The following is a 144,179-nucleotide window of genomic DNA, read 5'->3' on the forward strand; positions in this document are numbered from 1 at the left end:
AGGTATCTATCTACTGCCAGAAAGGATAATGAGAAATGGCTAATTTCCTTCAAACAGCCCTTTAGCATCCATGCACGACACAGGCAACTCCCATTAGCAGTAAGGACCAGCCCGGGACTCAGACCAAATGGCACCTCTTTTACTGATTAATGTCCCTTGATCCCTACTGTCTCAATTACATATCCAGCAGCTACAGCCATGTCTTAAGCAGATTCCCCTGAACTTGCAGGAGTAAAACTATAATTCAGAATTTTCCAATTATAGTTTTACCCCTGCAAGGAAGGACTAAACCAAAAGTACCTATCTGGGCTCTTAATGACTTATCAAGGATTATATCCTTTCCTATTTTCTGATAACTGCCAACCTGAGGGCTGACAAAGTCAACCTTCTAATACCTCTAAACTATAATTGGGAATTTTCCAATTATAGTCTTACTCTTGCAAGGTCAAGTGTAATGGCATCCTATCTACTGTTTCATTTTAAGTATTGGTAGGGCATGAGGCTCAGAAGTCTGGGTAGAACCCAGAGGCTCAGACAGGAGCAGGAGGCTAGGACACAAGAGGGAAAGTCCACAATGACTGGATTCCTTGGCCATTCTAGACAATGAGATTAAGGAGCTTCAGGGACCCATTCTTTCTCATGCCTCGGCCAGAGCTGAGTCAGTTTTAGACACAATCTATGACTGGTCTCTACCAGTGGAAATATAAGCACATTATTTCAGGGAAGTTGAGCTTGCCTGTGACCTCTGCTCCTGGTGTCCCAGACAGTACAACTTGCCTCTGGCCATAATGAGAAGGTCGGTGAGCTCATTTCTGGGCAACGTTTCTCTGGAATGGAGACAGGGTCCACTGGGGCTAGTATGTGAGGGAAATTTCAGGGCCTTGCTTCCTAAGAGAGCTGGGAAAGACATTATTAGGTGTTGAGAAGAGTAGCCTGCGGGCTTTTTAAATAAAATAATAAAGGGAGAGCAAAATGAGAATTTTCCCAGGAAAACTTGACTTGGACATACTTTCTGCGGGTGGAGCAGCAGACACCAGCACTGACCCTGCTGTCTAGCTTTGGATAAAATCAGGAAACAAGCAAAGCTCATCATCTGGGCTCTTGCTAAGCACCGTGCTACCCCAGGTCTCCCCTGTCTACCAATTCTAAGTTCGTCCTCCCTGGGAGTGTCCCATCCCATCCGCATTCCCACTACCCTAAATTAACAACTGGTTTTCTAAGCTGTTCAATACAGTAGCCACTAGCCACATGTGTCTGTTGAGCACTTAAAATGTTGCTAGCCTGAATTGGAATGTACTGTAAATGTAAAATATATAACAGATTTCAAAGATTTAGTACAAGAATGTAAAATACCCCACTAAAATGTTTTTATATTGATTACAGGTTGAAATGAAAATATTTTGGATATATTAGGTTAAATAAAATGTATTATTAAAATTAATTTCAACTGTTTCTCTTTACTTTTTTAAAAATGTGGTTACTATAAATTTTAAAATTACATCTGTGGCTTGCATCTGTGGCTCACATTATATTTCTATTGGACTACACTGTTCTCTATCCTCAGGACTCTTATTTCTAATATACCAACTTATCCTTGACACTGACAAGGGTGAATGTTCTCAAATAACATATTTGATTTTAACAAGAGTCAGTAGAGAGAGGTATGTGGGAAAACAGGTAATTCCCTCAACCTGGAATATGCTTTCTTCTTCTTTGTTCTGGCAAACTCTTATTCATCCATCATGACCCAGATCAAATGTCCCCTCTACCAGGAATCTTTCTCTAACGCTCCCAGGCAGAGATAGTTACTCCCTTTTGTACTGTCTCAGTACTCCATTTAAATCTCTACCAGAGCACTCTAACTCATACCCTAATGTACCTTCATTTACATGTCTCCCCACCTAAGCTGTGAACTCCTTCAAAGAACTGAATCTTATTAATTTTAATAACAGTAATGCTGTAATTGTTATACTAAAATGTTTTCTCGTGCCTTAATTAATTATTTCTTCATAAAGTAATTCATTCATCCCAATATACAGCTTTCTGTGCCACTCAATCACAAGCAGGATTCTGCCCACCCCCCTACTCAAATAGCCCATAATTATGGACCTTGGAGTGAGATTTCCCCTCATGAATTGCCAGCTCAGCTACTTCTGATGAATTAACCTGGAAATATCTATCACAATGATAAGTGAAGACAGAGTTTTAACAGTGTTCTTGACTCTCCTGCCTACGTAAGTGCCGTAGGTTTATCTCTCCTTGTACCTGTTACATGTAATACAATCTAGGCCAGCTTTGTCTCCCATTCTTGCACTGTTCCCTGCTCTTTCTTTCTAGTGCTGCTCTCAAGGTTCTGTTGTAAATTATCTCCTTACCTCACCCCTGTGAACACGTTCCTGCTTCCAAATGCAATGTTTATTACATTGTTTGGGTGTTGACTCTTCTCAAAGCCAGTAGGATATGGGATTCATCAGGAAGATGATGAAACTATGCTCCAAATGCTTAAGAAGGATTATATCCTTTCCTGTTTTCTGATAACTGCCAACCTGAGGACTGACAAAGTCAACCTTCTAACACATCTAAACCAGGCTGTCTTTTGGTCTCTGTTATGTCAAGAGATACTCTGCGTGTAGTGACAGAAGTCAGGATTTTGCTTAGCTGGTTGGAGGTATTTCCCTTCTGCATAAACATCCAATGGACTAGCAGACACAGTCCTTTCCATAGCACTCAGCATCCCTCTTTCTAAGGGATGCTGGATGAGCAGCCCATACCACTTGGCTTTTGAAAAAGTAAGTTCTAGCCTTGGTAAAGGGTGGCCTCAAAAGAGGAGGCAACCTCAGGGTTTTGTAAAAGGGACATAGTTAAAACTCCTTCAATTGTTAGTTGAGATAGTAAAAACAAACCAGATCGCCAAACAATTATCATTAAGTGAGTAAAAACAAACTAAGGCCATTTTGAAAAGTATCAAACTTTCTTTGGTCTCGAGAAGGTAGTAACAAGACATTTAATATGACTCTTAAAAAGTAAATCCAATTGAAGCATATCTTCATCTTTTAAATATGAGATTGCACAATTATGGAACTTTAATTCTTAGCTCCCTTGCCTAATTTCTATTTTTTAGATCCACTGGAATAGTTTAAAGACAAAAAATTCGTTCTACATGGAATGCTCCCAGACCTCCCACTTTGCGTGAATAACATCTATCACTTCTTCCCTTCTCAGCTTGGACACCACTCCTATTGGGAAGACTTCTAGATGGAAAGAGAAATTTCATATGCATGCTTGGTTTACAGCATAATGCCTAATCCACATAGGTAGTTGTGGAAATATTTGTTGAGTGAATGAATGAAGGAATGAATGGTAGCAAAATATAGTTGACTTGGAGATCAAATTCTAGCTCTGCCATTTATCAAAGTCATTAACTTTTCTGAGTCTTGTGTGCTCAATTGTAAAATGTAGATAATCAAACCTATTCTATAGAGATTTTGAAGGCAAGTAAGGTTATGTGTGTGAAAGCATTTTGCAAACTGAAACATTATAAAACGTGAAGCTATAACGTGAATCCTTTTCATTTTACCTACGTAGTTGCTATGAGGGTTTAAATATTAATATAATGCAACATCTAGGCACATGAGCCAAAATTATATGGGAAGCAGATTGGAGAGAGCCTGCCAACCATATACTGTGCTAAATACAATTCCAAGTGGACTGCATATAATCCATGACTGATATACAGAGAATTTCTACTGAGCAATCCAGGTAGGCAAGCCCAGAGGTCCCTGGGTATCAGAGCAACAGAGGAGCAGGCACTGGCTGAAGGAGATGGTTCCATGCTTCTCATCACCTGTGAAGAATGACTGAATTTTCAGACCAGAGGTCAGTGGGAGAGCTCTGATGAAATGACTGGGTTGAGTATGATGTTAAGTTGATTATCTCACTTATTTCAGGAGCAATTTCTAGCAAAGTTAAGAAAGCTATTCAAGGGATGTGAAATCAGAAGTGTGAAAGAGATGCATATAGAGTCTTTATTCAATGCCCTTTTAATTCAACATAGCTTTTAGAATGCGTTAGGAAAGACTGAAAAAGAAAGGAGGAGAAAAATTAGTTGACCAGGAAAAATTGAATTTGCACCTTGTGCCATAGGACTTGCGGATATTTTTGATAAGATGTTGTTGATCCTAGTTATAACGTTATCAGTATTTATGAGTTTGGTACTGAATTGTAGAAAAGAACTTAGTATGAAGATAACCAAAGGAAGAAAACCAAGCCAAGATCCCTCACTCAAATCTGCCATATGCTGTCTGAGAGACCATGGCAAGATGTATAACCTCTCAAGCCCCAGCATCTTTACATGAGAGAGGAAAGGTCAACATGATCCAAATCCAGTAGAGTCGATCATTGAATCTTAAGGATAAAAGATTTAGTTCTCCCAAGTGTATGTTGACCTAAGTGTCTTTGTGATTATTCATTACAAGGAACAGAAACCTCACTAGCTTATACAGAAGATTTGTTCTATAAGAAAGCATGGGAAATGTCACACACAGCTGAGAGAAGAAAAAGAGCAGGGCCACACAAAGACCAGAACTGGAACTGGAAAGTCCAGGAGGGGGGCAACTCTTGTTTCTCTTGAGCAACATGGCCATCTGCATCTTGGCCTCTCTCTGTATCCTTTGTATCTTGATTGGCCTCTTTTGGTCATCTTTGGTCTCACATGGCACCTTAGGCAACACACCATGGCTACTTTCTAGTGCCTGGAAACATTGGCTCAAGTGTCTCCCCTTTGATCCAATCTGTGATGGCCACTAAACATAGGGCCACGTGATAAAAGAGGGAAACAGGGCTCCATGCAGAGGCAGAGGAAGAAAAGTCACTTAAATGGTTAAATCTACCCTTTGAGAGCTGTCCGGGCTGATGAGTGGTGCTGAGGATGTGGAAGAAGGCATGGATTGAGGAGGAGCATGAAGACAATGGTCTTCTTTATTTAGGAACCATGCCAATAAAGCAGAAAACCAGGGTAGACCAAAGTGTGATACATCTCCTCCCTTTTGTGTTTCTCATCAATAAGCTGCCAAAGGAAATGGTGATTTCAGTCTGCTGTGAGTCACAAAGGGATAGGAAGTTTCCTTAAGTGAGCCTCTAATTGTGGTTTGGGAGAAAGCCTTGTTAAAAATCTGTGCCTAATTTTTCCCTTACCAGTCAGTATGCTCAGTATATTAGCACCAGTAACCAAAATATTAAAATACGCCTAGATTTTAAGTCCCCTTAGTTGCCCTGCTTATTGCCTCTGCTTGCCCTCTGTGGGATTGAACAGCCACTATGGATGGTATGATTCATGGCAAGGGTATAATAAAGGTCCCATACTGCGGCCCACCCATCTTTTTTTTCCCCCATACCTGCCTCCATCTTTTACCACAAAGAGCCTTGGGCCCAAGGAGTAGACACCAAAAACCACCTCGACCCAAATTTCTCTTCCAAAACAATCACCTCTTGACCACCCTGTGAGCCAAGAGAAACATAGCAACAGCATAGCTCACTTTTGGGAGGACACATTGAAAAAGAGGGCTGAGCAAGCCCTGAGAATGGGCTTCAGCGTCTCAGGTTCCCAGAGCAGTATAGAAGTGGGGGGAATTCTGGGGGAAGGGAGCACCCCCTGTGCTCTGCAGACTCCTCACACGCTATGGGAGATGCTAACCCTCTAAAGTGCCAAGCCCAGCACTGGGACCTTAGTTGTCAGGGTCTAAGAGTTGTCGGCTGGGAATGTCAGAAATTACGTAGGGACTCTTTGACCTAGGCGGGTTCTTTGGTACTAGAGTCAGGACTATGCTTCCAATCTTTTGGCAGGGAAGGAAACAGGCACTGTGTGGGTCATTGGCCTTAGGGACTGAGGAATCTCTGTGTTTTCTGTTCATGTACCATCAAGAAAGAGAAGGATGATTCAATGAGACCATTACAGGTCCAAAAGAGGACTTTCTAGGTAGAGTATAGTTAAAGCATAAGGTACAGATTTGCAGCGATTGTCCATAAAAACTCCAAATATATGATATCTCTTCAGCACCGGAAACTTATATTTAAAATTAATGTCATTGTCCTTTTTCCTAAACCTTTTCCTCTTCCTTCCACCCTTCATTATTCTATCCCTGGTAAGAGTACCAATTTATCCCAATAATTCTGACCCACTTTCCTTGGGCTTCTCCTTCCTGCACTCTCTGACATTGAACACTGCCACCATGTCCCTTTGCCTGTTCCTTTCTCTTACATCAGATGTCTCTCCTCTTTCCTATCCTTTCTGCTGAGATGGAGCTCTGGCCCTTATTACTTCCTGTCTAGACCATTACAATAAATTCCAGTCAATTTTCCACTTGAATCCAACCTAAACAATAACAATACTTCCGTCCTAATCTTAAAAGCTTCAGTGGCTCTCCATTGACTAAAGAATGCCTCCAAACCCCTTAACCTGATATCCAAGCCCGTTACAACTGCAACCCCAGCCAAGCTCGCTTCACGGCATTTGTTTGTTGTTTGGTTTTTGTTGTTGTTGTTATTTTTTAAATAATCTCAGGCAATGGAAGGAAATTTGTGCAGAAAAACATAAAAGAAAAATGATATAAATCTTAATACTGTTTTCACCATAAAAAGATATTTAAGTGTATCTACATATGTCCTTATTTACAAAAGTAGAAACATCCTCTTTTTTTTCTTTTGATAGCATATCAGTAGCATTTTTCTGTACTAAAAAATAATTTTTACTTGTTTTATATCATTTGCTGTACTGACTCAAGAATGTAAATTATCTGTTCTTATGTAATTAATCTGTTTATTATAAAATATGGCATAAATAAGTAAATATATAAATATTCCATACTTAGGTAACATAGAACTAACCATTATTGACATTTTAGTATATAGTTATTAATTTTACTTAATTATTACATCATGACAATTATCTGAGGTTATCTTCTCTCTCTTTCTTTTTCTCTAGTGATTTGAGTGGTTTATATCATGTTTTCTTTCTAGCAATGAGGAACTAATTAACTTCTCTCTTAAAAATATATTGGAACCTAGTTTCTCTAGTTAGAATCAAGAATCAATATCCATTTATTCACCCACTGTATGATATGACATAATTTTATCACTCTTCCATTTCCTCATCAATTTCTCAGTTTTTGTTGATATAATCTGAGTTTTTAGATCAAACTATTATTAATTTCTTTCTATGTATCTTTTATTTTATATGCAAAATGTTTTATTACTCCCAAATTATTGATATTCAAATAGTTTTATTTCTCAACACCAAATCTTTTTTTAATATAACTATGACTTTCTTATTCTTGAGTTCATGATTTTGTGATAACTCTCCATTCCCTTCCCAGAATGTAAGTTCAAATAACTTCTTTTCTTCAGGAAGTGTGCATTCGTGACATACTCTCCCAGCCCCTGCAAATATGACATATCTTTCCCTTGCTCAAACATATTTATGATGATTTTGTTGCATATAGAAGTCTTATGTAACAATCTTTTAAAATTCAAAACTTTTGCTCATTCTCTGTTCTTACTATCTTTAGTAATTAGAGAAGTATCATGCTAGTGTCATCTTAGATATTTTTACCCAACCTGTTTCAATTAGCTTCTATGCTTTTAAATCTTCATCTTTGACTTTAAAAATTTCAACTAACTATAACTAGGTGTTGGTATATTTCTATTAAATTTATCTGTATAATTGGTGAGACTTCTCAATCAAAGACTTGGGTCTTTCTTTAAGTCAGAACAATTTCTTCTTTTATTTCTTTGCTTATCCTTTCTGTTCTGCTACTCTGTTTCTTACAGAATTTCATTCTTCAAGTGTATTTTTTTCCTAAATATGTCTTCAATTTTCTCTTTTTTTCCTCTCTCAAGAATTTTATTTTATTTTTTTCATTCCCTTGGTTCTTGGAGAAATTTTCACAGTTTCAAACATCATTATTCAGTTTTCAGAGTATCCAATAAACTTTTCACTGCCTCCTTTTAACTAAACATTTTTTAAAATTCCTATGAAATCTTTCTTGATTTCAGAATATTTTCTTTCACAACTGCTACCTCAATTTTTATACCTGTGGTAACTTCTTGAATCATGTCAACAATAGGAATGAGAATACTTCTAAATGTTTCTTCTTCCACCCAAGGAAAGATAGTCTTATCCTTTTGAATTATAGCATTTTTTTATGTTTGGTGACATGTCCTTATTTATATGCCCTCATAGACAAAGAAAGAGAGTCAGTCATAGTTGGTCTTTGCTAGAACAGTAGAAATTAAAGAAGGCAGGACTTCTTCCATTCTCCAGGATAAAAACTTTGGATCTTCTGGTTTTTACGTCTCATGTCTTCTCACCGAGCCCTGCCATTCCTCTGAATTAGAGTCCCATCAGTGTGCCCTGAGAAGATCTCTAATCTTTACTTTCCCAAGCACAGAGTACCTGTCCTTCATAGGAAGGCAAGTTTTAGGTTACTCTTTATGCTTTATTTAATCTTCCCTATTTTGAACTTTAGCTGAAATTTCTTGATGTTTTTAGAAGGTAGATTTCATAATTTCTAGTTTTACCGCAATTTTGCATGACCTTAACCATTGAAATCTGGTGATGGGGAAGTTGTACACCTCTGCTAATGCCACCATCTTTCCAAAACCTTTCTTTCCAATCTTTTCCATCAATGTCTTCACTACATATCCTGTGCTTTCTGGAAAATATGCATTTCTCATGCTGCTTTTTCCTCTTGGAAGATCTTTCCTAACATCTCTTCTCAACCTACCTCTTCCTACTGCCATAACCAAGACTCAAGCAATTTTCAACTAGAGGTATAAAAAAAATGTTCACGAAGGAAGTAATATAGAACTTTCTCTTGTATGTGTTCTCATGCTGTTTGTTAATATACCTTAGCATCTACCATGACTGATAGCCATTTATGGTTATGCTGTATTTTCCCAAATAGTGTATTCAATTCTTGAGGACAGGAATAATGCTTTGTTCATGTTTATTTCCTCTATAGGGAACAAACAGAAACTTTTATATAGCAGAGGCTCTAAAAATAAATATGTTAAATTTAGTTTAAGTTTGGCTATCATTTATTATATTAATACATGCTATATCAGTACACATGTTATTTCTATTCCAGCAACAAACCTCAAAGTTGAGTGTTACTATCTCTCTTTGTAAAAGAGGTATCTGAGACACAGACAAGATTAATAACTTTAAGGTCATCCAGTTAGTGACTGAAATTTAACTCACACCCAAGTCTGACTCCAATGTCCATGTGATTGTCTGCCACACCATTCTGATTCAATTAAATTTTAATTAAGTTGAGATGACCTCACCAGGCACAAAATTTGTAGAAGGAATATAATTGAGTTAGACATGAAATAGCATTCCTCCCTCACTGAGACCATTTCATATTCTCTCTGTTTGATTAAAAATGGGAAATAGACCTCAAGATTTCTACCAAATTGCTGGGTGTAGTACTTCTGAGGCCCTTTACAGGTATCTCTTTTCTTCCTTATAATGTGACAATTCTCTGACCAGGAGATATATAAAATAACTTAGCTATGTTATACCTTAAAAATATGAAGTCAAATTAGACCAATAATACATTTTTTTCATGTCATAACTGCCGTGTCATCTTAGAACACTAAACCTACACAGATTGTGACCCGACTCTGCTGGGCTTGATCTATCCTTTGTGGAAGTAGCAGAAAAACAATGTGCAGGAACTATTGTTCACTAAGAGAAGAGTAGGAATTAAAGATGCTAAGGGCCGAAAAACCCTTTAAAGTATAAACCGACAGCCCATGGGCCAAGCCCAACTCGCTGCTGTGTTTTGTTTGGATTGAACAGTGTTTTAAAGCTATTTGACTTTATAGCCAATATTTAAAAGTTTGAAATTCACACAAAAATCCAGATTTCTGGCTTCTTTTTTAAGAATATGAAGCTCTGATCACACTGGGCTTGCATTCCTGCCTGAAAACTATCTACCCAGGCTGAGTGGCAGGAGGGGTGGCTAGTGGACCAGTGAGTTTGGAACATGCAACATATGTGAAGTAAATATCAAATATATAAAATTAGGGCTGGTAGGGACTTTTAAAAAATTAACTCAGTCCTTTCATTTTAAAATAAGGAAATTAGCCCAGGAAGGTGATATGACACCACCCAAGGTCACAGAGGTGGTCAGCAGCAGAGCTACAATAAGAAGCTAGACATTCTGACCACTCAGGTCATCATTTTGCTTGACAAACTTCATAATGCAATAAGGACCTCTCTATATTATAAAACACCTGTCTGCTGTTTCCCTATTTCCTTGATCCTGCCCTACTTCTCTATTTGCATTAGCACATTACCTTACTGGATGACAGATAAATCCTTTGAGAGAGGGATGCCAATTTACTTGCATGACCATATCTCAATATGATTCTGAGAATAATATACTGTACAAAGTCCAGCTTGTAGAAGCATAAGTGTTGGTCCTATATTAACCTTGTTATAAATATACATTACTTTGTTCACTTATTCATCAAATATTTATTGAGCACCTACCATATTCAAGGAATTGCATTGGACACTCACTAAAGATAAAAAGAATGAATACCACAAAGATGATCCATAGTCACAGATTAGCAGTACCATCTATAACAGAATCTCCAACAGTGAGTAATCTAAACATATGTTCCTCTAGATCTAAAGCAGAATTTTTTCATAGTTCATAGAGTATAGCAAATATAACATGCGTGATCCATGATTCTTTTAAAAAATTCAATCTTGTAATGGCAAATTAGAGACTCAAACAAAGTCAATAAACTAGTGAATCAAATGATAGAACAAATTCTCTGGAACCAAGTGAAAATGCTAACTTTCAATGATCCATGTTTCTAGCCAAGAATTAGTTTCTTTGTTTGAAGGTTAATTTTAAAATATAGCTCTGATGCAAGAATATTTATATTTGAAAAAAACATTCCTGGCCACCCATAAAGTCTTGGAGAAATTGTCTTCTAAATATGCATGCTGAATCAGACTTTACTGAAGTTGGTGGAAGCTGTAGGAGGAATGAACAACTTTTTCTTTTCTCATTTCCCAGGAAACAGTCTTCTGTATACAAAATCCACTCTACTGAGCATGTATTAAGAACTAACTATGAATCAGACACTATGTTTATTACTGGAAAAATAGAAAGATGACTACAAGATATTTACCTCCTATATTAAAAGTTCATTAAAACAGGAATTAAAAGAGGGAGAAAGTAGTTAATGCTTAGCTACACGTTATTTTATTATCTCGTTCTGAAAAAACAGAAAATAAATGTAATAGAGATTTAAAAAAATCTCTGGAAAAACCTTCTACCACAAACTCTAAGAAATTCCAGATAAAATAAAGCAAACTTGAAAATGCATAGATGAGCAACAAAGAAAGTAAAAGAAATTCACAGGTAAAAATAAAAATACTGAAGGAGCCTAAAATTTAGTAAGCAAGTGCTGAATTCACCTACTGCCCAGGGGCATCTTCTGACAGCAGAAATCTAGATGCTTAGGTTTTAATGGTTTTGACCAGTGTAGGTGAAATAGCCCCTGTCTGGCTCAAAGTAAGTCAAATCTGAGATTCCTGCAGAAAGCTGAGTTACTTGAAGGGATATTCCCTCAATAAGAATGTAAGTTGGAAAAAATTTCATCCACTTGGAAAGAGAACAACACAGGAACCAGTTTGCCTCAAGCCTTGATAGAAAGAAAAAAAGGAGCTCCCCCTGGAAATTCATGATGACAAGCCTGCCCTCACATGGGCTGGGGACTTAAATAGTTGTCTTTGCAATCTAGTAGATTGCAAGCAAAATTAATTTTTAAGGATTTCCAAGCTGTTAGTGGCCCAGGACAGCTGGTTGAAGAAAACACAGATCTTGTCTAGAGAAACATTTCCTTAACCTACATTCCTCAGGATCTCCATAAATCAATATTAGCCAAAGGGAAGAATATAATAGAAAATTATCAAAAACACAATTAAGCAATGTACTGAAAATGACTCAACAGAAAAACAACACAAGGTCTTCAGATATTGGAAGAATCAGATACAAGTTTTCTAAAAGCATGTTTTAAATGTTTTGGGGGACATGAAATAATAAATTACAAATAAAAACATAAAACAAAGTATTTTCAAGAATTAACCAGGAACACTGGAAAATGAACTCAAAAGGACGTTCATAAATGAATAATACAAATTTTAAACTTCAAAACTCAGTGGATTGGTTAATTAATAGATTAGATGCAGCTGAAGAGAGAATTGGAGCACTTATAAGAAAGATCTGAAGAAGCTAAAAACAATGCAACATCGTTAAAATGAAAATAAAAAGTATAAGAGACTTGGAGGATAGAATGATATTAATACACCGATACATATATTACATATTACTACATATATAATACATATATGTATTAATACATACATTAATACATCGATTTGGAGTTAACAACAACAAAAAAATAGAAGTGGAGAGAAGTTGACATACAAAAAATAATAGCCTTGAATTTTTTAGACTCCCTGAAAGACCTATATCTTCAATCCAGGAAGCACAATAAATACCAATAAGAGTAACTAAAAGGAAATCCACACTTCAGTGCATGATAGGTAGTGAAATGTCAAAACACCAGTGCCAAAGTGGAAATCTAAAATGAAGCCAGAGTGAGAAAAATATATTTGTACAAATAGGCCACAGACTGTCACCAGATTGTTAACAGCAATCTTGGAAACACCAGTAGAGTAATACCTAAAAAGGGCTCAGGAAAAATAGTAGTCAGTCTACAATTATATCCCTGCCTAAACTTTCATTCAAGAACAGGAGTAAATTACAGATATTTGTAGATAAAAAAATAAAATAAAAGAGAGGAAAAAGTTTACTACCAACCCATTCTCACCAAAGGAGAACTTAAAGAATGTACTTCAGGAATAAATAAGCTCATCTCATGAGGCAGGCATACATTCAAGAAGAAATGGTAAGCAAATAAATTGGTAAATATGTTGGTCAATATAAATAAGTAACAATGGTATAAGAAATAATTATAGTAATTTGAAAAAGACAGGACTAAAATATTGCTCCAAAATAACATGTCAGTAGATGTGGGAGATATTTATTGAGAAAATCACAAAACTTCTTTTAAAAACAATACAGAATACCTAAATCAATGAAAATATATACCGTGCTCACAGATAGGAAGATGCAATGCCAAATAGATGTCCACTGTCCCACAAAATAATCTACAAAATCAACAAAATTCAAGTTAAAATGCTAAAAGTGTTCTTTTCTTGGAACTTGGAAAGCTGCTTCTAAAATTTGTGTAAAAGAGCAAAGTACCAATAATAACCAAGGTGCTCCTTAGGAAGAAAAGTATGAATCAGGAAAGTGGAGGAAGGAATTGGCTATAACAAAGCTTATTATGAAAGTACAGTATTAGTTTTAAATCACATAAATCAAAAATCAAATATTGGCAATTTCTCATGGTTTGACCTAATAACAAAGATGATACATGCCATTGGTATAAGAAAAGGCAATAGACATGGAAAATGTAGGCTAGAGAGCGTAGGAATGGACCCAGGCATATTTGGACACTTGTCAGAAATACCATTATAAGTCACTGGAAGAAAATTAATAAAGGGTGCTCCAATAATTAATTACCTGACAAGAAAGTAAAGTCAAATTAGATTTATTACCTAATGCCATTAACAAAATTAGCTCCAGGTGGGTAAAATGCATACTTATGACAAGCAAATATTAAAACTGCTAAAAGAAAAGATAGGAGAATGTCTTCACGAACATCTGTTCTCCTTTTCCACAGTAATAACATTTTCATTTACAAGAAATTTACATTTCCTGGTCTTCCTTGGAGATAGGTAGGGTTACCAAGTGACAAAGTTCTGGCCAACAGGATGTAAGTGGAAATGTTCATAAGGAAGCTTCCAAGAACCTCCTTTAAAGACAGCCAGAACACACATACTTTGCCTGCCCCCGCCCCCTTTTTTTTTTTTTTTGCTTCTTTTCCTTTTTCTACACTTCTGCCTAGGATACAGGTGTATAAGGACAATAAGACAACACAAGGGTAGAGCAGAAAGCTTGAAGGAGCCTAGATCTCTGAGGACTTTATGGAATAGAACTCATGAACCTGCTCCAGATTGCCTATAAGACTTTCACATGAGAGAAAAAAAATGAGTTTTTGTCTTTTTTAAGACTAATATTTAGGTTTCTGTTCCTCACTATCAAACCTAAAGCTAACTAGTGCAATCTACAATGACATTTCTTCTCTCCTTATTTCAAAAGAACTGAAAGAGAATAAAACAGAATACATAGAAATAACCCTATAGGAACATCCACTCTTAACAGACTAAATGGGAAGAGGGAACAATAAAAGAGAGAAAAGACGCTGTAACAGGTAGAAATGCCAAGTGTTGTTAAAATATAGAGAGTGAGGACTGAAAAAAAATTACTCCTAGATTGGTTTGGAATAGAAAGAGGTCACTGGTGAGTTTAGAGAGCTGTTTCCAAAGAGTGACTAAGAAGCCAATGAAACAACACAATGCTCATGGGATTATATTGCCATGTGCACATTACTTGGCAGCCTTCCAGCTCTACACAAAACTAGCATACAAACACATTTGGTATTTCTGGGCTACAGGTGTAACGTGGTGTACCTGAATCATCAAGAAACAGAAATAGCTGTTGCTATGGATAATTTCTTGATTTATTTTCCATAATCATGGCACACTCAATAGAAGCATGCCTGACCTACTCTATCTGGTCACTAGGATGGTGACTGCCAATTCAATGGACGTACACCTTAAGTCTCTCTTTAGCTAGATGAAGGAATCTTTTTTTCTCTAAGCTTTAAAAGGTAACCATTGCATGTCATGGAGTAAACAACAAAGACTACTAATAGCAATATATTTATGCATGTGTATATAAGTGTTTATGTGTAACAGAAACTGACAAATCTTCTAAAGGTGTAACTATTAATAGAATGTATCATTCACCAGTCTCTCTGTACAGAAGCCCTGGTCGCATTGGCAGTTCAGTGGTAGAATTCTCACCTGCCAGAAGCCCTGGGCACCAGGCAGAACAAGGGAAATAAAAGTAGATGCAGACCAAAACTTTAAACTCTGCAGACTACAAGTAGGCATTCTTTGACATACCCAAGGGAGATGCTTTTGGAAAAGTCTGCACAAACTAAGAACACTTACACCAGAAGAAATATTTCCATGAGAAATAAAGCATGGTAAAGAATAAATTTAGGGGATTTCAGTTATTACAACAGCCTATATTTATATATGCTTTAAGTATAAGTGGAAGCACATTTAATTTGGTAGATTCAGTAGTAGAGTTGACAAAAATAAATAATTAGTGTTGGGTTTGGTGAAGGAGAGTGTAACTATTACAAAAGCAGGGGAGGTTTGTCTCCATAGGATGATGACTCTGTTGGAAATGAGGGATTAGCTTTTCCTATTATCTAGGAATTTCCTAGAGTGGGAATTCCTAAAATTTCCCTTAGAATTTTCTTCCTTTTAAAGAAACTTTACTATTCCAAACATTTACAATGCACTCCTTCTCCCATTAGATTGGTAGAGCACTTAAACTTCAAACAGTTATTGTAACTAAGGTAGCCTATGAGATACAGACAAACAGAAACACAAAAGGCAATGAACACCTACCAGGTGGCTGAAGCAGGAACACCTGGTGAGTCACCATCCTGCGGCACTGAGGATGCTGCCTTCTATGGGAGTGGTCTATGAAGATGCCTAAGCCTGAGGAATTCACACATGTTAATAAATTGCCTAAATTGCCTCACGCATGCTATCTAAAGTATACAAATCAAGATTTTTGCCTGTATTACATAGATTATAGTAACTATATAGTTCACTCCATGCCATTCCACCTCCATGCTCACTACATTTAGTCTAAAATTATTTCCTTTGGAGGGAGAGGGAATATATGTAGGGGAGGGAAAAAGCCCAGAGAGAAAACAGAAATTGAACTTCCTTTTCTGCAGCAGGAATGTGATAGAGTGGGATCACAGATCTATAGAATTCTTTCAGCTAAATCTCCCTGGTTTGCACCAGTTAAAATGGCCACAATTTATCAAGAGGTGCCTGGAATTTCTACTCTGGAAGGCCTACGCAACTACAGGACCCAGAATTGTTTCCCCTGAATATTTAAGTTACAAGGTACAAATGTCAGCATGTTCTCCAGGTGGAGCCAAACCAAGGAGTCTCGCCACCCTTGTCTCCTGCAGGTAGGTCCCTTGAACTTCCAATGGCTAGATGTGCTGGCTAGCCAGGACATCTCATTAACCTCACAATAACAGACTGCATTTTCCTGACTGAAAGTTTTTAACTTTTTAGACTAGTCTATGGTGGTGATTTATTCTATACTTCTTCCCCGAGCTTATTTTTCTTTTGGTTATTTCACAAATCAAGGCCATAACGGTTAACAAAGATGACTAAGCCACAGTGAATCCTCACCCATGTGAAACTGGAAATGGATTGTGAATATCTTTACAGAATGCCCCAATAGGATGCATTATGCTAAAGAATTTTACTGCATAATTTCCTGGAATACCTTAAGGGCTCTATGCTCACCAGAAGTCTCCTTATTTTCTGAAGGCCCTTTTCTATAGGTTTTTTCCTCAGTGTTTTCTGAAGGTCATGCTAGATGGAACTAAATGGCAAAACTTCAAGGTTTTAAGGCATGTACTGCATTTGGAGGTTATATCTGGTACATTAGATATCTTCATGTTTAGATTTGTAATTCACTAACTAGACTGCAAACTCTTATATTGTGGGAAACTCTATTTTATACCGTTTGTATACACATCCACTGAATGTAGTGCCTTATAATAACTAGTGGCCTGTCAGCTAATAGGTACTCAAAACATTCATTGGTGGTTGTATTTTAGTTATTTAAATATCTTCTCACCCAGAAGAGGGAGGAATACAAATAAAAAAGTAAAATGTAGCTTATATCCTTAGTTCTATTAACTTTCACTGAACTGAATTCTCCCTTCTAAGGTTAATTGATGTATTTTAGTCTTTGCTTTTTGACTGATTTGGCCTCTTTAGTAACAATTAATGGATACTTGGTAAATATATACTGACTTTCTAAATGGAAAACAGCCCTTCTTCCCTGTATAAATCTTGCCCATCCTTCTAGGTTAATTCATGTTGCTTTAACCCTCTACAAAGTCACCTCTGAGAAGTCTATCCACATGGCCCTTCCTTCTTCTGAGCTTGTTCTTAACTGTATATAATTAACAACAAATCAAGGTATTTCTGTATTCTCATTTAACATTTATTATTAGGAAAGTTAAAAACAATGGCCACTGAGACTTTTGGTTTCCAATTCTGCATATAAGGGGGTGGGAAGTCACCATTCCATCCTAACAACAAATAAAAAGGAGAACCAACTGAAAAATCAACAACTCTTCTTACCTCCATAAGAAAGATTAGGACAGAAAACGAAACACTGTTTCCAAGACTGGGGAGACAGACAGGCAAATACAGGGAGCCACAGCTCACCACAAACAAGATTCATAAGTGGAAAACACTGCAGGAACAATTGCCCGAGTAGGAAAAACTCAGCTGTAATTGCTAAGTTGCCAAAGGCTCAGTATGAGCAAGTCTGAGAATTAAAAAGTCCGGGAAGACCCAGTTTTGGGGACTCCCACACTTTTGTGGGTTTTATCTCCAGGAGCTTGGCCAAGTTCTCATACTAACTATTAGAGAAAAATCCCCTCCAGCTCCCTGCAGGGGGAAGGGAAAAGGAACCATTTTGAAACTCACCAGAGCGTTCTGTTCTCTAAGGAGGCCTGCTTTCAGGAGAAACTAATTAACCAGAACCTAACCTGCTGGGATATTATGAGAACCAAAATGACCTCAGAAAAAGATTGGAAACACTTGTGAGGTTCACAATCCGGAGGCAGAAGCTCACTAAAATGTTGAGAGTTAATCACAGGACTATAAACAGAGCAATTCCCCTCCCTCGACACCTTAATATCACATTTACTAAAGGCCTATTGACAGCAGTTCCATTTATGTGGTACATTATGTCCAGTTATTAAGAAAAAAATTACAAGGCATACTAAAAGTCAAAAAACACAATTTGAAAAGACAGAACAAGCATCAGAAGCAAACACACAGGGATCTTGGAATTATCAGACCAGGACTTAAAAACAACTGTAATAACTATAGCAAGGCCCTTAATGGATAAACAACACACAAGAACAGATGGGCGGCCGGGCGCGGTGGCTCACGCCTGTAATCCTAGCACTCTGGGAGGCCGAGGCGGGTGGATCGCTCAAGGTCAGGAGTTCGAGACCAGCCTGAGCGAGACCCCGTCTCTACTAAAAATAGAAAGACATTATATGGACAACTAAAAATCTATATAGAAAAAATTAGCCGGGCATAGTGGCGCATGCCTGTAGTCCCAGCTACTCGGGAGGCTGAGGCAGTAGGATCGCTTAAGCCGAGGAGTTTGAGGTTGCTGTGAGCTAGGCTGACGCCACGGCACTCACTCTAGCCTGGGCAACAAAGTGAGACTCTGTCTCAACAAAAAAAAAAAAAAAAAAAAAAAGAACAGATGGGCCATGTAAACAAATGGAAATCCTAACAAAGAATCAAAAAGAAATGCTGGAGATAAAAAAAACACTACAACAAAAATAAAGAATGCCTTTAATAGGCTTATAATAGTAGACTGGACATAGCTGAGAAAATCTCTGAGCTTGATGTATCAATAGAAAACTCCAAAACTGAAAAGAAAAGAGGATAAAAACTAAAAAATAAACCCAGAATATCCAAGGACTCAGGGATAACTATAAAAGGTGTAACATATGTGTAATAGAAATACCAAAAGGAAAAGAAAGAGATAAAGGGAAAAATATTATTGAAATAATAGTGGCAGAATTTCCCCAAATTAGTGTCAGACACCAAACCTCAGATCCAGAAATCTCAGAAAACACCAAGCAGAATAAAGGCCAAAAAATAAACAAAACAAACAAACAAAAAACAACTGCACCTAGGCATACTATTTTCAAATTATAGAAAATCGAAGATAAAGAAAAAATCCTGAAAGAAGCAAGAAGGGGGAAAAACACCTTACCTATAAAGGAGCAAAGATAAGAATTATATCTGACTTCTCAGAAACCATGCAAGCAAGAAAACAGTAGAGTGAAATATTTAAAGTATTGAGAGGAAAAACCACTAATTTCTAACTCTGTAGCCTGTGAAATTATCCTTGAAGAGTAAAGGAGAAATAATGACTTTCTCAGACAAACAAAAATTGAGGAGATTTGTTTCCAGTAGATTTGCCTTGTAAGAAATGTTTAAAAAGTTCTCTAGAAAGAAGGAAAATAATATAGATCAGAAACTCAGACCTACATAAAGAAAGGAAGAGCATTAAAGAAGGAATAAGTGAATGTAAAATAAAAACTTTTAATTTTTCTTATTCTAAGTAATCTAACAGATAATAATTTGTTCAAAATAATAGCAACAAGGTATCAATTATATATGCATATGTACATATCTTTACATGCATGTTTATGTACACTTATGTATAAATGAAATAAATGACAGCAACAATACAAAGAATGGGAGAGAGAAATTAGAATTATTTTGTTATTTTACAGTATTCACGCTACTGTGAAGCAGTGTAGTGTCAACACTGGACTTGAATTAGTTGTAATTACATATTGCAAACTCTACAGCAACCACTTTAAAAAGCAAGAAAAAGAAGTATAACGGATATGCTAAGATAGGATAAAAAATTGAATCATATAAAATGTTCAGTTAAAACCACAAAAGGCAGAGACTGAAAGACCAAAAAAGAAACAAAGAACAAGAGCAACAAATAGTAGATATCAATAGTCACTTTGAAAGTCAATGGTCTAAATATACCAATTGAAAGAGATTATTAGAGTGGATCAACAAACAAGACCCAACTAGATGTTTTATACAAGAGAGTTAATTTAAATAATAGCACACAGTTAAAGTAAATGAACGAAGAAAAATATACGATGCTAACACTAATTAAAAGAAACCTAGCTAAAAATTAATTTCAGACAACACAGACTTCAAAGCAAGGAAAGTTAGAGAAAAAGAAAGGTATTATATAATGCTAAAAAGGCCAATTCTCAAGGAAGATATAAAAATCTTTAATACGTAGACACCTACCAGTGTCAAAATACATGAAGCAAAACTGATAGAATGGCAAGGAGAAATACATGGAGCCACTGTCGTAGTTGACTACTTCAGCACTCCTTTATCATAAATGGACAGATTCAGCAGACAAATAATCAATAGGGCATAGGTGAACTCCATACCACCATCATTCAACTGGATATAATTGACATCTACAGACTACTTCATGCAACAACAGCAGAATACGCATTCTTCTCAAGATCATATAAAATATTCACCAAGATGGACCATATTCTGGGCCATAAGACACATCTTAACAAATTTAAAAGCATACAAATTGTGCAATGTCAGCTTTCACACCACAGTGAAATTAAAGTGGAAATAAGTAACACAAAAATAACTGGAAAAACCCAAAAGACACGGAGGTTAAATGATACATTTCCATGTCACACATGGGTCAAACAATAAATCTAAATAGAAATTTTAAAAAATGTCTTTAACTAGATGAAAATTAAAAAATATCTTATTAAAATTTGTGGGATGTAGTGAAAGCAGTGTTTAGAGGGAAATTTGTAGCATTGAATGCACACATTAGAAAAGAGCAAAGATCTTAAATCAATAAGCTGAATTTCCACCTTAGAAAACTAGAAAAAGAAGAGCAAATTAAATTCAAAATAGGCAGAAGAAAATAAATAAAAATAAATCAATAAAATTGAAAACAGGAAATCAAGAGAAAATAAAATGAAAAGCTTCTTCTTGGAAAAGATCAATAAAATTGATAAGCTTCTAGACAGGCTAACCAATTAAAAACAACACAGAGGACACAAAATACTAACATCAGAAATGAGAAAAGGGGCATCACTACAGATCCCATGAACATTAAAAGGGTAATAAGTAAATACTACAAACAACTCTGTGCCCACAATGTGAAAACTTAGATGAAATGAACCAATTCCTTGATAGACATGACCTGCCAAAACTCAAACAGGAATAGACAATATGAATAGGCCTATATCTAGTAAAGAAATTGGATTAAAAATTAATAATCTTCCAAAAGAGAAAGGATCAGGGTCAGATGAGTTCACTAGTGAATTCTATTAAACACTGAAAGAAGAAATTATATCAATTCTTTGTCATCTCTTTTAGAGGATAGAAGCAGAGGGAATACTATTTAATTCAGTCTATGAGGCCAGCATTATTCTAATACCAAAATCAAAGACATTGGAAGAAAAAAAAATTATAGACCCATATCTCTCATAAACATAGATGCAAAACTCCTCAACAAAATACTGGCAAATTGAATTCAACAGTATATAAAAAGAATATACACTATTCTCACTGGAGTCTATCTCACATATGCAAGGCTGGAGGCTGGTTCAACATTCAAAAATCAAATAATGTAAGTCATCACATAAACAAGCTAAAAAAAAAAAACACGATCACATCAATAGTTACAAAAAGGACATTTGACAAAATCCAACACCCATTTATGCTAATAACACTCAGTAAACTAGGAATGTAGGGGTAACTTCCTCACATTGTTAAAGAAGATCTACAAAAAATCTTACAGCTAACATCATACCTGAGGAGAAACTTGAAGCTTTCCTAATATAATTAAGAACAAAACAAGGATGTCCCTTCTTGCAACTTCTTTTTATTTTTTTTATTTTTTTTTTTTTTTTGTTGAGACAGAGTCTCACTTTGTTGCCCAGGCTAGAGTGAGTGCCGTGGCGTCAGCTTAGCTCACAGCAACCTCAGACTCCTCGGCTTAAGCGATCCTACTGCCTCAGCCTCCCGAGTAGCTGGGACTACAGTCATGCGCCACTATGCCCGGCTAATTTTTTCTATATAGATTTTTAGTTGTCCATATAATGTCTTTCTATTTTTAGTAGAGACGGGGTCTCGCTCAGGCTGGTCTCGAACTCCTGACCTTGAGCAATCCACCCGCCTCGGCCTCCCAGAGTGCTAGGATTACAGGCGTGAGCCACCGCGCCCGGCCGGCAACTCCTTTTTATTAATAACATTGTACAGGATGTTCTAGCTAATATGATGAGAACCAAAAAAAGGAATAAAATACAAAGTATACAGATTTAGAAGGAAAAATAAATCTGTTTTGTGTGTGGATAATGTCAAGATGTCAGATCTTCCCAATATGATCTATAGGTTCAATGCAATCCCAATCAAAATCCCAGCAAAGTATTTTGTAGATATGGAAAAACTGATTCTAAAGTTTATATGAGTAGGTTAAAGACACATAATAGCCAACACAGTATCAAAGTAGCCAACACAGTATCAAAGTAGCCAACACAGTATCAAAGTAGATGTACAGAGAACTAACATTAGCCAACCTCAAGAACTACCATAAAGGTACAATAATCAAGACAATGTGGTATTGGTAAAGAATAAACAGATAAATGGAACAGAATAGACATACTAGAAATAGACCCACAGAAATATAGTCTACTAATCTTTGATAAAGGCACAAAGGTGATACGATGGAACAAAGATAGTCTTTTCAACAAATCATGCTGAAACAACTGGATATCCATGTGCTAAAAAAAAAAAATCTAGACATAGACCTTACACCCTTTGTAAAAATTAACTCAAAATAGATCACAGATCTAAATGCAAAGCTATAAAATTCCTAGAAGATAGCAAAAAAGAAAACCTAGATGACCTTGGATATGGTGGTGACTTTTTAGATACAATAGCAATAGCCTGATTTATGAAATAAATAATTGATAAGCTGGACTTTATTAAAATTAAAAACTTCTACTCTGTGAAAGACAACATCAAGAGAATGAGGAGAGAAGCCACAGATGGGGAGAAGATATTTGCAAAAGAAGTATCTGATAAAGGACTGTTATCCAAAATATACAATGGATTCTTAAAACTTAATAAGATGGCAAACAACTTTATTTAAAAATGGGCCAAAGATCTTAAAGACATCTCACCAAAAAAGATATACAGATGAAAAATAAGTATATGAAAAGATACTTCACATCATGTTATCAAGGAAATACAACTTAAAACAACAAGATAACACTGCACACCTTTTAAAGTGTCCAAAATCCAGAACACTGACAACACCAAATGTTGGTGAGGATGTGGAACATCAAGAATGTTCATTCATTACTGTTGGGATTGCAAACGGTACAGGCATTTTGAAAGAGATTTTGGCAATTTCTTACAAAACTAAGTATACTAATTGTATAATTTCACCATATAATTTAGCAATTGCTCTCTTCAGTATTTACCCAAAAGAGTTGGAAACTTATGTTCACACAAAAACCTGCACACAGATGTTTATAGCTGTTTTATTTATAGTTGCCAAAACTTGGAAGCAACCAAGATGTCCTTCAGTAGGTGAATGGATAAATAAATTGTGGTACCTCCAGATAGTGTAATATTACCTAGTGCTAAAAAGAAATGAGCTATGAAGCTGTGAAAAGACATGGAGGACCCTTAAATGTGTATTACTAAGTGAAAGAAGTCAATCTAAAAGGCTATGTACATATGATTCCAACTATATGAACTCTGGAAAGGTAAAACTATGAAGACAGTAGAAAGATCAGTGCTTGTCAGGGGTTGGGGTGACTATGCATGGCATATGGGATTTTTAGGGCAGTGAAAATACTCTGGATGATTCTGTAATGTTGGATACATGTCATTACACATTTGTCCAAACCCATAGAAAGTACAAAACTGAGAGTGAACCCTAATGTAAACTGTGGACTTTGGGCAATTATGATATGTCAGTGTAGGTTCATCAGTTGTAATAAATGTACTACTCTGGTGGGGGATGTTGATAATGGGAGAGGCTATACATGTGTGGGGCAGGGGGTATATGTTAAATGTCTGTACCCTCCTCTCAATGTTGCTGTGAACCTAAAACTGCTCTAAAGAAATAAAATTTATATTTATATTTTTTTAAAGGCCACTGAGTTAACTTCTGATACCTTTGTATATTCCCAGCCTTTCTTTCTGTATTATTCTGGTAACAGACCGTATGGCCATAGTAACACAGGGGGCATGTCACACAAGTTGGTCCAATCCAAGTCCTTCCCTGTGAATAGGGTGAACCTCCATGTGAATCATCTGACAGTTAGAATGTAATTCAGGAACTTCCCCCAGCCACGTCACCCAACATAAAGAGAAGCTGGTCTGGGCCAAAAAGGTGAAACCCAGAAAAGAGCAGAGACAAAAGACCTAGCAAGCACTGAAAGTTTCTAAGCCCCTAGATCCAGTTGTTCCTGAAGCAAGCCTTATTCCAATCATTTATTTGAGTTTGTCCCTTGCAGGTTCTTGATGAATTCATGACAGGCTCCTTAAGGGAGTGTCTTAGTCCATTTCCTGTTGCTATAACAGAATACCACAGATTTGGTAATTTTTAAACAATAGAAGATTTTTTTTGGCTCACAGTTCTGGAAGCCAGGAAGTGCAAGATCAAAGGGCTACATCTGGTGAGATGAGGGCCTTCTTGCTGCATCGTAACGTAGGGCTGAAGGCATCACATGGCAAGACAGGGCAAGATTACCCAAGAAAAGAAAGAAAGGAGGGCCGAAGTTCATCCTTTTATCTGGAGCCCACTCTCGCACTAATAGCATTAACAAACCCACTCGCACTAACTAACCCACTCCCACAATAATGGCATTAATCCATTCATGAGAGGAGAGCCCTCATGACCTAATCACTTCATAAAGATTAGGTCCCACTTTCCAATACTGTTACATTTGCAATGTAATTTCAACATGAGTTTTAGAATTGACAGTCAAACCATAGCATGAAGTCATATTGTTATGAGTTGAATTATACTGTTTTTGCAAATTGCATTGTACCTTGCACAGGGCTCTGCAAAGAACAGAAACTCAACAAATAGTTGTCAAAGTAATGATTTTTAAAGTTTTCATTAAAATTCTAGAATATTATGCAAGACACTATGCATATTAATAAAATTATTATGTGTAGAAAATTGTGAGCAAGTTCAGAGATACTAATACTTTGGTTAAGTTGCCTGTTTTCAGGAACAAAGTGCACATATTTAACCATATTGCAAACATATCCCTTGTCATTAATAGGCCACTGCCTCCACATAACATTCTTTTCCTTCATTCCTTCTCTTAGGGGAAAGTATTTGATATAAATGTGTTCAAGGGTTGATTTTTTTCATTAGACATTAATACATTGCCAGTAATATAACAATTAATATATGTGTGTATATTGCGTGTGTGTGTGTGTATGTGAGTGTATTGTTTTAACCAACTTCCTGGAAAGTTTATTAATCGCACTTAGAAAACCTGAGATGTAAATCTAACAAAGTATAAAGTTTGCTCCACAGTCTCTTAAACAGGCCCCTTTCCATGAATTCTGTGTGTAACTTGTTCATAAATATGGAAAGTATCTGAATATTTTCTTTTAACTTGTCTTGATTTCCTTGAAGACTCTGGCACACAGCATGAGATTAAAATAATCTGGCATTACTGGCTACTTTGCCCACAAATACCAAGGAATAAATATTAGAATGATGGATTCTCTTTCCCTTGTCAACCATGAATGTGTTCCAGCCTGGGGCAAGGTCTAGAGAGAAATTTAAAAATAAACAAATAGAACCAAAGAGTAGCTTTATTCTTTTATTCAAAGTTTATTAAAATACAAGAACAAATTGTAAAAGCACACATACCACTCAGCACCAATATAATAACACTCTTTCTACTGATAAATCTCCAAAGCTTTTCTTTTTCTGCAACTGAGAAGCAGAGAGATACACACATGCATTCTCACCACATTTATCCAGTACTCTTAGCATCATGTCCCGAATATTCTCCTTGCTAGGGAGACAAGGATGGGAGAGGCAAACCAATGTGACTACATCCAACCACTAACTGAGTCGATGACTCTTTCGTCAGTGGTTATCATTCGCACACTGGTAAACTCTGCCCTCCCCAGTCTCCCTCTTCGGGTGCCCGATTACTGGGGCTAGTGAGTCCGGCAATAATGTGATGCAAAACTAAACAAAACTGGCCAACGTTCCCTACCCAATATCTTTTAATTGCTTTGGTTATAAAGTACTGGATACTTGTTTCTTCACATCCCCCAATCCTAACACACATAAAAAACCACACTGACCAGTGACATGACCTGGAGAAGTCTTGAGAGAATTTTATTTATTTCCCATTCCCTTCTGTGGGCTCCTTTCACTTATGTGTTTACCTGTTTGCTTTTTGGGGGGCGAGAGAAATGAGGTGTTTGAGCCAAAATAGTGACTTCATTAAACATCTGCTGGGTCTTCGAAGTCTCAGTAAATATTGAATAAACTCCCTGGAGCTCTGGGGCTGCTGCCTAAGACAGGCAACAAGCTCCGACTTGCATGAGCGGTCTTGTTTGGATACCTGCACATGTTTGCTTTCTATTGGTTCAGACTCACCTTGGAACAGAGCTGCGTCTGTTAAGTAGGAGACCTTGCTTCTGGTGCTATACGGAACATAGGGCATTAGGAAGTGGCCCAATGTTTTGCTCATCCTAAAGTTACTCAATGACACTCAGAGATGCTTTTTTTTTCAAGTCTTTCCAAATCAGTAGACCAAGCCCTCAGGGCCTGGCTCTTCCCAGTTTGCAACTTCCTAGTACTTCCAGCCTCAGTACCCTCCTTTCATAGAGAGTCTCGTGACACTACCAAGATAGTGCCAATCACCAAGCAGAGATCAGGACTTTCGCCCCATTCTGGACCTATTTATAAAAAGCCAGTTTGGCTTCTATATTTAAGGTAAAGGAGGAAGCTGGAATCTAAATATATTTTAACTGTGATTTTTGGCAATATCTTTTTTTTAAAAAAAGAAACTCCTGAAATTAAAAGCCTCACTGTCAATCTCCACTGCTGAGAGACATGACATTGGGCATGTTCTGAAAAGTTCTAAATGCTGGTAAAGGTTTTCATTAATCCTTCAGTGGGACAGAAGTCATTGTCTACATTTTTCCTTTTGCAATGGTCATGTGATTTTAATTAAGCTTATTTTCCAAGCCATCAGTCAGAGGTCAGGTGGAAACAATGTCCAGGTTCATCCTTTTATGATTTACATAATAGGAAGTCCTATAAATCAATAAATTCCTTTTGCTATGGACATAGCCCATAGGGCATGCCGAAGGCACCTTGTAATCTACCTGGGAATTTTCCCAAAGGCATAGATATTGTCTTTAACCTGCTCTCTGGTATTTTATGCAACAAGGCAGCACCCACATATGACCTCACCATATTTCAAAATTTTTATTCAAGAACTCAAATAGTAAAATACACTCGTGCAAAATGAAAAACAATAGGCTTTTCTCCCCTCCTTGATGAGAGAATAAGCATTTCCTGATTAATGGGGGAAGAATTTAACTAAATAGACCATTTCAAAGTTGATATTACCAAAAATCAGGGGCATATCTATAAATGAGGTGAAGACACAGGATCAGAAATCCAAAATGTGCACACAGAAAGTCATGTAAGTTAAAAGGCTGTCACATAGCTATACAAAGCAGTAACAGTTACTAGTCTGCCTCTAAAGAGGTCAGTTACATTTTAATAGCTGTATGAAACACTTCTACATTACTGTGCAGGCATTTCATTCATGCCCATTCAAGAAAGTCATTATCGATACCACTAATATTTTCTCTAAGCAATAAAGTAAGTTTTGAATAGTTCCAAGTCTTTCAAACAATAAATGTTTGAATAGATTCAGATGCTATGATAATATCTAAAATTTCTTAGCAACTATTTTAATAATAGACAAGCTAATTCAGTTTAAAAGGCTAAACTGATAGCTCCAGGTAAACACAGCCTATGGAAGGAGCAGGTTTAGGGACTAAGAAAAAGAACTCAGAGTTTTATATATGATTGAGATTGAGATTATATATGTATAAAATATATAATCTCAATTATATATATATATAACATTTCCCTTGTGGGAATAAGAACTATAATCCTTCAAAGAAACGTATGTTATAAAAGACATGATAGGTGGGTAGGTATTGACAATCTAATAATTTCTTTGAGCATACCAGCTAAGTGGTGATTTTCCTCTGTCTCAAATGATGAGTTCCTGTTAATCTGATAAATCACAAGAAATCATAAAAGTTTATGTTGAGATAAATAGGTTACACAATTATAGGCTTTATCATAACCCTGATAACACCAAGACATTCTACATATTGTAGAATTCCTGGGTTTTGTCCATTCTTTTTCTTCATTGGCCCTTCCATAGCCTTTCTTCCAGAAACTCTTGCATGTTCTATTTAACGTATCTTTCTCCCTGGTAGTCAGCCTACCTCTCCTTCATTTCTCCACTGGACTATCCTCAGGGAGAAGAATTGTCTGCACACACACATACACAACCTTCCCTTTCTTTAAAAATGTAGCACAACTGGATGATTTTTCCATCATCCTTTTTCTCAGACGACCAGCACTGCCTTGGCCAAATCTCATCCCCCCACCAGCTTCTCTGACATCCTGTTCCATTATCGTACATGTAGAACAAAGGGGAGGTTTAAGGACAACAGTGTGAGTGTGCTGCAATCGATTTTTTTATTTTACTGTTCTAGGGTTCCATGTAAATCTCAACACTGTTTTGAAGATAAAAATCAATGGCAGCCACTGATAAGCCTTGACTGTAGCACTTAACAATCGAGGAGTCTGACATAATTTATTCTCAATATGATTTTCCAATAATTCATTAGATAACATTACATTTTCAAAATTTACTTTGTTTCTTTGCGGGTATTTTTTAATAGAATTTAAAATACTGGAAAGCTTAGATGTTGCCATTAAAAAAAAATCAGTCGCAATGGAGCTTTAATATCTATACAAAATACCAACTCAACTACTTTGGTTCTTGCATACCCAATTTCCAATTTTTCTCATTTCAGGCAACTAGTTTAAGAAGATATTTTCAACTTTAGATTAACTTTTTCTATTAGTTTTATTTTATGTTTCAGTTATTAATGGAATGGACGTAACCTTTGTACTTTTAAATATAACCATAAAATATAACTTTTAAATATACTGTGATTTGATAGTATCCTCAAATTTACAAAAAAAATTATGATACAAAATCAATTGGTCTACTCTTTGGGGGGCTATGAACTTTATATATTACTTATGGATAAAACTATAGTATCTATTTTAAAAAGAATCATAGTATATATATTAAAATGGTATTATAATAATGTACTATCAGGACCTTAGATTATTAAACCTCAACTAATTGGACAAAAAGATGACCCAAAACCAAATTCAAATGTCAATAAAAATTCCATGACACTGGGGTTCTTTATGTCAAAGCCTCCAAAATCATTGATGGGAATTATCTCAAATTAATTTTCTCTTCTTCTATTTTTCAACTAAAGAAAACTTATTTGTTTGCACCTATCACGCATGATAGTTTACCTACTTTGGGAGGAAAATAAGGCTGTAGCTGAATGGCCACCTGAATGGCTAGGGCACCTGCCTCCCATAGCAACTGAGAATGAAAAGATATATATATATCTCTTTACTCTTTAGCTCAGCATTCAGAGAGAACACTGCTGTAAAGACTGAGATTAGGAATGAGTGGGGTCACATAATAATTGTAGGAATGGGGAGGAACAGACCAGCACCACCAGACTCACTGGTTTTTCCTTTAGTAGGATCATGGGGTATGATTAACCCACTGAAAATATACATACATGTTTCAAAAAGCAATTATTTTCACTAAAAAACCCTCATACATATTAATATTCAAGTGTATTTTTCTTTCAACCCCCTTTCTCCTTCAATCTAGGAGTGTATGATGAATACATTATTTTTATATGTGTATTCTCTATGCTACTTTTAGCTGGGCTTCTCCTTCTTCTGGCCTGTATATGTTTCTATGTTTCTGTGGCTACCAAATTAGTCCCATTGTCTATAGCTTCAAGGTAAAACTCTATGACATTTCCTAATCTTTCAGCCTCCTCTTTCCTGCCTTGTCAATTTGATTTTTTTTCTAGTGCTTTCTCCGCCTGCCTAGAAAATAACCCTCAGATTTCAGACGATTACTTTAACTCTCCAGGTTAAGGGATCATTCGTGGTAGCTACAAATACACCTATGAATTTTGGGCTATGTAGACTGACATTGCTAGAGCACTGCATTGCTAGAAACTAGAATATATTAAACATCAAGGTCTTAACCACGTGGCCTGGGTTCAAGGACTCATTATAAGTAAAGATTTGCGAATTTTCCAGTGGGGCTCTATCCATGATGAATAAAGCCAAGGCAATACCCTTTATCTTAACGTAGACAGTAACTTCCCTAACATAGTAATTATTCAGGTAAGTCTTTTCTTCTGGTCCCAAAGCATGCATCGGCTGTGTAACTTCTTTCTCAAAGCAGGATGAACACATGCTGAGTCAGGGTTTCTTCCTCTCCATCTTAGGATCTTTTCGCTAGGGCTTTGCACTAAGAAGAGAAGTGACAGGGCTACTATTTAGTCCCACGCCATTTGAGTGGTGAAAGAAGTACTGAGATGTTAGAGGTTTATGTTCTTCTGACAGGTAAATTTCTGTCTTTCAGTAAGGCAATGGGACTTAGTTGAAATATGGATTCAGTTCTTAATTTCCTTTGCTTTACATAATTTCTTTTTAAAAAATAATAAGCTCTAGTACAATCATACCTTTAACCAGCTAATCTAGATTTCATCTCTTGCTGAAATTCTTCTCCAGCCAACGCCGGACTTCTTGAAGGTTGTAGAAGAAGGGGCCCTTTCCTCCCAGATAAGCAATTTTCTGTCTCTGCACAATGCACACCCGTTCAAAGGCTACCCCGTAAGCTACGTTGGCATTGTTGTCCATGCGGTCAGCCACAACTCGGCACTGGGGCGGCAAGGAGAAACGCTCCAGAAGCTGGTGGGCTGCCGCACACCGATCTTCCTGGTTTCGGTGCCTCTTCACCTCAAACGACAAGGAGGAGTCCCCAGGCACCGCCCAGCCATCTGAAGGATGAGCCTCGTCGATGTAGACCAACAGGAAGTCAGCCACTGCTGAGAACTCTTCCACCAGTTTGCGGAAGGCTGGCAGCTGGCTAGTGAAAGGAGGTCAGGTGGCCGAGCCGAAGTTGACCACCAGTGGGCGCTCGGCGCTGGCAAAGTCAAGCAGGTGGCACTCAGCTCCGTCAGCTGTCTTCTCCGGGGCGCCATTTCCACTACTGTCACCTCCTTCGGGATTGGAGACATGCACCACACTGGAATTGGGGGCATCTTCACCCAATTTCACCTGATGGTTAAAAAAAAAAAAAGAAAAGAAGGAGAGAATATACCAAATTAAACACATTGCCGCTTCAATTCACTTTAAAGAGATAAAATTGGCTCTAATAGAATGTGGTATTTCCTTCAGAGCATGTGGTAAACATTTATTGATTTGACTAAAGAGGCATCATGGCAGGTAAAGAATGGCCCCAAAGAGAATGAAAGTCTCTTTTCATTCTGGATAGTCACTGAAGGTAATTATTTTCATCATTGAAGGCACTGCAGTTAACTCTTCATAATTAAGCTGAGGCTGCTATTCTTTACTATCCTTATTTTGCTGTCGATGCTTAGCGTGCATTATATAACAAATGATTAATTGACTTCATTTTAAAAGTTAGAAGTGAATGGTCTACTTCAAGACAAATTACCAGGGTCTTGGGACATAGTGCCTCTTTCTGAATTCTAAAATACTCAGGCAGGACCTTTATTTTCTTGCATGATGTTCAATCATCCCATCTCAACCAATGGCCAATGAAACCAGTGGGCTCCATTCTCGGCCGGAGCTGGAAAACCTGGTGTCCACCATTTATAAAAAGGGTTATTTCTGCTTAACATCTTTAGTGCTTCAGCTTTCACAAGTGTAAAATGCAGATAATGATGCCTGTCTTCCTCATTGGGGACTATAAATCACTGTATGACTATAAATCACATGCCATTATAAGATGGCACCCCACCCTGTGACACAAAATGCCATCTTTCCTGGGCAATTCTGTATTTTTATATACATATTACACATTACATACATACACACACACATACAGTCCTGAGCAAAGATTTGAACTCTCCTTAGCATGATATCCTCCCTAGAGGCTTCTCCTGCTACTGCTTACACTGCAGTTCTTAGGAACAGAATCTCATGATTTCCATTAAAAAACAGACAAAAAAATACAGTTATTCTGGAATTCTGTCTTTAGTTAATTTCTCATTTTCTATGTGCTTTTGTTCATGGGTTTTCCTCTATTTATCTAGGAAGTCACACACACACACACACACACACACACACAAAGTACTTTTCTACCATACAAGTTATTAACTAAGCTCCTCAGAATTATAAAATATTCAGGCAGAAGATATATAGACAAAAATTGTTCCATGTACCCCCCTTTGCACATGGTTTAAACAACTGAACACAGAATGAAGGAAAGTTTGCAGCCTTTGGGTCTGTAAAATGACAATAAAAAGCAGGCAACAATAGAAGAGCCAATTACTTCAGTTTGAATTAATACAATTGGATCTTCCCCTAGAATGGTTTAATCAAAGCCAATAACATTAGGGACAACTTACGACAGTACAATTGATTTTTATGCACTATCTTAATACTACAAAACCCTTCCAACTGGATCGACTTATTTCTCTCATATAAATATAGCTACATATAACACTGATGTTAATTGAAGTCACTTAGAAGTGAATTGTTAAAGATGTAACAACCCAAACTGATATAAAACACTCAAGGGCTTTTATTCAGAAGCTTCTATCTAATGTTAATGCATAACTCATTTTAACTGCAGAACAAGAATTAAAGTTCTTTCTCTCCCTTCTCAAAAACCCTAGCAGGGTAGGTTTGAAACACATCCTATTCGTTTTCTAAAGGAAATCTTTCGGTAATAATCTTCCTTCTTAGAAAAGGAAGCTGTTGGTGGGATTTAAGTAAGCACATTTGTTTTCAGTCACCACCAGGGAGAAAGTTATTTTACTTATATTAATTTTCTTGGTTAATAAGCAAGTGGCACCTAGATGGAGAAATTTAATAAGCCACTTTTAACTGGATTCTTTCAGTGTGAACTACACTAGTCTTCGAGGTACTAAAATATACTTCAGATTTAAAGATGTATATTTTAAAGGTATCATAAGCCTTTTAATCTATGGGTTCTTTTTACACTTCTTTGTAGATCTAGGTGGTGAGTAGTATTCTCATCACCTTCTCAACACATCTTTCTCACTTAAAATATAATAGTAATGATTCTAGGAGGGCTGCTTTTAACAATATTTTGTGTACTGTTTTGTCAACATACTGTGATAAGGAGACCTAAATATTTGCAGATGAACTTGTTGCAGTGACTTCTTGTTACGTAAACAACCTATACACAGGAGAAAAAAAAAATCTCTGAACTATAAAAAAAATCTCTGACTTGTAGTTTCTTGGTAGGTTAAAACATATGTCTGCATTTTGGAATCATTTCTGAGACCTATGAACAATTGTGTGGCCACAATAAATGGGCCTCTCACCCCCTGACTCTCATCCCAGCAGACTTGTTGATCCTTGCATTATTCCTGATTATTCAACTGAATAATCTCATCTGATGCTTAAGTCACAGGTGACTCTTTTATTACCTGCAGTCAATTTTGGGGGAAAGTTAAAGCACCTTCTTCTTGGAGATGATGTATAGTTCAGCCACAGAATTGTTTTTAAAACACCGACTAGTTTTCCTTAAGAAATTTAGGATAAGTACAACCCTGTAATTCTAAAATTAAATATTAGGAAAGTTACCAAACACATAATGCTCTTTGTGTGCTAGGGGAGGCGGGGTTAGCATTTTGGTAGGCTGGGAAGTATTTTCTTTATTTTGTTGAACGAATGCTAGTTCTTATAACCATAGGTCAGTGAAGAATTTTACACTGAATCATAACCTTAACCCTGCATGAACATAACCATATCTGGGTGATAGATAAACTCACTGAGGCAGACATGTCTAGAAATATGAACCCTGGAGCCCTCCTGTAGAGTACTACCATAACCAACATTCACTGCTGTTGGTCTTCCTTGACTGTCTCAGCTGGTCATTGCAAAAAACAAATGTGGCCAATTCTTTTTATTTTATTGAGCAGCCATGGGACCCTACTGCAGACTAGAATGTCATAAATGGATATCCTTATTCATGAGGGTGACCAGGTAAGAGAAAATGTATAGATAAGATCAATACTATTAATACAACTTAGAAGGAAAAGCACACACCCACCATCCATAAGTCCAAATGTAAGTAGACCAGCAGTCTGCTTTTATAAGCTTCACGCACTAATCATAAAATTTGTCCATCTTTGCTAAAACCTGATGGAGGACAATTTAGCTAAAATAAAGGGAAAAAAAAACTTTTTTAGAAATGTAAGTTTCTTTAAACTAAAAATTAAAATCTTTTTAAAAAAAGATATTACTGGTCATTCTCATCTCCCCATTTGGTCACCATAAAAATTAAATTTTTAATAGACCAGAGTTTCAAATGGAGACTTTCTTGGTTTGCTGGGTTATGTACCCCACTGAGATAGAATGGCAGAATCACTATTGTCCTCAGTGATGGAAGATTCTTTACTCTCCCCAGGAGCAAAGCATTCCTTGACACGGAGCCAAGATGATGAAGAAAATAAAGTTGGTCCCATAATAACATTTAGGCTGCAGGAAAGAAGCTCAACAAAAACAAGTTATCCCCTGGTACTTCCAAACCTTGTTTTAATTTCCCACAGTGGCACAGAAAGTCTCCTGGCCACAAGTTACCTATCATCTTAATTTCTCCTTCTTAGAGGGTTTGTGTTTGGTTTTTGTCCTTAATGAGACATATTTGCCAAAGAGGCATTCAAAAGGCATTTTTTACTCTTGCGGAAGAGTAATTAGGTCGGTACCTCTTTCCCTGCCAGCATTAGCCGCTCTAAAGAGAACCCTGCCCAGTATTTAATGCCCAAACACAAGAAGCATCATTTCCACTAATTGGTCTTGAAGTTCCGATGTTCCCAAAGGGTCCCTTTATTCTGCAAGGATCAGAAAGGACATTGGTAAAATGTAATATTGTCATCATTGACTTTTATCTCTCTCATCTGCACTATTACAGTTGTCCTTTCTTATGTTTTTGCAATCAGCATCAACACAACACCAACAAAGGAAGTAAATAAAGGATTTGCATTATTACAACAGGGCACATCTCTGGGCCAAGTTCAAATGTTGCCATAGACCATATATAAATATGAGCATGAATATAACTATATAGCATATATAAGAATTTGATTCCCTTGATGATGTTCAGTACATGGGGAAAAGGATAATGCTGCTTTAGCATGTGGACTGTGAAATGCAGGGCAAGCGGAAAAAAAGGACCATTCATCAAGTAGAAGCTGGAAATAGAGCATATACTACTAACCTTGTTTTTTGTTTGTTTTTTGTTTTTTCTTTTCTACAGCCTAAGAAAGGCTTCTGGGCAAAATATCATATAATTTCATGATAGAAAGTAAAGTAAATGATAAAAATGAAGAGTGAGTGTTTGGTAGAAGAATTTTTGCACATACTTCTTGCTATCCAAAGCCCTGAAAATGGCTTTATTAACTATCAGGAAGTTTCAAATTCTTTGACATAACGACCAAGCTACATCAATGTCCTTAGAAACGTGGCCAAACAATCATTAAGCAGAGATTTAACCATTTACATTCAAACTGGCCAAATAAATCAGAGTTGAAGAATAGGCTACCTACTCCTTCCTCTCGGCTCAATTCTCTTTTGGCTATTCTCTTTTTAATTTGTACCTTGAAAATGTAGCTCTAAGCCCTATCATTTCCCAATGTTTTATCCAAGTGATAGACAAGCTCTGGCTATGGCCTGCTTTGTTTTCTTTTGGGACTGTTTCTCTCTTAAAAGAGCCATTTTTCCATTGTAGAAACTAGTGTCAAAGGCTTGAGGTGAATGAAGAGGAGGAGGAGAATGTTAAAGAGACCCTTTCAAAACCAAAATTATATGTTCAAATGAATATGTTTTCTGTGCCACTGCAATATTAACCATGCAGAAGCTAAACTGCCTGTCAGCATCTATACTGTGTGTTTACTTTTACACTTCATTTAGGTAAGAGCCAGCCTCCCAGACAGGCCAGTTTGCTTATTGGTTGAATTTTTAGTCTTTGAGCACCAGCACAAGGATATACTGTTCAGATGCAATGACATTGACTAAAGAAACTTAAATAGCAAATATCTGTTCTTCATCTCAGAATCTCTCACCAGTTCCTATAGGCTTTCTTTTCAATCAAAATTGCTCACAGAACTCTCCTCCTACCAAACCCGCCTTATCTTTAAAAGCTTCTCCATAAAGTTAATTTTGAATTCTTTTCAACATTTTAATGAAGAAGGGTTTTTTTTTTTAATTTTATTTTGTTCTTTTTTGTTTTTTATTTCTGTGTTGCATCTTGTGGGGGCAAAATCTAGAGATAATGCTTCTTACTCCCCATTCTCTAAATATTTTCCCAAGTATCTGACATTCAACAATAAAGAGAATTAAAAATAACAAATAACATGTCTAGTTGTATCACATGTGCACACACCAATCATCCTGGAAAACTTTGCTTCTGGAGGTGACAGCCTCAAAATAATGCAAGTCAGGATTATGAAATACTGTGATGCCATCTCAAAGAGAACCTCCTTTAGTGGCTCTAGAAACAGCTACACCCAAACACTGTGGTGCAGATGACAACAGCACTGAGAGAAGTGATTCAACCTGATTGAGAGGTTCTGAGTGACCCTCAGATGCCACCACAGAAACCACCACCCTTGCCATAGTTGAAGACAGAAAGAGATCATGATTCTGTTCGAGCTGTTTTTTCAATTTTCCATTCATTACACACCCAGTCCAGTCTTGTCTCTGGTTATATGGGTCCTGGCATTGCTTCTGCACATGGTAGCTGTTATATAAATCATTAAAAGCAAACATAATATCAGTCATGAACTTGGTCACTAATCAAATCAGTAGGCAGAGACAAAGACATACAGAAGAGGAAAACATAAACCATAAGCAAAAAGAAAAAACAAATCACTCATCCTTCCCAATTTCCGGGAATATGAATAACAAAATATTGCAACACAATGGAACACTATACATTAGTGAAAAAAATAAATAATGAAGTTTATTAAAGAGGCATTTGTTTGTTTTTTCATTTTATTTTCAATAAGCTGCTTAAGGGCAGAAACAACTTCACTTATTATTTGTGGGTAACATTACAGCCTCCATTGTTTTTGTGACAGATGACATTTTTTTCATCTTTTTTAAATGAGAAATGGCATTTATATAAGGTAGCTATGCATAAAAGTAAAATTCTCCCAAGAAGTGATTTTTTTCTTTTATAGGCAAAAGTCATTTGTCTTTCAAAAAAGTAAGAGTTCAATATATTGATATCGAACCACTGAAATTTGCATGTTGTCTGCTCACACACACAAAATACAGATATAGATGAGGGAACTTCCTAATTACTAATATGCCTGACATTCTTGTGTACTCCCCTGCCCTCCTCTAAATTCCCTTCCCCCCAAAACAAAACATAAAAATTTCACATTCAATGTGTACACTTGTGGAAATAAAATGATCATGTTAAAATATCTCCTTGCCTACATCTCCCACTCACCCCTACATACATAATATAAATGGGTTCTTACTGTTAGAACTTTGAGCATTGATTCATAATCTCATAAAGGAATTTCCATTTACTAATAAGAGCTCTTGCCATTCACATGTGTCTTTAGGACAATAAATGCAAACTTTCTGCAGGTTGCTCTCAATAACAAAGACATGTATTGGTAGTAAAACTTTCCTGGTTCACAATAGATGTTTTCCTCTAGCACATTTTATTTTCAGTGGAACAACCCTGCCCTGGATTCTTTGTGACTGACTACAAGTCATCTCTTTTCTTTTCCTGGTGCATAGCTTTCTTTTCCCAGTGTTTATGTATGGAGGATTAATTCCCTTCCCCCTCCATTATGCTGAGTTTCTCATCTCTGGCTCTGAGGTGCTGCCTGTTTAAAGTACACCACTCACTCAACACCTGGCTTCCATATCCCTCCTCAAACTTCTTTCCTTGGCATCGTGGGCAAGGTGGTCCAATATTATCATGGGAAACCAAGATTGTCCGCTCTGATAGCAACTTTTGCCAAATGAGTTCATTCTCCTAAAGCCTGGGGGCCTTCAGGAGTCATATGGCCATAGGGGGTAGGGGCAAAGTGACAAGGGACTGGGTCCAAAACATTCCTCTTTGCCCCTTAAGATCTTAGTTGAAAATGTGCTACATCTCCAAGCAGCAAAAAGGCTGGGACAACAGCATTTTTCACTTAGAAACTAAGATCATCAACTCTGGTTTTGAACGAGCAGCCTTGGTCCACAGCATCTGCAGGTAAGGGAGGCCACTGCTCTAATGCTCAGGGCACCTGTCTGAGATTTAATGAACCATAGACTCATCATCTCTGTCTAAGACCACTTATTTTATCTTATTTTATTTTAACTTATTTTATTTTTGAGAAACAAAGTAAATGCGGTTTCCGTTACAAAGTCTGGATTTCTGATAGCCAGCTCTCAGATCCTTTTTTTAAAAAATTGATAACTAAGGCCTCAGTGCCTGAAAACTACCTTGAAAGGGTTCAATTCTGAACCAGTGTAACAGAGGCAGCACACAGTTGCTCGCTTTTATTAACTCCTACCTCTACCCAAAACCAAGTGGCTAGGATGCCCAGTCACACTTGCTCTATTTTGTTAAGTCTTGTCAACTCTCTGAGAATTTTGAGTAGCATTTTCTCTTTTCTCGCCTTTCAGTGCCTACCCCTTGAACTGTCTTGCCTAGCACACCTCACGTAGCCTCCCATCAAGCAAAACAACAAAATTCCTGCTTAAGACAAGAGCAGAATACACGCAGCTGTCTCCCCTCCCCCAGCATCTACGGACTTTTTCCCAAAGTTATTCCACCGGCACAAACGCACTCCACTCCAAAACCCGCAGCAAGATATGAATCACCCTTATTAGAGAGATTTCTTCATTAGGGCACACAGAGTCATGACGGCTTATTATCTGTCACCTCCCATTCTCACCTGTGCAACAGGTGTGGAAAGTAAATGCACAGGGTCATTTGAGCACAGCCACTAGGCAGCCCTCACCCCAGTGCTCCCGATGGCCGCCGGTCCCCAGCACGCGAGCCCCTGCCCCTGCAGACCTAAGCAGAGGCCCTGGTCAGCGCCGCTCACCTGTTTGTAGGCATCGAGGAGGAAGCTCTTCCAGACGCAGCGCAGTCCCTCTGAGGTCAGCATGCGCCGCCACTCTCCACGAGTGGACTTGGAGCGGCTCAACAGCAGCACCACGTGCTTGAGCAGAATGACCGAGTCATAGAGCGCCAGGAAGAGGCAGTTGGAGAAAAAAACTGGCAGAATTTGCAGTGTGATCAGCAAGTCTACGCTGAGGATGCCCATCTTCTCTGCCTCCTGAGTCAGTTCCCTTGTGCGCTCTGGTTCCCCTTCACCCTCTTATTTAAAAGGGGGTGGGGGAGGTAAGGGGGAAGGTTGGGGGGTGGGGGGAGAAGGAGAAAAACTAAATTAAAAGGAAGCCCAAGTTGTCTCCTTTTTCAAAGAAGCAGAAATGGCAAGACCAAGTCCAGTCTCTCCAGCCCAGCAGTTGGAGTGTGCCCATCAATTCATTCAATTCGGAGCTGCTGCTTTTTTTTTTTTTTTTTTTCAGGATTTTAAGATGTTTAAAAAAAAAAAAAAAGCTGGCGTACCCGTCCCTAATCCAGTTACCCCTGTCAGAGTCCGTTAAAGACAGGCAGTTCTACTTTCATTTCCAAGCACCTATGAGACTGTGGCAGAGATTGCAAGATTTTTCTTTAGCTTTTCATTGTCTCTATGTTCTTTAAACGTAGCCTGTTTCTTTCTTGAATTGCCAGAGGTTTTAAAATGTGCTTTAAGGGTAGTTTTTTTACTCCGTTTTACACACACTTTCTGTGCTGTTTCTCCCAGTCTCACTCTCTCCCTCCTCCAGGAGCGACTGACTCCTCTTTTTCCTGACTACCTCTGGCTTTTCCTTCTTGCTATCTGTCTGTGGTGCAAAGTGCCTCTCTCTGCAGCCAGTGAGTCTCCCTGAAGCCTTTTATACGTTCCCTGGCTAATTGCTGCAATAGAGAAATGAAAGCCTAATCTTGGTAAAGATCTTGACGTCATTGAGAAAGAGGGCTTTACTTTGGCCAGGACTGCAGTGAATAGAAAAGCAAAACTCAACAACTTTTTTTTTTTTTAGAAGGGGTTGGGGAGAGACAGTGGAATTTTGCTTTGTGATTTAAAGAGAGAGAGGGAGGGAGAGAGAGAGAGAGAAATTAATACCTTTGACAGCTTTCAGGAAATGCTTCCAAACTTTGGGAAAAGTAATTTAATATAATATGTAGATTGATGTGGTAACACTCTCACTTCTGATCATCATTATCATTAATTTATGAGGGTTTTGAGAAAGAAAGGATCCTGGAAGCCAGGTAGAAAAGAGGAAGAGTAATTACAGGTGGTTGTTGCTCTACTTGTTGGAAGATGTGAATGTTTCTATGTGATCTTTATACCATGACTCTATCTCTTCATCAGATTTGTAACCTATGTCATTTAAATATTTTTGAGTCATGCTCTTATATAAGAAAATGCAAAGTGAGCTGTGAGATGGAAAACTTTTAAACTGAGTGCCATCACAATATTTCTCTAAAGCTTCTTGCAGAAATTTAATACAAGTTTTCTTTTCAGTTTTATTCAAGCTTCCAATGCAAAAAAAAAAAAAAAAAAAAAAATTCCTCCAGACATAGTGACTAAATCTTCTTTTAGCTTCATTTTGCTTCTATATAGATAAAATTAAAACTTTCCATTTAATGGCATTAAGATGCCATAAAACTGAGAAATTAATTATTTATAAGAGAGCTCTTTAAATTCAATACTTCCCATGCTTCTGTTAGCATAACCCCTAAGAGACCTGACACTTTAGGGAATCTTCCTTTTTGTTTGGGAAAAAAAAAAAAAAACTCTAAATTTATAGGTGATCAGGAGCAAACTTTGAAACGATTCAAGTTGCCACAGTCACCATTGCTCAATGGCTGGCCTCTTCCCTTAGTTTTTAGGATAGGTATCTAGACAATGCTTCGGCAGAATGCCATGACCCTCACCTCACTCTAGCCTTCCTTCCTCTCTGACCTAACAGATCACCTCCAGGAATTGTGTTTTCTTGGAAGAAGGAGCGGCAAGTGCAGACACTGGGATGGGGTGTAAACTTTTAATTGAAAATTAATTAGCTGAGTTTTCTAGGTACACAGAACTCTGATTAAGCATAAGCTAAGCAGTGGGTGCAAGCCTCAGTATATTGCTGTATTTTGTCCATGTGGCTAAAACCTGCATGATCACAGAAATAATTTGAAAGCCTAGAGCAGGAGTCATTAATTGGTGGGCCCAGGGGCTAAATTCTGCATATGAATGCTTTTGTTTTGTTGGCAGGGGAGCTTTTTTGCCATGGGTGGGGGGGGGAGGAAACAGTAATCAAAGAAGAATGCCTTTAGGTTCTGTAAAACCAGGGATTCTTATCCACTTTGTTTATTACTCTGTCCCCAGCACTTAGAGCCAGGCTTGGCACACAGTAAGCTCAATGAGGATGTTCTGAATGAATGAATGGACAGAGCATGTAGAGGGCCGCTGCGCTGCTCCACGCTAGGGGGCACCATTCACATACAATACAATGCGAACAGACTGGGGGGTGCCGTGGAATTGTAAAGTGTGGTGGCCGTGTGCATTGCCCTCCCCAATGACACGGCCCTCTGCACTCTCTACAACCTAATTCCTTCATTTTTATCATCAGTTTGGCCCATGATGAGTTTTGAATTTGTATTCCACGGATTAAATATTTGGAGAAGACTTCAGAGTTTAGAAAAATGAACATAAACCACATAGAAAAAAAAATCATATTTTCCCTATGACTAGCATTCATTGCTAGCAAAATAGTATTATTCATATATATATATATATATTTTATAATGTAAATGTACTCCATTCACCTTCTCATACTTGTCCATGTCCTTATGGGAGGAAAGAACCGCCAAAGAGAGGCAGATGACAACATGGTATTTTAACTAGCATAGATGGGAAAGCTACAGTACCAGACAAAGTCTCCGCCAACAATGACAGAAGAAGGTGTGGACTCAGGAAATGACGCTTCCACTCACTGCCCAAGCCTTAAAATCTCACCCCTTCTCAGACATTCATTTCGCCCTGTTTCAATTAAACCAGCACTCCTCCGAGGTGGAGACTTTGGCAGCTATAAACCAATTCTCTCTTGCTTGCCATTTGCTCTCAAGCAGGGAGGTATGTTTGGAAATGACAAACTAAGGAGAGGGATTGGTAGAACATCAGAAAATGCTTTCTTTTTAAATGCAAAGTTCAAAGCACATCCAGACTATAAATGGTTATAAATCAGAATTAAGACTCTGTTGGGGGCTTTTTGTTTGTTTTTACATTTTTTTTTTTTTAGGTCAGAAGCCTTTGAAGAGAATTTAAAAAAAAATAAGATTACAAATAGGCACATAGCCAATCTAGGCATGTCATTTCTTGGATTTCTTCTATCATTTTTCTAAATGAATGAATAAATGAATCACAAAACTGAAAACCATTCCTCCAGCAGATAGACTATCTACGTGTCCATCCTTGAAATTATATTTCTCCAAAACTATTTTCTCTTTTTAGGTATGGTTCACAGTTGCTTGTTCTAATTATTAATAATATAAATATTATTATATATTAAAACACATTGATCTTCAATTAATTTATACTCATTAAGTAACAAAATAACCATAAGGTGACAGAGTATGATTTTCCCCAACATATAGACAAGAGAAAGCAGATCACCAAGGTTGTAGAGTCAGAGCTAGTATTGGGATATTTTCCCTAACTCTAAATTTCACTTTTTTCCTTAATAACTATTTTATGAGTCTTGGTCATTACTCTAAGAATCAAACCCTTGCCAAAAGTGGTTTATTTGTAATTTTGTCTTCTAAATTGCAAAGGATATCTGGGATTTCACATCTGTTTAATATTGCCCCAACTCAAGCTCCTGGTTTAGATTTCATATGATCTTTTAAAAGGTTTGGACAACTTCTAGGTCATGTAAAGTGTTCTCAGCAGTCACCAATGTAATGAGTTAAATGCAAACCAACATGTGGCATGTTGGTTGAAATTCCCCAAACAATGTTGCAAACAGGTTTTAAATTCCAAAGAGAGGCAGCCTAGGCAAAATGCTTTAGGTTTTTTAATAAGTACAGAACCACTGTAAAATTGTTGAACTTTTTTTTCCTCTTTCCATAGTAAGAGAGCATCATGTCCTATCGTTGCCTCTTTCTGGTTTGAAAAATGACAAGTATATGAGTGACAAGACTTCCTTTAGTTCACTTCTTGATTCTTAACTTGAGATTGAGAAAATGAAGTTGGATAAACTGATAGCAGACTTGAAAATCTGAAGCATGGCTGCTCCCACTACTATTTCCTTATTCGTATCCAAAAGAGCATCCAGATCATTCTGTGAAGTTAACAGTTCATACCGTGGACTTTCAGGCTATCCTTGTTTTCACAGCATTTTACCTTTTCTAATTTAAGTGATTTGTCAGATGCATAATAGAAAAAGGGTTTCATTTTTATTGCATTAAAAATGTGTCAAATAAATACCATTATAAATCCAAAAATGTCTGGAAAAGAAAGGTGTGCTGATTTGGGATTTGGGAATATAGGTACCATACATAATCCCCCCAAAAGAGTGCAGCTTTTATCAGCGAAGCGAATCACAAACTATGCAACCTTCTGCTGCCACTCCTGGTTGTGCTGGAGAGGGAGTTATGATGAAGGGTTTATACCACAACTACTGAATCACTCAAAATTCCCTGTGGGCCCATTCATTCGACAAACTGCAGCCGTGCTCTCTGCCTTATGATGAAAGGAGAAGCTCACTGGATAAAATGTGCAATCCCAGGGTAAACCCTGACACACCTTAAGCAAAACAACTCCAGGCCGGGCAGGGAAGGCGGGCGCTGTGGGAGGTGTGCGCTTTCTATCCCAACGGGCCCTCCCTGGGTCCCCTGCAGGCACTGGCACGATCTGAGGTGTGAATGCAATCTTCCCTCAGGAACTGTTGCTGCTCTTTTTTTCCCCCCCAGGCCACCTACTGGTAAAACAGAGGGGAAAAAAAGGGAAAAAGAAGGAAAGGAAAAGCCAACGTGAAGAGGAAAAGGGAGATAAGAGAGGGTGGAAAAGAGAAAAAGGAAGGGGAGAAAAAAAAGAAGATTCCATGAATTGCCTGTGGAGGCTGCCATCCAGGGAGCCAATGAATGCCAGTTGTGACAGTGCTTTTTGTGAGGAAGACAGCTGTCCACAAACTGGATGAACGCCACCCCCTCATTTCACAGACGCCACAGAACAGCTGTTCGGGTTGCAGCCTGCATTTGCTATTGGCCTGGCCTCGATCTACTTTGATAGCCAATCCCCACCCGCAGCTGCCCAAGCCTCTCCGGGTGCTGTGAGGTTCTCTGAGTGTGACTTAGTTTTGAGGGTAGTTTATTAACCTCTAGAGACACCCAACATTGAGGACAGTGGGGAGAGAGGGTCAGTAGGGGAACAGAGGAAAAGAAGACTCTGTAAAATTATGCATGGTAGATTCCTTCAGGACAAAAAAAAAAAAAAAAAAAAACAACCCTCAGAAGGAGGAAACTGAACTCACTTTCTTTTCTAAAAATATGAATCAATCTCATCCTTCTCCCTAAATCCTTGACCCAATGCAATAGACCAAAAGAAACAAAGGAAGATGGTCAAAAATAGTCATCATCTTTGGAAGAACTTTGCCTTTACTTTCATTCCACAGCTCATAGGAAACCACTGGATGACATTAAGTTTTAAAATAAAATAGGTCATTCTTTTTAAATGGCTCTACAGCAGCTTTTGAAAAAAAAAAATCACTTATACATCACCTCACTCAGAAGCTAAGTACACGAACACAGCGTATGACAAAATATATTGAGATGCACGCTGGCTCATGCCATTCCAGAGGTAATGGTGTAGTTTGTTCCCACTGAGAGCAAAGGATGCCACTCCTCTCAAGAATCCGTAGACACGAATGCCCAGAGGAAATAAAGGAGATATTCTATTCCAACCTCAGTGGAAATGGTGAGGCTAATAGAATTAACTGTAGCATGAAAAATTCATGTCTGATATGAGGATAAAATACCTGCAATGAGGATGATTGTACAATGAGGTATGTTACCAAGGGAGATTATGAAAATGTTATCAGAGACTGGTTCTCAGGGTAGGGAGGAAGGCTAATAAGATAATCTCTCAAAACCTTTTTAAACCTGTTGTGCAATTAAGATAATGGTTGAGAATAAGTTACTATATAAAACACACACATAAAACCAGGTAACTGGGCAACAGGCAGAATACCGTGTTCATAAATTATTGTTTTTGTTTCCATTTCAATTTTGAAGACTAATTTTTTTGTCAGATTAAGTGAGTCCTTATGCTTTTCTAAGAGGTGGTAGACAGCAAAGCATTAGTGTGTCTTCCAAGGACAAAATATATAAGGCATGAAATTTGAGTCTATTTTTACATCCAGTCTCATTTATTAGATGGACACTGGGAGTCTTTTATCAAGATGCAACCACTTAGCCGAATGATTATTTTCAAAATAGATGTATAAACAAATTCCTGAATAGTCATGCTCTGCTTTCTCAGGGGAATTTTCTATCATGTTTTAAAGACTCTAAATCTGTCTTCCCAAAATAAAACCAATACAATTTATGACTTTTTGCATCAGTAATGAGCTAAATGATACACAAATCTAAGACCTCAAACTACTCAGAGTAAATATCTCTATTGCTTCCAGATAAATGTTAAATAATACCAACCCACTCAGCAATTTGATATTCACCTTTTATCAAGGGACGTCACGTTCTGGCAGACTTCAATCGTAAGTCACAAAATCTATTTCTACAGCCACATAGACCCATATGACCAGAAACAAATCTCTGACTTTATTTTTCTTCCTGTAAAATGGAGCTAAAAATGTTTTCTCATATTTTTCCCATGTTGATGAGTAATACATTCAGGTTTATAAGTAACTTAGCCTTGTTCTAAAAATACTCAATATAAAAAGCTATCTTGACTGAAAAGTTTATTCAGACCTACCTAAGTCAACAAATTCTTTCTAATAAAACTTTCTTTGTCAAAAAAAAAAAAAAAAAAAAAAAACAGAAAAGAAAAACCAAAAAACAAAACAAAGCAAATTCCTGGCAGGCAGGCCAGAAATGACTTTTATTATGACTTACCAACCTGTTCTACTTAACTTAATGGAAACTTTGGATGTAGTAGAAAACAGGAAAGATTACCTGGAATTGGGAATATTAGGGATGGGTTCTTTGCCTAAAGAATAATAATAATCAACCTGAATGTTTGTTCAAACTCAACCCTGAACTGAACCTGATTGGGAGCCCGCTGGAAAGGCATGTTTCTTGCCTTGAAATTACTCATCACCTAACACTCCCTCCATCTTCCACAATTCTAGGGAGAATAAAAAGAAAAGCTGCCCAAATATCCCCAGCCCTAAAAAACAATTGTTCTTCTAAGAAAGGAGTAGAAAAACTTTAAAAAACAAAGGAGGAAAACCACTGACGTTTTAATGGATAATGACAAATTAAAGCCTCAAAAAAATTCAATGCCTGCCAGTACTTTTGGTATTAATTTGCATCCTCTTTAAGAGATAGTTTAAATCATCCTACACAGAAATGTTTCCCTACTATCCTGGGACCTCAAAAGAGTTACAAAGATTGTCTTCTTATGTGAAAGAACGATTCTTCTAGAAGTAGTTAGCAGGAACTGGGGGTGGGTGCGTGGGAAAGGAAGTGGCAAAGCAAAAATATGGAAGGTAGAGCTGGATTTAGAAGACTGGGTGTAATAAGGATTTTTGAGGGCAGTGCAATAATAAATAGTATTTGATTGCCTCAATCACAATAGATTCTAAATATTAGAAAAGTAGAGAAATCACTCAAAGCAACAGAGATACTTGCTCTGAGGAGTTGACAGTCTTAGATTTGTGTATCATTTAGCTCATTACTGATGCAAAAAATCATAAAGTGTATTGGTTTCACTTTGGGAAGGCAGATTTAGAGTCTTTAAGAATGTGGAGGTTAGTTCAATGAAAGGATATGAAATTGGAAGTCAGTAGGCAAAATATTTTTCTTTTCTATATGTAGCCCCAGTGAAAGGGTATATGTGACAAAAGGAATACAAAAAAGCCAGAAGAAATCTGCTTACGTTATAAAATCAGCTCAAAAGCACGCAAAGCATCAGCCACTGTAGGTCATTTATTCAGTTAGCCATCCACTTCCAACAAACATTTGTTGAAACCTACAAAGAGCTAGTCATTGTGTTGGGTGTTGAAATAATCCTTGGTCTCAAAAAAATGTAGAGTCCAGGAGGGGGAGACAGACATAAAAACTCAGAAAGGCAACACGCTGTTACAGGTGCTATAATAGAATTGCAGCGCACAATATGGCTTAAAGAAAGAATTTGCAAATTTTGTACGGGGTAAGAGTCAAGAAAGGGTTAATGAAGAAAATACATAGGCCCAACCAAATATAGTACTGCATAGTCAAATTCATTAACGTGGCATTTGATAATGGAACATAGTTAAAGCAAAGGTTTTGTATACATCTGTGTTTATAACATTTTATCAGAAATCTCCATAGAGAAACTTACATCGTATTTTTTGACCTTAAAACATGTTTTTTATGAATGGATAACCTTCTCTCGATAAAGTTGTTACAGATAAACAAAATGACAGATGTTTGTTTAAAGTTTTGTTTTTGACAGACTCTACGAGTAACAGCAAGGAACAGAGACCTGGGTACCATTCTTTCCTGTTCAATTGACAGAAAATTAGTAGACACGAGTTCAATCAGTAACAGCATCTGAATGTTATGGATAGTGCATGGAAACTAGGAAGCAGTTCTTGGCAATGCTGCTTGCTTCTAGTTAAAGACTACATCAGCACTAAGGATAACAGCAGATCAAGTTCTAGTTCTCCACAACCATACTTGTATAATTTTGAGCCATTCCTTTCATTTGGGGGTTGTCTAGGTACCTCACCAAGGCATGCTTATAAACCACATTGAGAATCAAAATTAGTGACTAGATAATGGTGTAGACTTTGGAACATTTACACAGCCCTGGGGAAAAAAGATGGGCCTACTAACTCAGAATGACTTTAATCCAAATTTCCATTCTTCCAGTTCTCCTCAGTCTATACCTTAGGGTGTCTATCCCTCTTGCTTCTTTATTTGTGATGCTTATTACCAGTGTCCTCTCATGACAAATGACCTTGACAAATGCCTAGGAAGCTGGGGTAGAGATGCTGAGGATGTTTACTTGTTGGGGAACTGTATGGACCATCTTAAGAAAGATGTAGAAATCAAGATTTTATGAAAATAGAAAACATTTATAAAATACAGAGCCTGTAGTATGTGCACACAATGAACATTCTTATTTCCATATTTAGTATATAAATTCCTGCTGGGAAACAGTTAAATCCTGAAAATTAAGAAAACTTTTTATTATGGAAAAATTCAAACATGTGCAAAAGCAGTGGGAAGTATATAGAGAACCACTCAGCTTCAACAAATATTAGCTCATAACCAATCTTGTGTCATCACTACTAAGCCCACATGCTTTCCCACTTCCCATGTAATTTTACAGGAAGTTCCAGTGAAGTTTTTGATTTTCCCAAACATCTATAATTTTTTTGGTCTACAGAAAGCATCATATAAATTAGCTCGCTAATTGATTTATCCCCTTATAGCTACCTTTTTGCTCACTCTCTGGCAATCATTTATCAAGCTGCTAAGAAATAAATAGAAAATAGAAATTCCTCTCCATCATTTCTGAGCTAGAGACCAGTCTTTCATCTGAGTACTTTCATGCTACAGTGATAGGTGTTTTTAAAAAAGGCACAGACAGATAATAAAACTGTAACATTTTTCATAAATTATTGAACCACAGTCATTTTCCTTTTCCCCCATTCATTTTTAATGGTATGCAATACACATGCTGACTCACAGTAAGATTGCTTTTTAAATTATGAGGTGGTCTCAGTTTACTCATTTACATCCACCCTGAAGGTCTGACATGAAACTGCCAACTAGGTCCGAAGAATTCGACAGTTCTGGTAAAACAGAAGCAGATCAGAAGAATCCACAGTGGTTACCAATATCAAGCTACTGTGTTTCTTAATGTGAAATTTCTCAAAGCGAAACTTCATTGATATAAGAAAACCATGCAATTTACCATAAAAGAAATATCCTATCAATATAAAACTTAACTTCTTAATGAAACCCATAATAATAGGCTGCTGTGCCTTATTCTCCAAAGTCAATCACTTCCTTGAGTCATTGAACTTTTCCCACAGATAATAATCTCTTCTATTAGAGATCTGCATATTCTTAGCTACTTACTATTCCAGAACAACCTAGCCCAAAGAGTGATGAATGAATGTTTTGGAGGTTTTTATGGAAAATATTATGCCCTGCCCCATCTCACCAATCATTAAGGGAGAGGTGGAGGGTGGGAGGGGAGAAATGTGTGCATGTGATTCTCTGCCTTTTCTCCAACAGAAGGTATAAAATTTTACCTGATGCTATAGTAGGATAGCACGCTTGCATATGCATGTACATTAAATTTTTTAGGTGTGCTTTGCTATATTGAAAAAATTCAAATAATAAATCTCAATACATGAAAATGACTTTCTTTCCATACAATATATAAAAATGCCAGGGCAATCTGCTTTCTATGATCAGACACCAAAGAACTAAACATTGAGTGATATCCAACTTTATGAGACACATAAAAATGAAATAAAAATGGGTAAGAAAATAAGCATTTAAAGGGATAAACACTGTCAAACAGAAATGATTACAAAGTTTGTAACAATCTGCATTTTTCATTGTTTTCTGTTTACCTAGCTTTCCCCACTATGAATTTCTGTTGCTCATTTTCTTTCTTTTAATAATGTATGTTCCCATAATCATTGACATTAAAGGATGTAAAACAAGACTCAGTTTATATTTATTGGAAGAAACATAAGTAAGTGGAAAATGCAAAAAAAAATATACTATATTCTTGAATGTTTCATCTAGCTACTTGCATTTAATAGCTCTGAAAAACAGCTCCTTCACAGGGGTACGGTTTACCTTGTACCATATGAAACCGCCACATTCAACCTTTTCTACCTACAAAAACAGCAGTTTCATAAGGTTAAACAATTTGTTATCTCAAAGTGCAAAAGGTCTACAGATTGCCACTGCACTTGAACTATGTATGGTTATTTCTTGATAAAACTCACAGAGAGAAATGAAAGTATACCCTTGACATTGTTATTTAAAATTTTATTTCCAAAAATTGTATCATATCAATGATGAAAAATCAGTTAACATGATTTTTAGTCTGGCCCATCAATGACTGTGTAATAACAATAGGCCTGACATAGCCCCTGGAAGAAATTACATACCCCGCCAACTAGTGCCTACGACAGGCACAATGGTGCCTTCAAAAGGACTGTCTCGTTTTGTTAGACTATGGAATGTCAGTATCCATAAAACCTCATAAAAACCTGGGCTGGACAAGCTTTTGTAGGCAATATTTTGTTTTGTTATTAACAAGTAAGATGTGCTTATAGTAGAGCAATGAGGGGGAAAAAGGACAATTTAAAGTTTTAGAGATAAAAAGGTGACTTGAAATTGAGACTGACTCAACTAGAGTTATATTAGGTGTGGCACTCAATTCAGCAGGAAAGGAATTCTGCTACAATCTAAAAATTTGATAGTTTACTTATATCTATAAAAAGTTAAAAAGGTGAATCAAAATTTTTAGAGTTCTCATTTCTTCTCTCAGTGAATAGCATATCTTTGCTACTCCAAGGCTATTGTCCTTAAGGGAATCTTTTGCGAGATTTGGTTTCTGAGTTGCCTGTTTAATTTGAGGGTTAGCTTAGTCTGTCCCTGTTATAGACAAAATTAAATAAACCTCACAAAGCATATTAAACGAATTCTTTAGACACCAAGGCACTACTTTAACTACTTCTGTGACCCACTTTAATTACATTTATCAAAACAAAATAAAGTAATAATAAAGAAATATGGATTATATCACAGGCAACCAAGCAAGCACTCCATTACCTTTTCACATAATCCTCCTTTTATAATAATGATCATAGTAACATGGACAGCACCAACAAGTAATGATTGCTGACACTTATTGAGCACTTATTATATACCAATCACTTTCCTAAATGTTTTAATAGTATTGAGTTACTTAATCTTCGTAACAATCTTATGGTCTAAATACCATTATTAGGCTCATTTTGTAAAAGATCAAACCGAGACTCAGGGAAGGGTGAATCATATTGCCTAAAGTGAATCGCAGGATTCTAATGCTGAAAATACCCATGAAGTAATCAAATGGTTTAATCCCTCAATTTGTATAGTAGGCTCAAAAATTCTACCCCCTCCCTGCAAAAGATACTGAGTCCTAATTCCTGGAACCCATAAATGTTACCTTATTTGGAAATAGGGTCTTTGCAGATGTCATTATGTTAAAGACCTTGAGATGGGGAAATTACCCTGGATCATCTAGAGGTCCCTAAACGCCATCTCATGAGTCCTTATAAAATGGAGGCAGAGGTATATTTCCCTCTTGCTCTGTCTCTCTGTCTCTCTCTCACACACACACATACACACACACACACACACACACACACACACACGAGACAGCAATGAGAAGATGGAGCAAAATGAGATTTGAAATGCTGGTTTTGAAGACTGAGGTGATAAGGTGATGTGGTCACAAGCCAAGGAATACCAACAGCCACCAGAAGCTGAAAAAGGCCAGGGACACATTCTACCCTAGAGCCTCTGGAGGGAGCATGACCATACAGACACCTTGATTTTGACCCAGTGATACTGAATTCAGACTCTGGCCCCCAAGAACTGGGAAAGAATAAATTTTTATTGTTTCAAACCAACAAGGTGGTGGGAATCTGTTACAGCAACCACAGGAAACTGATATAGGCTGCAATTAGAAGAATCTTTAAACTGTTGGACATGAGATAAATGTTCTAATTTTGCAAAAACTCTAATAAAGAGAGTTTAGATTTTTCCCTTAGTAATGCACTACAGCATGTGACCATTACGCTCTCGGGAAATATCCCTTCTAATTAATAAATCTTCCATTTATTTTTGCCCTGCCTTCTTCAGGAACAGATAACAGCTTTATTTTTTTGTCCCTGTTCATAGGTCTCCATATTCTAAGTGATTGTATATCACAGTTTCATTTCATAGGCAGAATGATGCTCATTCATTTAATCTATTGGAGGACCAATTTCTGGTGTTACTATCATCTTTCTAGTTTCCCTTTAATATCCTATGATAGTTGGGAAATTCAGAAATGGTCCCAGGATTCAAATAAGCTAGATTTTTTTTTTTTAAAGATCTAAGTATAATATAAGGGAGAGACTAAGATACATACTGAATGAGGTGGGTGTGGTTATGTAATTTTTGAAATTAATATTGGATCTTTAAATTAAAAACACTTAGATTAATTCAGATAAAATCTTGCTAACATTAGCAGTCATTACATACTCCAGCTGCATTCCTAGTAAGCCCATGAAGTTGCTTTCAGTCATCCAAACAGACTATCAAGAAATTGTTATATAATATCATCTATGACTTATATATTTAGAATTTAACCTCTACGGTTATATAACATATTGGAATAACAAATATTTCCTAACTGAGCATAAGCAAGACTTTTGCATAACAACAAATAAGGGGACACCATGACTTCTAGTCTATTTATGAGAATTATAAAACGACAGATACACTCACTCACTCTGACCTCTGGCAGATTTTACACCAACCTGACTTATTACTCTGAAACAGCAACTAGATTACTCCATCACAGGAGGCCAACAGAGGTGAGGATGTCCTCCCCAACCCATTTCTCTAAGTGAACATAAAAACAGAGTTCAGCAATCAGAACGTGTTTTACTCAAGTCAGTTGATGTAGCCACAATTAACAGTGACACAAGAGATCTGGGAGCCCATCGTAGAAAGCCTGTATTTTCAATTGCCTGTAAAACTTTTCAACACAGCATCATCAAAAATAGTTCACTCTTTCTACTTTGTATGCACTATTTTAGGCCAGGGTTTCTCAAACTAAGCACATTGATATTTTGGGCTGGATAATTCTTTGCTGGGGGAGGCTGTCCTGTACACTACAGAATGTCCAGGACTGTCCTTGGTCTACATTCACTAGATGCCAGGAGCACCACCCCACCCCACACCCAGACACAACAATCAAAAATATCTCCAATAGTGTCAAATGTCCCCTGGGGAACAAAATTACCCCCAGTGGAAAACCACTGTTTTAGAGCACTCACTAATACTAAGTAGTACAACAAATTAGCTGAAATGGGATAAGCTAAGACTAAAAAAAAAAAAAAAAAAAAAAGCATGGAACCAAGGTCTCTTTTACATTGGTCTTGCTTTAAAGAAAATAATCAAGCCATCAGGTATGCTAACAAGGACCCCGGTTAACAGATAGACTTTGTTTTTGAGAGTAATTGAGAGTTTATTTTTGATCAACGCATTTTGAAACTGATCTCTAGGCCAGAGGACAGCTTGTTCATGTTCCTTATCTCCTCAACAGCTCTCACCTCAGGTTTCTGGAAATAAGAATTTTAAAGCCAATCCTTGATTTACATGGATTACCCTGATACTCAGGGCAGCTGTGCACACACGGCAGTTCTATTCATATATGTATCTAGAGCGATGTTCCTGCATTAGACATGAGCAGTTTCACTAATTTAAGTGGCCAATAAGCACATTTTTAATTCCCTACATGATTTAGCAGTGGAGGTAAAGAGAAAAGGACTTAGGAAAAAGCCAGCTGAGATACTACTGCCCTGCTTTTACCCCAAAAAGAGATCTCTACTCTTTCTACAGCAGATAAAACTAAGTGATATTGGTCATTGGGTTCCCCGTTGTGATAAGATATCATGACCTTTCATAGAAATAGAAACTTGTGAAACAGATTTTCACCCTTTTGTTTTCAAAATAATGTAAAAACTATGTAAGCACGCATTTAAAAAAAAAATCTATCAATAGAATGGCATTTTGCTGGAACTCAACAAAATTTCTACTTACACTGTGATTTCTCTTCAAATCATGTAAATACTTGATATTTTTAATAATACCAGGGGCTACAAGATATTCTCTAGATGTCTATTCTATTTATTTTAGGGTCAAAAAATTACAACCCTGATTTCAGATCTAAATGATCCTCACAACCCTAATGATAGCCTGTTATAGCCTTCCTCCTGTTACCAAGTGAGGGCAAAGCTTAATGGCTGGCTTGCCTTTCTGATACACTCAGCCAGCAATTCATTTCTGCCCATCCACAAAGATAATGCATGTGCAAACACATATAGGCATGTGTTTACTATTATTTTTAATCAGACATCATCACACAGGCAAAGATGTAACCCTCCTATTCCTGGCATGGCAACCACTCCCATCTAAAGCAAAGGACGCAAGCCCTGCCCCAGCAAGTCAAGGGTTTCTGCAGAGGATCTTTTCCATAGTCATGCAAAAATGAGTTCCTGAGCAGTTGTGTGAACAGAATGAAGATGGGGCCAGTTCTTTCTGTTAGAGATATGCATTCCTGCCTCTCCTTCTGATGAAGTGTTTTGTTCTTTTGACTGAGGGAGTTTCGGTGGATGAGGAAAGCTACTCTTGAACTGTCATCTCTTAAGTGGAAGCTGACAATGCTAATAGTTCAAGCACAGGTTGATTGATGAGACTGTCCCAGCCTGAGAGGCTGGAAATCTTTGTCATTGCAAGGACCAGGCAAGCAGTTTCACCTGCCCAAACTCTGGTATCCCTCCCCCTCCTCCCACCCCAGCCAGAAAGTGAGCGAGGAGCACTGCTGCTACTGCAAATAGAAATTTCATGGGCTTTGAGTTTTGTTGACTTTGCAGATCCTAGGACTTTGACTTGCAAATTGGGAGATTCCTCCACCAGTTCCTCTGAGTGAATAATGTAGTATACAGAAGAACACAGGGGTGAATCCAGGTTTTATGAGGCCTAAATCTTCTGTAATTTGGGGAGCCCTCTTTAAGAAAAAGAATATGTAGCTGTAAATACAAACATTAGGTATAAAAGTGTATAGTTATTCAGGATGTGAAAAGAAATCATAACAAATTACAAATTTTAAGAAGTACCACAGACATCACAAATCCAGAAAAATAACCCTGTATATTCTTCTTCATAATACAATAATATTGCCATATAATTTTCTAGAGAAAGAATTAAAAGATAATAGTTTCTGCAAATCTACAGATGGTAATAAAATTTCTTTTTATTTTATTTTATTTTATTTTTGAGACAGAGTCTCACTCTGTTGCCCAGGCTAGAGTGAGTGCCGTGGCGTCAGCCTAGCTCACAGCAACCTCAAACTCCTGAGCTCAAGCAATCCTCCTGTCTCAGCCTCCCGAGTAGCTGGGACTACAGGCATGCACCACCATGCCCGGCTAATTTTTTTTCTATATATATTTGTAGCTGTCCATATAATTTCTTTCTATTTTTAGTAGAGATGGGGTCTCGCTCTTGCTCAGGCTGGTCTTTTTATTATTGGTCGTTTAGAAGATTTTCTTTCAGCTTCACAACCCATTAAAGGCAATGCAAAATTTTAGAATGGACATCAAGTTTTCTTTCATAAGAGAGTCATAAGTCTAGATTTTCCAGTGATGAGATTCTGATTTTATACATTTCTACCATATTTCCCCTCCACACCCACATTTCTTAGTCTTCTGATTCTGTACCTTCCTGTCACATACCAGGCAATTTGTCATGAAAGGCAGTATTCCTAGAAGCATCCCTACGCCAGGATGGTTAGCATGGTGTCAGCTATGCACAGTGACTCTAAATCACATATATACCGTTAAATCTAACTAAATGCCTTTCTACCAAAATATCTGTGGGTCTCCTACAACACTAAACACAAAAAGTATGAAGCAGCAAAATTCAGGATGGAAAGAGACAATTGTTTCAATTAATTACATTTAAAATAGCTCACTTTTGTGAATTTTGCAAAAATGTATGACATACGTGAACATATCACAAGTAAAAGGCCTGAAGATTAGCTTTGTTCGCATCATGGTAACTCTGCCTTAGGGAAGATGGTAAAGGCGGTACACCCTGTCCCAACACTCCCATCCCTCCGTTATTTGTTGCCATAGTTACCAAGTCCTTTTTACCACAAAGTGACTGGCAAGAAAGGTAGTTATATAGATTCTACCAGGAAAATTTTTAATTAAAAAATTTAAATTTAGATAAAGAACAGTTGGAGAAATAAGTACACAAAGACAATTCTGTACATATTGATTTAACTACAGGTAGTGATAGATCATTAAATATGAAATGTCCAATCTCTACTCAGTCAAAAGTGTAGTTTATTAACCTCAAACTAGAAGCAGTACAATTAACCAAAGTATGCACCTAAACTATCGACACAGTTTTGCCATCTTAACAGTAGCTTGTTTAGGCCAGCAGCAAAGAGGCCTGAAGAGCCAGTGGCGATGAAGTTGGAGAAAGGTGTTTTCCACAGCTTGTTGAGAATTGAATATTTTTCCTTGTAAGAAGTGATACAAAGCCTGGAAGAAGTGGTAGTCAGTTGGTGCAAGGTCTGGTGAATACGGTGGATGACACAGTTTCCAAGTCTAGCTTTTGCAGTTGTTCATGTGATATGTGGTCAAGCATTGTCTTGCAAGAGGATTGGCCTGTCTCTATTGACCAATCTCGGCTGCTTCATCACAAGCATCCTCATCATTTCATCCAACTGGTTGCAGTACACATACACTGTAATTGATTGACCAGGTTTCATGAAGCTATAATGGAAAATTCCAGCGCTGGACCACCAAACAGACACCATTAGCTTTTTGATGAATATTCTGTTTTGGACTATGTTTCAGCACTTCCTCTTTATCCAACTATTGTGCCAAATACTTGTAATTTTCAAAAACAATCCATTCTTCATCACATGAAACAATACAGTGTAGAAATGGTTTGCCTTTATGTTGTGACAGCAAAAAAATGTCAAGATGATTTCTCTGCCGACACTCATTTAATTGATGCAGAACCCATCTACCCAGCTTCTATACCTTGCCAATTTGTTTCAAATGGTCCAATATTGTTGGAACAGTAATGTCAAACCTCATTGCTAATTCACGTATAGGATGAGATGGAGTTGCTTCCACTATAGCTTTCAGCTCATCATTATTCACCTTGGTCTCAGGTTGCCCATGTGGCTCATTTTCAAGATTAAAATCACCAGATGGAACTTCTCACACCATTGGTGTACTGTGCATTCTTTAGCCACATCCTTCCTAAACACTTCGTTAATATTTCAAGCTGTCTGTGCAGCATTGGTTCCACAATGGAACTCATATTCAAAAATAACACGAATTTTTTACTTATCTGTAGTTTCACAAAAATTGCTCTAAAAAATTGTGAAAGATAATCACAACCCAAAACATGCATTTGCAAGACTGAGGCTGTACCTTCACAATAAAAATAAAACAAGAAGTGTCAAAGTGAAATGTCAGAGATATCAATTGTCAAATTTATTACTTAAGGAAATCAGACATTTCATACTTAATAACCTAATATATATATATATATATATATACACATACACACACACACACACACACACACACACTGCACTATGTACAGATTTAGAGATATGAAATCTGAACTTTGCCCTTTGAGGAATCTTCATGTTGAGGATAATGTGTGAATTCAAATTCACACATGAGAAAATAAATATGTTCTTACTTAAAAATGCATGAAATCATGAAAAAAGCTATAAGAAAAGATAGGTAAATATTTAACTGCTCTTCTTTTGGAGGAAGGATAATTATAGCACATAATAGAGGAAAAACAAAGGAACATCTATAGATTTAAGTATACTACAATTAAGTACGTCACATAGAAATTATCAACCAAATCAAAAGGCAAAAAATAAGCTGGGAAAAATGTCCAATATATTTCTTGCAAATAGAAGGTAAATATAATTTCTAGATAAAGAATTATTTAAATTAATCAAGAAATGATCTATCAATCCAATAGAAAAATAGGCAAGAGACATGAATAGATAATTCACCAAAGAAAGATGACCAAAATAAACATATGAACACATATTTAAAACAAATAGTAACTGAAAATATAAATTAAACCAATGAGATATTATTTTTCACTTATAAAATTATAACAATCTTTTGTTTTAAAGACAAATTAGTCCTGGTGAGGGCATGTTAAAAGAGCAATTTTAACATATCATTAATGGGAATTTCAATTGATAAAAATATCATGGCCCCCAAAGATAACCAGGTCAAAAGTATTAATATCTATGAACAAATATCTCTACTTTTAAAATTATCCTAAGAAATAATTAGAGGTGTAAAAAAATGTAGGGGAAATCCTACTCATAGTAGCATTATTTCTAGTGGGAAAATAACACATAAAAACTACATGTCCAACAATTGGTAATAATAAAGTAAATTATAGTCTATACATGTATAGAAATAATTTTCAGTCATGGATTTACTGAAGAATACTTAATGTCACAAAACTATACGTAAGGTATAATAAACATATAAATAAGATAGTTTAAAGTAGGACATAAGAATATATACATATTATTACACCACCAGGTTCATCACAGTATGCTTACAATCATGGAAAACATGAGGAAAAAACATGAATGTGCCAAAAAAAAAATAAATTCTAATTTATCACATGATCAGATATTGTGAAGCTATACCAGGGATTACAAATTACTTGTCCAATATCCATTCTACCCTATCCTTCTTCCTTAACAACATAACCCTAATTCTATTGGAAGCTACTTCCTAGATAAAATACTACATTTTCCAATTTTCTATTACAGTTAGGTGATCAGGAAACTATATTCTGGTCAATGAGATAAAAGCACTATCTATTGAGTGGAACAGAACTTCTGAGAATATTCCATTAAAGGACAGATAACTGACAGATTTTCTTTTTCTCATTCTTCTATTTATGCTTCTGATTTGCCTAGAGTTCTGACAGTCATCTCAGAACCTGTGACAACCTTGAGGATGGAAACCATGTGCTAAGCATAGTAGACCAGAAATATAAAAATGTCCTGAGTCCCTAATAACCATAGAAATGCCAAACATGCATTGGAAGGGTTTTTCTGGACTTTTTTAATGTGAGAGAGATAAAAATCCCTCTCCCTCTCTCTCTCTCTCTCTCATTTAAATCACTGATTTGTGTTTTCTGTTATAAGCATCCAAACTTCAACTCAACACAATAGTTATTTTAAAAATCTGTTTAGCGATATTGGCAAAATAGGTAATTCAAGCAAATCCTCCCATTGAAAAAAAATAGAAAAGTTAGCCAAAATAATTTTTAAAAGATTACTTGAAGCCATCAGAAATAAGGAGGCAGGAGAAAATTATAAAGTAAATACTGAGGAAAAAAGGATCCAGAGAGACAAGCCTGGTATTTGGAGCCCCTTAAATTGTGTTTGTAGATTCTGGAAGCACAGCCAAGAGACTAAGAACCTAAGTGGAGCTTTTGAACAACTTTTAGGACAGAGGGACAAAATTTAAAATCTAAGATCTCAATGCTTTATATTAGGACCCCAAAAAGCTATACTGCAAGAGCAAGGACAAATCAGTAATATACCAACCCCCAAAGGGAATGAAGATAACATTTCTAATAATCTCAAACCCTGAAATTAGATTAAGTGTATCCCAGATTGTTTGCACCCCAGCCATTTAGCCACTTAAGTAGCATTATCTTAGCTTATAAATTTTTTCCATAATTGTTTATATACAATACCTTGTGTTCAACCAAAAATAAGTAGACACCACAAAACAGAGACAAAACCTGTGACGAGACAGAGAGAGAGGAGGAGGGAAAGAGAGAAAGAGAAAATAGTTAATAGAAACAAAGCAATCAAATAGCTAGATAATAAAGTTATCAAAAATAACTGTTGAATCAAATAACTAGACAAGAGACTTATTGAAAATTATGCTGAATATGTGCAATGAAATAAACTCCAAGATCGGAAATATTCCCCCCCAAAAAAACCCACTAGAAATTGTGAAAGAAATGAATCACATCAAAATTCCAAAACCTAAAAATATTATTATCAAAATTAAGAATTCAATGGATAAATTTAAGAACAGGTAAGTTGCAGCAGTGAAGTAATAAGAAATATACATATTAGTTTCTGCCCCAAATCCCTGGCATAGAGCTGCTAAAACCCTTGGAATTTCCTGAACAATAGGAGTGCTAGGAGAATCTTTTCTTCTAATGTTTGGTCTCTGCCTCATTCCTGAGCAAGAAGAGCTCCTCATACCCTTATAGACAGGGGTGCTGAGAGAATCTTTTGTTCCAACATTTGGTCTTTGACCCCAGGCTCTTGACACAGAGCTCCTAAATGGCTTGGAATTTCCTGGGTGATAGGAGCATCTTTTGTTCTAATGAGGCAACTGTTGGTGGGCTTTTGGATAGCCTCAGAGATAGGGGCTGGTTGCCACAGGAGCCAACCACTTTGAGAGTTGAAAGTTTCAGCCCCAGCCCCAAACCTCCAGGGAGAAAAGAGGGTCTGAAGGTTAAGCTGATCACCAATGGCCAATGATGTAAGCAATCATGCCTATATAATGAACTCTTCATAAAAACTTAAAAGGACTGGGTTTAGATAAGCTTCCAGATAGGTGAACATATGGAAGTTCCTGGAGGGTGGGGCACCAGAAAGGGTATGGAAGCTCCACAGCCCTTCCCACATGCCTTGCCCTATGCATCTCTTCCATCAGGTTCTTCATCTGTATCCTTTGTAATATCTTTACAATAAACCAGTAAATGTAAATAAAGTGATTCCATGAGGAAGGGATCATGGGAACTCCCAATTTATAGGTGGTTTTGAGATGCCTAGGTCACAACCTACTATTACAACTGGCATCTGCAGTGGAGGAGGTCTTGAGGGACTGAGTCCTCAACCTGCGGGATATGGCACTATCTCCAGGTAGATAGTGTCAGAATTGAATTGAGGATACCCAGCTAGTGTCTGCTGGAGAATCTGATGTAGATCGGTTGCTGGTGGTGAGAAATCCTCATACATTTCTGGTGACCAGAGGCCACAGAAGTATTCTGTGTTAAGTGGTATGTGAAAGTTAAAAAAAAAAATGTTTTTGTTTTGAGAAATGCATCATTAGGTGTTTTCATTGTTGTATGAACATCATGGAGTATACTTACAAAACCACAGACAGTATATTCTACTGCACACGTAGGCCATATATGGGATAGCCTAATGCTCCTAAGCTACAGTACTGAGCACTGTAGGCCATTGTAACACAATTTATTTGTGTATTTAAACATAGCTAAACATAGAAAAGGTATAGTAAGAATATGATACTATACTCTTATGGGACCATCTTTGTATACATGGTCTACCACTGCTGAAATGTCATTATGCAGTGCATGACCGTATATGTGTTAAACTCTTCAAGTCTATATTGAACTCTTTTTATTCATTCATTTTTTTTCCTTTCTGTGTTTGGATATGAATCATTTCTATTGACTTGCCTTTGAATTCACTATTCTTATTTAGTGTGTACAATATAATGTTAAACCATTCCAATGAATTCTTAATTTCAGATATTGCTTTTCTTTTCAGATGCATTATATCCTTGTGGATTTTTTTTTTTAATAAATTGTGTCTATCTGTTGAAATTCTCCATCTTTGTCTTTTTTTATTGTTGTTGTTTTCTCTAACAAATTTTAATAGTCATTTAAAAGTTCCTGTCTACTAATTCCAACATCTGGATCATCTGGGGATGTGGGCTATGTATTTCTCTCTGATTATGGATCACGTTTTTTCTCCATCATATGTCTCATAATTGTCTTATGTATGCCAGAAAGAACAGTAAAGACTGGAGTCAACATTAATTTCCTTCAGAGAGAGCATGTCTTTTCCTTTGTTAGGCAAGCAGGGTGATTGGCTCACAATTTTTGAACTGATCAGGAATTGAACTGGGTGAGAGTTGGGTTGTTACTTTAGTTTGTCTTAGTCACAAAGCTGTGAGCTGTTCCGTACTCATTGTAAATCTTCCCAATCTATCAGAACTTTGGTTTCTAAATATTGAATAGAGCAATAGATTTTCCTTACGATGTCAGCCTAGTCTCCCTTTTGCACAATACTGACAAATTCCTATGGGAATATATGGTAGAGGAAAGCCAGCTATGCGTCCAGATTCCAAGTGGTTATCTTGGAATCCGTCTGTTAAAAGCTCGCCTGATTTTTCTTCCCCTCAGCAATGTCTGCTTGTCTGTAGCAACCTCAAACCTCAGTTTAAGATTAGACCTGGTACCCTCAGAGAGTAAGATGGCTGCCAACTTTCATGCATCTAGAAGGTCTCTTCAGTCTCTGGAAATGAATACCTCTTAGACCTCTATGCATTCAAATATATGTGATGACTTTTAAAAATATGAAAGTGTGTGTATGTGTATATATAAATATATACACATGTATATATAATTTTTAAAAGTTCATCTAGGTTTTTCTAGTTTTACAGAAGAAGCAATGGTCTGTCACTACCTTATGTATTTTAAAGGCAAGTAGAAGTTCCTACAACTATAAAAAAAAATTTGAGTCTTCAATTACAACTTTTCCATTCAGAAAACTTCCTACCTAGATGACTTCATACATAAATAAAACCAAATATTTAAGGAGGCAATAATGCCAATCTTACATGAACTCTTCCAGAGAATAGAAAAAGAAGAAACACTTTCCAACCATTTTGGAGGCTCATAGCCTGGATAACTAACTTTATAAGAAAGGAAGATTATAGCCCAATATCTCTCATAATCATAAATTAAAAAATTAACTATTTGTAAACAAACACAAGTGATATATTAAAAGAATAATACATCACAACCAATTGGACTTATTTCAGTAATGTGAGATTTATCCTTTGAAAACTTATCAATGTAACATCCCACATTAATTTAATAAGGAAAGCAAAATCATATGGCTATTTCAATATATGCAGAGGAAATATCTGATGAAATTCAACATCCATTCATAATAAAAGCCCATTGCAAACTAACATAGAAGAAAGCTTATTTTATCTGATAAATAGAAGAAAACTTCTTTTATCTGATAAAAGTTTTCCAAAAAAAAAAAAATTGCAGCAAATATCCTACATAGTGACATGTTAGAAATGCTCCCTTTGCTGTCAGTAACAAAACAAGGATTCCCATTATCACCAATTTAATAAGATGTATAAGAAGTAGCAAGGAAGAAATATAAACTGATAAGATTTTGCACATAGAAAATCTAAAAGAACCTATAGATTTGATATACAAGGTCAATATGCAAAAATCAATTATATTTTTCTAAATATCAACAAACAAAAACTGAAATTTTAAATGATATAATCTACGCTAGCACCCAAATACATTATATTTCTAGGAATTACTTTAAGAAAATATGTAAAGCATCTCTATAGAAAAGAATATATAACATTACGGAAAGAAATTAGAAGCATTCAAATCAGGGGCCAGCAAACTTCTTCTGTTAAGGGTCAGATAATAAATATATTAGCCTTTGCAGGCTAGAAGGTCTCTGTCATAGCTACTCAACTCTGCATTAAAATATCAATGCGAAAATGGACAATGTGTAAACCAATGGGTGTGGCTGTGTTCCCATAAAACTTTATTCTCAAAAGCAAGCAGAGGATCATATTTAGACCATGGACTACAGTTTACTGACCTCTGATCTAAATAATCAGAGCAATGAAATATATATGTCATAAAGGTATAATGAAGGTATCCATTATTCCCAGATTGATCTTTCCATTCAAATCCCTCACAGTCAAAATCCAGTAAGCATTTGCGGGGTTTTTAATGTGGTTTTTTTTTGCAGACATTGATAAGCTCATTTTAAAATGCAATAAAAATTAAAAGTGCAAAAATTTGCCAAGATAATTTGAAGAAGAACAGGATTAAAGGACTTAACAGATGTCAAGAGTTATTTCAAAACTCCAGTAGTTAAGAGAACACGGTATTTCCAACAGAATAGTTGCCTAAACAAATAGAACATAGAGGCAGTCCCGTAACACGCTTGCGTGTGTAATATACACATTTGATTCATGACAAAGGAGGCACCACAAAGCAATGGAGAAAGGATGGTCATTCCAATAAATTATTGGAATTTAGACAGGCATGTTTTATAATAACACTTTCCTCATATTATATACAAAATTAATTATAGGTATATTACAGATCTAAAAGTGAAAGATAAAACAAGGAAGCTTCCAAAAGAAACTATGGAAGAATATCTTTAGAACTTTGAGGCAGGCAAAAATTTCTTAACCAGGATACATAAAGGACTAAGGCTCAAGGAAAAGAAATTAAAGTTAAACACTTCTAATTATCAACAGATACTTTGAGTGAAAAGGTAAGCCACTGACTCAGAGAAAATGTTTGCATAGACATAGACATTACACAAAAGATGACCTCTAGGTGAAAAGATGTGAAAGATCATGATGCATCAGGAAAACGTAAATTAAAACCACAAGAAGTTATCCACACCAGTTGGAGTGGCTAAAATAACAAGACTGGTGACAGTAAGTGTTGGTGAGAATGTGAGATGCCTAAAATTCTCACACACTGCTGGTGGGTTTTAAATTGGAAGAACTACACTGGGAAATAGACATTATATACTAAAGTTGAATATACATATGTCTTATTAATTAATTTTAGTTTTAAGAATATTTCAAAGAGAAACACATACACACATACACAAGAATATTCAGAGCAGCACTATTTATAATAACCCCAAACTGGGAAACAATCCAAATTCTAGTCAGCCACAGAATAAATAATTTGTGAAATATTCATTCAATATACTATTACACAATAATGAAAATGAATACACTGTTGTCCCACATATGATGTGAAGATATCTCAGAAACATGTAGAGCAAAAGAATTTGCCAGATACAAAAGTATACATATTATTTCATTAAATAAAACTTTCAAAATAAGCAAAGACAAAACTATAATATTGTAAGTCCTGATAGAAGTTTGGAGAGCGGAGAGAAGATAGTCACAAAGAGGGCATACCAGTGTCAGCTGGGTGTTTGCAATAATCTGTTTCTTGACATGGGTGGTGCTTACACAGATGTTTGCTTTTGTGATTATTCTTTAAGCTATATGCATTCACATTGTGTTAAAACTTTCGCTTATTCAGATTACTGGATAGTAATTGTGTTTCTCTAGTGCACAGAATGGTGACTAGAAGGATAAACACCACTAAAAAATGATAATTTCTAGATGCTGAGGTTATGGGTTATTTATTTTTATTTTAATTTTATACTTTTAATTTTCCTCTTTTAAAAAATAGCAGTAGCCTGCATTCTTCTATATTAAGAAGCTTTATGATAGCAGCACAATTCACAATTGCAAAGATGTGGAAACAACCCAAATGCCCATCAATTCATGAATGGATTAGTAAATTGTGGTATATGTATACCATGGAGTATTATTCAGCTATAAGAAATAATGGCGATATGGCATCTCTTTGGTTCTCCTGGAGAGAGTTGGAACCCATTCTATTAAGTGAAGTATTCCAAGAATGGAAAAATAAGCACCACATGTACTCACCAGCAGATTGGTTTCCCTGATCATCACCTATGTGCACATTTGGGAATAACACCAATTGGGTACCGGACTGAGGTGGGAGGTGGGAGGAGGGGATGGGGGGATAACTACATGATGAGTGCATTGCGCACCATCTGGGGAATGGACACGCTTGAAGCTCTGACTCGGGGGTATGGGCGGTACATGGGCAATATATATAACCTGAACTTTTGTACCCCCGTTATAAGCTGAAATAAAAAAGAAAAGAACCTATTAATACTTCAGATTTGTAAGGACTGAATGTGTGAGAAGATTTTAAAGCCATGAATCAATATGGATAACAATAAAGGGAAAACAAAATCCCACACAGAACTTAGCTTTGTGGTGATTGAGGTAGTAAAATAGATGAGTTAATCAGAAATGAAAATTCGCTCAAGGCTGAAGGTATAGATTTAGGTCTTGCCAACTTGTCAAAGACGTGACAGTTCACTGTAAGTGGGAAAAAATCTAAATGAAAATAATGAGGAAACATGGATTGTAAATGTATGTGTCAATTTACATCAAACATCAAAATTCATCGATTATGAGTAGACTGATTGTCTATATGGAAAGACATCTTGGATCTCTCCATTTTAATATTTTTATTAACTATTAAGATGAATACATATCACCTAACACATTACCTTATAAATGGTGGTTTTGAAATAAATGTTTGATTGATGAAATAAGTACAAATTTACTGATGATATAAATCTAGTTAGAAAAGTCAACACATCAGATGTCAGAATCAGGACTGAAAAGATCTCAACAGGCTGGAACATTATAACCGAATTCCAAGATAAAACATTAGGAATAAATGTAATGTCCCAAATATGGTTTAGAAAAATTAGCCTCACAAGTCTAGGATGAGATAGACCTTTATGTGAAAAAGGCTTACAGGTTTGAAAGGACGAGGGGCCCCGTATAAATTAATGTGGTGTTCAAGGCTACAATAACGTAGGTCAATTTTAGGCTATATCAATAAATGCAGTGTTTTGACCAAGAAAGTGAATAGTCCCATCAGACGTCTCACTGGCCAGAACAAACTGGAATGTTGTACTCAGTTCTGGCTGCGGGTCCAGGGGAAGGCAGCCAAAAGGTGAGGTGTCTGGAAACCATGAATTAAGGATGGTTGATTCTTGGAAAAGAAACCTAAAAGGGACAAGACAACTGTCTTTGAGTACTTAGAAGGCTTCTATGTGTAAGAAGAATTTGATTTTCTATGAAACTTTACAGTCTACATAAAGAAGTTTAATGTAAAGAAAGAGATGATAAGGTAGATATTCCACAATTAGAATGGATTATCCATGAGATATTGTTTTATTGTTATTGTTATACTGATATTTTAATAAGTTGGTAGATCAAACATATCTCAACAGTTTAAACAATAATGACAATAATAGAATCTCATGTATTTAGCACTAAAGGTAAGAAATAAAACCTTAGCAGTATTTTAGAAGCTCCTATGCGATAGAAATATCATGAATTCATGTTAATCATGCCTTTGTTTTTCTTATGGTTTTACCACCTATGTAGGTTTCCCTGAAAGATATATTGTTTAGTCTTAACCTTTACATGAGTTAATCATGTTGTATATATTATTCCGGCTTACGCTTACTTCCTCAATGTAAAGTTTTATGATTTATCCGTGCTGATGCATGTAGGGGTGGTTTATTTTCACTATTGTCATTTGTATCAAACATCTTGTGTGTCACTTCATAACCTCTTGGCTCCACCCCTTATTCCAGCTCTGCTGCTGCGATCCTTTCTAACAAATTTGCCCGGGGTTCACTGCATGCAATGGTGCCTTTGTTCATTTATTATATTGTCTAGCACCTGCCCCTTGGCCTCTCTGATGTGACAGTGAGGGACACACATGGAAAATCATCCACGCCCATCTGTACGCAACCTAGAAGTGCAAAGGAGTCGGCGCTTGGTGGCCCGTCCCCGAGCACCGAGAGACAAGAGCATATGGATCAATGCTCTCCCCTTTTCTTCCACAGGAGGACATTTCTGAGAGGCAAATCTTAAACTCCTTAGAATGTGTTGTGGCCAGATTAATAACACAGATTTATCCTGGCTTTCTTTTCATTCCTATTTATTCCCCCACTCCTCACAACTGCCACCTGGAGTCACATTCTCAAATTACCTGACTGCACAAAAGCCTTTGTTTCAGGCTCTGCTTCTGATGGAATCCAAGCTAAGAGGGTACCTTTAAATTATATTTTCTGGTTGTGTTTCCTTGTTGTTGCTGACATATAGAAATGCAATCAGCTTTTTTTTTTATATCACCATCAATTCTACTATTTGAGTTCCAAGGGGTAAGTGCTTTATATATATTATTCACTTTAATCCTCACAGACTCTATTATGTAGTTGTATTTTTATACCTAATAACAAAGTTTAGTATATTGATTTTTGTATCTGGCAATGTTGCTAAATTCATATTAATTATAAGAAAATTTCTATAGAATCTTTAGAATTTTCTGTGTAAACAATCCTGACTTCATCCTGATATAAAAAGAAATGCATTCAGCATTTCACATTTGAATATGATGCTTAGTGTAGGATTTTAGATTCCTCCATTACCTTAAGGAAAGTCCTGTTTATTCTCAGTTTGTTAAGAGTTTTTATTTTAAATGGATATTCAGCTCCACCAAATGCTTTTTAATATATTTATTAATTTGATACTTTTTCTCCTTTTATCTTTTAATATAATAATTTATTCAATTGATATTAAACTATTACTGAAATAAATCCACTGTGGTCATGATTATCTCTTTTATATATTACTCAATCTCATTTGCTATAATACTATTTTGTATCCATGTTTAATATTGAAATTGACCTATTTTCATTACCAAGGTAATATTAGTCTCATTAGATGAGCTACAGAATGATCTTTTTTGTCCTCTTGACAAGTTTGTGTAAGTTTAAAATTAACTTTTCCTTGAAAATTTAATACAACTTGCCTATAACACCCTCTGAGCTTAGTGCTTCCTTTGTGAAAAGATTTTTAAACTCTAATTCAACTTTCTTAATGATTATTTAATTAGCCATATGTTGTATTTCATCTTGGGTCAGTTTCTGAAGTTGTATTTTTGTAAGAATTTATTTACTTCACCTAGGTTTTAAAATATTTTGGTGGTTATTTATAATATCCTCTTAATTTGCATATTTTCTATCCTTTTCATTTCTAATATTGTTTATTTGCAATTTCCACCATAGTTTTTTGATTAATCTTATCAGAGGTTCATCTAATGTATTATTATTTTCAAAGAACCAATCTCTGGTTTTATTGATTTTTGTTATCTTTCTTCATTTTCTATGTTATTAATTTCCCTTCTTATTTTCTTCTTTCTACTTTTTTAGGGTTATTTTGCTATTCTAACTTTTCAAGTTGAATGTTGAAGATGGTTGTCTCATTAACTTTGAATTTTTCTTCTTTAAGCTTAATAATTTTCTCCAACACCACTTTAGCTACATAACAGTTTTGACAGTCGGATTTTCATTATCATTACATTTTAAGTATTTTCTAAATTCTATCATGATTTATTCTTTGACCCATGAGTATATTTAAGAACACATTTTAATTTTCAATCTTTTTTCTATTTTTAGGAGGTTAATGACTAGAATTTAATGGCATTGTGATTAGATAATGTGATATTTATGCTATCAGTCCTCTGAAATTTGTAGCTAGCTTTTTCATACAGTACCTGGGCATTTTTCCTAAATATTTTATATGTGCTTGAAAAGAATGTTTGTTGTCCAGTTGTTGAATATAATGTCCCATATAGGTAAATTAAAACAAGTTTATTGATTTTGTTGTTCACATCTTATATACATTTAGATAAAAAGTGTCTTAATTGGCTTGTACTGTCAATGACTGAGAGATACATTGCCAACCTTGATGATGTTTTACCTACATTTCTCCTTAAAATTCTGTCAAATTTTGAGGCAATGTTTGTGTACATAGCAATTGAGAATGTTTTAGTTTCCTGATGAATCTAGCCTTTCATTGTTTTCAGTGATTCTCAAAATCACAAGTAATTCCTCATTTAGCCTTTGAGTTCACTTTGGATGATATGAACATTGCTATAGAAACTTTCTTTTGGTTAGTATTTGACTTGAAGTCCAGGGAGGTTAAATGACACAGGCCCAAGTTCACACAGACAATTTCAGAAGTAGAACCAGGACCCAGACTTTCTGACTTCCAGTCCAGTGCTCTTGCTAGGCATCCTCACTGAATTGAACATGATGTGGTACAAAAGAGAGCCAGAAAGAAATGAGTGCTGTGTGTTAAGGAGCAACGAGAACAGCAGGTCTGGCTATGGAGGAACAATGGAAGGCAATTTAAACCTAGGCACAGAGTCTGAATTTTATGACCAGGATGTCATGACAAACTAGGATTTTTAGGAAGCCCATAATCTCAGCAATATTCAGGAGAGAGAGAGAGAGAGAAAGAATGAGATTGTTTAAAAGGGATCCTTGCCCTCCAAATCCAGTATAATATAACAAGAGTTTGAATCAAAGCCATGAGAATAAAGAAGAAAAGGAAGATCCAAGAGCCATTTTATGTAGGAAATGATACACCTAAATGACTTAATGGATTTTGGAGATGAAGGAAATGGTAGAGTCAAACATACTACTACCTCATTTATGTTTGTAGTAACCTGAAAGCTTTATTATTTTTTAGGTTAAAAACCACAGAGTTGGGAAATCATAGATGGACCAGAGAAGGAGAGAAAATAATGCTTTTTCTTTCCACACAATGAGTCTGGTATTTTTAGTAGTCAGATAGAAATACAGGACTAAGAACAGATTCAGATATGTTGGGGGGGTTATTTGTTTGTTTTGTTTTATCCGAAAGGGGACCATAAGCATAGAAGTGATAGCTGAATCTTTTTCTCAGGCTCTGTGTTTCGTAAACATCAAGCATCTTTTTTTGCCAAAATTTTTTAAATTTAAAATGTCCACAATTTATTACCATCATATTTTTGAAATTGATATCACGGATAATGGCTTCATGAATAAACTTTTGGGTAACCCAGATGGTCTTCTTGGACAGCCATTGTGCCCCAGGTCTCTCCTGAACATCCTTTATATAAAATAAGTAAGATTTATTGCTGCAGACCTTTGAAATTCCTTGTAGACCTCCTCTTAAAGTATTGACAAGGCTCAACCCTATTTAATTCACAACCATTAAGATCAAAGCATTATGTGGTACATCTGCTTGTACAATTATTGGTAATGCCAGAAAACAGCTTTGTGAATTTGGTCATGATGAACTCAGAGGGAATAAGCAGCTGGAAGGGCTCTAGGAACTCTCTCCCCAGAAGTTTAAAAACTGTGCTCATCCCAGTGAATATTTCTTTCAGTGAGTTTGGTTTTGTTTTTTGTTTTTCCAACTGGATATAATAAAAATGTCTGAGATTTTGCTACATAATATGATCTTCTTGGAAGGGTCAATACTAATGTTTTAGGCCAGTTCGGCGGGCGTGAGTTCAACTCTGGAAGTGTATAAGTTCCAGCAGGATTCTAAAAAACCACCTAAAAGAGCCAGTATTTTTCCATAGATTATTTACATTGAACCCTTGCACTGGTAGAACAGAGAAGCCCTGGGGGAATCATTTCGATGTCTGAGCATCAACTATAGAATATTTAGATGCTCTAAAACCACAAATCCAAATCCCCAAAAGGCCTTCTCAGCCCTTGTTTCAAGGGGCATTCATGAAGTATAATGCTGTCTTCTATGAGACTTTTATATCAATACAGAACACATAGAACTTCTGTTCTAATGATCTCATGTCAATTTTGGTATCAGTTGAGGTTTGTCTTCATGTTCTTAGCCAAAATGTCTGGGACTTGGCTGAAATGTTGGAGCCATTGAGAACGTGGCTACATATATGTAAACTCAGATTAGTAATGAAAGACATATTTCATTATTTAAAATCTCAAAATGTATTGTCTATCTAAGGAAAATAAAGTGCTTAAAAAATGTCTCCCGACAATAGAAAAAGAAGAATCTGTACTGACTGAGTTTTTGCCTCGAAACTTCATACAGAATCATGAAACATTTCCAGAAATTTTGATAAAAAAGTTCTTTAAGACTTTTAGGAAAAAAAGTGGTTTTTTTTTTTCCTTTTGTTTGTTTCCCCAAGAAACCTGCTACCTGTCTATGTTTGTCTTGAAACATAACCTCTTGGTTATGAAATTTGAAAATGAGTTGGGTATGAATGGGACCAACTGCAGTTCTCTGAAGTTCTCTCTCTCTCTGTCTCCCTCTTTCAGCCTTTTCATGTGTAGCTCACTCTGCTTTGGCTGTCCTTTCCTACACTCTCTTTTAAATAAATCCTAAAGATTCTTTAGCACTCAGTTGAACTGTCATTTCTTCTAGAAAGCTCTAGAAAAAGCCCAAATGTCTCTCTCCTATTTTAATCTTCTTCTCTCCTCTGAACAGATCAGGCATCTTCTCCTGACTGCAATATGACTTTATGTCATAACTCTTATCCATATTTCTTCTCCTTCCCCCGGCAAGAGCTCCTCTAATGCAGACTGCCTTATTTGTATCTGTAGTCCCAGCACCCAGTTTACACTTAAGAAATATTTGTTAAGTACATAATGGACCTCTGACAAACAGCTTTCTCACTCCCTTGGCAGAGGTACAAAACAAATGTAATCTTTTCTTTTAAAAGTTTTAATAAGTCACATTCATTCATTAATCCATTCAGGATATTTATTGAGAACCTCCTATACATCCGGCCACTTTAGGCACAAAAGACAGAGTGATGAACAAGCCAAGACACACACTAAAGCAAAAAAAAAAAAAAAAAAAACCAAAAAGTAAACTTATACTATGTCAAATAGTTTTAAGTGCTGTGAAGAAAAATGAGCCAGAGCCAGGGATAGAAAGTGAATGTGTACAGTGGGGACAGGTCGGGGTCAGGGACAGGCCCTTTCTGGCCTGGATGATGTGAGTGAATGACAGTGCACTATGGAGGGAAGAGCAGTCAGGTAACAGCAAGTACAAAGATTCTGACACATAAGCACATTTGAGAACAGCATGGAGCCAGCCAGCGTGGCTGAGTGGAGAGAGCGAGGAAGAGGGGCGGCAGGTAGGTCTAAAGGTAGGCAGGGTTCTGACCATCCCGAGGCTTGTAGGCTTTTAGGGACTTTGTGTGGAATGCAGGTAATGCAAGTGTGAAAAGGGCCATATGAAAGCTTTGATCAGAGACTGAGGTTTGATCAGTCTGAGGTTTGTTTTAGAGGCAGCACTCTGGCTGCTAGGTAGAAAGAGAATGTAGGGGGACACGGAAAATTGTTAGGGAGCCTGTATAGTAACCCAGGCAAGAGATGGTGGTGGCTTTAGCTAAGGTGGTAACAATCAAGTTGGTGGAAAGTAGTCAGATTTCAGATAAATTTTGAAGGCAGAGCCAATAAGATTTGGCGATTACCTTTGTGAAGTTATGTTTTGAGTTTATGACAAAGTAAATAAGGATCAGGCTAATCCCATAACTAATTATAGCATGAACTCCACACACGCATATGTGTAGACACACACAAACACATACACATACCATGAACAGATATGGCTAACGGCACAACACAGGTGAAGCCCTTGGTTCCATTTGGTCTGGGGTTGTAGGACTACTGCAGATGCTGTGGCAATCTGTAACTTAGGCTTCACCTCCAAGTGCTCCAGATGAGCCACCTCTGGCTGCCGCTACCCAGTTCACTACCTCCAACTATAGTTTATCAGCATTCACTTCACAAACTCAATGCCCTGACCGAGTCTGAATGTTAGCATGGCCCTGAGGGATTGCCTCTGCCCCCTGCCATCACAAAACCTTGGTGGGATGCCCACCGAGAGAAGCTGGGCTGCCCCAAGATCCACTCCAGAGATTACATGGAAAGAGGAGAGGTTTGGAGTTGGAATCCTGACGTTGCCACATACCGGCTATGTAAGGTCGCTAACCTCTCTGAACCTTAGTTTCCTCTTTTGCGAAATGCACAAATTTTGAAAACTTGAAGAGACACAACAGATAATCTCTCCCATTCTGCCTCTTGTTCTTCAGGACCTCATTCAGGGTTTTGTCCAGAAAAGTACGGCATCAAGGTGACACTGGTAAAACCATCAACTGGGGTGTCTACGGCATATTCTACACTCACTGCCGTGTTGAAGGTCAGAGTCTGCCTCTGCTCCAAAGAACTCTAGTTTGGAGCGACTACCATCTGCAGTGGTATTGCTGGGACCCCTTGCTGTGCCTGCAACAGAGTCCAAAGACAGCTTCTGGTTTTGAGTCTCCATTAAAATCCTTGGCATGCTTGAAGGTAATAATACTGTCATCACGGCAATCCACAAATAAGGATGATAATACTGTCTCAGAAAGGAGGCATCAAACCACAACATTTTTCAAGATCTGGCAAGTCAGTCTCTTTACAAAGCTTTTTTGGTCACTGAAGAGCTAGGGCCACTTGTGTTTCATTTATTTTTAAGTAGTGTTTTAGGATAAAGGCTAAAATTGCCGCAGTGGGAGGGAGGAAAAGAGAGGGCAGAGGAGAGCAAAGGGTTGAGAGTTGAGCAATGCATCAATACAAACAATGGAAGTCATCAGCAGACACTGAGGGAAAATTACTTTCATATATAGAAATTATACCACAATAAAAGAGACTGATAGATGCTTACACAGCTGTGGTTATTAGGACAACATAATAGCATTTGTTAAAAGCAAATAATGGAGTAGCAGCCGACTCAATATGACAGGCTTTCAGACGTTACCAACAACAGAGAAGGGACGAGTACCCAATACGGCAATAAAATAACCAAAGGGAAAGAATAAAGACTGAGCCCTGGGTTGATGCAATGAAATAAGAGGGATGTGAGGAGAGTTTTAAGAAGGCTGCTTTTCTGGTCCATAAGGTTAATTCTAAACACCTAACAGGTTAACACACAATTTTCAGACAACTTTACAACCGATGTCTGACGGAACTGATATTTGTGAGTTACTTGCTTTGTTTCTAACTGAAATGTGGAATTTGGACTGAGTAATGATTGCTGTTAAGAGGGAGATGGAACATGCAAAAAGTTGGTAATTTGTCCTCTAGAAGGAGATGTCTATGTGCTCAGGTCATAGATGATGTAACCTAAAACATTCTGTCCTAGCAGTGCTTTAGAATGTATAATCTAGGTAAAATACATTATTGGAAATGGCATCAAAGAATAGAAGAAGTTTGTGATTCTTCTGTTAACATCATCTTTTAATACAGTGCCTCAGTCAAAACTTGGTTCTCTCTTCTCAAGAAATGATATACTTTTTCTCCCTTTTTCAGACAAATTTTACCTGAGCAATAGCATTTGGTTTTGATAAATATACTCTTTGATTTCATAAGGGAAAATCACTACCTTTATTTACTTCTTGTCTCAACTTGAAATATAGAATGAACAACTTCAACCACTATGTAAAATTGAACACAGGTTGAGTATCCTTTATCCAAAATGCTTGGGATCAGAAGTGTTTCAGATTTCTGATTTTTTTTTTTAATTTTAGAATATTTGCACATATATAATGAGATATCTTGGGAATGTGACCCAATCTAAACACAAAATTTATTTATGTTTTATAGACACCTTATCCACACAACTGGAAGGTAATTTTATGCGATATTTTTAATAACTTTATGCATGAAACAAAGTTTTGACTGCATTTTCACAGCGACTAGTCACCTGAGTTCAACTGTGGAATTTTCCACTTGTGGCATTATAACTGCACTCAGAAAGTTTCAGATTTTGGAGCATTTTGTATTACGATGCTCAACTTGTATTGTCATAAAGTGATTATTACCTAGTTATTTTATAAAGTTGTAGCAAAAGGCAGAATCTATGGCTACCATTTAAAAGTTATTGGCATCATCAGCCAAACAACTCTAATTCAAAGAATGCTGCAGCTGGGCATGGTAGGGTACACCTGTAATTCTAGCTGCTCAGGAGGCTGAGGTGGGAAGATTGCTTGAGCCCATGAGTTCGAGACAAGCCTGGGCAACATAGCAAGACCCCCATCTCAAAAGAAAAAAAAAAAGAATGCTATAACCCATTGACCATAATCCTCTGGTTATCTTTTCTGTAAACTATATTTCAGCCCCTATGACACACTTAAAAATGTCTTCTTTCTACTGAGCCTGAGAGCCCACTGGCAATTGAGGAGTTAATCAAGAGTTTGCAAAGCTTAAAGTCTTCACAGTCTCATTTGTTTCTTTCTGTTCAACAAAAAGCAGCCTTGAGAAAGTTTGACTGACATTTATGATAATTAATTTGGAGATTAAAATAATTTAGGGTTTTGGAAGGTTTAAAATTTATACACCATATTGGGCCTCACATGATTATGGCTGCCTTCATATCATTTTAGTCTGGTGTTGAAATCCATTTGATGTGAATATAATAGTCATTTTAATGGATATTGTTAATTCCTTGTTTTCAGCATAATAGATAAAGGGGATTTTAATTAAATTCATTGTGTGAGCACTTATCGGGGGTAAAAGGTTCACAGGATTATTATTTTTCTGGCATGACACATAAAGAACATTGTAAAAGACAGGGAAGAGAGCAGTATCAGAGTGTGGTAGGCATTAAAAGTCACTCTAGTTTCAACTCCCCTGCAGATGATGCAGCAGGCTTTGAACCAACACTAAAATGTGATGCCTTGAAACTGTAGTTTCTATAAGGAATTAACATGATGTAACAACACTGCTTTCCCTCTTCTTCAAAACTGATGGAACTCCTTAAAGTCAGAGTTCAAGTCTCCCCAAAAGTCTTAATGGAGAACCAAATCCAAGGCCCAATCAAATTGGGCAAGAAATGGCAAGAGCTTTTGTTTCAGTAGCTCCACTTCCTGTGCCAGCTCAAAAGACCCAAAAAACAGTCTCTTGCTGGGGGTTTTGACACACTCCTGATTATAATCCCTGGCTGACTAAAGGGCTCCAAAAATCACTGGCCCGGTTACAAAGGATCTATGACCTCATTCGTGGAGGGTAGCATTCTGGGAATGAGAAGTCCAATAAGAATTGCTGAGATGCTGAATTTATTTGGTGGAAGAGGAAAGCCTGAATTATTTATTCTATGGAATTTTTACAACATATTTATTGATCATCTCTCTTTGGGTCATTGAGTACAGAATCTCTGCCCTTAGTTTGCTATTCATGAATCTTTGTCATAAATTCCTCAGTGTTGTTAGACTACATTCAAACAGCATAATGGTTAAATGTAAAAATATACTGGAAATTTCCACCGGGGGAAAAAAACTAGTTACAAAAAGTTCCAACAAGTTTAACAGCAAATGAACTCTACCATAAATTAACCCATTACACTACTATCGAATCTTCTTTGTGTTGGGATGCTAAAATTAAGTTATACAGTAAGTATATTTACACACACACACACACACACACACACATATTGTGGATATGCTAACAGTATTCTCTAGGTGGAGGAATTACATGTGATTTCATTTTCTTTTTCATGTGACTATATTATAATCATAATGAGTATGTATTTCTTGTAAAATCTACAAAATGCCTTGAAAAATTGAAAAAGTAAAAATTTACATACAAAGGTCTCCCTCTCTCTGTCTCTGTCTCTCCAAGGTGTGTGTGTGGGTATGAGTATCACTTTTCCTGGACCAAACCCATTTCCTTCCACATGCAACACTTTCCCTAACAGAAGTAGTTGGTGTGAAGAACAACTTCACCAAATTAAGAGGAGGGAGAAAAAGGAACACATTTACTGCTCTTCCACCCTTCCAATCTGAACTCCATGATACTGCTTTTCCTTTCATAATCAAAATTCTCAAGGGTACTTCTTGTCTCAACCACCTTACCACACATTTCTCAGTCTTTATAATGTTGCTTCTATTTCCCACCCACTAATTTTTAAAACTCTTTTCCCCAAAGTCACCATGACTTCGTAATTACCCAATTAAAATATTTTCTCATTCTTCTTCTTTGATCCCTCTGTTATATTTGACACATTTGACTTCCTCCTCCTTCTTTAGAAATCAAAGGCAAACTGACTTTATTACTCTACACTCTTGTCATCCTCTAAGTCCATGAGCTATTCTTATCTTTGCTAATTTCAATGGCTATTTGTTCTTTGATTTTATCACCTGTTCACACTCTTTTCCTGGCTCTGTTTGCTCTTCCCACTTACTATGTGAAAGCTATTTCCAAGTTGGTTTCCAATCTTCGTGTCATTTTATTTCAGCAAACATCAAGAACCTGCTACATATGTAGCAGTATGCTAGGCACTGGGTGTAGAAAGATAAATATGCTGTGGAGAAGTGTGCAAAGTAATAAAAGAAAATTTTGCATATTTTGAAACGAGGAAAAATAAGGCAATACAGTGCTATAGATGCCAGGATAAAAGTATGAACTGAAAACAGAGCAGCATGCAAAGAAGAAAGTAGCAGATGTTACTTAAAGAGGGGTCTGGAATAAATTACCTCACCTGGGAAGAGGTAAGTCTTACAAGTCATAATAAAGAGTTAAAATTTTTTCAACTTCATTCCATGGATGAAAGCAAGCTGAGAGATTTTAAGCAAGGAAATAAAACACATTTGCATTTTAGAAAAATTATTGAAAGCAGTGAAAGAAATGGAAGAAAAGAATATCAACCAGAGGTGAAGAGACTATTGGAACATGACTGTTGCTGGCTAAGTGAGAGTTGACACAGTCCTGAAATGATACAGCATCAATGAGAACAGAAAACAGGAGGTGGGTGAAGGAGAATGACAGAGGTGAAAAAGAGTGAGGATCAAAGAGATAAAATGTATAGGATTTAATGCTGATTCCACAGGGTACGAAGGGAAAGAAAGGGAATGGAATTCAACATGACACCCAGGATTCTGACTTGGGTTTCTGAATGGACGATGCTGGTGACATATGTAACAGATGAGCAACATGGAAAGATCCACATGTTGGTGAGGGAGATAGTCGGTTGGATTTTAGACATGTTGAGACTGAGATATCTCAGGAAAATCTAGAAAGCGTTGACTAGGTGGGTCTGAAGCTTATTCTCTGAATGAGAAACATAGATTTGACACTCATAAGTATAAAAGAGCCTAATCATATGATTTACATCAGAAAAGTAAATGAGACACTCAGGGAGAATGAACAGAATGAAGGAGAAATAATACTAAGCCAGAATTTAGGTCTTATGGGTGGGGAACCTACGGCCTTGGGGCCATATGTGGCCTTCTGGATCCTTGAGTGCGGCCTTTTCACTGAATCCAAATTTTACAGAACAAATCCTTAATTGTTCAGCAAAGGAAAAGAAATGATTATCAATTCTATAAACTCACCTGCAATGGTGGTCATATTTCCTGTTTTCCTTCTTGCTACCACTGAAAAAGTATTCCACTAGAGTTTGCTGCCGACTCAAGCAAGCTTACAAATAAGTCCAAAATCTGTATCACCCACTCAGCCTCTTTTCTAAACTCCTTAACAAAGCCCTCCAAATCTGATTCAAGTCTGTCTTTTCCAGACTTTTCTACCATAACTCTCTCACATGGCCCATGAGTTTTAGCCAATCAAAATAACCCCGTTTCTTCCCAATTTTGCACTCACTGTTCTGCTTCTCTGCCCTTATTCATGCTCTCCCCTCTTCCTAGAATTCCCACATCCCTCACACCCAGCATCTTTGCCAGCTGCCATTCATCATCATTACCACTGGCTTATGAGAAGCTAAAAACAGCCCAAACTAGAGTCACCAACATCAAAAGGAAAAGAAGGAAGACTATTACAAATTTATTCATAATCTACTCATGTGCTAGAACTGTGTTTGGCAGTGTGTGTGTGAATGGCTGTAAATTAACCTCACAGCAACCCTGGAATGTCCCTTTTAGAGATGAAGATACTAAATCTCATTCATTTACTTAAAAAATACTTATCAAATGCCTATTATTTGCTAGCCACTATGCTAGCTGCTGAACAATGGTAAACCAAACAGAGTCCTTTGTTTTCTCCTGCAAAGAGCTAACAATAATGGGAGAGAAGAACATTAAAAATATAATTATGTAAATAAATGTTTAATGGCAAGCTGGAGTAAAGGCCATACAGAAGGATGGGAAGCCAATTCAGAGAAGGGGGCCTCTCTTCTAATGCAGAGGCATTTATGCTAAGACCTCAAGGATGAGTGGCCAGGTGAAAGGAACGGAAACAATGTGTCAGGCAAAGGAAGAAGTCTGTACAAAGTATTAAAAATGTATGAAAGGCCAATGATGCTAAAGAGGAGTGAGCAAATGGAAAAGAGGGGCTCTATGAAGCTGAAAAAGGGACAGGAGCAAGATTTTGCATGTCTTTGTAGGCTGTGTTTAAGAGCTTAGATCTTGCTCACCAAACAATTAAGAAAGATTGAAGGATTTTAAGCAGCAGAGTTACATAAGACTGACGTTTAAAAAATTAGACAAGCTAAATAAATAAAGTCACCCAGTTCACAAATAATAGAACAAAAGATTAAACAGTGGGTCTGATGCCTAACATTTGCAGAAAGTTTGTAGTCTCAATCCAGACCTATTAGCATAATCTAAAAGACACGGCCCCCCATGGTATGGTTTGGGTGGTCTCCACTCAGATTCTGATGCTCTTTGTTCAAATTCAAAGACTTAGTTGACAATCTCTCAAAGGGCATAAACTTTTTTTTGGTCATGTGGAATCCTAGGAAGATCGGACTATCTTTCAAAAGTTAGGTGCTTTTTACGTCAGCCTTGAGCAAAATTAAACTTGGCTACCTTTCAACTCAATATCATCCCTTAGAATAATTGTAGTTTAACAAGATGTTTGGGATGGAGCTATTATTAAAACCAGGCCCTTCAGTATTGTAGCTTTTTAGAGATGCATCTTAGCTAAACAAAGGCTGTATGAGGTGGGGAACCTGATTGTCTAGATTCCAAATCTGACTCTACTACTTATTGGCCATCAAACTCTGGGCTGGACACTCTCGGCCTATCTCTTCATCTGTAAAATGTGGATGGTGATAACAATAGTACTTAACTCATGGGACTGTGTAAGGGTTAAATGAGCTAATACATATAAAGAACTTGTAACAGTACCCAGCACAGAATAAATGCTGCATAAGTGATATCTGTTATTATTAATAGTTATGAAGGCATTTGTAATCGAGAGTGTTTCTTAGAAAAAAATTGCACATTCCCATCTGTAAACATAGTTTATAAATAGACTGGCCTTATTAGGTGAAGAGACCAAGGCAAAGAGTCATGTTCTTTCACATCCCTACTGAAATATGTAATGCTTGTTCGTACCAAATTCTTCATGACCACTTCCATGCTTCTGTTCCTACACGAGAGGTAGGAAAGCCTAGGAAAATGGGCTCTGTTTCCATCAAGAATGTGGACATCTGGAAGGGACACCCTAAAAGTACTACTTCTGAAAATATAGTGGCTGGCAGGATCTGAAAGCCACCTTGCAGTCTTCTGGAACTGTTTCTAGAGCTTATCAAATCAACAGTCACTAATAAGGAACAGAAATAATCCCGAGAGACAAAGTCAGATTGAATACTTCACTACAGTGACAACTTCTCAGAGAATAAATTCTAGACAATTTATCTATTATTGCAATTTACCTCCACACCTGAATCTTGCGACAGAGAATGCTGAGCTGACAGAGGGAGGACTTCCCTGATTGTACTACTACATGGAGGAAATGCAAATGACACAGGAAAGTGGACCCCAAAACTGGGGTCTGACCTGAAGGCCAAGGGGGTTCTTGGCTTTGTGCAGGAAAGAATTCAAGAGTGAGCTGACAGAGTAAAGCAAAAGCAAGTTTATGAAGTAACGAAGAAACACAAGGAAGCCTTGCTCCATAGGCAGAGCTGCGGCTATCTCTCAAGGCAACAGACAGCAGCACCTTCTGAGTTTTGGGGGTTTCATTTTATACCTTCTATTTAATTTTTTGTTAAGTAAAGGGAGGATTATTCATAAGATTTCTGGGAAAGAGGCGGGGAGTTCCCAGAACTGAAGATCCCTCACCTTTTTAAACCATTTAGATAACTTCTGCAAGTTACCATGGCATCTGTAAACTGTCAGGGCACTGGTGGGTGTTTCTTTTAGTATGCTAATACATTATAAGCAGGGTATAAGGAGCAGTGAGGGTAACCTGAGATCATTTTTGTGACCATGTGGGTTCTAGCTGGTTTTGGCAGGTTTCTCCATTGTCTCTTGTTTTATCAGAGAAGAGACCTTTATATGGGTCTTGTGACTCCTTATTGAGCTAGGCCTGCCCCTTCCCTATCTCACAAAGGCTCTGCATTCATGAGTTACTTAAATGGAATGAGTCCCTCTGGTTTACTGCTACCATGTTTTGCCCAATGTTGAGCTCCAGCCAGGTGTCCAAAATGACCTAGGGAAAGTGAAAAAAGGACACCTCAAAAAATATTTACAACACTAGGAGAAAAAGTGCAGATAAGGAGGAAATCTTAATTGGAGGGGATGTGGCTAGGATGTGTGGGCGAAGTATAATGAGGAACTAAACAGAAAAATACAATATTCATGTATTACAGTTGAAAATTTATTTAAAGAACAGCAGGGAGGGAAAGACATGGGGAAAGAAGAGAGAGGCAATTTCCCTTCTTGCCTGCACCCCATTGTCTTCCCAAGGGAGAGATCAGAGACTGACTGACATGAAGTCAAGGTGTGACACTCAGCTGGGCACTTTGGAAATTCAACGTACAACTCCCCAACTTGAACTTCCCATTTAGAATGTGGACATGGAAGACAGACTTGCAGCTGTCTTGAGATTTAATATGCTTTTTAGATGGACACACTTGAAGCTCTGACTTGAGTGGGACAAAGGCAATATACGTAATCTAAACATTTATACCCCCATAATATGCTGAAATAAACAAAAAAATTCTAGTTGGTGGTATATATGTAGTCTAGGTGTAGGTACACAATTTTGCATATCTAAAATATTTTCTAATTTTTTAAAACAGTGTTTTGGGAGGACTGAAACACTGTTATATGAAATGTGCCCATCAATTATAAGATGTTTCACAATTCTAGGAATAACACATGGGGAAAGGAAAGTCTGATACTTAATCAAAAAGCACAGTGTCTGATTGCCTCAAACAGCATAACAATCAGCAGAGAGAAACCTAGAATTTTTATGTTTTCTTAAAAGTTTTTTATAATTTAGAGTTTGGGTTTCCTTAGAGATGTATATCCTTGGCTCATCTCCCCCTGCTGTCTTTATGTGAAGCAGCTTCCTTCAAACATTTCTAAGGGATGTGGAAGCTTTCTTCATGGCTTATTTGAAAATCTGATACAAGTTAGGGACAAAAACAATTGAGCTAACATCCTAAGAATATGCATAATAAAACATCTAGTCTAAACTAGAAACAGGTTGGAAAAGATGAGCTGAAAAATGCCCAGGGATTCAATTTGTTTTATGATTCATTTGTTGATTTTAAGTTGGAAAGAATTTTTTTTTAATTTACCAATCAAAATCTCAATAGTTTTTATTTCTTATTTAGGCCACAAAGCAACATATGTTTATTGTATAAACTTTGGGGAAAAAATTGAGGAAAAAATTAAAATCTTCCATAATATGTCTACTCAGATAATGACAATAAGCCTTTTGATATGTATATTCATTACATTTTCATAGATATATTTATATAAATGTAAATAAAGTTGGAATTACACTATATACTTTGTTTTGTAAGCTAACCTTTCATTTCGGTAGTCTTAAACACTTGTCCAAATTATTATTCTTCTAAAATGTGAGCTTTAATGGCTTCATAGAATCGCATCATAATTATACTGTAAGTCATTCAATCAATAACTCATTGTTGGCCATTTAAATTGTTCTCAATTGAGGTAATGTTGCAATAAGCATCCTTGACATAATTTTGAGAATATATCAGATTTTTTAGACTAAACACATAAGAGAATTATGAAGGATATAAACATTTTGTAGTCATATAATATATATTGCTAACTTATCCCATTAAGGTTGTGCCAATTTGCCTTCCCACAAACAGTATACAATAAGCCTATGCTGATTAAAAACAAAATGTAAACCCCTAAGTTAATGCTACATAACCGTTTCTACTTCTGAGTAGAATCAAACAAGAAGAAAGCAAGAATAACAAAGTTATAATAATTAAATAAAGAAAGCGAAAACATAGCTTTTCTTAAATTAGTAAGCATATTAAATTGATGTGTTTACACATAGGTTCAATAGATTGATTCTAATGCTCTCTAAGTCTTTTTTTAAATTTTAATCTAGCCCTTTTAAAAAAGTAGTAAAGAATAATTAGGACAGTCTGTGGAGTGAGAGAAAAGCAGTTTCAAATCTAGTTCTCACATTTGAAAACTATGGGTAAATTACTTGAACTCTGTGAAGTTACACTCATTATGTAAAATGAGAATAAACGCACTTCTCGGAATTTGGAGGAAGAACACATGAGATGATGAATGGAAGTTGCATAGCACAGTGCTTGGTTCTTGGGGGAGTTTCCCTCCTAGAGAATCTTCCATCTACTTTAAACATGTTCCATTCATGGTATTTTGAGAAAATACAATGAGAATATGCTGGTAAATTGTTGAAATGAAGCCCAAAACTGTTGGGTCCATTCTTCTTTTGTTAGTTTTCTTTCAGCAGGAAATATTAAGAGATGGGCCGTAAATCCTAATATACATGTTTAAGAAAAAGCTTTGTTTGGTCAATGTTTTCAAAATTAAAATTACCAATTCAAATTGGGCAAGATCTGCCCAGCAAATACTGTTTTGGGTAAAGCCTTGTTGCCTTTTTGCCATTATTTCTCCATGGTTACCAAGGCCTTCTCAAAGGATCTACCCACCAAAACAGCCATTTTTAGTCTCTTTGTTTTCATTATTTTCATACTTTTTTTTTTCAGATCTTCTCTGATGATTAATCTTTCCCATAAAACCTATGCATCCTGATTTCTTGCCTTCTGCTCCATTTTGTGATTTAAATTCCATCAGGCAGTCAAGGTGGGGGGCCAAAAAGCTTATAATGAGAGACATTCAAGTATAAAATGGTAGAGACTTTTCTAATACACTGATGAATAGCTAACATAATTGACTCAAATGTATGAACAAAGGAAAGTCATGAGAACTAAAAATGTGTGGGCATTGAAATATGTCATAAACAGAAGGATTAACCCAATGAGTCACAGTACCACACTGTCGGAATATTAGAATATGATGGAGAGAGGAAAATAGTTGCATTTCTACCTTTTGCTCCAAGAACTTCATTTTATTCATTGAGGATAAATTGAGCTTGAAATTTTTTTAAATCCTAATACAGGTTATGAGTGTATGTGTTGACTCATTTCATCTTCTCAGCATTTAATGTTCACTGCAGAGTTACCCTTGGGAATCACCATCCCATTCGAGAAAACTACAAACTGATCAAATGTTCAACTTGGCCTCTGTAATGGCACAAACATGAGTACATTTCAAGGGAGAATGCTGAGTTCATATCCTTTATGTTTATGTAAAGTTAAGGGACTATTTTAAAGGATATTATTATGTTGCCAGTATTGATAAGTTTGTCACAGTACATCAATAAAGGGAAAAAAACTAGGGTGAGAAATTTATTGTGTATGGTTATTAGGAAATAGGGGCAGGTGGTATATCATTTTCCCATTAAAGTCCACTTTCAGTTTATATATAAACCAGATCATACCCTTGCCAGACCTCAAGGGAATTTTGTAGGTAGAGGTAGAAGCCACACAATGTCCCTGGACCCAATATTGTAACTCCACATTACCAACACATACAGATGGTCTGCAATAAAATCTGTTGGTTCCACACTTGAATGGTTTTTCTTTTTAATTATCAACCATAATTTAGTGCCAGAAGTTATTCAAAGGTGAAAATTTATATAAATTACTAAAGTCAAGACAATATTCACTAAGACAATCGCTCATCCCAAATATTTAATCTCGAATAGAAAACACAGTTTTATATCTGTAGGTGGCAGAAACTATTGGTGGCCTAACAGCCATTACTTTCTTTTTTTCCTAAGAGAATCCTGCTTTTAATTCTTGTCTAGGAGAAATGTTTTCAGAGAGGGTGAGAACTTCCCAAGACGCATTATTGTTCTAAATCAATCACAGCAATTCCATTTCTTATAGTCAGTGATTATTTGGGAGTGTACATCTGAGCTAGTTCTAGCCAATGAGACATAAGAATTAGGCTCCAGAAGGGGCCTCCAAAGAGTGTTTCCTGGTCTCATAAAAAGAGATACAAAAGGATAAACTCCCATACTGCATTTGGATGCTGTTGAGTGAGAACATGATACCTGGAGCTGCAAAAGCCACCTTGTAATCACAAGAGGACAGACCTGAGGACGGAAGTCATCAAGCCAAGCAAGGCAGGATGGAAAGGCAGAACCCTAGGTTTATCAAGACATCCTCATAATATTGAATGAATCTTAAAATTCCTCACCTTCAGATTTCTTAGTGACACAATGCATTTGTTTGTTTTGTTATTTAAGCTTTTTAAATTAAATATTCTGTTACTTTCAGCTGAAATCATCATAAATACTATAAATAGATAGATATCAGATTTCCTTCCAGTAAGGGACAGAGACTTCACAACTATTTAAGCTCTACATTAATCCCCTTCTATGTCACTGTTGGTTCATTATGTTCTTTCCACCTGGAATGCCCTTGCTTACTTTCTCCCTTGAATTACTGGTCCAATAGCTCCTCCTCTGTAATGCTGTCCTACAACCCTCTGGTAGAATGAATTACTCCATTATATGTGTTTCTGTATAATTTAGCTACTATCATTATTATTGTTCTTATTGTACCATTACCAAACATTGTACATATACTCTGTGCTGTATGTGCTTTCCATGCATGATGTCTCGTGGTAGACTGTATTATTTGTTCACAGATATTTGTTTTCTTCTCACTTGTGCCAAGCTCCTAGAAGGCAGAGTATCCTTCCCTGTCCATTGTTTTTTAGGCTTGGCCATGTGCCTTAATTTGGCCAATGAAACCTGAGTAGACCAGATGTACCCTCTGTCTGAGCTTTAAATGCCCTTATATAGACTGTCTTTGTCTCTCTTAGTCCTCTCTTCAACATGAGAATACAATGTCCCAGCATGCTCCTTTAATATGACTCCCAGAATGAGAAGACACATGGAGCCCTGCAGAGCCCAATCAAACTGAACAAAACTGTGATGATCTGCAGCCTTCATGTAACAAGAGCAAGAAATACAAATTGGCTTTAGTAAATCACGAAGATTTTGGGCATAAGCTAATACAATATCATTTAATACAAACCTAATAACTTCATAAAGCACTTATTATTAGTATCCCATTTAACAGCAGAGGAAACCAACTCCAGTTACAGGACTTAGATTCTTCCTTATAACATCACAGATATCTGTCTCTCTCCCATTAGACTTAACTCCTTAAGGACAAGAACCACATATATTTCATCTTTCTTTCCCAATACCTAGTACATGTCTGCTTCATCAAGCAGACATCAATTATGTTGTCGAAAAGAGGAGTTATAATTCTAGAGCACATCCCCATTATTAACACATTTTCATGATGCTCATATTTTACACACCCTGATAGCAATAGTTTGGATGATTCACTATTTCCTCCCCAATTTCCTTTTATTTTAAATCCAAAATGAATCTCTTGTGCTTTTTAAAAATAAAGTAAATAATCTGTAGTGTAGCCCTATGGCTTAGCTTCATTAGAGTACATGCCAAGAAAAAAATCCAAAAACTCATCTAGATAAAAAGCTACTTATTTGTAATAAAATATATTTAAAAAAATTTTTTTTGGCTCACTTGTTACACAGGTCTGCGAGAAGAGAAATTGAACAAAAGAAGGTACTTTGTGCATTATTTTTAAAAATTAACAATAGCTTTAATTCAGCATAAACTAGTTTGAAAAGATGCCTGATATTTTGGAAGCTGAATTTACAAAGCTTAGTGATTAATTAAATACAGATGGAGAAGGAGGAATTAAGAATGTATACAGGATGTATTAGTCAAGGTTTTCTAGAGAAACAGAATCATTAGGAGATAGATAAACAGGCATAAATAGATATATAGAAAGAGATTACAAGGAATTGAATCACACAATTGTGAAGACTGAGAAGTCCCAACGTCTGCAGCTGGCAAGCTGAAGACACAGGAGAGCAGATGGGTAGTTTTGGTCCAAATCCAAAGGCCTGAGAACCAGGAGAGTCAATGGTGTAAGTTTCAGCCTAAAAGCCAGCAGGTTGAAGACACCAGAAGAACCAATGTTTCAGTCCAAGTTCAAAGGTCAGAAAAGAGGAATGTTCTAGCTTAAGCAGTCAGCAGGAGGGAGTTCCCTCTTACTTAGCCTTTTTGTTCTATTCAGGTCTTCAATTGATTAGATAAGGACCACCCACATTAAGCAGGGCAACCTGCTCTATTTAGAATTGATTCAAATGTTAATCTCATTGATACCTTCATTACACATGCACAACAATGTTTGACAAATGTCTGAGCCCATGTGGCCCAGTCAACTTGACACATAAAATTAACCATCACAGAAGATTCCTTCCTTTAACAAATATGCACTCAATGTGTTCAATACCTTCTCTGCTTCCAATAAATCTTTCAACATCCCTGTAGCAACTAAATTCTACTTTCATCAAAGAATTTTAAAACTAACAAATATCATCTTAGAAATTATACTTTCCAATTGAATCATTTACACAGATGAGAAAAATAAGGCTCAGAGGTATTAAGTGGCTTGCTCTAAACTACATGGTTTTACTGGTAAAAGTAAAGGTAAAACTAGAGCCAAGGTCAAGAGCAAAAGCTCTTTCCATTATACTGCATAGTTCCACTTCTCCTTCTAAGTATTTCATTGTAAATCACAGTCCCAGAAGGAAAAAGAAATTAATAGATACACATACATACATAAGCCTTGTGGGGTGTTTATCTTGTTACAGATACATATACACAAGCACTTATGAACACAGGGAGAGATAAAAGCTTTATTATAGCTTCCAAGCAATAGTAAAACACATTCTAGACATAAAAGACAAGATTTCTACAGATAAAAATGCATCCTTTCTAGTTTTTCATCCATTAGGGAGAAATATAATAAAACACCCAATTTCTATTCCTGAATGAAGCATTTCAGAAGTTTAATTTTTCGTGCTAACATCCAAGTAAGCCAATGATGTTCATCTAAAAATGAGGGCAAAGATATTAAATTCATCAGCATATAAATGGCTTTTCTAGGATGTGAAGATAGATCACAGCTAAAGATGTTCATGATTTCAAATGTTATTACTTACCATGGAAAAATAAATAAAGTCAAGTTTTTCACACTATCAGTACAGACTATTTCACTGAACTGCTCTTGATATTATCATATTCTGTTTATTATTTCCTCCCCCCGGGGAAACTAAATATAAAATAGTATGTATAACTCAATATTCTTCAGAATCTTAATATATCTCTTCTCTCATTGTTTCCCGAAAACAATCCTGTTAGTAAAAAAATATCACTGGTAATTGATCTACACCAATTTAATACAAATGATACCAGCTCAGAGTGAATTTCAAAATGGCTGTCATCCTGTATCCATTCCATAAGAAATGCCATGTAATCATGAATAAATATCATATTAGAGATAAATGCTAGCAAATGCTTCTATAATTTTATATTCTTTAAGTACCTAGATAGCTCTAGACTATCATTTTATCATCCCTTATGAGCTCTTAAAAAAAATGTTACTAATCAAAAATCTCCCTTATAAATTGACCAAAGATCAATTGTTTATTTATGCATTCACTGATTATTTAACAAGCATCCATTATTAGGCTAACAAAAGTCAGATGCTGAGTTTGGTACTAGCAGATATTTTAGAGGCTAAATTCACAAAATGTAATGAGTAGTTGGATATGAGTGAAGAAATTATATAAATAAGCTATGTCTCCTATCTTAAAGGAGGGTACAGTACATGGGGAGGTCTAAGAAAACAGTATAGCCCAGGTATATTACAATTAGCTATGGAAGCAAGATGAGAAGACAACTAAATACCTGCCCGATGAAGATTCAGATAACTATTAAGAGGAGGTGACATTTGAAGCCTACCTTTATCCACCACTGAAGAGGGATGAGGTTATTACTAACAATGTAAAAAATGTTTAAAGGCATAGAGATATAAAATAACAATACAGTTTTTGGAAAACATTGAATACTAATGTCGTGACAAGATGAATTATAAGTTTGAAAAAACAGTAGAAGGAGGAATTAAACAGAGATCCGAGGCAATGTTAATAGTTAGGCAAATACTATAATAATCCAGGAGGGAAATGATGAGCATCTGAAATAAACAATGGAAATGAAAGGGCAGGATCCAGATATACAGCTGATCCTCACCACCTACAAGGTCCGTATTTGCAAATTTGCTTACTCATTAAAATCTATTTATAACACCAAAAATCAATGCTCGTGGCACTTTTGCAGTCATTTAAAGACATGCACAAAGTGGTGAAAAATTTGAGCTGCCAAATGTGTATATTTCCAGCTAGGAGAGGAGTTCATGAGGCTCCTTCTTCTGTAATAATCTGGAAGTTTTAGGTAAAATCAATATATTCCTTTTATCAATGCTACCTAGAAATGTTACACATGCACTTATCATGTGTTAGGCATGATTCTGGACACTGGAGATCCAGGAATGAACCATAGAATGCAAGTCCTTACCCCGTGGAGATTATATTCTAGCATACCATGTCTGCCAAGAAAGAGAAATGACATTATTCAAGTATAATGTAAGCCAATGGATAATATATGAAAGTGAGAAAATCAACAGAGAATGAAACAAAAAGGAGTCTCCCAAAATCATGGTAGGGATAAGTATGGAGTCTCCAAAAATCAGAGTAAAGAATGACAAGAATAGCCTTCCTACAACAAATGAAAATAGCATTTGAAGAACACCTCTGGAAGTTTGTGGTGGATGAAATGGTAAGGAATATGGGATTCTGCTTGCACATTTGAAAATTATAAAATATAATCTTCCATCTGGCACATAAGCCTTTTGAACTATCAACCAAGTATTATATTCTGCTGGCAATCCCTAATAATCCTAGTATAGGGATGAAGTCATCTAATTAATTATCTTAAGAGCATCCTTATATGTCCTTCAAGGATAGCTAAATAAGAAAACTCATGATGGTTCTTATTTCAGAATCAGAGAGATTCAGCCATCCTAGAATGGTATGGGCCTGGGGCTGAATTTTAGTGTGAACATAAAAATGCATCTTCAGCCTTTAAACTGAGTGACAGCTGAGTGTAGAAACATCAAGACTGACAGAACTGTTAATGAATTTTGTAACCTGCTTGAGTACTTAGAAATACATTATTAATGATATAACGCTATTTGGCAGTTATTGTAATACATAATGATGGTAACTGATTTGTAGAAACTTATTACACATGTTATTGACCTATATATATAATTTGATAGGCAAATAATTTTGTTTTGATGCATTTCATTTTAATCCTAGAAATCCCAGAAGTAATATTATATACTCTGAGTAATGGTATATTAAACAATTTGCTAATATATATAATACTGCAAAGTTTGTTTGACAGACTAAAAAAATAAATTTTTGATTATCTTATATTTATCAATCTTTAAATAATTAATGTATTATGTATTCTTCTTATCCACTTACTAGAGCAAATTCCTAAATGACCTCTGACAATCACTTTGCTTAACAACTGCATAGTATATACTTGGAAGATATAAAAATAAATTGTTATCGAATTCAAATTTAACACTTATATGACAGTCTCTTAATTAATCTGAATTAGTAAGATTTGATGTCACTCGTATTTAGCTGCTAGCTTGCAGGGCCTAATTTTTCTACATATACTGGATAAATAATTAGCTTTTTCACTAGTCAGCATAATATTACCCATTTAAGATCCCAAACTATTTTGATTTTCCTTCTCCATAAAAATAGACTATCCAAATTACTTACATAAGAAAAATAGTTGTCAAAATATTTCAAAAGCATTAAGCTAGATTTTTAACTCTGCAGAGACAGCTGTTAATTTATTCATACGATGATATTGAAATCTTGATGCTACCATTTGCCTTTTGAAGTATTTGCCAGGAAAACAAAAGTCAAACCCAGAATGAAAACTCACTGTTTTATTTATGAATAAATGATGTGAAAGAGAATTTAGGTGTAAGTTAAAAGAAGAAAGGGAGTTTTTAAAAAATATGAACATCAACTTAATCAAAAGCAGAGACAACTAGGTATTTGTGACAGAGACAGGTGAGAAGTCATTTCAAAAATGATATGAGTTGCTATGACTAAGGCTATGATCTGAATGTTTGCATCCCCCCAGAATTCATATGTTAAAACCTAATTGCCAAGACTATGGTATTAGCAGGTGGGACCTTCGGAAGGTTATTCAGTCATGAGGGCTCCACCCATATGAATGGGATTAATGCCCTTATAATAGAGGGTCCAGAAAGGGGTCTTCCCCTTCTACCAAGTACGGATACAACAATAAGGTGCCATATATGAAGAAGGTGCCCTCACCAGACACCAAAAATGCTGGCACCTTGATCTTAGACTATCCAGCCTCCAGAACTGTGATTAATAAATTCTGTTGTTTATACATTACCCAGTCTCAAATATTCTATTATAGCAACTTGAAAGGACTAAAATGGCTACATACGCACCAGAATGACTCAAATGAAAAGACAGAAAAAATACCAAAATGATGAGGCTAGTGAGAATGTGGAACAACCAGAACCCACATGCACTGTTGCTAAACTGCTTGACAGTATCCACTGAAGTCAAATATATGCATATCCTATGGCTTAGCAATTCTACTCTCAGGCATAAACTCAACAGAAATACATCCATATTCATCTAAAAAATCATGCACTGCAATATTCATAGAAACACATTTCATGATTGCCCCAAAATATACATTCCCAAGATGCCCATTAACAGTAGAGTGGATAGATAAATTGCTGGATATTCACACAATGAAATACTACACAGTAATGAGAACAGTCTCCAACTACATACAACGATAAGGATAACTCTTGCAAACAAAATGGTGGAGTGAAAGAAGCCAGCTACAAAAGAGTATATATTGTATTATTCTAATTATACTCAGTAAAAACAAAAATGAAAAACAGGAAAATCAAATCTATGTTGTTAGAAGTCAGTATAGTGGTTGCCCATAGCAGGCAGGTAGTAATTGGAAAGGGGAATATGGAGGGGTTTCTAGTATGCAGGTAATGTTCTATTTCTTGGCCTGGGTGTTGGTTACAGAGGCAAATTCAGTCTGTGAAAATCCACCAAGCTATATAATTATTATCTGTGTACTTTTTAAAATAGTCTTTATTTTTAAGGCAGTTTTAGGTTCACAGCAAAACTGAGTAGGAGGTATGGAAATTTCCCATATACACTCTAACCCCACATGTGCATAGACTCCCCCATTATTAACATTCCCCACCAGAGTAGGGCACATGTTACAGTCAATGAACCTACATTAACATATCATTGTCACCCAAAGTCCACAGTTTACATTAGGGAGTTTTTATATATTCTATGGGTTTGGAAAAATGTTAATGATACATATTCACCATTATAGTGTCCTACAGGATAGTTTCATGATCCTAAAAGTCCTCTATGCTGTGCCTATTCATCCTCCCTTTCTTCTACCCCAGAGACCACTGATCTTTTTACTGCCTCGATAATCTTGCCTTTTCCAAAATGTCATATAGTTGGAATCATACAGTATATGGTCTTTTCAGATTGGCTTCTTTCACTTAGTAACATGTATTTAAGTTTCCTCCATATCTTTTCACAGCTTGATAGCTCATTTATTTTTAGCATTGAATAATATTCCATTGTCTGAATGTATCACAATTTATTTATCTCTAAAGGACAGTTTAGTTACTTTCAAGTTTTGACAATGGTGAAGAAAGCTGCTATAAATAACCATGTGCAGGTTTTTATACAGACAAAAGCTTTCGGTGCCTTTTCGTAAATACCAAGGAGTATGATTGATGGATCATATAGTAAGAGTATTTTAGTTTTGTAAGAAATTGCCAAAGTGTCTTCCAAAATGGCGATACCATTTTGCCTTCCCACTAGCAATGAAAGAGAGTTCCTATTGCTACACATCCTCACCAGCATTTGGGGTTGTGAGTTTTCTGGATTTTGGACACTCTAAGAGGTGTGTAGTGGTACCTCATTGGTGTTTTAATTTGCATTTCCTTGATGACACACGATGTTGAGCATCTTTTCATAGGCTTATTTGCCATCTGTACGTCTTCTTTGGTGAGGTGTCTGTTAAGGTTTTTGGCCCATTTTTAAATTGGGTTTTTTGTTATCTCACTGTTGAGTTTTAAGAGTTCTTGTATATTGTGGATAACAGTCCTTTATCAGATGTCTTTTGCAAATATTTTTTCCTACTCTGTAGCTTGTCTCCTCATTCTCTTTAATCTGTGTGCTTTTTGGTGTTTGCATTATATCATTTATTTTGTATTTAGCTATTTACCTTTCTTATTGTGATAAATATACATAACATAGAATTTACTATTTTAACCATTTTTAAATATAGAGTTTGATGACATTAAGTATTTCCACATTGTTGTACAACTATCAGTACTACCCATCTCCAGAATTCTTTCATCATCCCAAACTGAAAATCTATACCCATTCAACAATAACTCCCCATTTACCTTTCTTCCCCATCCCCTGTAACCACTATTCTATTTTCTGTCTATGAGTTTGACTATTCTACATATGTCTTGTAAGTGGAATCATACCATATCTGTTCTTTACATCTGACTTATTTCACTTAGTATGATGTCTTCAAGGTTTATCTATATAGTAGCATGTGTCATAATTTCATTCCTTTTTAAGGCTGAATAATATTTCATTGTATGCCATCAGTCTTAAATGTCATACAGATTGCCATTACATCAAAGCTGTCAGGTCAAACATCCGTAGTCAACTAGCTGATGACTTGTACCATGAGCAAATTAACCAGAATCATGTGTAAATGATGTGTACCTCCATAATATCACTTCCATAATATTATTTAAGGGAACTTGGAATTTTCTCTGTCCTCAGTGTCTCCTTTCTTCACTTCTAACATGTAATTTAAAATTCTACACGGACTATTTTTAAACTCAAGTATTCCTGAAACAGGGTAACTTATTAAAACAATAACATCTTGGGGTAGTTTACTGCTTTCCTTTATAACAGAAGAGACCTTAGGAGGAATAGAAAGGAAACATTTCTTCTGTTTCTAGTACATTGTGCCATTTAATGCTCTAACCCTGTTCATAAAGTAAGGACTGATGATTCTCCTCTTGAATATGGGGAAACAGAAACAGGCTAAGCAACAGGGGCCAGATGAACAACTTATATGTGGGAAACTGGGTTTCATTTTCAGGAATAATTCTTTTCTAGTCTACCATGCTGCCTCCCAGGAAGAGATACAATTCATGAAAGACGAAAAAGAAAGGAAATGCTAAAGAACAACTACATTAACTTCCTAATTGTGTCCAGAACTAGCCTAGGCTGTCAAGTTAACTGATCTATTTCACTGGAAGTTGTTGTTATGAAATGACTGACATAAAATACATCAAAACTAATTTAATTATCTAGTCCGTATTGAACTTTCCCATCCCCCCCAAAGAAATATTTACGGGAAAAAAAAAAGCAAAAAGCAACTGAATCCCTTTGTCACCGCACAATTATAGTGGGAAAAAGTACCTATTTTCATCTAGGGACATCCTCTGCCTCTAGCCATTATGCCCACAGTGGCTTCTATGGATGGCATCTTTCCTATGGACAAGAGAAAAAAAAAATACGAGCCTTACATTTGGTAAGTTATTTCAGTGTTTAAAATCCTTGCTCTTAGTCATTTCTTTCCTAGGCATTAAAAAAATTCATCTCGCTGGTCATTAACAATATTTCTCAGAGTAGATGGAAACTAACTGGCCACTCTCCTTCAAATACTGGAAGATTCTCATTGAGCTTTCTTTCCCCAGATGAAATAATTCTAATGTCTTTCATCCTGTCTCCCAAAAAATAATCAAAATTTTCATAGAATTTACAAGAAATGTCAAGACTTAGCAACAGTTCATCTGGGGCTATTCAGTATCAACTCTGATCCATAATTGTTAAGAACATTTGCTAAAATCTAACATAAACATGAAATTGGTATTATTAGCTTTGTGCACATTAAACTAAAATAACCTAAACTGACATTTATTAAAAGATGAGAAGACATAGCAATATTACCCAGATTTTAAAACATATCTTACTATAGTATTTTAATTTTATAGACTGAATTATAGAGAGAAAGAGAGATATAGATATAGAGATAGGAAGAGGTAGAAGAATAATAAATATAAAGGTAGAGATCATAAAATTGGATAAATTCAGACTATTTCTGGAGAAAATATAAAACACAGCTGCTAAAATTATTATAAATATCATAAAAAATAGTCATATGCCACTTAGTTTACTGTGTTTCGGAGATTACCTCATTTTTTAATAGCTTTATTAATATATAATTTACATATCTGCTTAAAGGATACAATTTCATGGATTTTAGTATATTTACAGAGTTGTGCAATTATCACCATTATCTAATTTTAGAACATTTTCATCACTCCATAAAGAAACTTCATACCCTCTGGCAATCACTCCCCATTCTCTCTCTCACCTCTCGTCCCCTCCCTGGGCAACCATTAATCTACTTTCTGTCTCTGTAGATTAGCTCATTCTGAACTTTTCATATAAATGAAATCATACAATATGTGGTCTTTTGTTACTGGCTTCTTTTACCTAGCATGCTGTTTTTGAAGTTCATCCATGTTGTAGCAAATAGCAGTCCTTGTTCCTTTTTATTATAGGATAATATTCCCTTATATGGCTATGCCATTTTGTTTTTCCACTCATCAATTGATATGCATTTGGGTTGTTTCCACTTTTTTGGCTATTAGGAATAATCCTGCTATGAACATTTTTATACAAAGTTTTGTGTGAGCATAAGCTTTCATTTCTCTTGGATAGATACCTGGGAGTGGAAGTGCTGGGTCATATGGTCACGGCTACAATTTTATAATCCCACCAACAATGTACAAAAGTTCCTATTTCTCACATCCTTTCTAACAATTGTGTCTGGCTTTTTTATGATAGCCATTCAGTGGGTGTAAACTGGTATCTCACTGTGGTTTCGATTTGCATTTTGTTAATGACTAATGATGCTGAGCATCATCTTCTGTATTCATACACCGTTTTTATATTTCTTTGGAGAACTGCCTATTTAAATCATTTGCCCATTTATAAATTGGGTTGCTTGTTTCATTGTTGAGTTTTAGGAGTTCTTCATATATTTTAGATTCAAGTTTCTTTTCAGATATATGATGGGCAAATACTTTCTCTTATTCTGTGGCTTTTCTTTTCACTTTCTTGATGGTGTCCTTTGAAGCATAAAAGTCTTTAATTTTGATGAAGTCCTATTTACCAATTGTCTCTTTTATCACCTATTTTTTGATGTCATTCCTAAGAAATCACTGCCTAACTATAGAGATTTACTCCTATTTTAGTTTTAGGTTTGCAATCCACTTCCAGTTCATTTTTGTGTATGATATTACATAGGAGTCCAAATTCATCTTTTTCCATATGGATGTCCAGTTGTACAAGCACCATTTTTGAAAAGACTATACTTTCTTTCATTGAATTGAATTGGCCCCTTTGTCAAAAATCAATTGACTGAATGTGTTAGAGTTTATGTCTAAATTCTTAATTTTACTCTTCTGATTTATATGTTTGTCCTTGTGCCAATACCATATTGGTTTGATTACTGTATCTTACTGTAGTGGATTTTGCAATTGGAAAGTGTGAGTGCTTCAAGTTTGTACTTCTTTTTCAAGATCATCTTTGCCAGTCTGGGCCCCTTGCATTTCCATATAAATTTTAGGATCAGTTTTTCTATTCCTCCAGAAACATAACCAGCTGGGATTTTGATAGGAATTGCATTGAATCTGCAAGAGGTTAATTCCTTTCCCTTTCATTAGGTATGATGATTATAGTTAATTATTTAATAAATATCTATCTATTTCAAATTTAATAAAGATATGGTTGTACTTTATAAGCAGTTAGTTGGCAGCAATAACACATACATGTTAAGTAAAAAGCAATTGTGAAACATAGGAAGGATAAAAAGAAATAATCAGGGATTTTAAAAAACATATTTATCTATGAGATAATGGCTGGGGTTTTCAAAAGTATTAAAGATACTTTCAAAAAAACTATTGGCTCTATAATATAAAAAGAAAACTGAAAATGTTAAAATTCAATTTAATCACTATAAAATGTAATTTTGTATCAACTAGCCAATTGCAGCTTAACTCTTAAAATAGTTATATATCAATACAATACTTAGTTCATATGAATATGACAGTTTATAGATAATAAGCCAGAATTATAAAACTAATTGCAAAAATGTTATAGCAAGGTTATACTTAGTGTCTGTGATCATTTTAATTTTAATGTATTAAAAATTGCTTGAGGTAAGACCAGCAAAAATCAGGAAATCTATTGCCATTAAAATAGGCCTGGAATCAAATAAATTCTCAACTCTACAGAATGAAATAAAGTCTTTTATGCGTTTCTTTGAAATGTAAACAATTCACATGATCTCTTTGTTGTGATCTGTTACTCTACAATATAGAAGTCAAATAATATTAGATCATACATTAGTCTAAGAAAAACTACTTTTCTCTTTGACCTAGTTTCAAAAGCATTTTCACTTGGCTTTGAAGATGAATAAATATGCTTGTTAAAGTACTAGGTCAGGCAATCCACTCTTAGCAATGGGTTCTATTAATTATCCTCTAGTCCCTGTTAAAGTAATTTTTAAATTCTACTTAGGAAGAAGATGCTTTATTGTATAAGCCTTCTAATTTCTCTATTACTTACTAAAGGATTGTATATTGGTTGCTCAGGGGATATCTAACTGTGTTTAGCCTTTGATTATCCTTTTTAATAAGAACAGTAACTTTAAACATATTCCCATAGCTAAACAAGTATCATGCATTGAGATGCTTGAAAGTTGCTTTCCTGTAATCCCCTTAGTTATTCCATGAATGTTTAAACACTGGAATGATCATTTTCTTCAAATGAAGGCATTTCTACAAAACACCTATTATTGTCCATTATGTTTTTCAAACACTATCATGTTTGTTATGTAAGCAAATTTTATAGAAAAGAAGTTTTAAAATTTTTGCCTAGCAACATCTAAATGCAAAATGTTAGCCATGATCCTTAGTTCTAGTAAGACAGAAAATATTGGCAAAAAGATTGTGATTACTTTCTTTTCAAATTGGTTGGTGTTTCCTAACTCCAGATGCTCTGAAAATTGGAAGCTGACTGGACAGAATGAGTTATTTCATGTTCTTTGTCCAATAAATTGCTCAGTAATTCTCTCACACTTTAGTACTTGAAATATACCTTACATTGATGTACTAATTTAATAATAAAAATCTTAAGATAAGAATACATTTGCACATGTAGCATATTCCTACTGCTATTTTGTAATGTATATAACTAGTTTTGGAAATGTTCAATTCACTAGTATCTAGAGGGTTGTGTCTAAAGCAACTGGCAAGTTGTTTATCCTCTTAGGAGTTTAATAATGATAATTTTTTAATTTGAATTTTATACATAAGGCAATCAATGCTAACTGCTAGTATGAATATCCAAATCATATATAAACCTATCAGATTATTTGCTATTAAAATAAAAATTGGCATACCTGCAGACTTCATTGACTATTACAAATTACTTTCTTATGAAAGAGAATAAATAAACATTTATAAATGTGTATCATTCTTTTGATATATTATAGAACTAACTGTATTCTACAAAATATCTAGTTAAGAGGAACATTACTTCATTCAAATCAAGAAAAAACTTATCTTTAGTTTTTATAGGCAGTGATGATTTCTACAGAAATCTTTCAACCTGTTGCCCTCCTACCACTGTTACCTGTCTTTGTGGGGTTTTCACAACACTATGAGTAAAGGGATGACATGAGAACAGCTAAGTTTTAGAGAAATTACATAAGTTGATCGAGGTCACGCTGCAAACAAAGAACAAATCCTTGATTTAAATTCAAGTGGATCTAACTTAAAAATTACATGGATCTTTTTCATTATACCATTATATTACACTTTTCTCTGCACTCAGCAGCAATCATTGCTGCTATAACTACCACCATCACCATGATCTTCCTTTCTCATCTCTTGAGCTATACATCTAAAGCCTCACATCAATGCAGCATGCATGTTCTGGGGCGATGTAAGGTGGAATTTGGGTTCCTGGGAATCAGAGTTTAACTTCAAAGTGACTTCAGGTCTGTATATAAAAAAAGCAATGGATGAGAATGTCTGTTCTATGTAATATAAGCCTCTGAGAACAATGAATCAGTCAGAATACAATGAACAGGCAAAGGCAGAGTGTGACTCAGATGTTCTCAAATGTCCCACCTTGGTGCTACCTCTGTACCAGACGTACCTCTGTGTCTCATAATTTTTCTAAAGAACTCAACTGTCTCAGTCCATTCAGGCTTCTATCACAAAATTCCTTAGACACAGTGGCTCAGAAACAACTGAAATTTATTTCCCAGTGGCAGATTTGGTGTCTGGAGAGGGCCCATTTCCTGGTTCACAGATGGTAACTTCTCACGGAGTTCTCACATGGCAAAAGCAGCCTGGAAGCTCTGGGGTCTCTGTTATCAGGGCACTAGTTCCATTCATGAGGGTTCTGCATTCATGACCTAATCACCCCTCAAAAGCCCCACCCGTTCAAGGCTGCAAGGAGCTGTGGTTGCACCACTGCACTCCAGCCTGGGCAACAAAGCAAGACCCTGTCTTTGAAAATTAAAAAAAAAAAAATTTAAATTAGGGAAAAAAAATAAAAAGCCTACCTCCTGATACCATCATATTGGAAGTTATGTTTAACAAATGAATTTGGAGGGGACATAAACTCAATCTATAATACCATCCACACCAAAGTATTCATGAGCAGTTCATATTTTACTGAAGATTTTGTAGGGAATATGGAGGGAGAGATTTAAATTGTTTATGGCACCAAATCCTTTAAAATCTCTCATTAGATATTTCTTTTATTTTTCAAATCACTACCAGAACTTTCTTCCTCTCCTATCTCACCACATGCTTCCCAAACTTATCAACTCTTTTTTCTTCTTTCCACAATTTTCCCAGGATTTTCAAATACCTCTCCCCTTTAAATTGATGAAACTTTCGGTTCTGCCTCAGGAACTACCCCCAAATTGTACCCCAAACCTCATCACGCTCAGAAAAATAAAAGCCTTTTAACTTATACCACCTAACCTCCATAGGAAGCAATGAGAAAGTATAGTATTTTTAAAATAAGCTTAGCTATTTATAATCACTGTCCATGAAAATTATCTGACTGACATCATTCCCTACATAGATTATGCCTGTCTCCATGTTAACTTCAGCTGTTTTCACCTCAGTCTGACTCTCACCCTCATTTACTTCAAATCTTGAACCTCAGGTCTGACTTGACCAAAACCTGGAATGGATTCTGGAATGCTTTCAAAAATGTTTTTCAATAGCAATCAGTACAACCCTTTTATTTAGCATTTCTTCTGTGCTTAGCAGTATACTTTACACATAATCACATTTAAACCTTCTAACAAGTCTATGAAATGAATACTATTTTTCACATATGCCAGTTTCCTCATCATGAAACAAGACTTTCATCTTGGCATTCATAGCTCTTGGTGGTACAGGGACAACGTGCTCACTAAGCAGCCAGCAACACGCTGCTGAAAAAGAGGAAAGGTAGGTGACAATTATTCAAGACTGATCTTTATCTCACATTGAATGAGACAAAGAAAGTATGAGGATGCCACATTTAAATTTAATTCACTGATGCCTCTGTAGTGCTTAGTAACTTCTGCACTGGTGTTACCTGCATGATGTTCCCTAATCTTAATAGCAACCCTGAGAAGCAAATATTATGACCCCATTTTTACAGACGAGTAAAGGAGAATGGTAGATACGGAGAAACCTACCAAAAAACCTGCTAGCAAATGGCAGATACGAGAGCTACGTCTTTATCATCCCCCTCCATATGCACTTTATGCATTTTTAAGCAACACCACATGAATTTACAAAGCAAACAGTGTAATTTCAAACTAAAAGTTTAAAAAAAAATAGAGTAAATTATGGCAGCTCATACATTAAAATTGAGGAAGTTCTATGGCAACAAGGGCTTAGTAAAATTGTTGGCTCAAGGAAGTAGATAAAAAGTATAATTTAACAAATATGTTTAAGCTGCTTCTCCCTGTGGAGCAGGCTATGTAATGAGGGAGAGCGGAGGGGAGAACATGCCTGAAACAAAGGCAAAGAGACTCGTCTTAAGGATAATGCATGGAATGTTCACGGAGAGCAATGAAAAGAGAACAGGAAAAAGTTTAGACGTCATGAAAATCTTGAACATTTGGGCATTTGGGCATTTGAGTTAATTACTTGAGGTAAGATTTGGAAAACAATTCCCTAGCAAATCTCTTCTTAGAAAGACAGGGGGACGTTAAGCAATTTGATCACAATCATGACAAGAGACTCTTCTATCAAGTTCCCCGTTTCTCGGAGCCTCACTTTAAACTCTAGCTATTCACATCACCATTTTTGATTCCAAAGTATGGGAGCCAAGAACCATGCAATCATGAATAAATGGTAAACATGCTGTGGTGGGTTTGTTTTCCCTTACTCAGGGTTTTCTGTGGGCGTACCTGGTAAGAGTTACATCATGCATAGCCAATTGTATTCAGTTCATCAGCTGATTATAGACATTTCTCCCTAAAAGCTTCCATCCCTGATATTCTCGACTCCATTACCAAACTCTAAGGCACAATAAAAGATTCATAAACATAATGATAGCATAGAAGTATGAAATGTGAAATACTCAGGAGAAGATGAAATTATTTTAGTCTCTTGCTCAACCACGGTGTGTTTTATATAACACAACGTGGCAAGCTGCATACGTGATCTAAAACATATCTTTATGAGCTATAGTACCTCGTACTTTAGTTATCACCTCTACAGACATGCAGAGGGTAATATCTCAGGTAGGCAGAATGCCAATGAGAGGCAGGAAATAGTCAAGCCTCTGAATAGCTAGTACACATGTGCTCCCAAAGCTCGTATCTAAAACTTTCATATTTTATTTTGTGAGAAGTTTATCATCACTCAGGATGCTCTTATTTTACATATAATTCTAAGAAATTTGGTATAATGTAGAATTAATCACAGGCTCTCCCATATGTTAACTCCTATATCTTATTTGGAAAGAAATTTAATATTTCAAAGCCTCCATTTTCTCACCTGTAAAGTGGGTATAAAATAAATATATTTTTATAGGGTAGGTATGAGCTTATAGTCAGTACATCTATGTAAAGTATAGACACAAAGTACCCTAGAGGTTAAATACAGATTTTTTTTTCATGGAACCTCGTACCACATTGTGAGCCAGCTACCTTATCTGAAGCTCAGTCATAAAAACAGTAATCTTTTTCAATGCCAAAGAAAAACTGGCTGTGCTGGAAGTATTGAGATACTGTACATTGCTCTCCACAGTGGAAACTTCCCATGAGATTTTCAAGGGTAATTTCAACTTATATGATTGTCTTTTATTGCTGGCATTAATACCTCCCTAAAAATTCAAAATGCATAGCAATTTGAACCCAACTAGAACAGGTGCAAACAGCCCTTCTTAACCTCATTGCACTGTATTATAGCAGAGTACAATCATCAGTGTTCTTAATGATGAACTGAGTCATCAAGAAAGGTTTAAGTGTGTGTTCCCTAATACTCTGACAAAGGAGGCAAAGTAAACAGAAATATTTAGAAAGATCATCCATCTAAAAAACTAAAAATTTTAAACGATATTTTTTTCAGGAAACTTATAGGCATAATCAGTCAGTCAAAAAACTCAGTGATCCATAACAGAGTGAATTACTATGTCACTGGGTCAATATAGGACCACTGTCTTCCCACTCACATCTAAAGATGGCTTAACACTATCTCTGCAATACTTGGACTCAAGACTAGGAAAGTTTTTTATCTGGAAAGAGTGAGCTACCTAAACATTTACCCTTCTCAGAATTTTCACTTACTCTACTAAATTGTTTTACCTTTTCTTACTGATTTTTAAGAACTCTTTACAAAATAAGGATATTAGCCTTTGCTTCTGAATTGTAAATAAACTTCCAGAGCTTACCCTTTGTCTTATACTTTTTTGCCATAAGGAGTTCTTCAATTTTAGTATAATTAAATGTGACAATCTTTTCCTTTATGATCCTTGGGTTACTGTCACATGAAGAAAGCCTGTTTTCAGCCCAAGATCATTAAAATATCCTGCTATATTTTCTTCTATCCCCTCTGTGGCTTCCTTTTCACAGTTAGGCCACTAATCCAATTGTAATATATATTTTTACATTACACAAACTAAATAAATTTCCAAAAAACACTTTTTAAAATATAATCCTTATCTTCTTAATTTATGTAAATGAAAGCATGGATTTTTATACAATACCTAGGTAAAATAAATGTAATAAATTTTCATGTTATCATAAATTATCAAATATTTATATCTGCTAAGATAAGCAAACATTTTGATATTGTAATAAGAAGGAAAGGGAAACTAATTCTTACAGAATGCTTGCAATGTGCCAAGCACTGTTCTGGGTCCACTGTATATACCATTCCATTTAATCCTCATGAAGCCAATATTCAGAGGGGATAACTTATCCACAAAATCCCATAACCTAATACAGCAATGACTTAAAACCAGTTTGTTCTGACTTTAAAACTCATGCTCTTTCTGCACAGAGACACAGAAGTCTCACCACATGTCTAAGGGATGTGTGATTATATTTAGTGGCTAATGTTATTTTTTCCAAGTATAAAGTAGCCCATTTAATGCCTTGGATAACAGTTATTAATATCACCACGTTGTATCTAAGTATAGAAACTGAGGGAAAATGGTATGAATGGCCTTTGATTCCTGGGTAAGGTAAGGGCTAGAAAATGTATAATCTTCTTTTTTCTAATTCTGTTTTCTGAATTTCTAGACTAGAATTTAGTAAAGAGGTGATCATGAAAGTCCACAAGAGTTCTAGGCAGTTGAGGATTTTGTACTTCTAGGTGTACCTCGCAGTCTCCATACGCTCATCCAGACCCATTAGGACCTAGATTACAATATGCTTTGTGAAATAAAGTAAAATAATCAAAGAATAAAGTCACTTTTGTTCACTGCACTCAAATACAGACCAACAGAAATATTTATGTTAATGTTACGAATACTAATTTTCCTATCATTGCCATATCAATACAAAAGCTTGTAGCACTTCAGTGCATGGAAACTCATGACCACACATGCTGTCCCAATTGACCTCCACAAGCACCACGTAAGAAGAAAGCAAAGCAGGCGTTATCTCCCGTTTTTTACCAGGTGACAGAAGTTACACTCCTTACCTAGATCCCAAGGCAGTGAAATGCGTAAGTGCATGAGCAGGGGTACAACTTGGCTTCTTACATTTCTAATTCCATTTTTCTCACCATGCGGCACTCCTTTTTTAAAAAAAAGAAAGACACAGGGAGAAAGAAAGGAATTCAAGTTTAATTTTAAAATGCAATGAAAGTCTAATAAAATTAGAGTTTTAAAAACGATTTAGTTCATTAACATCTAATCTTAGTCTTACCCTGTTATAAAAAGAGATATTGTAATCTCTGGCCCTAACGCTATTTGAGAAGTTAAAAGGACAAGTATCTGTCCTTGAGGACTGAAAATAGAACAGGTAAACCAGAACATCTGCTGGATTCCATTCTAAGCCAATAATTAAAATTCATAAGGGATTTACAACTGTTTTCATATCTTCTTGGAAAAGGTTCAATTTTATAAACATTGAGTCCAACCTACTATGTGCAGGGCATTCTGCAGGGCACTGAGAAAATACAGTGAAAGTAGGATTCCTACAGAAACCACTATTCACTGTGGATGTCTCTGAGGGTATGAGCCTAAGGCAACTCTTCTGGCATAGCTCTATTTCCAAATTTTTATGTAATTAGCATACAATTGTTTTGGATAAGAAACAAATAAATAAAACAAAATGCTACAGTATAATGTTGTCTTACTTTCTACTAGAATAGACCTCCCATGTTAAATGCTATCTTTTCACACTGAAAGAGAGGGAAGCTCACATTGAGCAATTACTATGTGCCAGGCATTTTTGTAGGTGCTTAAAAATGTACCCTTATTTACTTCTCAGCCCAACCCTGGGAAGGAAATATCATTATCCCCATTTTACAGATTTGGAAATGAACTCCTAGTGAAGTTATAGGACTTGCCTTGAGTCACATGGCAAGGTTTCAGATCCCACGTACAGTATTCTTTTCACATTACTGAGATACTTTTTAATCCTACAGACAATACACTTTCTCTTTGCTGAGAATACCAGTATGAATTATGATGAAAACAGAAAATCTTATGAAGTCCCTAACAGCTCCATATTTACTTTCATTTGTGGCTCCTGAATATAGCAAGTATCAGTTCCTATTGTATTCTCTCTAGTCCTGGGAAACTATTGCATTAAAGCCGTCATATCCAATCAATTGGTTTGTTGGTTGACCACATTTTTTTCACTTTTTTCATTGGATAAAATGGAAAAAAAAATCTCAACCACTTGTTTTAAACTAATTTAGTTCAAATAATTGTCCTGTGTTCCAAAATTGGCATTCATACCTAACACGAGCCAGAAATTTTATAATACATTCAAGATTAGAAGAAAAACATGGAAGAAATGGAAATTAATGAAGTTGAACCTGTAGAATTGTACTCAATGAATGAAAGAAAAAGTGTAGAGTCATAAATTAGCAAGAGGAAAGGAGTTTTTTGAAGTCAGCAGTTAGTCAGAAAGGTTCATGATGAAGAATATTGATCTTCAAGATGCTGAGGAGTCTAGTATCCGCAAAAAAACCCTCATATTTACAGAAAATATAGGTCAAATGATTAGATATTTATTAGAAATAAAAATGACTTCTAGTCATCAGAAAAATATTTTTTCTTAGAAAGATTTCGTGATTGGAATTAGGGACAAGAGGGATTTCTGGGGTGCCAGTGAGGTTCTGTTTCGTGATCTTCTTGATCTCGGTACATGGTGATATTGAGTTGGTGTACTTTCTGTTTGTATGTTATCATTTCATAAAAGTTTCTAAGAAATGACTTCTAACATTGAAGACTAAAAAGCCCTTCAATGGTTTTTAAATGGAGGTTTTTGCATCTTGAAGAAATAAGAAATAAGAAGTAAGAAGGAGGAGGAGGAGGAGGAGGAGAAAAAGAAGACGACGAAATGATAAGAGCTTAGGTGTAGTGGATATCTTTTCTTTTCCAAAAGAAAAAGACAAAGAAAAGTCCTTTAAATCATTTCACAAAGGAAAAAAGAAGACAAATTTCTCTTAGTCCTAGTATTCCATAAATATTTGACCTGGGATAAGGAGTGATCTAACGTTCTCATACCCGACTGCCCCCTAGTTAACTCCCCTTTCTCCCACACATGCATGTGCATATACAGACACACACACATACACTCCAGACCATATAGAGCATCCCCAAAAATAAGTCTTTGTCCCATAAGGAGTCACTTTTGAGCAGGACTCCCACACTGACATTTCTAAAGGTTAACTATGGGATAATTTTCATTGGCATCATGGCAGACAAGCCAAAAATGGTTTGTGTGGTTATTGCTGACCCATGAAATCATTATTTTTAAAGTTGACTATTTTAACTCCCAATTCTATTTAATGCCTATCAGAAAATATTAATAGTGAAAAATGATATACTTAACTTTAACAGAAGTTCTCAAACTTTAACATTCATAAGGATCATCTCCAATGTTTGTTGAAAACAAACTTTAGAACTTTACATTAGAGGCACTGATTCAGTAGGTCTGTGGGGAAGGCTCCAGGAATCTATGCTTTTCCCAAACGTGCCAGGTAATTCTGAAGCAGATAGCCAACACACCTTGAAAAATTCTGCCACTATTAGGACCTCAAATATAAGAAGTTTCAGACAAACTCTGCATGGGATTCAAAGAGATCACAATCCAAGTAGTTTGCCTGGACCTGAATAACCATTTGGTTGTCATCCTGAAACTCTAACAATCAATGATTTAACTCTAGGCTAGAGTAAAGCTAGGGAAAAAACGCATGACAGGATAGGTGATTACACCATGTTCTCTTAGTTAGTTTTACATGATGTACCCTGGCCAAAGTTTTTTGCATTTGTAAACTTTGTGCCAGTATTTTCAGGTACCTTGGTTTGTGAGACACAATGGCTTATGTGAGGAGAAAAGGTACAATTCAGTAAACTTTTATAACACCCTGACCCATCGTTGGCTAGGACCTAACAAAGACTTTGGCTAAGCAACAGGCAAACCCTCAATTCTGGGACAAGCCTCATCCACGGAAGTTATGATTCAACCTGTCACGACAAGTGCATATACATTACATCTGGACGATCACAGGCTGCCAGTCAGAAGGTGGCTTACTAAGTTTTCTGAAATCCAGAACCTCATCACACCTTGTTTATCCTCTTTCTTAGGCAATCTTCTCTGCATTATCATTTTGAACATTAACGTGCTTAGGTTGACAGGAGCCAAAGAAAATTCAAATGCGACCCAGAAACAACAGAAATGTGTCCTCCTGGAATAGAGATGTGGCCTGTCCAACCTAGGCACCTGCTTCGCATAATGAGTAATGCCAGATGTTTCAGGGAAAGATACAAGCCTCTATTACACATCTGCTTTATGCAATTGCGCAATGACACATCACAAGGGAGTTTTTTTCTTTCTCTGACCCTGGGTTAGCCATCAGATGCAGCCTAATATTTCAAGACACAACCCTTGAACTCATTACCCCTGCATGCTTTACCCCATTCTGTCATAAAACACATATAAAAACACACACACACACACACACACACACACAGAGAATTTGTCTAATATGCTCCCTCATCAACTCTGGTCAAAACCAATTACACTTTAATACAATCCTTTCTGATTTCCATTAAGGAGATGGCCTAACATTTGTGAGCATTTGCTATAAGGGCAATGTTTATTGGTCGCAGAGGGCAAATAAAAACTAGCTCACATTTGCAAGTAGCTTGGAAATGGAAATCACTACACTGGTGATGACAAAAGCAGATATTAGAAAGTCTGGAATCAGGATAGCTAACTGAGAATATGTCAGGTAAAACTACAAAGAACTAGTAACAATTGCAAGAATTACAAATACTAATAACTTCTCTTGAACTATATACTCCTGAAAAAAATTCAATAAGCAAGAAACATAACTGTAGGATGTTTATTCACTTGTTCAACAGATATTTATTGAGTGCCTTCACTGTGTTAAGTTCTGGAGAAACTGTCATTGGTTTTCCTCTTACAGAGTTCAGGAAAAATGGACAATTGATAGGGAAATAAATAGATAATATAATGGTATAAACTGAGATAAATGATATGAAGGAAACCATCATGGTTGTGATAAAGAAAAACTGGAAGTCACTACTGTAGAGTGGTCAGGTGAATTTTCTCCAAGATGTGACAATCAAACTGAGACTAAAGGATGATAAAACTAAGATCAGGATCAGAACCGGAGGAGAGGGTTCTGGAGAGAGGAAATAATGAGGGCAAATCTCATGGGTGGAACCAAGCTCAGTATGTCAGGAACTGAAAGGAAGTCAGTATGCCTGGAAGCAGGCAAGAATTAGATCTTGAAGGACTTTGTAGGTTATTGTAAGGAGTTTGGGCTTTATTATAAGTGAGATGGGAAACCATTAAAGGGCTTAAAGTGTGGAAATGGTAGAATCATATGTATATTCTTGTCCAAATGCAGATTATGACTCTCTAGGTCCAAGGTGGGGGACAGGATTCTGCATTTCTAACAAGCCTTCAGGTAATGTGGATGCTACTGGTCCACAGACCATGCTCTGAATAGCAAAGCATGAGAGTCCTTCTAAAGGAGTCCAGATTCCATGCTCCGCCGAGGTGGTGCCTTGGGTAACAGGGTGGGTGTAGTTATGGAGGAAATTGGACAGATTTAAGACATATTTCAGACTCAGAAGTGCCAGATTCTATATAGCATGCCTTTTAACATTATAGCAGTGTGTATCAAGAAGATCTTTGAAACCAAAATTTCTCAAAGTTAAAGGGAATCCTGGAAGTTCTTGTCTCAACATTGGGTATAGATGCAGGTAACAGTTGAGAAGTTAAAGGCAGAGGTAGAAACTTTCCATGAGCAGGCCAGAGCTTAGCTTGGGGAAGGGAGAGGGTCAAGGTGCTGATGAGTGGGGTAGAGAAGTTGCCCGGGACTCAGCCTATTTGTCTAACAGCCAAGGAGTTTCCAGAAGTATGTCAGTGAGGACAGAAGTCCACAGATGGCAACGGAAAGAACCTTGAACCTCAAAGTCCGAAACTTCAAGCCTTGGTTCTATCACATTTTAACTGTGTGTCTCTGGGGGGGAAAAAAAATCACTAATCTTTTATGATGTCATGAGATAAACTATGATGTAAGGAGTTCACGCATATGAATACATTTAGCATGGTGCCCATCATAAGAACTTATTAATACATATCTATAGAACCACACTTATGTGTCTCAATAGGAGACCATTTTCTGCTTCATCTGAAATTGTTGGATGTAGAAGGGAGTTATTTCACATTGGGACTGCTGTCCCTAGGTGTCCCATATTATTTTTCCTTCTGTTAAAGACGTTTCCTGATAAGCTGAAAAGCCTTGAGGTGATCAATAAATATCACCTTTAAATTCAATAATGGATCACACTTTTGCAAATGCTGTAAAGACAATTTCTAATTAAATATAATGTGTATAAATAGGTTAATACAGGACTTAAAGGGCTTATTCAGTCCTTTTGCCATAACTGGAAGGATCTGTAAAATGTACCAGACTTGTCTGCTACAGAAACTCTTAGGAAGAGAAGTTTGGCAGTGCCATGGTAGGCTCTTTCAGGTTCTCACTGCAAGGACCATCCAGAAGATTTTTTTTTATGATGATTTGATATTAGTTTTCTGCTGTTTGTTGGTTTTATTATGTCACTTATACTAAGAGAGGCTTACTGGCTTTATCTTTCCTAGCTCAGTTTAAAGTCATTCGTCTTTTCCACACACAGAGAGAGAATAGAAAACAGCAGGTCCCCACACTCTACAACTCAGGTCTGGTGTGAAGTTAGGCCTATTTCAGTTAAGCCTCTTTTGTAATCACCAGCAAATATTTACAGACAAAGTTCCAGAAGTCTCCAAAAGCCATTTGATCTCTAAGTGAATAAAACACGACCCCTGTAAACATGGCTTGCGTCATTAATTCATAGTCACTATAGTCTTCCCAGTGATGCAAAGGCAACCTACAGCCCTTCAAAATTATAAATTCAAAACAATTAGCTTTTTAAATCATCTTAAAAGTCATGGAGTTTATAGTTTTCCCAGGATAGGGAATGATTTTTAGAGTACATTTCATATAGATCTGAGTTAGTTTAGTGGTTGAAACCATGCCTGAAATGAACAAACAGGAATTTTCTACAAAAATGTACTGTATCTACTCCAGTCAAGGCATATATTTCTCCCTCTCCCTCTCTCTCTCTCTCTCTCTTCTAGAATAATTCTCAAATTCCAAAAGAAGATCTCCAAAATTTCCCTTGGCAATCCACTTTGGCAGAAAGGATTATTATGCACACTCTCTTAGGCAACATCTAGGACCATGTCCAAAATGTTACATGCAACTGTAGCCCTCTATAAGAACTTCCCACAAAATATTTCTGAATTAGTCTATTCCACAACTGCACAGAATCCCTCAAGCTCAGAGGAAATGTCCAGGCATTTCCCACGCCTGCAAATGAGCACTGTTCTCTTCCCCTCACAGCCAGGCCCCACCATCAGGGATTTGGATATTCCACCACCCAAATAATCCAAATCCTACAAACCATTCCTTCCCTCTATTTCACTTCATGATAAACAATGCCAAGTACTTATCTCTTACTTGTACTTCTGCAACGGCTGCAGGTTCTCCCTGCTTTCAGTTGCACCCACTTAAATCCATCCTACATGCTGACCCCAAAGAGAGACTTTCAAAGTGCAAATTTGATTATAGCACTCGGGCAACAGGGGAGTTGGAAGAATGTAACACCTCAAATCCACTGATGTTCTTGTCTGACTCCCTCACCAACCTGTAAAGGCAGAGGACGAATCATATTCATCCCATTACTCCTACAAACTCCAGGCATGATATTTAATAGGTACTTTATAAATTCTTGTTGAATGAGTAAATCTTAGTTTTTTAAATGACAGACTCCCAAAAATGGTGATGAAGGAAGAAAGTGGGGGAAACAGAGCAAATGACAAAGATGCCACATTTCAGATCTTCTGTCACACCCTCTTCTTGTTCCTCAGAGCAGTTGCAGTAATATCTAAGATATTACTATTATCTACATAATAGTTTATATCACAACCTCCTGCAGCCTCCAGGGCTTTTGAAACCACCATGACATACAAAGTAACATGCCAGGAAGTCATATTTTGCACCAACACATTATTACTGAAACGAAGCAAATCTGTGCTACAGGTTTTAATTAGAATAGAATAACATGTTGTTTTCTGAACATAGTGTTACTAAAATGGATTTGAGCATGTACCTTCCAGCAATGCTCTCTCAACACCCACACGTGCCTCTCCATACCCACCGCACACATGATTTTTGATACTGTAAATCATACTCAGATGTATGGGGGGTAAAGCTTCCTCACCTTTAACTGCCATCTCTTCTCAGCTCCCTCTAACTGCATTATAATCACAGTCATTACTGCCATAATGATAGTAATAATGTTTTGTGCTTCTACAGCACTTCTCAGATGATCTCAAAGCATGACTGCACCGTGACTGTCAAAGTTCAGAATGTTCATCTCTTCTAGAAATGGTGTTTATGTTAATAATAAGGCGGGAGCTCACAGGCTTGCCTGACATTCACAAATCAAAACTATGAGGAGGCTTGCGCAGATTTGTTTCTTTTATTTAGCTGGGAAAGGGTGATTGTATTGACACAGGTCAAGACTAGTCTCCAATAGGGCCTATCAAAGAAGACCTATGTCGTATCCAACGTTGACTGACTCTATCAGATACATTTGATACTGACAAAGGGGAAGGGAAATTGCAATGGTTTAAATTTTCAAAGTGCCTTTTGAGTTGTGATAATGAATGGATGGCTCCCCCATCTAGACTTGGTCTCCACCCTCAAGCCAAACTTTCTACGTGACTCAAACTTCTCCTCTTCCTCATTTCATGTGATGTTTTCACAGCTCCTCCAATATATCCCTGCAAGTGCTATATAGCCATTATGGTTATTTTCCCATAATACCAGGAAATCATTTAGGAAACTCTGGAAAATGGAAGGAATCTAATTCACCCTTCATGGGGACAGACTCATCTGTGAGAAAAGTCCTAAGTCAGAAGAGCTGGAGGTATTTCTGCCCAATCTAAATTATAAATTTCCCTCACCCACCGTTCCAGAATATGCTCAATATCTACCAATTCCAGCATAAGGCAAAGCATAGGGAACAAGAATATGTAGAGACACGTTCTCTGCCCTTGAGGAGCTCATGTTCCTTGTAGGCTAGAGATCGTGAGAGAGGATAATTGATCTCCTTGCGCCCATGCAGTGACTGCCCAGAGAAGTTTCATTTCTATGAGGCAGCAGCAGAATAGATTTAAAATACAGAGAAGATTATATTCCTCTCCTGACCAAAACCCTTTGACAACTGCTCATCACACTTTCAATAATATCTAAGTTCCGACCACGGTCTACACAAGGGTCCCTGATTCTCTTGCTGCCTGTCTAGTGTCATCTCTCTTTCCTGTGACCCTTCTACCATTTAAGGTGCACTGACTTCCTTTCTGCTTCTCTAAGACCCGACGCTGGATCCCTCCTCAAGTTTTCTGTCCCTGCTGCTCCATCTTCTTGTAACACTCCTCCATAGCACCATGCAACTGGCTCCCTCATTTCCTTCATCTCTCTCCACTGCTACCTGCTCAGAGATGCCTTCCTTGGCACTTCCTCTAAAACAGCCTCCCAATCTTATGACAGTTCATCTTTATCTTCTTAGCTGGCTTGATGTTTCTTCGCCATCCTTATTCCTATCTGACATTATAATACATGCTTATCCGGTCATTGGATCACCACTGCTCTTCACCAGCATGTGAGCGCTGTGCAGGGAGGTATTTTGTTGTGCTTATCACTATAACCCAAGCGCTTAGAAAAATAATTGGCACATAGTGTCTGGTCACTAAATATTTGTTGATAAACAGTGAAGAGGCTTTCTATACCCATGCTTCACCTAATAATCCCATAGGATCTCCTATTTGCTCCCAGGACCAGGGATTCTTTAAGGTCTTGAAACTGGAAAAGTTAAGAGAATGGGTTTGAACCTGTTAAACCCAGACACATGGATGTGGTGTGAACTACAAGTAATGTCTATGTGCCTGCATCATCTCCTCCTGCCCACAATCCCAGGTCTCTCTCTCCTGTACACATGAGGCATTATAATTATGATGTTATGACTGGAGACTGGCTGTCCAGCCACCAGGATGCATCCTTTGTTAATGTATGTTGTCCCATGGACATAGGCCCAGTAACTGTACCGCTTTGTCCCTACATCTGCTACTTCTGTTTCTCTTGAGTAGGCTTACACCTGATGCATTTACATATCCCAAGAAAGGTTCTCCATGGGAGCAATAGCAGGAACTGGATTGTTTTCATAGAGCTTCATGTCTATCTTGTTAGCCTCCGGGGGTCAAATTTTTGCATCTTGCTTCCTTACAGGGGACTTCAAACTATCAAAACAAGTTTGTACAACCAAAGAGCTACTCGGTTGAATTCACCAGGAGTTTGCAAGCCTATCTACAAACACACGCAATTATTCTCTGTGCAAAATGTTAATGGGCAAAACGTACAGGCACAAAAGATCAAGCCTACCAAAACGAATACACAAATCATGAGATATGCCAAATTGGTGCTTTTGAAACTTTGATGGGTTCAAATAAGTCCTGGAACTTAAAGTCTCATTCGTAATTGCCCCTAATTCTGTGTGAAGCTGCTTGTCCAACAAAGATCACTCCCTCCTTCCCACTCCAATGCCTAACAAGGATATTGGTTCCCACTGCCAGCAGGCACCACAGTGCCTACTCCATGGCATGTGAGAAAACAGGCTGATGGCACAGTCTTTGTACCTCCTTTCTACTTTAACAATCATCGAACAGTTGGTTCCGTCTCATCAGCTGACTATAATACCCATTCAGAAAACGTGGCTTCCAGTCACACAAAACAAGCCTTGTTCCCTCAGTAGCACTTCAGGCTGTCATCTGTCTTTCTGGAAAATGTGATTCAATGCTGCATGTCTTACCAAAATGTTCAGCAAAAGTTGTGATTTGGGGTTTTCTTTTGAAAACTGTATTGGGCTGTGCTAAACAGAATATCAAAAACTGCTTTTCTGTTTCTGAACCTAAAAATGACTCCAGAGCCATGTAGCCACACACTCATCTGTCCATCCATCCCTCTCTCCTCTAACACGCGCACTGAACATCCACTCCAGGGCAGGTCCTGCGGGAACTGGAAATAGAAGCACAGGTTGAGTATCCTGTGAGTATCCTTGAGTAGCCTGCTTGAGTACAAGGGTATCCAAAATGCTTAGGACCAGAAGTATCTCAGATTTCAGACTTTTTCTGATTTTGAAATATTTGCATTTTCAACAATATCTTAACACCACAGAGTAGAGAATAAGCAAAAAAACATAGTGAGTAATGCCCGTGGGTCTTGGCTCCAGTGGGGCATCCAGCCTGCCATGTGCATTCTTATTGCCCTTTGTGGACGTGTTTGGGAGGAATCTGGGCACGTGTGGAAAAGATCGTATTGCAGGCGAAGGAAGCTGAGAGGGTCTTTTTGTTCCCTTGAGGATGCTGAATAAACTGTTTTGTGTGGCTGCATTTTGACTGAGACCTGTCACATGAGATCAGATGTGGAATTTTCCACTTGTGACATCACGTTGGCTCTCAAAAAGTTTCAAATTTTGGAGCATTCTGGATTTCAGATTTTTAGATTAGGGATGCTCAACCTGTATTAATAAGACATGAGCCTTGCCCTGCAGCAATTATCTACCTTAAGCTAGAGCTTTTGTCTTGAAAAACAGCAATAGCTTTTAGGTCCAAAAAATAGGTAGTCTATATTCTTTACCCATATTAATTTCTCTTTTGTGACTCTCTACCAAACCTTTAATTAAATCCACGTTATATATCTGTGATGCGGGGTTTCTGCTGTTTCCTTGATTGCTTATTCATAGTCTCTAATTTACAAAGTACTTTCACATATAGCATTTCCTTTAATCCTCACAACAACCTGTGAGGAAATCTCATTTTACAGAAGCAGCAGCAGGACCTCAAGGGTACTAAGTCACTTGCCCAAGGTTACTCAAGGTCATAAGCCCAGAAATGGACATTTCTGACTCCAAATCACTGCACTGAAGCTTCCAGTTATCAACTCCAGCATGTCCTTGCAGTTTTCTTTGATCTATCACTCATTTAGCAAATATTTATTAAGCCTCAATTATGTGCAAAATATTTTGCTAGCCAGGAGTATTCAATCCTTGCCAACTTTGTTAATGTCTTCAGCTCTCAAACTGACCAAGAGAAGTTGTTCATTTCTGTGTTCCCTGGGTTTAAAACTACTCTCCTCTAAAATTTCTAGCCAACTATTGTAAAATATCACGTGGAGTCTGACCTCTCAGGTACATACCCACCTCAGTTTCACAGAAAGGGTCAAACCTTTTCTCCATACCATATCAATTTTTAAATTATTTTCTTATTTTGTATAGTAGTGTTGTCAATGGAAAAGAACCCAAACTCTGTAAAATAATTGAAAGAGGTTTATTCTGAGCCAAGTATGAGTTACCATGGCCCAGAGCCATGCCCAAGAAACCTTGAACAAGTGGTCTCACCATGGTTGGGTTATAGTTTGATTTTCTACATTTCAGGGAGGCAGGAATTACACATAAAGTCATAAATCAATACACGGAAGGCATACATTGCTTTGGCCCAAAAAGGCAGGACCTTGAAGCAGAGGATTACGGGTTATAGGTGGGTTTAAAGATTCTTCGATTTGTAACTGGTTAAAAACATGAAACTTTGTCTAAAGGCTTGGAATGTTTTAAGATAAGGAAGTCTGCTAATCAAAGACTTCCTGGACATATACTGAGACTCAAGTGATCTGTTAAGTAAATTGAGGACCTGCTAGTGTGGCTTAAGCTTTGTCTCACATAGCCTTAGGCCTGTTAATGAGTTACAAAGAATATCTCCAAGAACGGAGGGGGCATGATGAGGCATTCTGACCTCCCTTCTCACGGCCAGCAACTCAGCTTTAGGGTATTTCTGGGGTCCCCTTGGCCAAGAGCGTGTCCAGTCAGATAGGGGGGCTTAAGTTTTTATTTTAGTTCATAGTCTTTAGACATAGTCCCCATCCCTCATACTCTACCTAGAGAGAAAAGTGAATCTGAGGAGAAAGGGGTGAGTAAAGGAGTAATTCTTTGGCAGTATTTGAGAAGCATAGTTGGGTGAGCACCTAGCTTCTCCAGGGCTGGTGGCAAGTACAGATGGCAGGCCTTGCGGTATAGGTCACTCCACCAAGGCCCAGGCCACACAGCTCCTCAACATCCCAGGGAGATAGTTCTGTAATCTCTGCCACTTCTCAACAAGCCACTCTCCTCATTACCTTCATCTCACATTTGCTGTTTGTTGGGCTACCATAAACTCTAGTTCGGAAAGATGGCCCTTAAGATAGAAAAGATGTGAAATTAAAAACAGATGCTCCAATGTACTGGGGTCACGTCTGGGTCTGGAAATGGAAACAGGGACAGCAGGTTTTTATATTCTCTTGAGCAAACCCCAGGACATTCTTTAGAATGAAGCAGTCAAAAAACATAAATATTTCCATTAGTCAAAGGATACCAAAACAAAGTTTGTCAACTCGGTGACTATAAGAACTTCTCCAAGTGGAAATATTTACCAGAAGACTGAAGCAATCATTGTTACCAAGAACTTGTGTGAGACGTGTGTACCCTTTTCTCTCATTTTCCAGACAGACCTATCATGGCATGGAGAGGTAAAGAAAATAAGAATGAAAGGAAACAGGGGCTGAGAGAGAAAAGGTAGGAAGGGGACAAAGAAATGAGCAGAGATGGTAAATGATATAAAAGAGAACAAGTTCTGAAGTCACATGGGCAGACATTTAAATCCTGGCTTTTGGATAATGGATCTAATTGCTTGAGGCCAAATTGTTTCATCTGTATAATGGACGTGGTTCTATTTGCCTTACAGGATAAGCGTGGAGAGTAAATGAGCTACTGAAGGAAAAGTGCCAGCGTGGTAAATGATAAGAGTAGACCCCCAATTAAGAGAGGTGGCAGGCCGGGCGCGGTGGCTCACGCCTGTAATCCTAGCACTCTGGGAGGCCGAGGTGGGCGGATCGTTTGAGCTCAGGAGTTCGAGACCAGCCTGAGCAAGAGCGAGACCCCACCTCTACTAAAAAAAAAAAATAGAAAGAAATTATATGGACAGCTAAAAATATATACAGAAAAAAAAATTAGCCGGGCATGGTGGTGCATGCCTGTAGTCCCAGCTACTCGGGAGGCTGAGGCAGGAGGATCGCTTGAGCCCAGGAGTTTGAGGTTGCTGTGAGCTAGGCTGATGCCATGGCACTCACTCTAGCCTGGGCAACAGAGCGAGACTCTGTCTCAAAAAAAAAAAAAAAAAAAAAAAAGAGAGGTGGCAGTGGTTGTTATTAATTTAGAGTAAGAAGATTGAAGAAAGAGAGAGGAGGAAAGATCAGACATTCTCACTGAATAGCATCTCTTTCTTAAAATCAATTTTTTAAAATCTCTATTTGAAAAAAAAAAAATCCACCTGGATGTTCCAGAATCTTTTCAATTGCTTATTAATCAACTATTAATCCTGATAACTCTAAAAAATATAAATGGAAAAGTAAAGTTGCTCAAAATAAAAACTGAGTTTTTTTTTGAGTGCACTGTGATTCTCAGTCTTGGATGTTTATCAGAGCCACTTGTGAAACTTAAAAAAAAAAAAAAAAAAATTACATACCCAGGCCCCTCCTCCACAAATGTGTTTTCAGTAGGTCTTTGGTAGGGCTCAGACTGGATTTTTGAAAAAGATCCACAGGTATTCTGATGCCCCCAACAAGAGAATTTCTGCTACAGACACTACATAAAGTTGGACATAAAATATTACGAAGGAAATAAACACACATTTCTCCACTAGGACGAATATAGCAACTTTCTAAATCAGATTGAGACCTGCAGTTACAAGATCTTTTATTTTCTGCATCTATTTATTCAAATGTCCTCTGTGGTTATAGCTACCTGTAAAACCCAGGTGTGCCCCATAAGAAAGACTATATGGAAACACAAGGAACCCTTCCTCTAGAATGTGCTTCAGATTTTACACAATCCTTCATGGGTCTATAGAATATTTATAATTTAATGATCTATTTCAAATGTGTTGAGAAGCACAACCCTGAGAAGGGGGCAGTCACTGCAGCATGTACCCTCAGCAGTGATGAGGGTAACATTATGTAATGTGACATGTTTTGTCAATTTGCTTGGCTGTCTCTACCTGTGCAAGCATTGATTGGCATATGGAGAATGAGTTACTTCACTTCAGATGGTCACCAGGGAATTAAAACTACTGAATGAGAATTTCTTTGTGAATCAAGGCTAAACGGTCAGTAATGTACCAAATCCCAAGAGAAGACCCTTCATTGCCCACCAATGCTTTGGTAGCGCACTTTTCATTCAAGGTTATAGCTTTGATTATTTAAAATACCCACCATTTCCACTGTTTTAAGAAAAAAAGTTATGAAAACACAAAACTTTTGTTCTTATATCACAAAGTTAGACATTTTGAAAAGCTGTGTTTGCAAAACCCAAAAGAGCTTATAATCCATTTGTCTGTAGATAGAAAATGGGGAAAAAATGCTACAAATAAATTTTAAAATGAAATGTCAGAAACTCAGAGAAATGTACTTAGTGGGCCAAGAAAACAAAAAGTGGATGATGATGTGAGTGGCCCTTCTCTTTCATCAGGTTTCACTTAGCTAAGGTCAGGCATGCAACTGCAGATAAACAAACAAAGGAATTTACATTTAAACACGGTACATTCCTAACATGACTTTTCGGCATAAGGGAGAGAGCCCATGTAAGTGCCTCCCTAGCTGGTGGAAGAGCCAGCTGCTCCTCATTGCTTGGGGAGCACGTTGTGAAGAAAACTGGTGACTTATAATTAACGTGAAGAAATTCCATTCGGATGTAATCATAAAGGGAAATGACAGAGACACACAAAAAATGAAGAAATTAAAAAAGATTTAAACACTTACAGGCCTGATGTGACCCCAGATTATAAGAAAAACATACTGGTCTTAAAAAAAAATCCTTTTGATAGAAAAGGCACGTGAACTGAAAAGAATTCTGTAAAAAGAAGTCCATGTTGGTAGGAAAACAACAGAGGGTCATTTTAAGAGCTTACCAATGTAGACAAGCTGGTAACAAAAGGAAAGATGGTTCTACAATCTTCTGATCACTTACCTTCTTTAGTATATTGGGGGCTATTTTAGGGGTTTTCAAAACTGAGTTCACCAGACAGTCTTAACAAATGAGTTTAAGGTGAAATCTGTGAGTGTGTGTTTGTCTGTCTGTCTCTCTCTCTCAATTTTTTTTTTCAATAAAAAGTCCAATGTCTTTTTCACTATGTTCTCAAGACATCTAAATAGAAATATAACCTCCTGAAAGAAATTAATCGTTCATTGAAATAGTCCTTCATGGATCTTGAACCTGAAAGGAAATTACAGAAAACAGTCCAGCCCCCACAGGCATCATGATTCAGGCAAGGGTGCCATCCAAAACATTCATGTGGGCTGTGAGTTGAATTTGAGTTGAATTGGTATAATGTGGGTATAAGGCAAAAGAGTGGCCGGAAGTGGAAAAGGAGGATAAAAATGAGGTATCCAAGATATTTGCATTTATTTTCTTGCCAAAATTACGAAAGCATTGGCCTTCTGTAGGCAACCACAGAGACATCTGGGACACTTCAGCTTCAGTTTTCATATCCCCAGACCAAAGTCACTGCCCCTAAATTGACATGTGTTACTGGAGGGTAACTTCACCCCATAAATAGCTAGTTCTATTGTTTGCAATACTTCAGAACCTAAAACAATATATTCAACGTATATATGCTAATGACAGACTATGAAGACTTTCTTATTTTTACCAGATTTTATCAACTAAATCTTGACAACAGCATATTCATGAGCTGTTCAAAAGTAGCATGAAATAGTGGAAAACACATGAACTTTAGATCTAGAGAGACCCCATTTCTGATTCTGCTCCATCACAAGGCCTGTGACCCTGGAAATAAAAATAACTAACATTTACTTAGAAATTACTATTTGCCAGGTACTGTTCTGAGCACCTGACATGTATTAAGTCATGTATTCTACATAATAGCTGTATGAATTAAATATTACTGTTATGATCATCATCATAGATGTTGAAACAGAAATACACAGAAATAATATGGCTAATGAGTGAAGAAGCCAGTATTTGAAACCAGGATAATGGTTTGCTTCGCAGCCATGCTCTTAACTTCTATGCTATATGATTCCTCAACATTATTTAGTTTTTTTGTCTGCCTCAGTTTTTCTAATCTGTGAGAATGGAAAGATTGTGGTAAAGATTAAATAATACATATACCTTGATGTTTAAATAATATTACTCAGAAGAGGGATTCTAATTCCAGTTATGATGAAGCAATGTAGACCAGATTTATCTTCCTACCTTAAAAAACTAAAAAACTATGTGAAATAATGGTCTTCAAATATTTGATGACTGGCAACATAGGCCAGGTGATCTCTGAAAGAAGTGAAACAAATAAAATGAGCCCTCTGATTCTCCCAGCTTATTGTCTGTTAGAGTTTCCAGGCTGTAGTGCAGAAAAGGGGAACACAAATAGAGCCAGAGGTCTTTCTGAATTGAGGAGACAGAGTTTGGAATTCAGGAAAACTAAAGTAGCTAGAGTTAGTGGGAGGAGAACACAGGAAAGGAGTAAGTTATACAGAGAAAGACCTCTGGAGATCTGAAAAGGAGGTATCCTTGAATTTTGCCTGTGTACTGATGTACATGTGTGTGAGGAGAAACTATCCAAGACCAGGGAAAATAGAAGGCAAACAATTTCTTGGAAGGCATGGTGGCTCATGCCTGTAATCCTAGCACTTTGGAAGGCCAAGGTAGGAGGATCATTTGAGGCCAGGAGTTTGAGAACAGCCTAGACAACAGCATGACACTGTCTCTACAGAAAATTTAAAAAGTAGCCAGGCATGGTAATACACACCTGCAGTCCCAGCTATTCAGGAGGCTGAAGCAGGAGGATTGCTTGAGCCCAGGAGTTTGAGGTTGCAGTAAGCTATGATGACACCACTGTACTGTAGCCCAGCAACAGTACAAGACCTTGTCTCAAAACAAATAAACAACAATGAAAAAAAACCCACAATTTCTGAAGCTCACATGGGGCTGAAAATAGTTTTGTTCCAACTGAACTGATTGGAAAGACCTCCCACTACATGGAGAATTGGGTAGAGTCCTCAGTTTTGTACTGCCTTCAAAGTGTGGCTAAATTAGTCTTAGAATAAAGATTGCCTTTAGATTTGCCCTAACAAAACTTAAAAGTAACCCTCAAAAAGGTCAGACTGATTCCAAATAATTTAACTGCAACCCATAACAAAGCCAAATATTATTTAAAGGATAAAACAAAATTCAGTATCCAAGTACATAACATTCACAATGTTGGCAACCAGTCAAAAATTATCAGGCATGCAAAAAAGTGGGAAACTATTACCCATTTTAGGGAAAAAAAATTCAATCAATAAAAATAGACCCAGAAATGAAACATGTTCTTGCTTAACATGTTCAAAAAGGTAGAGGGAAAAATTATTAACGATGATAAAAGTGGAATATACAAAAAAGACTCAAATAAAATAACATCTGACATGACAATTGAAACCTGGATGAGATTAACAACAGATAATATACTGCAGAAGAAAAGATCAGTGAACTTGAAAACATAGCCATAGAAAATATCCTAAACAAACACACAGAGAAAAAAGACAAAATATGAATAGAGCATAAGTGACTTGTGGGACAATGTCAAGTGATCTAACATGCAAGAAAGGGGAGGAAAAATATTTTTAAAATAATGGCAAAAAATTTTTCCAAATTTAATGGCACCTATAAACTCATAGATCCATAGAGCTCAACACACCCCAAAATAAACAAGAATAAAATCAGTCTAAGTCACACCATACTCAAATTGCTAAAAACCAATAATAAAGAAAAAATCTTTAAAATCTAGGGGGGAAAATTACATATAGAACTGAAGGTAATAATAACTGCATACTTCCTGAGAGAAACTACGCAAGCGAGAGGACAATGAAATGACATCTTTAAAGTATTGAAACAAAAACACTGTCAACCAAGAATTCTATACCCCTAAACACATCTATCAAAAATGAAGGTGAATTCAAGACTTTTTCAGACAACCAAAAGCTGAAAGAATTTATCACCAGAAGGTTTTTATGAAGAAGGAAAATTATGCCATTTAGAAATGTGAATCTACAAAAAAACATGAAGAGCGCCAAAAATGGTAAATATGTAAATAAATATTTCTGCTTTATAAAATCTCTTTGAAAGATAATTAACTGTTTAGAATAAAGTTAATAACAATGTAGCATGGGCTTTATAACATATATAGAAGTAAAATGTATGATAATGATAACATAAAGGACAGGGAGATGGAAGTATACTATAGTAAGGATCTTAAAAATATGTGTAGTGGTATTATATTATTTGAATAAGACTATGATAAGTTAAAAAAGTACATTATAAGCCCTAGGAACAACTACTTTTTTAAAAAATGTAGCTAATAAGTCAATATTGGAGACATTATAGAATTATAAAACATATTTAACTAATTCAAAAAAAAAGGAAAAGAGAAAAATGGAACAAAGAATAGATAGAAAATATATTAACTCTTCTACAGTTTCTTATAGAAAACAAGTGGAAAGATAATAGATTTAAATCCAGTTGTATCAAAATTAAATTAATTAGAAATGGTCATAGTACTACCCTTGAGAAAGAAAGAAACATTTGATTGACCAACAATTAGTGCCTTCATAAGAAAGTACACAAGTGACATGATTGTAAAATAAAAGTGCATTGAGACATACTGTTAACAGTGATTTCGCTTTGAAGCAAAGATAACCACGAGGCATTATACTTATATATCTTCTTTCCTGAAGTTAGGACATACAGGTCTATATAAAGGTCAAGAGAATGAATAAACTCTTAACAGTGGTGAAGTTCAGGGAGTATGGGATTGCGGGGAGAGAAGTGGGAGCTCATTAAACGCAGATTTCCAAGCCTCAGCATGAAGGATTGAGGGACTGATTCAGTAGATCCGAAATTGTGCCTAGAAGTCTGCATCTTTAGCAGGCACCTATGAGTAATTAGGTTGAGTAGTCCCTGAAGCATATGAGCGACACTGGTGGAATAGTTTAGATCATGGAACCCTAAGTCCATGATCAGACCGCCAAGGTTTGAATCTCAACTGCACCAATCTCTAGACTGACACAAGTCACTTAATTTCAGTTTAATGATGAGTAAATGGCTGTATCTTGTATTAACTGAGTTACTTTATTTAAAATATTTTGCATAGTGGCTGGCACATAGTTATATTAAGGTTAACCATTACTGTCATTCACATATTTTTGAATAATTTGGGTTTTTATATGGATAGTATTAGTGTATTACTCAGTGTCATGCCAGGCCATATTGGACATTGAGACCAAAGGAAAAATCAGTAATGTTGATCTTGTCTTTATTTACAATTTTGATATTTTTCTGTCATGGATTTTTGCATTAATTTTGATTTTTTAAATATATTGCATTAAAATATTATTTATTTTGGGTTTTTATTTTGGTGCTTGGGTCTAGTGCCTCAGGTGCCTCATCCTCATCCCAGCTGTATATTATTTGTGTAATTAAAAAAGAGATAGGAAGCAGGCATATTCCTATGATTACATAGATCACTGATCAAATATTGAGGAGATACAGGGGTAGCCCGACATTCAGAAAGAATGGAAGACATTAATATCCTGAGAGTGAGGATACTTTTTCACTACTCAAGTCATTTCCTATGCCTTCTTTTAAACACCTAGCTCTCCTAAGAGCATTTCTAGAAAGAATTCAGTTTACTAAAAAATTATTTTCCCAGCTTTTTATAAAAATGGTTCACCCACAAAATGACCTCAAGCAAGAATAGTAATATGGTAACTTGTTTTGTGCTCAGTGTGTGTCAGGTATTATTCTATGCACTCTACCTATGTCAGATGACTTAATTCTATCAATGGTCCTGTGAAATATGTACCATTTTTATGCCCATTTTATAGATGAAGAAATGGAGAATCCTAGAAATTAATGTGACTTTCCCAAAAGCACACAACTGGAAATTGGCAGAGGAAGGATTTGAAACTAGGCTTTTTGATCTGGGGCCTCACTATTGACCATCACACTACATGGTCTTTCACCCCCAAACTAAGGAAACAGGGACCCAGGACCACAGGACTTCAGCAGACAGCAAAAATATCTGGGACTCTTCAACTCCTTTTTTCATGTTCCTGGCACTAAATCACTGCTTCTCTCTTGACTAGTATCATGAGCAAGTAACCATATCAACAGCTGGTTCCACTGCCTAAATATTCAGGAATATAAAATAATGTTCTCAATGATTTATAGTGAAATCAGCTGTTCACTGGAAGAAAGAGACACCCAATGCGCACACACACATCCTTGGAGTATGCATGGAAATTCATTCCACTTGTCAAGAGAGATTTGTGTAGAAAGAAAGGATGCTTGGATCACTTAGGCATGTGCCCCTTTTTCACATTTTGATATCTTTGCAGTCTTGAAGGCCTCTGACAGCATGTCAATTTGGAAAATGGTATCTTGTTGAAAGCTTGATGAATACATCTTATTTTTAACGCTAACTAATTCCTGCTTGCAGATAATCCTCTTCGAGTGATGTTTACATAAGATACAAAGAAATGACAGGATAAAAATAGTTACTATGAAATTCTCCACAGGCTATAAACAGTTTTAACTTTTGGCAAAAGGACCTTATTATTTATATACTCAGGCAAATATAGGTCACACTCCCCTCAGTTTATTAATGTTGCTCTGCAAATAACTGACATACAGAGTGTGTAAATATACCAACTGAACCCCTTCCTGTGTCTTAATTGAATTTTAGCAATCTTGCTCAGAGTCCTGTGTATTTGTTTGTCTTGGGATCATCATTAATATATATTAATATTGCATTCAGATGTCTTTTCTTGCCTTCTTTTTTTTAAACAAATGCAGTCACAAGTGATTTATTTCCAATGAGAGATAATGTCTAACTTCCGAACTCTGAGGATTTCAATCCCGCACTGTCCAAATGTCCATAAACTCCAAATAATATCAACTCAAATGCCACAATCCTAGCAGAGAACAAAGTGGCAGATTCTGTAACTGAAGTCGGGAGCACACTGGTTTGTATTAAAACAGTTATTTCTCTGTCAAATCCTCATGGTAAGACCAGAATCTCAGTTCAACTTTTTTAGGTCAAATGAAGCATCATGTTTATAAATAAAGCCTTCAGTCCTTTTCCTCTCTGAGCAGTAAATTCTTTGCAACCTCTGGCATTTGCAGTATGAACATTTGTCTGATGTAGCTGCAGGACAGAGACACTCTGTTATGGGAAAAGAAGCATTTCTTCAGTCACCCATATCCCAAAACATTCCTAAAATGTAGGTGTTCTATGCCATCTGTGGTAGGAGAAATAATGACTCCCCAAAAATGTCCACATTCTCATCCCTGGAACCTGTGAATATGGTACCTTACATGGCAAAAGGAACTTTGTAGCTATGATTAGGGTTCAGGACCCTCAGATGGTGAGATTATCCTAGATTATTTAGGTGGGCCCAATCTAATCACATGAGTATTTAAAATGGGAGAATATTTACCAACTGAGATTAGAGTCAGAGAGGGAGATAGGAATACAGAAGAATGATCTGAAAGATGCAATGTTGTTGGCTTTAAAAAAGGAAGAGGGGACCCTGAGCTAAGGAATGCAGGTGCTCTCTAAAACTGAAGAAAAGCAAAGAAACGAACCCCATCCTAGAGCCCCCAGAAAAGAATGCAGCCCTGCCAACACCTTGATATTAGCCCAGTGACACCTGTGTCAGACTTTGACCTACAAAGACGTAAGATAATAAACTGATGCTGTTTTAAGCCACTAAATTTGCGGCAATTTATTACAGCAGCAACAGGAAACTAATGCATGATATTTTGCAGTTAACAGGCAACTTAATCAACTTCACAGGGTATATAATTCCACCTTTATAAAAAGATATTTTTAGCATTTATTCCTACCAAAGGAAATGCACTTTATTCTCTTTATAACAAATCATGTATGCTATTAGGACATAAAGAGTTCATTCATCTTCTATTTTCCAGGAAATAAACTAAGAATATTCTTTGGTACTGAAACCAAAACCACCAAACTTCAGAACTCAGGCTTCAACAATTTCCCATACGTCTCTAAGATAAGAGATCCCCAGAATTTCCAAAGAGTTAGCAACTTCTGATTTCTCTGAAATCTTGGGTTCACCATCAGTTTATGAAGAAAGGAAGAGTAATGTGGGAGGAGAGGCAAGTGGCCCAGACCTGGCTCCCAGGCCATTTCCTTAGTGCCCCAGGGTTTCACTCACACCTGACAGATCCACTTATCATGTATTCTGTTCTTAAATAAATATTTATCATTTATCTATAATGTTCTGGACACTGTGCTAGGTGCTGGGGATAGAGTGGTGAACATGACAGAGAGTGCTTTCATCCACAAAGCTGGAACTTACACAGTTCCTGTAGAGCAATGAGACTTTCCAGAACAATGACAACTTGTCTCCAGTTCATGAGCACCTGGTGGGAACTCTTGCTGTATCAAGCATGAAGAGAAGTGACTTAGCAACTATTAAGACTCATTTCACCCTCCTGGCAACTTACAGCTTTGCATCTGAACCCATTCCTGCCCACCAAGACTAGAATCACAGAAGTCCCACAACTTTTTTCTATTCTCTACAAAATGCCTTCTTTGTGCCCAGGCTGAGCAAGGTCCTTCACCTAGTTATTCTCAAATTTTAGTGTGCACAAAAATCACCTGGAGTGTTTGTTTAAAATACAAGTCCCTGGGCTGTCATCAATACAGTCTGATTCAATGTGTGTATGACATGAGATCCAGGAGTCAGAAGTTTTAAACAAATACTCCAAGTGAAATCTACTGAAATGGTAGCAGAACACACCTTAACAAACACTGATTTAACTGCTATAGTTTTTATATGCATAAAACTAAGAATATTAGGACCTTTTTAAAAAATAGTTTTTTATTTCCTCTGAATTTTTGAAATTTTTATTTATGTTGAGAAAAAAAAATCATCCAAATAATAAATAACCCAGCATTCTACAATACAGAGATAACCACTGTTAACTCTTGGTTGGTTTTCTCCAGTCTTTTTCTTAAGGGAATTAATTTTGAAGTCATACTGTATATGAAGGTCTGAATCTCACCAATATCAAGTAAACATAAATAATTTCCCAAAGAACTACATCCTTCTGTAAAAAATGGAATAGCTTTTCATTAGCTTTCTTTTAGGTCCCTTAATAAAATTTATAAATTTTCTTTATGTAGATTATATACATTTCTTGATAACTTATTCCTAAATATTTTTAAATTGTTATTAATAGTTTTTTACTATATTTGCACATTTTTAAAATATGAGCATGTAGGAAACCCACTAATTTATATATATTTAAGCTTTAACAGGCTACCTTATTTCATTCTCATTAGTTCTAACAGCTTTTAAGTTGATTCTCTTTAGTTTTCTATATGATCTGCAAATAATAATTGTGTCTCCTTCAGTCTAATATTTATAGATCATTGATTTTTTCCTATCTTATTACATCCGGTACAACTTTAAAACCTATACGAAATAATTAACAATAACTAATGGCATTGTTTTATTCCCAACTTTAATGACACAGCTTCAGTCTTTCACCATTGTGTCATGTTTTCCATGGATTTCACCCTCATGATTTTACTATGCTAAGGAAGTTTTCTTCTCTCATAGATTATGAACATTTTTACTTTTAAGATCAAGATGAGGTGTTACATCAAATAATTTTTTGCATCTACTAAGAAAAGAATATTTTTTCTTCTTGGATTTAAATATTAATATTAGTCTATTTCATAATGTTAAGCTATTCTTGAATTTCCAAAATAGAATTTGTTCACTGATTCAGTCTTCTAATATAGTTCTAGTTTCTACGTGTTAATATTTTAATTAGAATTTTTTTGCAATTATATTTATAAATGAGATTGAGTCTCAGTTTTGACTATGTATATGCAACTATTCACTATGTTTGCAAGGTTCTTCTCAGGTATTTCTAGTTATAATAAAGCAATAAAGCAAATTGGGAAGATATTTATCTTATTCTAAGTTCTGTTCCAGAGCACAGACTTATCTTTCCTTTGGAGATTTAAAAAAATAAAAAAATAAAAAAATTTGTCTTTAAAATACTTTGAGCCTGAAATTTCTGAGAATTTCTTTCTTTTTTTTTTGTCATACATGTAAACAATAGGTTGACTGAGTATAGAAATCTTAAATTAGATTATATTCCTCAAAATCTGAAGATTATTCCCCAGCATTTAATATTATAAAAGAGACATAATTCATAAATAACTAGTTTTCCCTGCATGAATGTTTGCAGGTGTTTTCCTTCTAAGAACTAAGATATGTTGACGTGCTGTGTCTTTTTGTTTAGTTGGCCTGAACTTGATTTGACATGTATTTGCAAGCCACTGACTACAGTGCTCATCTGAAGAAAATGCCTTCTCTTTATATTTTATTGTTATTTAACTATACTCTTTTTCTGATATTCCTAGGTTAAACTTCTTGGGACTATTCTCCATTTTTTAAATATTTTTCTCTTGTAACAATTATTTAAATTTTTCTATAGGTTTGTCAGATTTTCTCAAATATAGCTGAAGACGGTCATAATAGTGAGTTTCATCCATGTGTTTTCAAACTTGTTTTCCATGTTTCTTATAAAAGCTAGAAGTTAACTAGAGATGTGGTCTTGTTTTTCTAACTGAAGTGACTGTCCCTAGAAGGTACCAACTTCAGAAGGACCCCCACTTCATTCAGTAAGCTGTGACTATCAAGCATGAGCCACAAGCACCAGTTTGTTTAAGGTGCTTATAGCTTGTGCTTGATACACCTCAGAGATTTTATTGGGGCTGAAATTTATATACTACTCCTCATACCTCCTAATTACCCCACAGCTCAATCATCCCAGGCACACACCACTCTGACGGAAGGGCCAACCAGCCTATAAGTCACCACAGGCAAGAAAAGCCTGCTTGAAAAATCTCCTGATACTTACTAGCTCAGTCTCTCGTTTACAAAAAAAAATCCTTGAGGTTCCTGGCATATAAGGTCCCAGTTTTCAGTTGTGACAAGGAGTTTCCCTTCTCATTATTGTCCTTGGCCAAATGGGAATGTGAACAGGGAATAAGTTAAATAAACACACTGAAGACCATGTCATGATATGAAAAGAACACCATCACTCTCATTAAATCCTCAACACAATAACAAAAAAGAGTGAGGGACAAAAGCAGTGTTTGAAAGCTGGTGGATAATATCAAATAGCTAATGCAAGTATTATTAAAGTCAAAGAAGGAAAAGAGAGAGAATGGAGCATCAAAGATCTTTAAAGACACATGGCTAACAATTTTCCAAAATTAATGGGAGACAGCCAACAACAGATCCGTTAAGCTCAGAGAATTCCACACCACACAGCATAAATATGAAAAGACACATCATACTCAAAACAGATGAAAAGGAAACATAAAGAGACAATCTTGAGGTAGCCACAGACGAAAGAAATATACATACAGAGGAACAAAGATGAGAATTACAGCAGACATTTTGTTAGAAATTATGCAAGCCCAAAAGGCATTAAAGTTACAGCTTTAAAATGTAATAACAAAAAAGTTGACCCAGAATTCTATGCTCAGAGAACATATCTTTCAATAATCAGGAAAAGTAAAGTCTTCTTCATACAAAAAAAGCTGAAATAATTATCAACAGATATGTGCTCAAAAAATTTTAAAGGGAATTTTTCTATCAAAACAAGTATGGTACCAGTTGGAAATGTGAAACTACATCCAAAAATTAAGAGCAGCAGAATATTTTTTTCTAAAAAAGGTACTTTATATTTTTAAAATGCTTTAAAAATAGTTAACTGTTTAAACCAAAAATAATGTCTTGCAGGACTCATAACATGTAGAAGTAAAATGTATAAAAACAATATCACAAATTATAGGAGACAGAAAATGAGGTATAAAAAAAAGCTTCTTATACTATATGTGAAATACTGTAATATGATTTTAATGTAGATTGTTGAAGTTTATATTTATAGCGTTTATATTTTAAACCCTAGAGCAATCCTGAAAAAAAAATTTAAAAGAGGTATAACTAATAAGTACACAGTGGAGATAATACTGAATAAAAACAAGGTAGAAAGAGAGGAAAGGGGGAACTAAGAATACATGGGGCAAATGGAAGATAAATAGAAGTATAATGGACTTAAATTTAAATATGTCAGCAATTACATTAAATATAAATGGTCTAAATGCTCCAATTAAAAGGTAAACATTGTTGAATTTGTTGGGGTTTTTTTAAAATAAAAGCAAGACTCAATTATATTCTATCTACAAGACTTCATTTTACCTAGAAAAACATACATAGGTAAATAATTAAAATGTTGATAAAAAATATACCATACAGACACTAATTAAAAGAAAGTTGGAGTGGCTATAATAATATCAGACAAACTATACTTTAGCACAAGGAATATTTAGGCATACATAGGGACATTTCATAAAGGCATAACAGCTCTAAATATGATTGCACCCAACAGCACAGCTTCAAAATACATAAAACTGAAAGAACTTAAAAACAAAGCAAATGCACAATTTTAGTTGGATGTTTTCCGTGCTCTCCTCTTATAATAGTAATTGATAGAGCAAGTAAACAGAAAATCAGTAAAGATAAGAAGACTTGGACAACATTATCAACCAACTTGATCAAATTGACATTTATAGGATCTTTCCCCCAACAACAAAAGAAGACACATTATTTTCTAGCCCCATGGAATAATCACTTTGATAAAATATACTCTGGGACTTAATAAATCTCAAAAAATTTAAAAGAATTGAAATCACACAAAATATAGTTTCTGATCACAATGAAATTAAACTGTATCAACAGAAAAGATATCTGCAAAATCCCCAAATATTCAGAAATTAAATAAAATTTGTTTCTCATAAGTCTCTCAAATTCATCCTTTTCCTCCTCAAACTTAAATCTATGTCTCAGAGGACATCACCATTTTTCCATTCTCCAAGGAATTAAACTTTTCTACTCTTTTCTTTTCATAATCTCCCAATTCCATCCCCCAAACACTGACCAATCCATTGACCAACGATGTGATTCTGTTAGGTAGACATCTAGGGACCTCTGGCCCCTCCTGGGGACAAGGCAGGCAACTACCACACCTGGGACAAGGCTTGAGACTGCCACACCTGGGGAAGGAGGGAATGCCCCATGAATCTGCCAATCAGAACTTAGTGCCAACTACAAAATGATTCAGAGGACTCTCTAGCCCACAGGCCAAGCTGAATAGGTACAATACAGTCTGAAAAGTGACCTAGGACAGCTGGCTTTCAGAGACGCTCATGGAAGATCTGCATGCACAGTTAAGACTCAGGTTATATAACTCCCAACTGTCCACCAAAGTGGTTCCATGGTGACATCTGAACCACAAGGAGGGCCCAATCTAGACACTATAAAACCAGACCCAGACCATACATAACCAAGGCCTTTTTTTGTTACGATAAGAGTCCTGTTCACTATTCTGTGGCGAACATATCTTGCTCTTGCTCTGTAATTCTATCTTTCTCTCCTCAGTAAAACTTGTTTTGTACTTACCTTGCTTTTGGTGTGTCTGGTCATTCTTTGGCCAAGAGTACACCAAGAACCAAGAACAGACAAGATTACCAACCCTGTACTCTGATAACTCAACCTCTGAAAGTCTTTATTCCATAATATTGCTACAGTCCCAAGTCATGTCCTTCTAATTTCCCACAGTGGCTATTCTATCAGCTTTCCAGTCTTCCTCCTTTCATTTACTCCTTCAATCCATCTCTCTCAACAAGTGTTATCTTCTTAAAGCACGGTTTCCAATGAACTATGTGCAATGAACTGTTAGTCCTTTTAGATGTACCATCAGAAAACTTTTCTTGTGGCCAAAAGCATTTGGGAAACATAGTGTATGATATCTATCTCTTTGAGCTTTACAATCCATATTGGCATATTAAACGCTATTTGGGTTACTGCAGCAAAAACTCTATTTAACTTTGTTTAACTTAGCATGTCCCAAATTTATTTGAAATTCAGTTGTTTTTTTCCATATAATACTTACCAATTACCCTAAGAATAAGTGTTTAAAGAAATTTCCTTTGGCTAATACTTTCCTAAATCATTAACATGACTTCACTTTTCCCATCCTTTAAACATTTGATGGTTCAAAAATGGCTATGAAATTATATACAAGCTCTGTAGCCTAGATGCAAAGCATTTCATAGTCTGATTTCAAACTTCTTTTTAAGTCTTATCTTTCTTACTCTCCTCATCCCCAGGCCAGCTTCATGACTCAGCCACTCTGGACTAGTGTCTCTGACACAAAAATACCATGCGCCTTTCTACTTCTCTTCTTGCTCTTTCCTCTGCATTAGCTTAATTCTACCTATTCTTCCATTCCAGCCCAAATACAGCATCTAAGATAAGGAGCTCAGGGAATTTCACCCCAAAATATGACTCCTTGGTATAAGGAGTATTTTTAATTAAAGGCTCTTAGAGATCAACAAGCATTGCAAGGGACTTTCCCTCTATCTTCATAAAAACGAGATAGACCCATCAATAAGAACAATTGTCTTTCCTTCCACTTCCTATCATCTCAATATATTGCAGGAAAGAATATCAAGAATGCAACCAGAGCTGGTTCAACCCATTTTAAAGATAACACCTGTTTCTCACATTAATTTACTTTACAAAGAGAATCATTTACAAATCAATCTGTTTCCCCCATCTGTTCATTTTCCCAAGTATCTATCCATCCTCCTTAGTAACCCCTCTACTGCCCCTCATCAGAATTACCTCTATTCCTCATCTCCTATCTCCCCTCTAAAATGAGGGTATATAAACTTCTGGTCTCCACTGGCGTATTGGGTAATCACTCTGGTTCTTCCCATGTGCATGGTAAATACATTTGTAATCTCTTTCTCTTATTAATCTGCCTTATTGTGACTTGATATTTCAGCAAACCTTCCAAGGGCAAAAGGCAAGTTTTCCTTCTCCCCCACAATAAGATGCCATGAATTTATTCAGAAAACACTAATTATCTGTTATGTACCAGGCATTGGGGTCTATTCCAAGGAGTCTCCAGTTGGAAATAATCTCTCGTTCCACACTAATGCAATAGTTAGCTCTACTACCTATGTTACATTTTTGCTTATATTATATTTGATATATATCAAAGTATTTATCAAAAGATGATCCTCAAATACAACAGGCACCCTCCTGCCTAAAATTTACACTTACTCTCCACCCCTGTCTTGGATTACTCCTCTCCCAGATATCTGTATGGTCACCTCCTTCCCTCTTTCAGGTCTTGACTCAAATGGGCTATAACTTATTCATTTTTTATATCTGGTCAGTGCCTAACACTATTATTCATTCATCCATCCAACATATATTTGTTGATTGCCTTCCCAGGACCAAGCACCGGGTCCATGCCACACACATGCCTTGCACTTTCTTACCTCTCTGCCTTTGCTCTTTCTCTACTCCCTCCCCAAACACTTATTTAATTTCACTCATCCCTCAAAATCCAGCTAAAATGTAACATCTTCTATGAATAAGAAGCCCTTCATCTATTTACCAAACATTAATTGAATGTCTACTAGGTACCAAGAACTGGGTGATGTTTGTTGAATAAACATAAGCGCTCCCCAAAGGAAAGAGTTACATAAAGAGAAAGTTGGCATGATTAAGAGAAACATATTCATTAAAGCTCAATTTATTAGGGAGTCTATATGTTAATAGCAACACAAATACTAAAAATACACAGATCAATTAATCGGAATCACTTTAGTCATCTCCAAAATGTACTCACTGGTCAGCCAAAGAACCATAGCACTAGAGCATTTAATACAGAAAAGTAATACATTTATTTGAAATCAAAAGGTCAAGTAAATGTAGACGGTAAAAAGTGTATAAATTCAAATATGAGTACAGCAAGTTTGGGGTAATAAAGAAGGAAAATGGCAAAGGGTTTGCAAAGGACCATCATTTTCACACTGCATCCATATTTTTACCATCCATCAAAGGTTATTAGTTCACGTTAAGCGTCAGCACTAGCAAGCTAAAGCTTTGTGTATGAGGTGAAAAGTAGTCATCTTGGCCCCTACCTTGCATCAAGATGATTTATGAGGATAACAGAGATTGACAGATTGAAAAGGTCACTTGTTGAGTCAGCCCACCGCACCTCATCTCGCTTCCATGTCATAATAGACTTCACTTGCGGCTCCTGTCGGAGGATGCATCCATATGCCTTGGATGCTGCAGGAGCTGAAAGGTCACGTTGGACCTGAGTGCCTCTCAGTCATGTGTGGGTGCCCCTGGTCTCCTTTTACTTGCATATCATTGTATTCAAAAGTCACAAGCAGGTAAGTTTCCATCTCCTGTTCAGCCTGTCAGCCTGGGTCTGAATCATAAATTATATTTTTTCATTTTACAGTCAGAAAAATCTCCTCTTCTTCAATGATAATAAAATCAATGGACCAAATTCTGCCCTTCGTTACTAATGTACAAATCCTGCTGAAGTCAGCAGGATTTAAGGGCATGCAACTTTGGGCAGAGTATGTTCCAACTTTTTTTTTTTTTTCCTTGCTGGATTTTTATTACCTGACATCTTTCTGATTCCTCTGGATTGCACAATGAGGGAAGGGTGGCCCAGTTTGGGTAAAATAAAAAATGACCCAAACCACTGACCTAAATCCTGCCTTTGAAATTTAAAATTACATTTACTAGGAAGAAAAATAGTTTTTTGAGTGTGGGTGGTTTTCTTTTTCAAAAACCATTTTCAAATGTTGACCTCCTGAATGTTATCATACCAGTTTGGACTGGAAAACAGAAGGGTAGGTAAACATTTTTTTTAAGCTTGGCGGGGGGAGGTCATCCTTTTCTGAATTCATTATCTGCAAAGAAGCAGGAAATACCAAGACATTTTTTTTTTTTTTTCAAAACATTTCCTGGTCACACTGCCAGATGTGACTCCAAAAGCAAAATGTCCACTTGTGTGAAATATTGAGGCTTTCTGTCTTCCCCTCCTTCAAAGGTGAACTCAGGTGGGGAAGAAGTAGGAGTAGGAAAGTGTTACTTGTAGCGAGGGATGGGGTTGAGGAAGCCTCCTCCTTTGCACAAATAAAGGGGCCAGATGCACAGTTGTCACATAATGTAATGAAGCCTCAGAGTCTATCCCACCACAACCCTCACAGCTCTTCTGCTGCACCTGAGATGCTTACTTAAGTCAGTCTCCAGATACGATGCCACGTCTGGAAATGCTTTGGAAATTATCTGGGATATGGGACTGTAGTACATTGTAACCCTACACCTAATTATGTCAACTCCCTATCTGGAATCAGAGCCCTGACCAACAGAACATGAAACAAGTACATCTTGATAGGAGAGAAGAAAAAGGAGGAAGGCAAGGTTTGGATCAAAGTTCTAGAGGAACAAAAGCAGTTACTCACTGTGCATTTGCCATGCCTTTACCAATCTGTACGCTGCATTAACACTTACCCACTGTGCTGTCTTCCTTTTTATACAAAGCTAGTCAATGACTTTGGATAAACTATTGGCAGCTTCTTAAGCCTAACCTGTAAAATGGGCATAATCATTCCTTCCTGCAAATAGCATTCTGAGGGTTCAGATTTGCTTTTAAGTGTCTTTCACAGTTCTTGGCACAGAGTGTGCACTTAATAAATACTATTATTATTATTCATTCAAAAAATTTGTTGGATAAATGGATCAGTCAATCAACTAATTAAGAATTAGCAAGGGAGCAGCAGGAGAGAATGTGGCCATATGAAGAGTCGGGAGGGAAGTACTAAAGAGGGCATGAAGCAATTAACCACAATCTTTCTTTGTTTATAGCACAATTTCAAAAACTCACCACAATTGGTGGGACTCTTGAATAGAGTAGAAGTCTAAAACAGCACTAAGGTAGCAATAATTTGGAAAGCAATCCCTGCTACAGAATAACAGCATTTCACAGTGCCAACATCATGCACTGGTCATCTTTTAGCCCCTTGTCAGTGATTAAGTAAAATTATGTATGTGCTCTCTTAAATTCTTATAGGGCCGCTGCCAAATATGCCAGCAAACATGTGCTCTTTCATGATGAAATGATGTTACACTGGGCCTCTGACCTCATTTTGATCATGTCATACCCCATGCTACATCATAAAATCTAACATTCACGGAGAGCTTGCTGCATTCTCAGCACATTTCTAAGCACTTTTACATGAATCAATTTATTTAATCCTCACAACTCTATTATGTAAGTACTACCTATGGGGAAATTACCATTATGATTATCACTTTACAAATGAGGAAACTAAGGCACATGCAGTCAAACAACTTGGTTAAAGTCACAGAGGTAGTGACAGCTGAATGAGATATTTGAACCCAGCCAAGTGGACTCCAGATTTCTTAACCACTACGTCATATGCCTCATAAGACATACCAGCTCCACCTGCCTATAACAGACACCACCATAACAGTATTTGGATGTTACATTGTAACTAAATACATCTTACACATTGGTGGAAATATTCCCGTACTCCTGGGGAGGATCTGGACACACAGTATGAGATCTGCAGGTAGAAGCACAGTGTTCTATAGGCAAATTCTGCTTAATTAATAAATATGCCCAGTGCCCACATGCCAAGTTGAGGATATAAGGCAAAAATTGAACACATTTTCAAGCATATGGTCCCCAAAGGAAACGTAGCCTGTCATGGGGTCTCGGCCACAATCCTTGTTAATAGTGGGAGGCTGCTGAGGCCTCTTCAACCCACTCTCCAAACTTTCTGCCAGTCGGGAGGCCTGCAGAGAGCAGCTGAGCATTTATGGGGCACAGCCAGAGTCCCTGAAGCCTCCTAGCTAAACTTGCAAATCTTTGGTAATTTTTCTCTCATGATAGACTTTGCTTTAAAAAATTAAATTGAGCATAACAGTCGCTGAAAGAAAGAGCAGAGATTATTGAAGACAATAGGCAACATGGGGAATATAGAATCTCCCTTTTGGTTTGTGTTCTAGGCCTAGGCCTATGCACCCGTGTACCTGTGGGTCTACTCAATGATGTCATACACCAAGTTAATGCCCTCAGGAATTTTACTCACACATGTTTTTATATCTGTGCATAAGCTGGTTAATATTGTTCCCAACTTTGGTTCATTGTCCTTGGATTAATTATTTCTGGATGTTAAAATTCAGCAATATCTATTATCCACTTTCTGACCCCATATAATAGCAAGATTCAGTAACTCTTGTCTAACTAAAATTATAAAAACAGTTGCCATTGTACACTGTATCACATCCAAATAAAATGTTGGTTCTGTCCTGGAATAGGTGGATTGTATTACATATTTATTAAAATTTGGAAAACAGGCCAAGGACTTTGGAGAACTCAACTTTGTTATCCCCAGAATCTTTACTGTTGTAAGCTACCTCTCTCCGCAGCTGGGACAGTCATGACCAGTCACGGAGAGGTTGTAAAAAAACACCTTTGAGATCCACAGTTGAAAAGATCTTTCAAAGTCCTTCAAATGCTTTTAATATTGAATTGTCCCTTTCATCTCTAGTGCTGTCCCTGACTCATTCATCCTCTCCTCCATCTCTAACTCGGATGACTGTGGCCTTGGAAATGAGGAACATCCCCAGTTGTCGATGGAGAAAATGGGCATCTAATTGGTTCTCCTCTAGTCATGTAATCACATTCCGTAAAAACATTCAGCAAGGTAAAACACACATAATAACTAGAGAGTGCCAATCCAAAAATAATCCTCACCCTCATTAGGGTCACCCAGGTGGAGCAGATCCCATGAGGGTTACCAAATAAACTGGGAATGGAACATCCAGTAAAATAAATACTGTAAAACTCCGCAATTGTCATTAAGCTTCAACCATTCTCATGCTGTACCCAAGGAATGGTGGCTGATCAAGAGAAATGTCCACAAACTATAAACCTTTGACAGGAACCAGCTAGAAAACCGATACCGCGTAAATAAAGCCAAAGTTGCCCAAGGGGAGAATGACATTAGTCCCGGTTACCATCATCTCTTATCTGGGTGATCGTCATATCTGCTCTGCTGCCATTCCTGCCAACCTTGGAATTCTTTCCCTCCACATAGACCAGTGTTGTTTTTGTAAATACTTCATCAGATCATATCCCTCCCCTCCTGAAAGACTTTCAGTGGATCCCCATTGTACAAAGAATAAAATGCAAATTCCTTGGCATGGCCTACAAGGTGCTTTATAAGTGGCCCCTGCCCACCTCTCCAACCTCGTTTTCAGCCCTTTTCCTCTTCCCTCATATGTTCCAATCATACTTCCCCTCTTTAACTTTCTGAACCACGCCAAATTCTTTTCCAGCTCAGAACACAAAGCTTTCCCTCTTCCTAAAGCTCATCCCTCCCCCTACTGACCCCAACGTTTCCTGTGGATGGTGCCTTATTTTCTAGGTTTCAGCTTTTTTAGGTTTCAGCTGTCTCCTGAGACCGGTCTTTCTTTATTAACCTATTTCTATCTCATCCGCTTTTCCACATCACAGAACCCTGTTAAATTTATTTGTTCATACATTTAACAAATTTGTTTTATGCGCTTGGTATGTCTCAAGGACTGTTTGAAGTACCGTGGCTACAACAGTGAACAACACAGACAAAAAGTATATGACTTCATGAAGCTCACGTTTTAGTCAGAGAAGACAATATGCAAAATAAGTAAGTGAAATGAGTATGAAAAACATTTAGATATTTAGTGCTGCTTTAGAGTGGCTGCGGAAAGCCTCACTGAGAGGGTGACATATGAGACAAGATGTCAGGGAGGAGTGGGTCCAGCCACGTGACTATCCAAGGAGGGAGTGTTCCAGGTGGAGGGAGCAGCTGGGGCAAAGAGTCTAAATGCTTGGAATGTTTGAGGAAGGCACAGAGCTACTGAAGCGAGCCAAGCCGGGGGACAGTGGTAAGAGAGGAAGCCAGAGAAGTAAGCGTAGAATTAGATGGAGCAGGACCTTGTACATCTTAGTAGGTCCTTTGGCTTTCACTCTGAGTGAAATGGGAAGCTCTTGGAAGCTTTTGTGCAGAAGGTGATGTGATCTGCCTTACATTACAGAAAGAATCACTCCAGTCGCTCTTTCGGAGAACAGTGTGAAGAACAGTGTTATGGACTGAATGTTTGTGTCCTCCAAAGTTCATATACTGAATCTCTAATCACCAATGTGACTGTATTCGAAGAAAGAGACCGTGAGGAGGTGATAAAGGTTAAATGAGGTCAAAAGGGTGACACCCTGATCTCCTAGGGCTGGTTCTCTTATAAGAAGAGAAAGAGACTTCAGAGTTCTCTCTCTCCCCACACACATATGCACAGAGGAAAGGCCATATGAGGAGAGACACAGTGAGAAGGTGGCCCTCTGCAAGCTAGGAAGAGAGCCCTCACCAGAACAACCTCTGCTGACACCCTGATCTGGGACTTCCAGCCTCCAGAAATATAATACAATTAATCTCCGCTGTTTAAGCCACCCCAATCTATAATATTTTGTTATGGCAGCCCAAGCTAAGACAGGGAACAAGAACGGAAGATCTTGTTTCCTTCATAGCACTTAAGAAAATCATTATAAATATCTGCCAATGTGTATTTATTTCTAACCTTATCCACTGAACTGCAAGCTCCAAGAGACTAGGCTCTGGGTTTCTCTCAGTCACTATTCTATCCCCACTTCCTAGTACTGCACCTGGCAGGTCATGGATGTATAATAAATATTTGTTGAATGAGTAATCTGATGAATTTAGGATTTCCCTAAGAAGAGCCCCTACATTTAAAACATTTGCTTTTGAATGAAAAACATTTTGTTTTTGTTTCATTTGTTTGTTTCCTTAGAGCCTTCTATCGACCTGTGCTATGATACTTTATTTTAATCAACTTTCCTCTTCTGCATTCTCTCATTCCATAACCATTTATTGAGTAGCTGATATAAACTTGCCACTGTGCTACAACTGAGATGCAAGAGTGAACCCTAGCTGCTTACTTCAAGATGTTAATGGACTTTTATGTTTGTATTATTTAATATCATACTATTTAATGAGAGTTCATCATATTTAAAAAACAGAATATATTCTTCCCGAAGTCAAATGTCTTTAATTTCTGAAACTTTTTCACTGGCCTACTTAGCAATCTATCAGAACTCAGATGCCACCTACTCAAAATGATGTCATAGGATATAGTTTTAAAATTTGGATCACTTTGATAGATTCTTATATTAGTGCCATAACAAAGTGCCACAAACTGGATGGTATAAACAACAGAAATTTATCGTCTCACAGTTCTGGAGCTAGAAGTCCAAGATCAAGGTATCAGCAAAGCTGGTTCTTCCTGAGATCTACAAGAAAGAATCTGTCCCATGCCTCTCTCCTAGTTTCTGATATTTTGCTTGCAATCTTGTCCTTCCTTGGCTCTGGAAGCATCACCACGATTCCTGCCTTCATCTTCAAATGATATTCTCCCTGTATGTGTGTGTCTGTGTCTTAAATTCCTCTTTTTATAAGGACATCAGTCATGTTGGATTAGAGGCCCACCCTACTCCAGTATGACCTCATCTTGACTAATTATATCTGTGATGACCTTATTTTCAAATAAGGTCACACTCTGGGGTACTGAGGGTTAAGACTTCAACGTATGAATTTTTGGAGGGCACAATTCAACACATAATAACTCTTAATAATGGAATAATAAAAAGCTCTTCTCAAAGATATCCCCTACCTTCTGGCGCTTAATTACAAATGGCTTATCTTTGATAAGTGTTAACGTTGAAAATTAGAAAAAAAAAAAAGTGGAGTTCTATATTCTACAACTTTCATAAGAAAAACAGCACCATGGTGTAGCCAACAAAGCTCTTTAGTAAGACTCATAAAGTCCTACCCTAATCTCATGTATCTGATAAAGTCTAATTCAGCTATTACCAAGGGTATCGGTGAGTTTCCTCGTGTATAAAAGACAGGGTCAATTTTCATGATCGCTAATGTCTTAACCTGTCCCAGAAGTAAGGGAAAAGGTGTTATTATTTATGGTAGGAAGAGTACTAACATGACCTCCATGACCTCCACTTACTTGTGTTAGTCTGTGAGTATGTTGCCTTGCTTGGAAAAAAGAAATATTGCAATTGTAATTAAGATTATCAGCCAGTTAACTTCACTATACAGAAATCATCCCAGTAGGCCTAACCTAGTCACATGAGTCCTCTAAAAGCTGAGTGTTTTCTCCAACTGGTAACTAGAAAACCAATCAAAGACAACATCTCATTCCATCTTTGTGTCTTTCCTCTCCTATTTCCTTTGATCTTTCTCCATCCTACTCAGTTTTCACCTGGTTTCTTTCTCCACTCTTTTCTTAGTTCTCTCTTCCTAGTTTTTCCATTCCTTTTTTTCATGACAGTGAAATAATAATGATATATATGAAGATTTTCTTAAACATTTCTACTTGGTCACCACTAAAATATGCTTAAATTTATGTTTTGTTTTTGAGGGCCCCCCTGCTTGCATGGAGTGGTGATAGTGGATTTGACTCTCAAGCACACAATACTTTGTACAATTAAACTGAAATCTAGATCCATATTACCTAGGAAAAGGTAATCTAATGAAAAAAGAGGAAAATAAAATGTGCTTTTTGAACACATGAGGAAAACGGTAGAAAAAGAAAGAGAATGAAAGAAAAAAGAGAAGATAAAAAATGGAAAAGGAAAGACAGAGGGGAAAAGGGTTAAGGGAGGGAGAAGGGAAGGAAACTGCAAAGCAAAGAAATCTTTTTTAGAGGAATATAAAATTCTGTATTGAAGATTGGACTAATGTTCTGTGTCAGAGATGAGCACAGCGGTATCAAACATCTCCTGAAATTCTCCAGAAGCAATAGAGAAATTGCCATTTCTGTTCTGCTTTTTCAGCCTTTTTGAGCTTGACTAGTTCCCTGGCTGCCTAAACAGCCTTTAATGCCATCAAAGGAAGCAAAAGCTCCATAGCCATGACATTAAAAAAAAAAAAAAAAGTCTTTACCTCATGTAGGTATTTCTGAATCCAATAATTATGAAAACACAAAATCGCATCTGTTTGAAAGAGACGAGTAAGCCAATAGCAATGTTAGACATTTCCAATAAAATTCAGTAATTGAAAATAAGTTTTATTAGGAAAACATCATTTCTGGACTTTCCCTGAGCAAGCCATA

At 36.6% G+C, this 144,179-nt stretch overlaps 1 protein-coding gene across 1 annotated transcript; it reads right to left on the reverse strand.

Annotated features, from left to right (window-relative positions):
• Nucleotides 1–29,407: 29,407 nt before the first annotated feature.
• Nucleotides 29,408–105,774, reverse strand: DIO2 (iodothyronine deiodinase 2). The gene is given in 4 exon segments (XM_069465187.1): nucleotides 29,408–30,866; nucleotides 30,869–31,439; nucleotides 39,440–39,714; nucleotides 105,717–105,774. Coding segments are annotated over 4 exon segments (903 nt in total). The 5' UTR covers nucleotides 105,751–105,774; the 3' UTR covers nucleotides 29,408–30,843.
• Between the last annotated feature and the right edge of the window lie 38,405 nt (nucleotides 105,775–144,179).

The sequence above is a fragment of the Eulemur rufifrons genome, chromosome 2 (assembly GCF_041146395.1).
Source record: "Eulemur rufifrons isolate Redbay chromosome 2, OSU_ERuf_1, whole genome shotgun sequence".
Taxonomy (NCBI): domain Eukaryota; kingdom Metazoa; phylum Chordata; class Mammalia; order Primates; family Lemuridae; genus Eulemur; species Eulemur rufifrons.